A 134,616-nucleotide genomic window follows, 5' to 3' on the forward strand; every position below is an offset into this window, starting at 1 on the left:
TGGACACTTGCACTCCGGAAGATCTATTATCTTGTTTTCGAGCAGATCTTCTAACATGCCTGCCACATCAGAGTCTGGGAACATGTACGTCTTTCGCTCCATCTCCTTCAACATGTGTTTACTCCTTTCGTAGGTTCGAGGAGGTTCCACCTTATTGAACTCTTTCTTATCCCGCATGGAGATCTTAACCGGTGCAGTATTGATGACCATTCATTCTTTGGAAAGCTTCTTCAGAACTTTTTCAAATCTGCTTCCGAAGACTTTGTCTTTTCGTTGGTCGACCAGGGACTCATTCTTTCCCTTATGACTTGCCAAGCTTAGCTCCATGTCGTGGGTTCGAGTAGCCAACTCTTTAAAAGAACGAGGCTTGATTCCTTGCAAGATGTATAGCAAATCAAAGTGCATGCCTTGGATGCACATTTCAACGGTTGACACCTCTGACAGTCGGTCCTTACAATCAAGGCTAAGTGAGCGCCATCTATTGATGTAGCCGATCGTGGGTTCATCCTTCCGTTGCTTCGTGTTAGTTAGCTTCATCATGCTCACCGTCCGCCTTGTACTATATAGATTAAGGAACTCACACTCCATTTGATCTCAGCTGTGAACATACTCCGGCTTTAAGTCTGTATACCACTCAAAGGCATTTCCCTTCAATGAGCGAACAAACTGGTTGACAAGGTGATCGCCTTCTGTCCCGGCATTACTACAAGTCTCCACAAAGTGGGCGACGTGTTGCTTTGGGTTCCCTTTACCTTCAAATTGTTGGAACGTTGGTGGCTGATACCCCAGCGGCATCCTTAAGTTGTCGATCCTCTTAGTGTAAGGTTTGGAGTAAGTGAGGGAGTCACGAGAATGACCTCCATATTTAGCCCGAATTGAGTTGGTGATGATGTCCTGCAATTGCTGGAGTGATAAGGAACCAAGCGAATCGCCATCGTTCTTGGATGTTTCTCCCTTTTCATTTACTTTGCTCCTGCCAGGCGACCATTTGGTGGAGTTCTTATCATTGTGATATTCCAACTTGCTATAGAGCTCAACGATTTGCACATCCTTTTCTTCAACCCTTCGGGTGAGCTTTTCAACCATCTCCAACTGATTGGAGAGTTGCTCATCGATTGTGGATGCCTCCGTCACCAAGACCTGTGCATTGTCAGAAGAGGATTCATGCGCCATAGAATGAAAGTTATCGCCATCTTCTTTGGGACTTCCATGGTATGATGCCGTGCTTGATTCGTCATCAGAGAAAACGTCTTCTAGGATAGGGCCATCACCATGAACAGATAGAGGAGATTGCTCATTTGGCTCTTTCTCTTTTGACGCTTGCTTCTTCCCACTCTCAGAGACATGCTCTATTGCTCTCAAGCTCTCCAAGGTGATGACTGGTTGACGAGGCTTATTAGCAAGTGCCATAAATGTTGTGGGTTGAGTTCTAACCACGCTCCGGGTGACAAGGGCAATCGGTTCACTCTTTGATTTGGAAAATGCTTGTTTGGATTTCTTGACCGGCTCGGCCTCTCCATTTGACCTCACGGTTGTGGACTTAAATTTCTTCGATGGAACGGCTTGGTTGTTCTTGGAAGCCATCGCACAAACGAATGATTTCGTCGGAGAAGGAGATGATAGGCCAAAAATGTCCCATTGGGCGTGCCAATTTGTAGAACGAGAATCTGAAACAAATAAGAGTGTAGACACGTGTACAAATAAAATATGATTTATTTATAATCAAGCGAGGGGTTACAATCTTTGTGAACTCCTCTGATTCTATCTCCGTATATGACTTGGCTCAAGGGTGACGTGCACTTGATCTTGAGAATTTGAGTTTGATTTGGATTTAGATTTAATGAAGAACGAGCGATTTGGCAGCTTGATGATTCTTCGTGGACTTGAGTTTGGATTTAGATTTGATGAAGAACGAGCGATTTGGTAGCTTGACGATTCTTCGTGGACTTGAGTTTGGATTTGGATTTGGATTTGATGAAGAACGATGGATTTGACAGCTTTGATGATTCTTCGTGGGCTTGAGTTTGGATTTGATGAAAAACGTTCGATTTGGTGGCTTAACGATTCTTCGTAGACTTGATGATCTTCGTGGACTTGAGAGACTTCGGGATTTCGTCGAGAGTGATCTTTCTCAAGTGATTTTCTCTCTTCTTCTCAAGTCCCCCTTCTTCATGTTGAAGGGAGTATTTATAGTGTCAAGGTTTCTATTTTGTAGAATATTTTAATGACACTAAAATAATAAATTTCTTTAATTGTATAATTAAATCAATATGTATTTTCCGATTAATTTAAAAATAGTTATTCTCATAACTAAATTAAACAGAAAATAATTGACTTAATTATAACCGTTAAGGAATTTATTAATTTAATCAAATATCCGATTACCATTTAGAATCGTCAATGACATTCAATTTTTCCGATTTACGTATGAATTACGTAGCTTCAATTACGATCATCCATTTATGTGCTGACACGAGTTTTATTTGGATCCGCACTAACTTTATTGACTTTTGGGTCACGTGTGCAATTTTGTCGGGTCCTTGGTCGATTTAATTATTTAATGAAGATGATTTACTTCATTAAATTTCATATGTGTACATAACGTTCTACGTAACTCTTTTAGCAACTGGAGTTTGTTCAATAACATCCATATACCGGTTCATTTTTTATTCAACAGCCACTGATGCATGCATCAAGGGGAGAAGACGCCTTCTGCATTCATCTCCAGCATCTGCAATAACACTTGGCTAAGGATCGGAGCAGCAATCATCTTCTTACCCTTATCCACTTGCTCATGATTCTTTGCAACAAATTAATATTTGTTTGTCTTTTTTAGACAACGTCGTCTCGGCTTCCGGCCAGTCTGGGATTAACTTAGTGGCTCTTCTTAATCTCAATATGATCTGAATTCTGAAGCTGCATGGTTTACTAGAAGGTAACTAGTCTGCCGGCCCACCATTGCCGCAATGCATGCGAGGAATGGATTAGGGAGATTTAAGTACTTCCTTCTTTGATCGAGGTACGCTGGTATTAACCATGTTATCATGAGTTTACAGATCTTTACGGTCCTTGTCAACAGTGTGTATTTTCGATTTTAGATCAATTAATCAAGAAGTCAGAGGTTTTTTGGTGTTACAACTCCGAAATTCGAATGATAAAAATTCGAATTCGAAGTCATGAAAACTCTAAAACAATCTTAAATATATTAAAATCATCTTATCATAACAGTGTATCGAAATTGAGTCCACAATATGACTCAGTCGACTTGAATAATACATAACCACTTTATACCTCAGTATTATAACCAATGGAAATGTAAAATTCACTCAATCTTCACTACAAACAGAAGAAAGAAATCTTCAGAGTAAACCTTCCGAATCTGCTAATCCCCACCTGCTGAACTATCTCATACACCATCGAATTGGTGCACCGGGATTGTAAACACAAACCCGGTAAGCTTTTAAGCCCGTATGAGTAAACCAACAGTAAACATACATCGCATACAAATGAAATATGTCAAATAACATTTAAAGACAAACATACTCATGTGACACTGGGCAACCCATCTATTACCCAAAATCATTTAAAAACATGGGTACTCATGAAACTCATGCAACTTATTTGTTACCCCTCATGTAGTACACCGACATGCACTGAGAAACTCATTTGGTTACCTAAAGGCATGTAAAACATTGGTACTCATGAGACCCAGGTACTCATCTCTTACCCCTCATGCAGTACACCGACAGGTACTAGGAAGCCCATATGTACCTAATGTCACTAAAAAAATATGGGTATTCATGAGACACAGACAACCCATATGTTACCTCTCATGCAATACATCGGCAGAAAGACTAGAGCTCTAACTGAATCGTAAACGACACTCGGCCAAAGCTCGGTTCCGATTACTGCCAACACGTCCCAAGACAGAAAACACGTCCGAAGACAGAAAAAACACGTCCGAAGACAAAAAACGTTTTAACAAGACTCAATGTTAAAACCACGTACAATAACAATTCACCCATGTTATTATACTACAACAAAGCGACTATTGCTCAAATAAAATAAATATAGTTGCCACAATATAATTCATTTGGAAATAAGAACGCGACATAATATAATATAGCAACTCATATATATGTATCGTATTTATCATTTTATACACATACACAACCCACTATATCATATACATGTCATAGTTCGATCTTTTAACAACAACAAAAAACGTAACTATGAGTCACCGCCAATGGTAGACTCGTCATAATGAGATTTACTCACATTCACCATAGTCCATAATCACTAAAATCTTTTCAAAATCATTTATTAAAATAGCATTTCACTTACCCATGAACCGTAGACGATCAAGTTCACGAATTTAAACCAAAACATATATATTTTTTTAAATAATTTTATAACTAGTGATGCAACGACTATGGTAAGAACTCAAACTAAATTCGTTAATCATCACACTACTTCGATCATGATGATTATTGTGAGGTTTACTCACCTTATTTCCCGCGTGCAACTTCCACGACACCGAAAACGATTTTCTCACTAGTTTTATCGCTCACCTAATAGCATGATAAAATGCTTAGAAAACAATACGTAAAATATCATGTGACGATTTCTATACAGCTAAATGTTGTTCATAGAACATTGTTCAGGTTTTACGGTTTACTAAACATTGGTCGGGTTAACTGTTTTACAGAACAATGTTCACAATTACTGTTATTGAACACTGTTCACAACACTGTTCATGCGGCGTTACTGTTTTCCGACCACCACTAATAATCACCAAATTTCACTACCACAATTTAAATGACATTCCGAACAATTTTCTAGTTCACCACAAAGTCTAATTTTGAGTCTAAATACTTCAATTTAACAAAAACCGAAAAGCCCCAATTTAAAACTTAAGATTTATTTTCTTCGATTCTCCTAGCACACAACGATTTGGGTTAAATCTTTTGAAGAGTTTGTAGTATGGAAGGAGACCTTCAAAATGAGACAAGAATCTCACCGATTGGTTGCCGGAGGAGGGAGATCCGACGAGTTGAAGTCCGACGAAATATGCATTTCCGGGGAAACTTCTGGGCTTCACCGCTCCCAAATAGCGGCGTGATGGCGGGTAACGCTACCACCAATCAACGCAGCAACCTTTCAACGTGACCGGTGCGCCGCTCTATGGTGGCCGGACGGCGGAGATCCGGCGGCCCAAAGTCGGCCACTCGGGGAGAGAATTTATGGATTTTTTTTCGGGGTGAACACTACCGATCTGAATTTCTGATTTTTCTCCCCATTTTTCTCTTTAATTCCCTCATTTATACTATTTTCCGAAAATGTCTAAATACCTTTTGATTCGTAACTTTTTCATACGAACTCCGATTTAGGCGTGCTGCGTGTCCACGAATTCGTATTGACGAATTCTACAACTTTCATAAATAAAGTTTATGAGATTTCTAATAGATTAAAAGTCAACTCTTGACCCCTCACGACAACATTTCTGAGTATAAAACGCTTGAACACTTTCGTTTTCTCCCTCGTACTATATAATCAGATCACCACTAATTTAAATATCTCCAAATAATAATTATAAAATTCCGTGATATTACACTTGGTTAGTCGATCTATTCAAGTAGAGATCAAAGTATGGAGTGTGGTCGGAATCTAGAAGAAAACTTATAATAATAATAATAATAATAATAATAATAATAATAATAATAAATGTTCTCTTCCAAATTTTGTGGTTAACTGCTGTTTTTCTTGTTCTGCTTGAAAAGTTAGAATAAAAATTCAATTTATTTACTAAACAAAACAAGAAAACTGTCCTCGCTGACACAGAAAAAAATGGCAGAAATGAAACTATCTTCCATTTATTTTAGAAAATCTGTTTTTTCATTTTTTTTATAATTTCCTGTTTTTGACTATCACCGATCATCATAGCTAGAAAGAGCACAAGTAAGCGCATGTCAAGAGGTTAGTAATAAGATTTTCCATCTATATAAACCCTATATTGCCTTCCAGATCAGAACAAGAATTCAAGCTACTTATCTATAAAGCAAATTTTTTAAATGCATTCTCATTGCTTCTTCATGGTTCTTGTTCTTTTTTCCCCATTCATACTCGCCGCCGCTGCTCAGCCCTTTGACTCCGATTGGAAGCCTATCAACACAAGCAGCGAAGTAGCAAAAACAATGGCAGTAGCAGCAGTCCAGCAGTACAACACCAATGCTGCAAAATAGATTATCTTACAATAGCGTGGTTTCAGCGAGGAGAAGAGAACAATCTTCAAGTCCGAAGAGCACAGTATTTGAGATCACTCTTTCAGCCAAGAACATATCGTCAAGCAGCAGTGACCCGCCACCTTCAGATTATTGGGCTTCTGTAGTGGCGACTTCTGAAACTGTTATTAGACTCGTCACCTTTAGAAAAGCCTGAGATGTGATTTTTCTAATTCCGCTATTCTCTCTTTTTCTGGACAATCCGAGAGCTTCTTCATTGTAATAGTTCTTTCTAATTCATGCATAAGTTCTTAGTCAGTAACTTTTATTTTTCATTCTGTTATATTAAACCTTCTGTAACATTATGGTCATCTAGTAATAATCAATAAAACATTATAATACATGCTTCTGTGATCTCTGGTATCAGAGCCGTAAGAGTTGTAAGTAATTAATCTATGCTTTTTAAACTTCTTAGTCCCCAGGTGGAGGCTCTGCCTCCTAAGTGTGAATCCTAAGTCGATCTATTTATTAACACTCTTCAATCCCCGATTGGAAGGCCTAGCCTCCTAGAGTGGTCTTTGAGTTGAATCTTTAAATCCTCTATTTATTGTACTACTTGTTTGTATTTCTGCTTCTATTCTTAAAACTTTAGGAATTTACTTCTTTTTACTGGGTTTCTGGATTTCCTTCTTCTCCAACCAAACAGTAAGTTTTCCACATCCAAACACTAAGTCCCGAGTGAGGGATGAGCGGATGCGGCATGAGCGGAGCAGAGAAGAATGTTACTCTTAGGTCTAAGTATTCTGAAGTCAATTCTCTACCATTTTAAGTCTAGTACCAGATCCCTTCCACCTAGCACAATGAGCAGACTTTTCAGATCCAATTCAGTCTCCTCTTAAGGGTCTAGTTTCTCCTTGAATAGGATCCCGGACATTGTTAATGAAGAACAGATCGAATACCAGTCAAATGATAATATTGACCCTAATGATTGGAACATACCTAGAGTACCTACCAGTGAAATTTATAGGAAAAAATGAAATCTTGCAGCCTTTAAAGGAGAACACCACATTAAATCAGTAGAACAAGTATACGCCTTAAGTAAACAACATGAATTCTGCCAACTTCTCAGTCCAAATTAAATTAAAAAACATAAGAAAGATGGTCACCATTTCCTTCATATCGGCTTAATTCAAATTGGTATTAAGCCTTTAACAAGGCTTGGTCTTAATGCCTCCATTCTCTTATGCTTAAGAGATGCAAGATTTACCAACTTCACTGACAGTACCCTTAGTTTAATCGAATCAAGTCTTTTTAATGGACCAGTTCACTTCAATTGTTTCCCAGATTTTTCAATTAGCCTAAGTGATCCTCATATTTTAAAGACATTAACTTTAAACATTAAGATCTCAGGATACAATATACTTGAAGGAACCCAACCTCTTGCTTTAATCTACCGAATCCATTACAAAGTTACTGGCACAAATATGAATTTTCAAGCCATTAATAGAAGTCTTAAGAGCCAAACCTTGTTGATTCAAAGCAGTCAAAATAATGCAAACATCACTGTCCCGCAAACTATCAGATGGTCGGATGTCCATCTTCCGGCTGAATAGTCTCTTACTAATGAATATCAACCAACAAATACTCAACGTAATCTTTCTGATTTAGATTCTATTCGTCAATACAACGATGGAACTATAAGAATTAACTTCCAAAATTCAAGAATTAGCAAAACACCAAGAATTCAAGAAATAGGAAGTTCCTCTAGGCATTCTTTTGCAACTGTCAGGCAATCATTTGCTGGCTCAACCACTGCAGATTCAATGTCTCTCCGTGATCATGACATAGAACTTGATAATGTCATCAGGGAAATTCGAATAAAAGAATTAGAAGAACAAGTTCAGAATTTAAGAATCAACAGTATAAAGACAAATGAACAAGTCAGCTACCCAAATTATACTGAGACTGAAAATCATAATACAACTGTTGAAGAAAGACAAAACTCTCCAACATCCCCAACAGCTTCAGATTTTATTGTAGTTTCTCCAGAAAATCCTCATATAAATACGCTTAGTCAACCATTCAAAATCAATTATTCTAAATTAGATACTCATTTGGAGGCTAAAGAAAACATCCTTAGGAGAAACCTCTTTAGGATGAAATTTCCTTTTGAAAATCAAAGAAAACAATTATTTAAAGATTGGCAAAACAATGCAAAAGACAAAAACTGAAATATTCTTTCTTGATTTCCTAGACCAATTAAATGAACATAAAAACACTCAAACTTTAACGAAAACAAAATGGCAAACTGTCGTTTCTAATTCAATCCAAACTAACACTATTTCTTCTAGTCATCCTCCTTCAGAAACTATAGTTGTTAATCACAAATCAAGCCAAGTTTTAGCTTCGCCTTTTAAAAATCCTTCTGAAGATCCAAAAGTTAAAGAACTTTACCCAGATGCTAAGAAGATCATTGAACAAAATAATTACACAAATAATTATTTAGTTACTATTGGAGAACAATTAGACAAAATAGAAACAACACTTGATCATGTTACATCTAAAGTTCATATTCTACCTAACCCTAAAACAGAATCTCTCATAATTCACTTCAACAGTAAACCGACTGTCACGCCTACAAATTCAATTCAAAAAATAGAAAAATTGTTAAAAAATCTAAAAAATGAACCAAGATCATCTAATACAATCTCTGTAATCAATACGAAACAAACTCTTGATTCTACTTCTGATAGCGATTTAACCATAATTTCCCAATTAGACAAGGCATTCCAAACTTTGAATATTGATCGAATAATGGGACCAAAGAAACAACATTCAAGAAATTGGACTGAAGACCACTTCCAATAGATATTCAACCAAGCACTCATTCAAATATACAATTTGAAGTTTCTTCTGACAAAACATATGAATGGAACATTGATAATTTATCAGAACAAGAGATATTAAATAAACTACATCACATGTCAATGGCTGCAAATAGTTACATCACAAATCACAACTTCACACAACCCGAAATTATTGATATTCTATCCTCTGGGTTCACCGGGATGCTGCATTCTTGGTGGGAAAAACATCTCACTCGTGATGCAAGGTCTGATATTAAACATGCAATACAATGTGAACCGGATGGAACCCCAATCTTTGACGAACATTGTAATATGGGCGTTTCAGATGCAATAAATACTTCATTCTATACAATCATTCAACATTTTATAGGTACTCCGAGTCATATCACTTCTCGAATTCATGATCAACTCAGTAACTTAAAATGTCCAACCTTAAGGGATTTTAAATGGTACAAAGATGTTTTCATAGCCAGAGTAATGCTTCGAGATGATAGTAACCAACCCTTTTGGAAAGAAAAATTCATAAATAGTCTTCCCAAACTTTTTGCACATAAAATTAGACAAGTCCTCAGTAATGAAACATGATTTATTAATTATGACTCTTTAACCTATGGAAATATAATTACAGTTATACAGAAAGAAGGCATGAAAATGTGTATTGATATGAAATTAAATTCTCAACTAAAATCAGAAAAGAACATAGCCAAGTATGAATTAGAAAATTTCTATGAACAATATGGTTTACCATCATTACCTCCCTCTAGACGAAGAAAGTCATCCAATAAATTTATTCATCATTCCAGGTTTACTCGTCACAAACCTTATTTTCAAAAAAGAGACAATTTTGAACCAGACAAATTTTATTCAAAAAAATAAGCCAAAGAAAAATTGGAACAAAAACCAGAAATCTTACTCAAAGAAAAGATCTTTTGATAAAAATAAAACGAAATGTTTTAAATGTCATAAAACCGGTCACTTTGCAAATGAATGTCAAGTTAAAACTACAATAAATCAATTAACACTTACACCGGTTGAAAAAGAGAATCTAATTAAAGTATTAGAATTAAGAAATACAGATTCAGAGAATGACATAAGTGAAGATATTAGATCTTTATCAGGATCCTCTTTTTCCGAATCAGAAGAAAGATCTTCCCCCTCTCAAAAAATCACTTTTAGCTGCAACGATGCTTGTTGCAAAACAATTAATGTTCTCTCTAAACAAGAAGAACAACAAGAATTATTAATTGATTTAATTGCTAAAATTGATAACCTTGACTGAAAAACTAAGTACCTAAAAAAATTAAAAAAATTAATTACCCAAGAAGATGTTGGTAAAACACCCTCACCAAAAGTCAGCCTTACCTCAACATTTGATAGGTTCAACAGAAGTAAAAAGAAAATTACCATCCAAGATTTATAACAAGAAATTAAGAACATTAAAATAGAAATTCATGCTTTACAACAATCTCATTCTAAGCTTATAGACGATAATATAAATATCAAACAAGAATTAAACATTATTAAAATAAATGATACATTTTCCAACTTAGAAAATCCTCCAATTAATGAAATATTAGATGAAGAAAATAAAATACCAAATGATGAAGAAGTATCTGAACAAAATATTTTTAGTGTTATTAATCATATTCAACTCAAAAAATGGTATACCACAATCCAACTCAGGATCAAAGATTTTGAACTCACAACAATAGCCCTTGTAGATTCTGGAGCCGACCTTAATTGTATCCAAGAAGGTTTAATACCTTCAAAATATTTTGAAAAATCTAAAGAATCTCTCAATTCAGCAAATGGTTCAAAAATGAATATTAAATATGAAATCCCTAGAGCACATATTTGTCAGAGTAAAGTTTGTTACAAAACATCATTTGTCCTAGTAAAAAACCTAACTAATAGGCTCATCTTAGGTCTACCATTTATTACCTTAATTTACCATTTCCTTGTTAATTATGATGGAATCATTACTTACCCTTTTGACGAACCAGTCAAATTTAATTTTCTTTCAAATCCTGAAATTCATACCCTAAAGGCATTACAAGAAAATTCAGTTATAAAAACTATCAATTGTATCCAGACATAAACTAAAAAAATTAGTTTTCTCAAAAAAGAAATTAATTTTAAAAGAATTGACTAGGGGTGGGCATAAAAAACGGAAATCCCGATCCCGTCCCGATCCAGTCCCGAAATTCATAGGGACGGGACGGGACGGAGCTCTAAAAACGTTCGTCCCGTCCCGATCCCGTCCCGTTTCATTATAGTGGGATGGGACGTGGGACGAATAATTTATGTCCCGCTTCGTCCCGTCCCGTCCCGCAACTAATAACTCTTAATCCTGACCATTAAATATTTCATCTATCACCGTTGATTCTCAATTCTAAGGGTTATGTCTTTAACTCTAAAGCCGCAAAGAGAACTTTATTCTCAGCCTTCCCTCAGTCTCTCGGCTCTCTCCCTAGTCCCATCTCGCATGCCTCCCTCTCCTCCTCTTTGTTCTCCAACCACCTCTTTGTCTCTCCCAACCTCAGTCTTCTCACGGCGGCCGCTGCCACTGCCCACTGCAAGCCCTCTCAACTTTCACAGTCATGCGACCGAGCCATTCCTTCTCTTGCCAATCTCAGTCCGAGCAAATCCGGGTAAGATCATATCATCAAGAGATTTCAGTTTTGAATTTCCAGTTCATTCTGATTCAAGGTAGTGAGTGTGTGAGATTTGTAGTGCTTTAGTTGTTTAATCGAGATTTGTGTGTGAGATTTTCAGGGATAAGAAGACCAGGGAGCTTGTGGCTATTAAGTGCACACACAGAGGGAAGAAGGTTAGTTGTTTCTGGTTTTCTAATTGTGTGGAAGTATTTTTTTGGGTGAGGATTGGAATGGCCGACCGAGTTTGATGATCAAAAGCCTCAATGGGTTTTTGTTTTAGAGTGTGTTTTATCATTGGTTATATTAATGATGTTGTTGTGGCTTGCATATTAGTTAGGTGAGATTTGAGCTGAAGTTGACTCTCATTTTGATTAGAAACCTGTGTTCTGTTTCCTAACACCCATCCAGCCCCATAAAATCTAATGAAGCAAGGAACAAGTTGGTGATTTGGTTTGTACTCAAAACTCAAAAAGATTTGACAAAGTCACGTTAGTCCTCTCCCACACCCTACACCATGGTCCAGTTCCTAATTATTGCTCTCTGAAACCCTAAATCACCACAAAATTAATGTCTTTTTAGTTTGTATTGTGCTGCAAGACAAATTAAGAAAGAGAGGGGAGAGAGAGGGGGAAATGAGGGGAAAAAAAGCGCAAAGGAAAAATGTCAGACTTGAAGTTTTTCTGCTTGCCTAGGAATCTTCGTGCAAACTCAAAAAATCAAAATCCTGTTAAAATTTTAAATTAGCAGTAATTTTCTCTGTTTTGATCTGTAACCTAGCTTTCAGTGCACTCTGTAACCATATTATGATGTTGTTTTTCATGAAATGGTTATACATTTTAACAAGTGTTTATACTTTATACTTGTTGGTTGATTTCAATTCAATTTAGCATTAGACATTTAGACTTACTCTTGGACTGTTATTTTTGCAGATCATGAGGACAATGCTTCAAGCAAAAACAATTGTCCACCTCCAACTCCAAGAGGAAAAGGAAAGGGGAAGTTTGTACCGGTGGCAAATGTAATCAATGTTTAAGTCTGTAACTTTATTTGATGTTTGTTTTGTGACTATTTAAGTTTATGATGGACTATTTGTCAATGTTGTTAAATTACTTAATTTATAGTCGATTACTTGAAATCTTGAATGATAATTGTCTCTTAAAATTGAGAAAATAGGTATTTTAAAGTCATGGGACGGTGGGATTAGGCATGTCCCGTCCCGATCCCAATCGGGATTAATCCCGTATGGGATGTATTCTTAAAAACCCGCGTCCCATCCCGATCCCGTCCTGATCCAAAAGAGTGGGATGGGACGTGGGATGAGCTCCAGCCCATCCCATCCCGTCCCGTGCCCACCCCTAGAATTGACAACCAACTTCAAGATACCACTCTTCAAAGTAAAATTAAAAATTTTGAAGAAAAAATAATTAAAGAACTGTGTTTTGATCTTCCTACGACATTTTGGCATAGGAAAAAACATATCGTTTCATTACCATATATAAAAGAATTCAACGAAAGTAATATCCCTACCAAAGCTCGACCAATACAGATGAATCACAAAATCATGAAATTTTGCAAAAATGAAATTAATGAATTACTCAGAAAAAGAATAATTCGACCTAGTAAATCTCATTGGTCATGTGTCGCCTTTTATGTTCAAAAAAGTGCTGAGCTTGAAAGGGGTACTCCTCGTTTAGTCATTAACTATAAACCATTAAATATAGTCCTGAAATGGATCAGATATCATATTCCCAACAAAAGAGATTTAATCAACAGACTAAATAAATCAGCAGTTTATAGTAAATTTGACATGAAATCAGGTTTTTGGCAAATCCAAATCAATGAAGCTGATAAATATAAAACTGCATTTGTTACTCCTTTCGGCCATTATGAATGGAATGTAATGTCATTTGGTCTTAAGAATGCTCCCAGTGAATTCCAAAATATTATGAACGACATTTTTAATCCTTACAGTCACTTTTCAATTGTGTACATCGATGATGTCCTAATCTTCTCCTAGTCTATTGATCAACATTGGAAACATCTTCACCAATTCTTTTCTACTATAAAAAACAATGGTTTAGTGGTATCTGCTTCAAAAATAAAACTATTTCAGTCAAACATCAGATTCCTAGGATTTAACATCCACCATTTACATATCCAACCCATTAACCGAGTTATCCAATTTGCAGACAAATTTCCAGATATCATACTAGACAAGACCCAATTACAAAGATTTCTTGGATCATTAAATTACATAGCGGATTTTTATCAAAACCTCCGAAAGAAATGCAAACCCTTATTTGACAGACTAAATAAAAATCCTCCTCCATGGACTCTTACTCATACATCTATAGTCAAGGAAATCAAAAGTCATGTTAGAACATTGCCGTGTTTAGAAATTCCTCTTCCAGATGCTTTTAAAATAGTTGAAACTGACGCTTCAGACATATGATATGGTGGTATACTTAAACAATGAATTTCTCCTACCCATCTTGAACAAATTGTCTGTTTCCATTCCGGAGCCTGGAACCCGGCCCAGTCTAATTACAGTACAATAAAAAAAGAAATTTTATCTATCGTCTTATATATCAGTAAATTTCAAGATGATTTATTAAATCAAAAATTCTTAGTCAGAGTTGATTGCAAGAGCGCAAAAGATGTCTTAGAAAAAGATGTTCAAAATATTACTAGTAAACAGATTTTTGCCAGATGGCAAGGAATTTTAAGTATTTTTTATTTTGAAATTGCATTCATAAAGGGGAGTGATAATCATATACCGGATTTTCTAACCCGAGAATTTTTGCAGGGTTCATCATGCGACGGTTCAACTCTCCCGGCTCCCACATGGCCGGAAAAGAAATAGTAAACCTTGAGTCACCATCACCATTAAAAAATGAAATAAAAGATGAAAACCCCAAGTCATCCTCATCTCTTAGTCTTGTTCCTCATACAGGTCATACTCTTCTGCCAGTCACAAATAGATATAGTCCACTAGAAACTACTCTCAGTCAACCTAGGCCCAATTACCAATCAACATTAGTTAATGAATATGATCCTTTCAAACTCCAGACAGCTCCACCTCCCCCGGCGTATGTCCATCATCCAAAATCATCACCTTATCAGTTTAGGGCTAGAGAATTTTGTTTCTTTGCTTAACCATCCCTAATACAGTTAAAATCACCAATTACTATGGCGAAACTTTTCTATGGCCCAATCAACCATTATCCTCCCGGTAAACCATTATCTTTCTATCACAATTGTCTCACTGCTTCTGAGTCAATTTCAATTAAAGCCATCTATGAAAATCAAGATCCAACAAAGAAAATTTTGTACCATTCCGTTTATATTAAAAAGGTTATCCCATTATTTGATTGGGGTTTTGATGCTTTTTCCAAACACCCAACCTTCGAATGTACCTATCATGATTATATTGATGCCTGGAATAAAATTTTCATCCATCAAAAACAAGATTTCAGTCACTCTTGGTTTATCAATTTTGACAATAAATTCATCCGCCAGTTCCCTTTATGGTTCAGAGAATAGTGGGAGTACTATGGTGCTTCTTATGATATTCTTCCTCCTACCCTACAATCAGCAGTAAAAAAATTTAAAGTTTCAGTTCCCCATACTACTTACGATGACAACTTTGAGCAAACACTCATGTTCATGTCAAAATACAAAATCCCGTGAATCTTAAAATGGAATTACGACTTTCACAATGAAATTTGTATTTCTAGAAACTATCTAGTTAAATGGTGGGACAAGTTCAACACCGACAGAATTCTCACCCAGTTTGAAAAAGAATTTGCAGACAACCCTCTCGGTCAAGTTACAATTAAAACAGCTCCGGTCAATCTCCAGTCAACACATGGTCAGGTCACAATTAAATCATCCCCTGCAGAAGTCATTTTGGCCCACCAGCCATTTGCAATAAGCCCAGGCCAGCCCAGCACGGCCCAAACAACATCCTCTTCCAGTCAGAAAAATAAGTCAAAAAAGTCTACATCTTCAAAATCAACCTCCACCACAGCATTAGAGCTACAAAAAATGGCTGAGAAACTTATTCAACAAGCAATCACTTTATCACAACAGGCTACTAATCTTTCAGAAGCTGAAGATAATGAAGATAATTGCTCCTCATCATCAAAAGCCTACAGTGAAGCAGCCCCGAGTCAACCAACCAGATGGGCTGACTACCAAGACAGTCAAGATCCGTATGAACTGTAGACAGTACAGTACGTCTCAAATCCAGTCAAAATCTCAAGCCCAATCAAAGTCAAGACCAATAATTAACTTTTTTCACCGAAGCTACAGTCAATCGGCAAAACACTATTCACTCACATGCTATATATATATATATATCTGAGAATTTTTAGGTAGCGACGTCCGTACCTTACGTAAGGTACGTATTCGCCAATTCCGGCGACGACAGGCTGCAACGGTGGGGCGGACCACGACAGCCACACTCCCTACCTCTCGGTTGTCCCATCTATGCCGGTTAGAGCTCCATTGGCGACCCACGGTGGCTGAAATCGCGAAATTGTCGGAATCTACCCAGAAACTTGATTTTTGCAGATTTCGGCCGCCGTGGGTCGCCGATGGAGCTCCAGCCGGCATAGACGGGATCACCGGGAGGTGGGTAGTGCAGCTGTGCTGGTCCGCCGCGCCGTTGCGGCCTACCGTCGCCGCAATCAGTTCCGACGTCCGCACCATTTATATATATATATATATATATATATATATACAGTCCTTATCCAGAGTGAAGTTCCAATTTTGGCACACTTTTCAGTCAAATTTTTGCACCATAAGCGATTCAATATTTAGGTATGTTATTCAAGATCATCTCTACAAAGTTTCATCCAATTTGACAATGGTTTGAGCTTTCAAAATTGAGATTTACACGAACGGTTCACGTTGAACAGTTTTAATTCATTCATTGATTTAATCTAATTTCAATACCTTAACGATGTCCGAATTGGATGAAACTTTGTAGATGATCTTGAATAGCATACCTAAATATTGAATCGCTTATGGTGAAAATATTTGACCGAAAAGTGTGCCAAAATTGGAACTTCACTCTCTAATTTTAAAGTGAAGCTAGGAACTGTATATATATATATATATGTCAACTTGCAATTTAATCGACCAAAAATGAACTTGTAATATTAAAGAGAGGAACCACTCGACTACGTACTTCCCAGTTCCCTGTTTCATTACGGTCCTTTGTCGACCAGAAAAATAACTTGCTTTCGGAAAAGCTGCAATTTAGCCTGAAGCTGGCTGCCAAAACATTACATATTTGATATATTTGTGTTCATTCGATATATTTGCTACCATTATTTTCTTGTCAAACATTTGATCTGACTGTTGTGCAAAGCTATTGCTTCAAGCATATGTAGCCAACAAACACATAATCACGACGAACGGGAGTATATTGATGCTTTCTGCCAATCCAACGAGTCGTTAAGATCATCATGCAATTGAAATCAGCTGGTGAAAATGAAATTACTCGATGAGTTTGTATAATCATCTAATGTACGCAATCAGAATTGACATAATTTTTGTTAAGTTATCATCTATTGATCTCACATCATTACCAAGAATTAGTTAGACACAGACTAGGCACTCTTAAATAAAAGAATGCATTATGTTAAATAAGTTTGATTATCATGTTACAAACATAGTTCCTCACACAGACAAGAAGTGTTGAATATGAATAAGACAACAAACAAATGTATTATATTACTTTGAGTAAAACTATGTGCATCTTTGAACTTGCAAATAAACCCGAAATTCATTGCTGGATATCGTTTTTGATTCTGTAGGAGAGCCTGCAGAGGCCTCTGGTCTTAAGTTAGTTCCCCATGTTTGATCTATATAAGATCCAAGAATAGAAATGTTTCATCAAAACCCGTTTCAAAACTTACAAATAACGAATCAACTCTATTGCAAACTTCCCCTTCCGTGTAGTGTTAATTTCTCCAATCTGAAACAAATAATATTAAACCATCAAAAACCAGCCTAAGAATATAAAGAGTAGAGATATAATATTAAAACTTCAGATCCAGGCTGAAAGAAAATAAAGAGTAGGGAAACATGAGTGCAGATGCTAGATATGTCATCGTAACATGAATCCGTATAAGACTCACACTTTGTGATTAATAACAAAGAAAAAGCATACAAGCTATTATGCTTAACGTCCAATAAAAAAATTAAAGATACTTCTATCAATCAAGAAAATAGTGACAAAAGCATCTCCAAGTTCTACGGAGACAATCATTGTATCAAACTACCAAATATTGGTAGGAGCATTTATCTTAAATTTGTTTGCTTTCTAAAATTTCTTTGTGGAAGTAGCACCCTTGTGCAGTTGGACCCTCACCAATCACCATTGTAGCGTCATACTGACTTGAAGTATGACAAGATTGAGGAAACCCATAAAAATGGGATTTTCCAATCCATACGTGTTACAAAATACTGGAGATATTAGTATCTAACGAAAAAGTATACATGTCCAATAACAACATTAAGCTAGCTGTATGTGAGGTGCCATAGCTGAAGAGTAATAACCGTGGCTTTAATTTTATCTAATTACTCACCTTCAGTCTTCCTTTTCCTCTAACTGATACAATATCCCCAGCCCTGAGTGTAGCTCCGTTTTTAGTAACAGGGGTCCAGTTGAGGCGCACATCCCCATCACTGTACAAAGAAGAAAGAAATGTAACGCCGTGCTCTCACTCGTTCTAGATTCTTTAGACATGTGATTGAATCAGACAATGAGAATAAGGTACACACATGAAATGTGATTACATTTGGAGTAAGGTTCTAGTACGAAATAACACATGCAAAGGAAAAAAAAAACCAAGATGTTAGGCTTTGACCAATGTTACTACTTAAGTACTAAAACACATGCAAAACATTTTATATTGAAATTTGTTTAGGGAGTGTGCTAAGGATTAGTGAATCTTGATAGAGACCATCACCAGAAGACATTGTAGGAGACTATATGCTATAGAATAGGAAAAGATAAACAAGTTAGCAGCCAATGGCATAGGTTATCAAATTAATTTTCTGAGCATGCACGTATAGTAAATCACTGTCAAACTATGCAGTCACCAACATCACGCAATTAACAAACTGAAGAAACATAATCAAAACAAGGGATATAATGGTATAACATAAAGAGCTTTACCGGATCAGGTCAACTAGCTTCGACCGTGAAATCTTAAAACCTGCACTAGCTATAGCATCGATCCTCGTTGATGCTTCTACGGTTTTGAATGACTTTGTACTGCAAAGGGAACCATACTATAGTTACTAATAGATCCTAGAACAACAGTACCACAGAATAATAAATGGTAAAACAAAAATGGTACTTTGAAACCTTGGTGGTTCGTAATCAATGGAGATCAACGGTATCTTAGTAACAGATACTGGGACATTACCAACCTGCAAGAGGGAAACTTCTTTACAAAATGAGATGTATGCATTAAAATTATGTGAGTGATCTTGACCCATGAAACAAAAATAATTCTCATTTAATGCAACCTGAACAGTACCGTTCTCATTTTAAGCTTGTACAATATTCATCGCTATTTTTATCTCCCAGTGAACATTTGCAATGACCACTGAAAGTATAACAATGCCACTAAAAATTTCTCTGATGTTGCTGCTATTTAGTAACAACCGAGATGTAACTCATTCAACTAAACTAATTTGCACCAGAGATATTTAAATATTACCATAGATTAGATAGAACGTGGACAGGAAGTAAGGCGGCCAAACCATTTATTGATGTTGAAAAGGAACATAAGAATATCAAGAGACAAATCGACTCAATATACCTTGTCAAGTGATGTCATAAGATAGTCAATGAGTTCCGGAACAATCATGACCTGAGCACCCTTCTCCCCCTGACAGGATTATGAAAAATATTAATATAAACTCACCCAACCGGGCCATAACCCACTATGCTTACTTCCACTGATAATCTATGTATAAACTTGCAATAATAACTCAAGCCTGTATATCATGGGTAGCAAATAAGAAGAAATCAGAGAAGGCTCAATTAGCAAAGCGGGATTCTAAAAGACAGCTCTGAAAGACTGGTGTAACTTGAGGGATGATACTTGAAAAAAAAAACACCTCTCTAAACACACTCTAATGACACCTCACCCTACTATGGAAGGTTGAGCATCATACACTATGTGTTAGCGTTATCAGACCTCTGTACAGGAAAGTCCTATCATTGCCAATTCCAGAGAAGAATTCATCCGTTAGTTTAGGCCAAGTTGACATGCAGTTTATTTATATAAGCTCTGTTGTTCTATAACAGAAAAGTAAGTGTTGCAGACAGAAACTTAAAGTTCATTTAGACTCATCGAGGTCTGAAAAATGGGAGATACAGAAGAATCTTTTGAATGTGCCTATGTAATAGGCTGAAGGCAAATAGCAATTGGATCTGGTCAGAAAATGAGATACAGCTTCTTTGCATTTAAGTTGTATTTGAGATTTGCATCAAATAGGAACCTTGCCAGACAGTATTAAATAACATCAGCATAGGACTAGCAGCAACTACAATAAGAAGATGCATGATACCTGTAAGATAACATCTCCAACCTTCTCCCTGGCAATCCCTGTACCAAGAATCGCTCCAAGGAAGTCTCCATGAGAACAAGGTTGGAACCCAAAGTTTCCTGTGATACTGAAATCATTAACCATCAAGGAGAAATAAGAAAAAGGTTTCACATTGTTAAACATGGTTGTTTCTACAATATGAAAACGGTAGAGATACACATACCTCAATGCTGCAATTATGTCAGGATCACTTGTCAAAACTTCTGGATGTCCAACAGATATCCGACACCGCTCAGCCTAGACAAATGAGAAGCAGAAACTACAATTAAATGTCTATGACATTGAGCCTCTGAGCCGCATAAAATATAGCTGAAACTAATATATCTCAACCTGCGGGTATCCACCCTGAGAAACTGCTTTCAAATCTGCTAGCTTTGTCAACGCTCGCATTGACTCTTCTATCACCGGAGGGGTTAGGAAATTCGTATGGAGAACTTCTCTTCTTGATGATGCACGTCTAGCCTACAGTAAACCAAAAAAAAAAACATAGAGATGCCAGAAACAAGCATAATTCCATCTTCAAGGAACAAATACAGCAAAACTACATTACACAATCACTCATCCATCAATGTCACAGTAACCAAGATGCTGTATACCCTGATAAATGTCCGAAAATCTAAAGTTCATAGTTGTCCCATATATGATTAAGAAACAAAATATGGTCATGGTAAGAAACTATAGCTAGCAGATAGATTTAAAAAAAAAAAAGGTTAAACAAGTACCATGTCAAGAATACGCTTCACTTCTTCAACAACAGTTTTGTCTCCCACACCTTTAAGTAACTCAGAAACATCCCCTTTTACAGCTTGAGCTAACTGGCATAATCCTGAAGCTGTATCATTTAAAAACATAACAACAGCTAAGTACCCAACAATCAAAATGGGTGTTCAAATTTACAAAGAAATAAGCGAATGCAATGAGTGGAATGCGCAATGATCAAGCATCAAGTAAGCATAAGGCAAGGTCGCACCTGAAGAAGTCAAACGAGGAGTGAGAGGAGAAGTGAGAAGGGTGGTGCGGTGAGAGAGGCTGTTGTTTTTGAGAGGATGAGAGAGAGCGAAACCCAGAGGCAGAGCTGCCCTTCTGAGAAGAAGTGACGCTGTTACGAAACTGGTGGCAGCCATGGCCCCTATTTGCAACTCTGTCTATGCTTGATTCTGCTTCAAATAAACTAAGACAGTTCATCTTATAACACACAACTAAGGGAATTAAGGAGGTATTATTGCGATTTAAAAAAAAATTGTAAATATATTACTTTTATAAATACTGTCAGTCAATAAATTGTAAATAAAACGGCTGTAAATATAGTCTATGAGCTATCAATCGAACAAATACATCTTAATCTTCTACTAGTAATGGGTGTATGATGTATGGTAACGCTTAATTGTCACATTCTTCGACATTCTTATGAACAAATAGAATTTTCACGTCTTGAAAGATAAATGAAAATTAAACAATTAAACATAAACAGTTTCAAAACTATTAATTTTGAAATTCTTAAACAAATAAATAAACGAGATTTAGTCGAACAAGGTATCAAATTTTTATCATTATAGTCAAATGGGGTTAAAAACAGGGGAACTGAGAACAAACTTCAATTTAACAATCCGGCCAAGTTACCAATGCAAAATACAATGTACATCGAACGGTTTTGTTTTGACTCCATAAAAATACCCAATACTTGGTGAAAATACCGAGCAAATAATAGTAAAAAAACAAACAAACTGGGTTTTAAATGTGCAGCATCAGCCCAAACCCAAAAGAGCACACCAGGTCCATAAAATCATTCATATAAATACCACACACCACTAGGTCATCACAAAGAGCCGCACCCCCTGCAACTCTCTCACTCCCTCCCACACAAAAACCCTAGCTCCTCCTCCACCAATGGGTCGCGTCATCCGAGCTCAGCGTAAGGGAGCAGGCTCCGTCTTCAAGTCCCACACCCACCACCGCAAGGGCCCCGCCCGCTTCCGCTCCCTCGACTTCGGCGAGCGCAACGGCTACCTCAAGGGCGTCGTCACCGACATCATCCACGACCCGGGCCGCGGAGCCCCGCTCGCTCGCGTCAGCTTCCGTCATCCTTTCCGGTACAAGAAGCAGAACGAGCTCTTCGTCGCCGCCGAGGGGATTTACACCGGGCAGTTTATTTACTGCGGTAAGAAGGCGAACCTGGTCGTCGGAAATGTGCTGCCGATCAGATCTATTCCCGAGGGAGCTGTGGTGTGTAATGTCGAGCATCACGTTGGCGACCGCGGAACCCTAGCTCGGGCGTCTGGGGATTATGCTGTGGTTATTAGTCACAACCCTGATAATGATACCTCTAGGTTTGTTCCTCAGTCTCTCTTTTGCGATTGATTTGTTAGGTTGATTTCTTCTGTTTGATTGTTAATTGTTGATAGAGACTTCCTATTGAATTAGATTGGGTGTGCTTTTAATTTTTGTTTCTGGTGATTGGTTTAAATGGTTGTAAAGATTAAATTTTTGATAGTGAGTTTCTGATTTGGTTTATAATCTTTATCAAAAGAATTTTGAGTTCAAATTCTTACTGTTTGAATGAGTTTCGTCGAGAATTGTACAATTTGTTAGTAAAGATTAGATTTTTCATTTTTTGACTTGATTTATCATGTTTAGTAAAGGAAGGTAGATATTATAATCTCACTGTTTGGATGAGCTTCATTGATAATACTTGTGCGTTGGTGCTTGTTTTATATCTAGTGGGTTTAGCATGTCAGTTGCGTCTAATGCTAGTTATCACATACTAGTACAGACTAGATTGTTCATTAATGAGATTCTGGCTTGGTTAATAATGCTCTTTATCCCGAGGGTATGGTTTGAATCCAGGATCATGGTTGGCAATTGTTTATTAATATTGGGGTCCTTAAAGGACATACTTTTCAACTGGCTGATCACTGAAGATTGAAAAAGCTTTTGCTTTGTAATAGATCTGTATGAGGGTAGTGTGTCTCATGTTGTTATTGTATAATCTATGTGTTGCATTTGCTGCTCATCTGAGCTCTTCTACATTGCGTAGGTATCAAACTTCCTAGCTTTGTTTGTATATCAATAATATGGTTTTGATTGGTGTGATGCTATACTACATGTGTCGAAACTTTGAAGTTGACTATATCTGTTTATTTTGTTGTGTAGAATCAAGCTTCCATCTGGTGCCAAGAAGATTGTCCCAAGTGGTTGCCGTGCTATGATTGGTCAAGTTGCAGGTGGAGGTAGAACTGAGAAGCCTATGCTTAAGGCTGGTAATGCTTACCACAAGTTCAGAGTGAAGAGGAACTGCTGGCCTAAGGTGCGTGGTGTGGCTATGAATCCTGTTGAGCATCCTCACGGAGGAGGTAACCACCAGCATATTGGTCATGCTAGCACAGTCAGGCGTGATGCTCCTCCTGGGCAGAAGGTTGGTCTGATTGCTGCCAGGAGAACTGGTCGTCTCAGAGGACAAGCTGCCGCAACTGCCTCCAAGGAGAAGTAGAACTGATATTACATTCTACATGGTCTGTTTATTTCATTGTTCTGTTTTGGTACGGCATCTTTTGCTCCATAGATTTTTATTATGTACTAGTGTGCTTCAAGTTGGAGAAATTTTGTTTGGCTCCATAAAAATACCTATATTTGGAATTCCTATATTTATCAAGATTTGGAATTCCTATATTTGCACCAGTTGTTTGCTTATCCGCCCAAGTATTAGATTGAAATGTTGACATTTAGGAAGCAACTTTTGTTGAAAATTCATTCTGGAAAGAGCTTCAGGTTTGATGTTCTTTCCAGAATGTTTCAAGATTTTGACAGACAGGCAAAGCTTCGTAACAATGCCAATTCTCAGCTTATCTGGATTCGTTGACTTGGTTCCGGCCCCTGTGTGTTCTCAGCTCCCTGATGTTCCGACTTTCGAAGTATCTGTCAAAAGTTCTGGTTCATTTGGGGGCACTAAACTCAATAGAACCAATTTCTGTAAATGGAAACGACTCGTGGCTGCTCATCTTCGAGGCATGCACAAGATGGGTCATGTCACCGGCGTCAGTAAGGCTCCTAGTCCTGAGGATATTGTTGCTTACAGTAAATGGGACGACGACGACGGTCTTGTCATGTCCATCTTATGGAAAGCTATGAATGATGAGATAGTTGATCTAGTGGAGGCATGTGTCACTGCACAGGCAATATGGGAGACACTAACTGGCTTATATACTAATGACTCTGATTTCATACTGGTTCGTGAGTTAATGTGCACAGCTTTGACCATACACCAGGATGGGAAAACGGTGGCGCACTATTTCACCAAACTAAAGAATATTTGGGCTGAAATTGATGTGAAACGTCCTTGCATGATTCAAAATCAAGAGGATATTGTTTGGTACCAAAAGGAGAAAGAGCTTGAACGAGTTCACCATTTCCTAAAAGGTCTTGATGCCAAGCATACCAGTGGGAAAGGCAAATTGCTCCGAATAACCGAACCACCTAGCCTACTCACCGTTTTCACCTATATCTGAAATGATGAGTCTCAGCAGGAGAGTATTCTTCCGGCATCGGCTGTCATTTCCAGCCTTACTGTTCATGCTCGATCTCCGGCACCACCCCTTCCGCAAGCAACTTCTGATCCCCTTCATCGACAAGGACCACCACCAGGTTTCGGGAATCAGCCCCGCCTTCCTTGCTCTTATTTCCATGATACCAACCATGCTCGTGCGACCTGTTGGAAATTATATCCACATCTTAGGCCCAAGAGGCCTAATTATCGTCCCCAGGCAAAAGCAGCTCTTCACTTAGTTTCGGAACCCGATATCTATGGTGTGGTTGGGCATGATCATCATACTGCTGGAGGAGCACCTACCGCATCCATCGTTGGCCGTAGTCAAATTGGTATGGCCTTCAATATTTCTCACTCTGTTAGTTTTGATACATGGATTATTGATTCTGGTGCATCTGATCATATGACTTATGCCAAATCTTATTTTACCGTATTATCCCCTCCACTCGTACCATATGTTACTAATGCTAATGGTTAGGCATTCCCCGTGTTAGGGACAAGGTATGTTCGTATTACTCCCACCATAGAGCTTCACAATGTACTCTATGACCTGCTTTATCTCATCATTTGATATCTGTTCCCCAATTGAACGCTGACGCTCAGTGCTATGTGACCTTTTTTCCTATATATGTGATATTTCAGGATCTTCTCACCGGACAGGTAATTGGTCGAGGGTATCTGAGGAGCCGATTGTTTCATCTGGATCTCACATACGCAGGGGAAAAACCATGGGGACAGTCTCTGACCGCTTTACTCTCCACTTCTGACAAGCTAAGTGAAGTTTGGTTATGGCATCGTCGCTTAGGGCATCCATCTTTTAGTGTTATGAAAAACTCCATGCCTACTGTATTTATTAATGTGGACGAGTCTTGTTTACGTTGTGAGACATGTGTTTTGGGCAAAATTCATCGATCTACTTATTCCCCTAGTAATTCTATTAAAAGTTTTCTTCCTTTTGAATTAATCCATTCTGATGTTTGGGGACCCTCGAAAGAGTCCACTGTATCAGGAATGTGATATTTTGTGTCATTTATTGATGATTGCACACGTCTTTCATGGACTGTTCTCTTAAAAATAAAGATGAGGTTTTTCCAGCTTTTCGTGCCTTCCATACCTCTGTCCAAACACAATATAATGCCACCATTCGAATTCTTCGTTCTGATAATGGGGGGGGAATATGTGAATCATGTCTTTCAGGAGTTCTTTAACACACACAGGATTGTTCATCAAACAACGTGTCCATACACACCTGAGAAAAATGGGGTTTCTGAAAGAAAAAATCGTCATTTACTTGATATGACTCGATGTATTCTTTTTAGTGCCTACATGCCTAAATACCTTTGCGGTGATGCTGTCATTACTTCCGCTCACCTTATTAATCGTCTTTCATCTCGTGTCCTTCAAGGGAAAGTTCCCTATGAGGTGCTTGCATCTCATGTCTCATTACCCTTTTTTCATAATCTTCCTGCCCGTGTTTTCGGTTGTGTTGCTTTTGTTCATCTTCCACAACATCAGCGTTCTAAGTTGGATGCCCGGGCCGTTAAATGTGTGTTTTTTGGGTACGGAGGACATCAGAAAGGGTACCAGTGCTATCATCCCCCTACTCGGAAGTACTACGTTACTATGGATGTTACCTTTTTTTAAGACATGAGTTATTTTTCCTCTTCCGATACTGCTCTTCAGGGGGAGAATTCATATCTTGAAGAGCTGTATCATGGAGAGAGGGAGACAAGTAAGCCAGTCGATATGGTAACAGGTTCCATTGAGATTACCAATGTGTCAGCCACACAGGCACCACCAGAGGTCGTCACTCAAGAGATTGAGACACCAGAAGCTGACAACACAACTGCCCCTCATGTCTCTCGTACCACTGTTTATACCCCTGACCAATACTCTCCTGGTACAGAAGATCACTCATCTGAGGTTAGTCATTCTATTAGGGATATTAGTAGACAATATGTTTTGCCAAATAGGTATACTCGGGGACAACCAACAAAAAAAATATGAACCTACCCTTCAGACTAAAGCCAAGTATCCGGTGGCAAATTTTATATATACCAAAAGATTATCTAAGTCATATGAGTCATTTGTGAATCAAATATCTACTGTATCAGTACCTAACAAAATGCATGATGCATTGGGAGATCTAAAATGGAGGAAAGCAATGGAGGAAGAGATGGAAGCATTACAAAATAACAATACTTGGGAGCTTGTACCTCCACCATATGGCAAGAAGACTGTAGGATACGTTGGGTGTTTACAGTGAAACATAATCCAGATGGGTCAATAAGCCGGTATAAAAGCACGCCTAGTAGCGAAGGGGTTCACCCAGACATATGGCATAGACTATGATGAGACATTTGCACCCGTTGCAAAGATGGACACTATCCGGGTATTACTCTCTGTCGCTGCTAACTTGAACTGGCCACTTAGGCAGTTTGATGTTAAGAATGCATTCCTTCATAGAGAACTAACAGAGGAAGTATGCATGGATCTTCCGCCTGGATATGTGACCGCTTCCCCAAGTAACTCCGTATGCAGATTGAGAAAGTCTTTGTGTGGTATTAAACAGTCACCTCGTGCTTGGTTTGGAAGATTCTCACAATTCATGAGGAAAATTGGCTACAGACAAAGTAATTCCGACCACACGTTATTTCTCAAACATCAACAAAGGAAGGTAACAGCCATAATTATATATGTTGATTATATGGTAGTTACTGGGAATGATACTGTTGAGGTGGACAGATTACAAAAACAGCTCGCCACAAAGTTTGAGATGAAGGACCTAGGTACATTCAAGTACTTCTTAGGCATTGAAGTCGCCCAGGGAAGTGATGGTATCTATCTGTGTCAGAAGAAGTACATCTTTGATCTACTAACAGAGACATGTATGTTGGATTGCACTCCCATTGATACTCCTATTGAGCAGAACCATCGGTTAGCAGAGTATCAAGATCAAGTCCCTACTGACAAACCTCATTATCAGAGGCTAGTTGGACGCCTGATTTATCTATCACATACCAGACCAGACGTTGCGTATACAGTAAGTGTAGTAAGTCAGTTCATGCATAATCCCAGTGAAGACCACATCGATGCTGTTGTAAGGATCTTGAGGTACTTGAAGTCAGCTCCGGGAAGATGAGTAATGTTTTCTAATCACAACAATACCCTTGAGGTTTGTGGCTTTACAGATGCAGACTGGGCTGAAAATATTACAGATCAGAGGTCCACATCAGGGTATTTTACCTTTGTTGGAGGTAATCTTGTTACGTGGAGGAGTAAGAAACAAAATGTGGTAGCTCGATCTAATGCTGAAGCAGAATACAGAGGCATGACTCAGGGAGTGTGCGAGTTGTTGTGGCTTAGGAATTTGCTACAAGATTTAGGTGTTAAACCTAAGTGTGCAATACAATTGTACTGTGACAACAAGACAGATATTGATATTTGACATAATCATGTGCAGCATGATCGTACAAAACATGTAGATGTTGATCGTCACTTTATAAAAGAGAAGTTAGACGCTAAGATCATTTGCTTTCCATTTGTTCATACAGAAGAGCAACTTGCGGATATCTCATCAAAGGAGTGTCCAAGAAGGTTTTTTATGACTCACTTTGCAAGTTGGGTATGATTGATGTGTATGCGCCAACTTGAGAGGGAGTGTTAGCGTGTGTGAGCTTTGTAAAGCAGCAAGCCATGTTACTCATGGTGGTAGAACAGTTAGATGCATCATTAGAGATAGTGCTAACAGCAATGCAATTGTCCAATTCATTTCCTATAAATAACTAGTTTTAGACTTGTATCAATATAATCAATCAATAAATTCAAGCAATATACAAGCTTCATACCTTTTCTAGTGTTAACTAGCTGGATCAACCCACATTCCATTCTATAGAAACGAAAATTCTACGTTATCTCTATCACTCTATGACTATCTCAACCTTTCATTTCATCCCATGTCGTTATTTCCTGGAGTGCGTATACACCGGTGTTATTCCCTTTACTGTTTATAGTCTATTCTTATCGTGTACATGTGGTTTGATTAATCGTACTGAACCAAACATATTGACTATGTACATGCAAACTTTTCTCTGGCAGTGTGATCAATCAAAGCTCCGAAGAAAGTTGGACCAGGCACCTAGCTATATGTACAAAAATTTAGTCATGTCTCCACCAATATCCTGATGACTTGGTTGTACGTTCTTATCTTTTTTTTTTTTTGAAGGATGGTTGTTCTTATCTTGACGTTTGCATCTATATTCCGAACTGTATAAATATTGGTAGGATAGCTAGCTATCACTTGAATTAGAGGCTCTATAAGAGTATTCTTTTCTGAGAAAGACCAAACCAGGTTGGAGATGACACCCTACATACGATTTCTTTCTGTTACAAAATAACAAAACTAATGCAACTCATTGGATTAATTGAGTTTTATTTCAATTTGATAAACTGAGTACAAATTTAGTGCTTTTTCCCTTGGTCAATGACTCAATATTATCATCATTCTTCCTGGATTAATTAGATTATTCTTCTGTTGTTCTCTTTCCAATTTCTTGATGTGTATTTCTGCTCTTAATGGATATTGATAGTCTTGCGTTTACTATATGTTCTAGTCAATGGATACAGAATGTTAAACAACGACAAACGTGACATGTGAACCAACTATACCGATATTGTCCCAACTTAACCACCTCACAGGTGTTGGGTTTTAATCACAAAAGGCATTGGTACAATTGTGTATTATCCACTCACTTATAAGCTTTATTTTATTTGTCACTTCTTAGATGTTGGATCTCTCATCTCCAACACGCCCCCTCACGTGCAACCTAATTTTTAGGTTTTTAGGTCTGCACGTGACAAATTAACATCCCACATACTGGGACGAAATAAACTAAAATCCAGTAACCAACGACATTTGATGACAATCCAATCGGAAACTCTATGATGGCATAATAATGACACTCATTTTGGGCCCATGACAAAGTGACACTCAACTCGGGCTCACAACATATTGGAGGCGCGACTGGAGAGGGACCCGCTCTGATACCATGTTAAACAACGACAAACGTAACCCGTGAACCAACTGTACCGATATTGTCCCAACTTAACCACCTCACATGTGTTGGGTTTTAATCACAAAAGACCTCGGTACAATTGTGTATTATCCACTCACTTATAAGCTTTATTTTATTTGTCACTTCTTATATGTGGAATCTCTCATATCCAACACGGAAGAGTTAGAGAATACAAGGGAAACAAAACAACAAAGAAAAAAAACAGAAACAGGTTGCAGAGATGGAACTATTAAGCAGTACAATAAACAAGAAAACGTAGCTGGTTACCGAAGAACCAGACAACCAGTAACTTTCAGTTCTTATTTTTTCTTACTGTTATAGAAAATTTCACATTAGAACCAAAAAAAAAATACCAGAACACCGGCATCAAGAATATTTAAATCGGTCGTTTTTTGTATATAACAGACAAGACCACATAAGATTAATGAACATCAATCTCTAAAATTTAACCTCAATCTCAGCTGATACATACACAGACTTTCCCACAGCACTTGATCTTGATGGAAATAGCATCAAGCTCAAACGTTCCCTTAATTAAACATACAACGGTTTTTACTAATGACAGTGATTAAATTACAAATATATGCTTGAGCGTCTAGCGTGGTTCTAGCACTGTAATATCTGAAATCACATTTCTTGACACACTCTCAGATTTTTCGGACTTAACAGACGTCTCTGTGAGTTTGAGTCCTGATTCTGATGTGTCTGAGCCAGTGTCATGGTGCCAATAACATGGAGGTCGTGTAGGTACTGAGAGTGCGAGAGAATGGCTGTTGAGTATGGTAACAACTGAAGCCATGGTTGGTCTGTCATTCAGATTTTCTTGGACGCATAACAAACCGATGTGGATGCATCTGATAATCTCATATTTAGAGCCAGTTGTTAACAAGGGATCTATGATATTTGCAATTGTATCATCCCTCCAATTTCTCCAGGCCTATAGAAAATTTAAGAAACAAGTATGCAACTTAGTTGAAGGCTACATGGAGAAATAGAGAAGCTAGTAATTTATGCAACTTTTTACTCACATAGCTTAAAAGGTCGTCTTCAACTTCACCATTCCTAAAACTACCACCAATCTTCTTGCCAGTAATTATTTCAAGAAGTAAGACACCGAAACTGAAAACATCCGACTTGACAGAAAAGTGTCCGTGACTTGCATATTCAGGTGCCATGTATCCACTGTATGATTACATCCATATTAGAAATGCAATTATTTTAGTTCTTAGAAGCGCATGAAAATTGTTAGTTAGAGTGCAAAGGATGCTTACTAGGTCCCAACGATTGTCTTTGTATCTCCTTGAGTTTGATCCATGTTAAACAACCTTGCCATACCGAAATCTGAAATTTTAGCATTCATATCTTCATCCAACAAAATGTTGCCAGTTTTGAGATCACGGTGAATAATTCGCAGTCGAGAGTCTTCATGGAGGTAAAGAAGACCACGAACAATTCCTCCTATGATTTTATAACGTGTTTCCCAATCCAAATGTCCGTGACCGGTTGGTTCTGAAAACAATTTTGTCAGAATTAATATAATGTCTGCATTGGTTGCTTCATGTGTAAAAATGCCACTGTTATCTACCGTATATTTAGAAATAATAACAATGAAATATATATACTGATGAGGATGCCATACCAAAAATGAAGTGATCAAGACTTTTATTCGGTATATATTCGTAAATGAGCAGTCTTTCCTCCTGTGTCAAGCAAAATCCCAAGAGCCTTACTAAGTTCCGGTGTTGAAGTTGAGCAAGCAATACGACTTCATTTTTAAATTCACGATCACCCTGTTGAGAACTCTTCGAGAGTCTTTTCACAGCAACACATTGTCCGTTATGCAGCCTACCCTGATGGTAAGTTTATGAAAAGAAAAAACGATTAGAGAAACCAATTATTTCTCCAAATCTTCTTTCACTACTTGAGAGGTTAACAGATTAGCAAAAGCACAATTGCAATTACCTTATAAACAGCTCCAAACCCACCTTGTCCAATCTTATTTTCTTCAGAAAAGTCATCGGTCGCAGTTCTTATATCTAAAAAGTCATTTTGTAACGATTCCACGAGGCTAATTTCTACAGAAGTATCATCTGAAAAAGGACTAAATTTAGTAAAAATAAGCAACAAGATTCTCCGAACACTAGCTAGAGAACAATTCCACTTACCGACACGTTTTACCCTTGGCTTGCTGACTCTTAAGATAATGCATGTGCCAATGCCACCGAGTATAATGACAGAGGCAACCCCAACCACAATGATGATGATGGTGATTTTTTTTGTCGTACTCTTCTCTTCTGCAGAAAATCAGAAGGGGGTTAGTTACCTTCTGTATTGTCTGATTACCAGTATGATCATGGATTCACTTGTTTCTTAGATAATTAAGATTATATGTGTACCCTGCTTTCGTGGAGGTGGAGGTGGAGGTGGGGTTGATGGAGTAACTGGAGGAGCTGCAGCTGAAATATTGACTTCTGAATCGGCTGCAGACCTGTAGAAAAGACCGTACTCAAACCTAATATTACAACTTGGTTTAAGAACTCTTGCTCCTGACTTCCCACTGCAACATGATGGAAGAGCAGATGTGCAATTCTTAAGGCAATCACTGCAAATGACGTTGTCTAAGTCTGGAGTGCAGTGAGCATGTGCATATATCGTTTCGTAACCCTTAACAACTGCATGACCTGCTGCATATTTCTTAAGAGAATCCCCTGAAGAAGCTCTTTCAATCAAGATTTCCAACAAGGGGTCAAGCACCAGCTTGAACGCTTCCGGATTTATGGCGCTGTTGGGGCTCGGCAGATATACATAAGGGTTCTCATCCTCAATACCAAATATCAAGTCTGGAGAGTACCTTACCATGCAAGGCTCCGCCCATAAGATTGCTTCCCTTTTATCTGTACAGCTCTGTAAGAGATTCTGGGTGGAGTCACTGAGGCAGGTGTTACAGTCTTCGACTCCGAGGTCTCCTCTGCACAGTGCAATGGCATTCACTTTGTTGGAGCCTTGTCCGAGAGAAGAGTTGTGAAAGGCATAGTTGGCTTGGTCTTGTGAATTATTGGAAAATGAGGAGAGGAGGCTGATGAGGTTTTGTTGGTAGATGCTGCCATTTGTGTAACTTCCGTTACCGGCACAGCTCCAGCACACTTCAGCTGCCGATGTGCATGTGACGTCACCTTTGATTATCGGTTGAGCATCAAGTTGGTGTAAGGTTATGGGAACGAAGAAGAAAAGAAGCAGCCATCTTGAGGATCCCATGTCTATTTCCCTACACGAAACTAGTTCACTTATTCTGTAATTGTTCTTGAGCTTCAGATACTAGCTAGCTTAGCATAATCAACCAGACACTCCATTATAGAGAAACGAAAAGTCTATCTCAGCCTGCCTTTAGTCCTCGACTGTTTATTAGTCTCAAGTCCTGCATTATGTGGTTCAGATGGTTTGTGATGCAGTACTGACCAAGTCCATTGACAAATCCCACTATAACCAAACAAATTGATTCTGTACAGGACTTTCGAATGTTAGGTATCAAAGCTTCCAGTCCCTAGCTGTGAGATATAACCAAACAAATTGACCATGTACAGCACTTCCATTGGTTTGCTAGCTTCCAGTCTATCTCAGCCCTGCCTTTAGTCCTCGACTGTTTATTAGTCTCAAGTCCTGCATTATGTGGTTCAGATGGTTTGTGATGCAGTATTGACCAAGTCCATTGACAAATCCCACTATAACCAAACAAATTGATTCTGTACAGGACTTTCGAATGTTAGGTATCAACGCTTCCAGTCCCTAGCTGTGAGATATAACCAAACAAATTGACCATGTACAAATTGACTATGTACATCTCGGTTGCCTATCCAAGAAAATTTTGCAGATAGCAGTGCCCAGTTCTACAATTTCATTTGAAATGAATTTCATGCATATAGATGAGTGCCTTAGTGCTAGAAGCTAGTTTGGTGCATACATCTCCAAGCACTCGTATTGATCTAGTTTTCGGAATGGTAAATTGTATAAGGAGAAAAGGATAATGTTAAGTTCTGTAAGATCACAGTTGCGTTTGAGATTAACTGTAAGGGGAAACGAAAGTCAAAATTTGAAATTACATAAAACCTTACAAAAAGAAAAGTCTCCTCCACTGAAAGATACTTTGGAGTTTGGACTGAGCTACCAGCCTACCATCAACATTATGAGTTCCGGGTCCATCCTTGCACACAGGATGTAAAGAACAGGAAAACTTAACTAAAAGATAGACTCCTTCACTTGCAAGCTCACGACGTAGAAAGCTTTAGTTCTCAACACTTCCTCTACCTCAGTTCCTGTTTTTACTTCCTCACAGAAGATAGTAGTAACCGAGCGCTAGAAACACCAGAACTAACAAAACTGCAGGAGCAGCCCATACCCAATAATTAGTACTCTTCTTCCGCTTGAGCATGGCTTTTGGAAGTGAGTCTGGACCTCTTGGGCGACCCCTATTCCTGATAATTTTTTCCTTTTGCACCTTCTCCTTAGCAGGGACCGGAACTTCAACATTCTCGTTTACCTTTTCTGGTTCCGAAACTTCAGCAATTGGCTCTGTTGCCTCATCAGGATTGATTTCAGTTGCCGACGTAGCTTTCTTCTTTGCCTTCTTTTCACGCTCCTAAGTTCGAAATGTAAGTCAGTAACTCAGTAACAGACCACACCAAAAAAAAATTAAAAAAGAATAAAAAGAAAACAAATAAATAACTACCTTAAGCTTCTTTTCAGCTTCTTTCTGCGCTCTAATTTCAGCTTTAGCTGCAGCTTTCTCTGCCTTTTTCTTCTTCCTTTCCATGGCCTGCTTAGCTTTAGCAATTTCCTCTTCTCGTTTCATCTCCTTCAGCTTTGCTTCATCAACTTTACTTTCTTTTGGTGTACTTTTCGGCTTCTCAAGCCCATAGATCTCTTCGTCATCGTCTACAGTAGACTTTGGAACCACTGGTTTACTTTTGGCTTCTTTCTGAACCTTCTGCACAGGCAAACTATCTAATGCAGCAGATTTACCATCTTCCTTGACTTGTTTTGTATTAGCTTTTGTTGCAGACTCTACTACTAGGGGGGCCACCACTTCATGAACCACCAATGGCTTCTCATCTGGGTTTCTTATGCGTCCATCCCTACTAAGTTGTCGACTATCAAGGGACGACAAAATTCTTTTCTCATAATCATCCCTAAAATCCTTTTTACTATTCCACTGAGACATAAATTTCTCCACCTGCCAAACATGTCAAACCCTTAGAATAACCTACTACAATTAACAGTCAGTGAAGATTTATACTGAGTACTTGTTCAACAAACCTCTGCATAACAAAGCTCTTCAAGCGCTTTAACATCATTCTTGATGGCCAAACCTCTTGCTTTGTTCAAGATATTACGGCTTAGGTAAAAGGAGGCATTCTGCAAATCAGTCGAAAATTAATTGTAAGAATGAGAATTACACTCAAAATAAAATATAGCCTTTCTTCCGCCCTTCATGTAAGAATGTTACCCTGAGAACAACTGATAGAAGAATAGGTTAACACAAACACATAACTAACATGTATCCAAACAAGATTCACTACAACAAACTCAATTATTATTGATAATGTATTTACACATGGTGCATAAATATAGGAAACCTTAGACATGACAGGAGAGAACTGAAAACATAGTCATAGCGTAATTAGAGGATCCTTCACACAGTTTTAGGGATTTTATATTGCACAACTGTCCACATCAGAAGTTATATACCACCAGACCAAAGTTCTTCACTAATGTAAAGGAGTCTAAATCTTGGAGATGAGCCCACTGCCCATCCCAGTACAGGCTCCTTGAGTAAATGCTTATGTGCACCAATATGGTGCTACATGAGACCAGAGTGATTAAGGGGTTCAAATAGACACCAAAAGATACTTCCAAGTTCATTAGTTTATATTCAAGGTGAATCAATGAGAAGCTGAGTTGCAAGATGAGAAACTAGAAACCATTGCTTAAAGTAAGGATGAAAAATTGAACTAAAGCTTAAACTAGAAAATGAATTGAAAAAAAAAACGAAAAAGAACAGCCCAAGAGTACAATAAATAAGGATGAAAATGAGAGAGAGAGAGAGAGAGAGAGAGAGAGAGAGAGAGAGGTTGCAGAAAAATCATGTTCACTCACTTGTTGATCAAGCTGCTGCCTAAATGTATAAATGCTCTGTTGTGCTTCATCCCTCTTATCAGTTACGATCTTCAGCTCATCCCGTATTGATGAAATTTGCTTATCTACAGCCTTGATTGCATCATCAAGTTGCTGAATTTTGGACCTAACTGCTTGTTGCTCTTTCTTAACTCCATCCAAATCATTACCTATAATCTACAATCAGATGATTATGAGAGTTATTAGGCATACTATATAAAGTAAGTCCTTAAAGAAATCACAAGATTGTTCAAATAGATGCAAATGTTAAAAGTCTACTTACTTTAACCTGGTCTTGAAGGGCCAATTTGTCTATATGAACCATTGATTCATGCAACTTGGCTCGTAGAAGAGCATTAGAAATGACTTCTCCACGTGTGTTTTCAAGTTGTTTGATCTCCTTAAGGATTTTCTTCTCCTCAGATAAAGGAATGCTCTCATGTTGTATGACATACTGCAAGCCTTTGATCTGTTCCAGCACAGTCTAATATTAGAGACTAATATATTGTACAAGGCAAGTAGTTATTCACAAGTGAACAATTACCAGATGAATTTGGAGATAAAAAAAGCTTTGTAATAAAACATACCCGAGCATCAAGCTCTTCCTCAGATGAACACAAACCACTATTGCGATTAGCATGATCAGCAGTGCGGAGCTTTTTAAGATCCTTCTGTAAAGGCTCAATCTCCTTAAACTTCTCATCAGCAATTTTTCTAATTTGCTGATTGTCAGATCTCAGAGCCTTGATCTGCTCTATTAACTCAGATCTCTCAGACTGAAGGAAGGAGATAGAAAGAGAGCAGTGAATTAGAAGTTTGCTCTTCTTGATTCTCAGACAATAATACTCGGTTTGATGTGAACTTATAAAACCAAACAATGATATAAAGGCAAACTTCATCGTACCCATAAACATCAAATATTGTCTTCTTTTATTTCATTGCATAAATTTTCATTGTCAGTAATAATATTCATTATCATGATGGCAATCAATTTCCAGAACAATAATCAAAAACTATTATCAGCAAGAACATGCTGTGAAGGTGTAACATTGTAAGCTATCCCTGCTTTACTAAAACATTGTGTAAGCCATTTAATTTACAAAAAATAAAAATCAAACTCCTTGGCACAAATTTACTGATGTATAATATCACTCAAACACACACACACACACACGCATTCTTCACCGAGTGATCTTTCCACAGTTGATGATCAAGTTCCTATTCCTGAAATTCGTACTTAGCTAACCACGTGTCTATTACTTTGACAACCTGTTTACTCATGTGTTGAAGAACTTACAACTGCAGTGTCAGTAACTTACCAAAAAGCCAGTTATGACTTATGAGGACCAATTGTTGAAACAAGAAAGTATCCTCTATATGTTTTTAATTAGCTAGGTAGCTAGATCTAAAAGCTTCCACAACTTTTCCTATCAACTTGTTAATCATCTTTGGTTTCGTCTCTCTTGGGGTTCATAGATGGTCTTCCATTTGAAAAAAAAAACTGATTCAACTTGTGATTATGCATGAGATAACACTGTTTGAATCCTTCTTTTTTACTAAACTTTCAAATATTAGTGTAGATTATTAGCAAGAAGTAGTAAACATAGGCTTAGCATAGAAATGAATTCCTGCAAAATTATCATATTCCAGTAGCAATGGTCAGATTATTATTAGCATAAAGTGGTATATATAGGATTAGCATAGCAGTGTATCTTTGATAGTTCCTGCAAAATTATCATATATCTGTAACAGAAGATCAGAGCCTCTGTTTCAATTTATTAATGCCATATATCCACATATAATACTGTAAGGAATCAATGATGTAAAAACAAACAAAATGAGTTGCGTTCAAAACTGCACTCTCATTAATAAGAGCAATGGACTTATACTCACCCTCTTTGCATTCAGTGCTTCCAGAACTCGAGATCGAGCCTGATTCTTCTTCTGAACTTCTACATTAGCCTGCTCAATTTTGGCTTTTAACTTAGGATCATCATATGTCCGGTGCCTGACAAAATAGAAAGTATGAACCTGCTTAGCGGCAGGCCACTCTTCAACTGCATCTTTAGGGAAGTTTGACACTGCAACCCCATTCCCTTCCTTTTTGACCATTTCATCGACATGTGATCCAAATTTTATAGGCTCCTTATGGCCCGACCCCTCTTCCAGTTTCCCATTTTCCTTGGTGGAATTCTCTCCTTCACTAACAGTACCCACTGGTCCTTGGACCTGCTCAAATCCCAAATCTTCAACCCCCATGTCTTCCCCCAACGAACAGCCTTACAGACCAAAGTCCTGATGAGACAAATGGTCAAATGATTTACGTCAAGGTAAACAATGAAAATGATACTGTACATAGAGCAGTCCAAATCAAGCTTATTCCAACAGGGACTCTAATTAAGGATCACAGGTTTAATCTAGAAATGCCATTTGAATTGATCATAAATCTACACCAAGAAAAGAAGAAAACACATAAATCAGAAACTCATAAAATTGATCACTGAGAACGAAAGACTAAAACTATGGATTAAAACCCAACAGCTACCTGCAATTTAGAGCTGTAAACACTTCATAGATCATTCAAACACCAAAACAAGATCGACCCAGATTGCAAAATTCAAGAACAGATACATAACTAGAGCTAATTCACACCATTTGACCAACTCAAACATCCACACAGACATCTAAATCCGACAATCTTTCACCAAAGATCACATTACCATTCAACAATCCAGTCAAACAAACCCAGCCAAACTCCAAAGATTTGATCTTTGACACAATCAAATCATCAAAAAACGATCTTGATCAACCCACCAACCAAAACAACATCCAAAAGTGAAAACTGAAACAACAATGGTGAAACAAGTGGATTATTACCAGGAACAGAAACAGACTGCAGCAGTAAAAGAGAGAATGAACCCTCAGAGACAAAGGATATCCCTTTTTGTACCAAAAGAAGAAGAAAAAGGGCCCCAAATCCGAGTTTCGCAAAACCCAGAATTATGGTCGAGATCTGTTTTCCTTTTATTTATATAGCAAACGCAAATAATATAAAATATATATATATAATTCCTTTCTCTCAAAAACAGAGAGACCCTTCCTACCCTGTTTCAAAGTCTCTCTTTTTTTCTTCTTCTTCTTCTTCTTCTTGTTTGCTGTTCCTATTTCCAAGAGATAGAGAGAAATGAGTGACCGGCTAAATTTACTATGTGGGTTTTTATTTAGAGGGACTGAGATGGAGACATTTCAGGTGAAGCAGAAGAAGTTTGGTTCGGTTTCTACATTCAGTAAAGATTCTTGGACTGTTTGTATGACGTTTCTATTGCCCCCGACGGTTATAAAAGCTTGCTCTGATAAATGGAAATGAATATTGGTTTCTCTTTCTTTGTTTTTCTCTTTTTCCATGATGAAAATATTAATCGGGTGATTTTGCTTTTCTGATATTTAAGGGTCATGGATTTGATTCTGTTTTAAGGATTAAGATAGAGATGCTTCTTTTTTTATAGATTCATGACACGTTAACTAACTTTGAATGAAATTGATAATAAAAGAATTAAATACGTAATGAGTAAATTTCATTATTCACTAATACATGAAAAAATTGAAATTAATATGGGTCTCACCTTTTAATCATGAATCGATTCGTGACAAACCCATTAACTTGATACCAAGGGGGGAGGTGAGTATAATATCAAAATTTGGATATCAATTTTTCTTACCAAAACTACTCTCATTTAATTTCAATATCTCATAATTGTCCAACTCTATATATATGTTATTGTTAAGACTTAAAAGCAAACAACATAAATATTCCATGAGACTCAAAGTTAGTGACAATATTTTCTAGTAAAAATTAGAGAAGATTTATATATATATATATATTATATGATATATATATGTGACATGTAGTTGATACCATGAGATTATGAAAAGCACTAGCTAGCAAAATGTATCAAAAGGAAAGTAAATAACAATATGAATAAAGTCGTATGTTCAATCAGGATCGAAAGGTATAAGTTCTTACGATATGGTAAGTTAAAGAAATGTGTTTCATTTATATATGGATATTTTAGTAATTAAATTGGTTTTAGTTCTGATTTCTTACGGTAAATAAACAACATAAATCATAATTCATTATGTTTCTGATTTGATTCCATATTGTAAGTAAACAACTCAATGGAATTGAAATCTCCATATACAATTTTATTTCATCTCTCATTCATGAAAAGTTTCATTTAAAGTTAGTAAATGTGCCCACAAGTCAAATGTAGGATTAGGATATCACCATTTTTTGGAGTATAAGATACTAAGTTTCATAGTAGGCTACATTTATTCTTACAGGGCATGACAACTTTCCATGTGGATAGAAAATCTGTATCTTTACGAGTTAATAAATATGTGACATGTTTCGTTAAATTTGTGCCATCACTATTTTGTAATACATTATTATTGGATGTCATATATTAAGTTAAACTGATTTTATCTTTCGAAATGATGATATTGTTGAAGGTATAGTATTGGAATTATCATAAAGATTGAACTTGCGATTTGTATTAAAGTTTGAAAATGCAAGATATTGGTTTGTTTTATTGAAAAAGATTTTGTCTTGGAGCCGGCCCGATTTCGCCATATTGATCATAACCACCATGTAGTTGAGTGATAATTCAATGGCTTAACCTTGCATGTTTTATATGTGAGATTAAGATATGAAATGTGAGGGTAGTAAATGAGTGCGGTTGCTAGTATTCTAGGAGCTAATGGAACACTATCGTTTCATTTAAGAATACTCGATTTTTTCAAATTATTGTGTGTGTATTTTAAACTCTACTTGTAATGAAAAGTACAAGGACAAAAATGTGCTTAAATGATTTGATTTCAAGTCCGTTAAAAACAGCAAATATTGTGTATTTTAAACACATGTTGCTAATTGGAGTGGATTAGATGAGATTTGGTATGAGAATATCGAAGCATACGTGTTGGATATCCAAGTTTTTACTTTAATTAGGCCCCTTCTCTAATTAGGAGACTAGGAATTTGGTACCATTTCTGCTCGCAGTACTAACTTTGTACTGCCTTTTTTTTTCAAAGAAAAAAGAAAGAAAGAAGGGGTTCGATTTAGGCTCCTTTAAGATACCAAAGTTTGGGAGCCAAACACGATGTCAATTTTTACCCCACAGTGGTGAATTTCGATACGCACAACGAAGACACCAAAACGACGTAGCATTGAGAGGCTCGTGAGCATCTGTGGCGTGACTGCGTGAGCGAAGAGTCCAGGCAGTTACGGGTTTAAGGCTACGTTTGGTGTTCTGTAATGTACTGTCAACGACGACTTATAAAACACGTGTTTTAGGACGCGCTTTAGTCTCGCCACGTTTGGTCGACGTTCACGAGAAAACAAAGAAGCGAATCTAAGAAATCAGATGTGGATGGAGTTGAAACTACGGAACTGCCCCTGCCTTCTTCAATGCTTACTTCAGAGATCTACCAGATCTACACGTGTGTAGGTGTGGAAGTCTGACTTTTGGGCTTTAATGGTTTTATTGCTGTTTTGGGGTAAGAGATCATCAATGGGATTCAGTTTTTTGTTGGGGCAAAATCGGAAAATGGGGGTTAAGGGTCACATTCGGGGTGTAGGGCAGGACACATAGGGCACGTTTGGTACAAGGGACTATGGTAGTTAGGCTTAATTTCTACCCGTGTCCAGCTCTCCTCAAACCAAGCTTATTCTACAATAAGCCAAACCCATGTTTGGGAGCAACTTGACTATGATAACCATTAACACCACTCTAGAAACAAAACCCATAAAGAAAGAGGAGTTGATGCTGATGAAACACAATTATGGGAAAGGAAAAAGGGAAGAAATACACGAACCCAAAAACAAAAAGGAGTCGGATACAATTTTATTGAATCATAGAATCATATTGGCTCAATCTTCTACAAATTTGCTCGACCAGTCCACATACCCATTAATCCCTATTCATCGTCCTTCTCTCCTCTTCTTCTGCATCAGTTTTTCTTGCTCACAACCAATTTCTCCCAAATTCCATTCAACTTGAACAGAATCCAAATTTCTAGAATTATGAACATAATCCAATTTTTTTTTTGTAAACTCGATCGATCGATCAACAATTCCATCTAAACTCCTTTAATCACCCAAACCCAGAACTTTCAAACACCAAACCAAACACCCACCGTGAAATTGATCAAAAACTCATAGCCCCAAATCAGCTTTGCTCATGTTGAGCACGCTGCGACAGCGACACTGAAATCCCGTCGGCGGCAGCGTGGCTTGATAGGGCGGCGGTGATGGACTTGATGGGTGACGGTGAGAGATTTGATGGGCAGTGGTGATGGGAGAAAATGAGAAGAAAGAGAGAAAGAAGAAGAAGAGTTTGCGTCAGACGGAGGTGCGAAGTCGCTGGGTTCGTGGGTCGGCGAAGCTGCAGTCGACTCGGTGACGAAAGTCGAAGTCTCGAAAGGAAGCGAGAGGAGGCGAGGGCTTCTACAGTCCCCCCAAAATCGGCGCCTCTCCATAGTCCCGGAAATTAGAGAAGCGGGGACTAGCTAGTCTCATTTAACCTAATCCCGTGTTTTCCCAAACATGGGTTTCAGACTAACTTTTTGGACTATGGAGTCCAATCCCAGCTAATCCCCCGTAACAAACGTGCCCATAGAGGCATTGGCTTCACTAATGTCCTTATTGCTATTTTTGGTTATTTTCTCTGAAGATTCTGGGTTCATAATGCAAGACAAGGATGAGTTAAATTAAATCAGAAAAATATAAAGGTAAGGAAGTGACAAACAATCAAGAAAAATAATTTGAAAATAAGTAATTCGCGCGTTTTAAGGCAACTAGCTGCTGAAATATTTAAGAAGATGATTTTTTGGACTTTTCGGGTTGCTCGTACGAAATTACAGATTTTAATTTGTGAATCAGATTTCAGCAGATCTTGGCCAAATGTCTATTTGAGACGCATAATACGTTTCTGGAATGGGAACGACGAGATCTACAAGACTCACTTTAGTGAGTCCCATCAAATTTAAGCCAAATAATTACGTTTCACTGTTCCGATTCGGCTTTTAGTATTTTAGGCTAGTTTTATTTTTCTTTTAAAACTCTATTATTTAGGTTTCTTTATTTCCTTTTTAATTTGAATTCTTTAGGTTTCAATGTTAGTTATGACTTTGATTTTGTTTAGGTTATTGATGCATATATAAGCATCATCTTTCTTTGTATTGAGATATCTTTCATATTATAAAACTTTTGAATTATCTCAATATTCCTGGTGGATTCCAGAACTTCTCGTGGATTCGAGAAACCCTAGTCTTGTGGATTCAGGACTGCCGTTAGTGAATTCTAACGGATTAATTTCGTTGCATTAGTTCATGTTCTCAAGGTTTACACTACTGGATTTTGTTAAGTACAATCGAGAACTAATTTAATCATATCACTAATATGATGGACTCCTCTTGATGTTATTTCAGATTTCTGAATGCCCAAAATTACAATCGAGAACTTCTTGACAAGTGTTTCTTGATTTAGAAATCTTCGTGTTACTTTCAATTGCTTCTAAAACTAGTCAATATTATACAAGAGTAAAGTTTGCTCAGTTCTGAAGGCAACCAGCACTGTATTTACATCAGAGGGTAAAAACAGAATAAGTGAAGTTGTCTACCATCAATAACTAGTTCACTTGCTCTTATCGTCACATTATTTTTACCATCAGTGACTAAACCCAAGTGAACTTGTTTCTCTTGCATTTTCCTTCTTTGTTCTCTGTTTGAACTTGTTTTATGGCCCAAGTAACAGGAGGCCTAAATTCTCAAGTTGATGCTAAAGGCTATAACAATAATAGTCAGGCCGAAGAATAGATATGCTACAATAGGTTAGGGCTGAAAAGTGGGCAAATTGATTCAATTCCATGTCATAAGTGAGTGGGATCAAGGTTCAAATATCGGTATCGGGGGATATATCGTTTTTTTGAAAAAGGGAGATATCAGAGATATCGGAGATATATCGGGGATATTGGAAAAAAATATCGTTCATCTTTCAAAATTATATATTTCTTATTGAATTACATACAAACAAAATACAATTATTAATTTTATCTAGTACCCAAAAGAAGCTCTAGGTGCTTGAAAAGATGCACGTTGGTCAACAAAACTACAATACTTTGCCTAAGACATACGAGCCATATAGTACGAATTGTAATGGTTAACATGATAGTCATATATCTCTTTTGAGCTACTAACAGTTTCTCCGAGAATGGGATAATAAAGATGAACCAAACTCGATAATTGATCATAAACGTCTCCGAACTGACCATAATTGTAAATAGGATGACCAGGTTGATAGTTGACTTCATGTGATTCGTTTGACATCCCACTGTGTTATGTGCCTAAACTGATATAATCAAAAACTTAAGGCAACTGAACTAACATCAGATGGAATATTTTGATCATCAATGACTCCTCTTATCCTCCTCATGCACCTATTTTTCTGTTGCGCACCAGGACCGCCTGCTCTAGATCCATGATTCTCATCTTGGGTAGCATAATCAAAATTACTTTCACAAGTAAACTGCTCAAATTCTCCACCTACATAAAATTGTTCATTTTCAAACCTTGTATCTCCACCACCTTGTCGACTTCCACCACTACCATCACCAATACCACCACCACCACCACCATCATCATCATTATCTGAACTATCCGGAGTTGCTACACCGCCCCACACACTAGCATTATCAGAATCATCTCTCGAGTCTCCAACTTTATCAGATAATACCTTGTTTACATCAATTCTAAAATCAGTTGCCTTTTCTACGACATGTGGAGGAGGGTAGTCATTTTCATTATCAAGGTGTGCATGCATAATCCAATCATGAAGAGGATCAATGTCATAATGAAGTGGTTCACTAGCAACATGAAGTAGATCAATATCGTTGTTTTCATTGATCACATTATCTTTTGCTCGTTTATCCCGTAGTCGTAACTTCATGTTATAGTAGTAGTATACGAGTTTTTCCAACTTCTGATATGCAAGACGGTTCCTTTACTTTGTATGAATAAGAGCAAAAGTACTCCACTTTCTTTCACAAACAGAAGAGGAAGCCATTTGTGCTAAAATACGCATGTCAAATTTCAGTATTATCATCCTTCCATGATGGGTTCACGGGTTGCTAACAATCTATGAAGGTATGAGGGAACTTCTATGAGACAAAGACTACAATGTGACTCATGTTTTTTTTACTTTTCCCAATAGTGCGTCAAGGAGATAAAGATTACTACTCTTTCTATATTCCTCGAGGAGAACACTTGTTACTAAAATTCTTGATATTCTCTTATGACCTTTATGAGAGTGTGAGACTACGTTATAACCCTTTATTTTGGATTCCCTCATGGTCAAGGAGAGCACTGGTCACTGATATGGCTTGCATTTTAAGAGTTAAGACTTGAACTTTCACTGCTCATCTTGATATCTTTTACGAAAAAATAAAATAAGCCGATTGAAGGACTACTCTTCTAGTCTTATTTTTTATATCACTCGAGGCTTGAGGTGATTAATTAATCAAAAACTCCAGGTCAAGGAGAGCCCGAGACATCCTCAAATTGAGATAAATTTTTTTAAGTGAAAATTTTCAAATATTTCTCTAAAATATCGAAGATATATTGGATATATCGTAAATATCAGAGAAATATTGCAGATATTTTATGTTATCAGAGAAATATCGCAGATACGGGAAAAAAATAAGATATTTACCCCTAAGATATATCGTTTTTTTGAAAAAGGGAGATATCGGAGGATATATCGGAAATATCGGGGAGATTTTGTTCCTTGAGTGGGATTGGTTGCTAAATTTTTACAAGATTAAGATTCTTCTTTTCTTTTTTGAATGCATAACTAGTACGTACGGTTGTTCTTAATTCAATACTGAAAAGTGAAAACAGTCGAATACTAGGAGACACTTAAAAGTCAATGTTCTGATTAGATTTAACATATATCTTAAAAGATTCCCGAAATAATAATGAGAAGTTTACAATATACGTCTATATACTTTAATAAACACCAACTAGGAAAGAGTATTATCATAATGTCGACTCTTTACTTAAGGAAAACTATAACATAAAATTGGAAATATCACTTGACATGTAACAGACTTACATATCACAAGTCTTAAAATTTAGCTCTCCAAATACACCATAAAAATAAATTGACCATACTTAACTTCACGCTACCACTAGGTAGCAACTGACATTGGACGAAAAAAGGAAGTTGTTGCCTACCTAAAATAGATAAGACAAATTGAGCGCGCACAAAAATACGAAACCTGACCCGCAACTGAATTAGAGACTTACTAAGGAGAGACTTGCTAAGTGCCTAAGGCACAACTTAAGTAAAAATCAAAGTAAATCAAAAACCATAAAATTTACTACCAAGGGTAGGGCCTAGTTACCAGCAACTCTAGGCACATAAGCCACTTATTGCAAATCAATAGGCAAGGTTGTTGATTGTGACTCATTGCTGATATGCGACAGGAAGATACAACGTGCACCGTGGGAGATCAATTCACTGCACCAATATGATCGCACAGAGATTCTTTTTAGACCACCCGGCGATGGCAACTCCGTCTGACCGCCTCCCTCCCATGGGGAGTACGAATGACCCCAAATCGAACAAGACATCAAGATCAAACCGCTCTATTGCAATCTCACCTTATTGGATTAGACATCGACAGCGCAATCTCAATACCTTCACCTTAATTGAGTTTATTCGACGGACAACCACCCCAAGGCACTAGCTAAGTTCACTTTAACTTGTCCGACGACGCTGCCAAGATGGTGCGTTCTCTAGGGCTTATGTTTTTTTTGTTCTCTAGGGCTTGATCTGTTTTTTCTTTTGGTGAAGATTCTTTTGGAGGCAAGGTAATTTTTCTTTATCTTGCATCAAGGAAAATGGCATCCAACAACCATATTTCACATGTGATCGTTATACGTACTAGAAAGATCCCAAGGCAAACAAACTTGCCTTTGCCAAATATGATACTGAGAAAAAAAATTAAAATTAATTTCAATTTATTCTCTTAAATTTTATATTTAAAATCAGTTCATTTCTTAAATTTTTATTTTAATTAATTCACCCCGCTGCAAAAGTTATGTTCGTTGGTCTTAGTCGAGTTTGAGTTTTATTGAAAGTTTGAAACCATGTTTGCTACATGGTAAACCTGTACATAACTGGGTTATTCTTCATGATTTCAATGAATTATAGTGTTTACAAAACGATGGAGACGGTGAGGAAAATTAATTGGGATTCAATTTGCCCAATTCATGCCTTTTGCTAGATTTGAATTCTAGGAATGAGATATTGAATGGTTATTGGAAAGAAACAGATCCTTGTGAATTCCAACTTCAACTAAGAAAATTTCATGGTCATTGGTGGTGTCTTTTATTTTAGTTATGATATATTGATAAAATCGAAGTGGAATGGTAAGGCTGGGAAGACGAAGGAGATGGTTATGACAAGAAGAGCACGGGATGCACGGGATGCACGGCAAGCAATGTTGACGGAGACGAGGACAGATGGGCTGAGGGGTGGGTTTGATTTAAGTGTATTCATCTTTATTTTGTTCTTTAAGATCATGACCATTCTTTTATTACATTGAAAATCTTCAACGAAGTCCTCACTAATTAATTAGGTCCTCATTACTCATTAGAAAGGGTCTCCCTCTCTCCTCTCTCCCCATCTCTTCCGTCCTCGAGTATCCGCCGCCTATACACTGCCGGCGTCCTCCCTGGCGACCAAACTCCTTCCTAATTGTTTTTCTTGATTTAGACACACACACACTCTCTCTCTCTCTCTCTCTCTCTCTCTCTCTCTCTCTCTCTCTCTCTCTCTCTCTCTCTCTCTCTCTCTCTCTCTCTCTCTCTCTCTCAAGTACATATCATACATTATAGACATATTTAATATGAACACTGAACACAAAAATCAATTACTACAATTACATAAATACAATATGTTCATAAGTCAAAAAGTTGTTGAGCTAACATTCTCCCTCAAGTTGTCGCATACACATCAATCATGCCCAACTTGTCAAACGAATCATAAATGCATTTTTCGAAACACCTTTAGTTAATATATTTGCCAGCTAGTTTTCTGTAGAAATAAAAGGAAAGCTTATAATATTAGCATCAAGCTTTTCTTTTATGAAATGACGACCAATCTCGACATGTTTAGTGCGATCATGTTGTACCGGATTCTGTGAAGTATCAATTGCTGCCCGGTTGTCACAATATAATTTCATGGTAGTTTTGGGTTTGACATTTAAATCACATAACAGGTTTCTCAGCCACAGTAGCTCACAGAGATCATGAGTCATACCTCTATACTCAGCTTCGCACTAGACCGTACCACTACCTTTTGTTTCTTACTTTTCCATGTAACCAGATTACCTCCCACAAAGGTAAAGTAAACTGATGTCGACCTCCTGTCTGCATCTTAAAGCCACTAATGTGAGCCCCTGAAAATTTTTCTTTATTTTTCCGGCGTTTCTAACATGCTTACCGACATTTTTCTGAAATGTCAAAAAACAAAATTCATATATTTTTGTTATGTATAAACTTTACGTTAGACTACCCGTCGTCACGAGTGTGTAGATGTTCACAAAATATTTTTCCGCCGCTCGATTATTTTTTATGCCATTTTAAAGGTTACGAATCCTTAAATCATATTTTCAGAAAATACATACCCTACATATTAAATCTCAACCCTTGATCTTCATCATTCAATTTCCACCGTTGGTTTTCTTTTAAAAAAGGCCAAACCTACCATCAGCCCACACACCCAAACCTATTGTTCACTCACTCACTCACTCACTCACTCTCTCTCTCTCTCTCTCTCTCTCTCTCTCTCTCTCTCTCTCTCTCCTTTTCTCTGTTTTAAAACAGAGGTAGACACCGACGACTTCTCCAAGTCACACCGCCTCAGTCCGGCGACTCCTCACCACGGGACCGCCACCGCTGTGACCGCCTCTTTCTCCTACCTCTAAATGTGCCAGCAGCTCTGACATACAGGCCGGTTTCGATGAGATTTTGGCTTGTGGTAGTGACGACTCCGACGAGGGATTCACTAGTTCCGAGGGTTGAATCTTCATCCTTACTGGTAAATTTGAACCCCAGTCTCTTTCCAACACTTACTTTCCCCGAATCCATCACGTTTGAGCCAAAAGCTCTAACCTTTCTCATTTCCGAACTAACCTCAGAGCCGGTCGGGTTCGATATACCTCATCGACGCATTTGATATTTCAAGCTGAGTCGCATATTTTACATCTGTATGATTTTACTTGACTTGCCCTAAACTTTACGAGACTTGTTATAGCCTCGGTTTGGCTTTCGCCAAGTGTTTTTACGCTAACGGTCTATATATATACTATTATATTTATATATATGCATATATATATAAATGGTTTTGAAACCTAACTACGGTTGGGTCGTCTCACCCGCGTCGGGTTAGCAAGGACGAGTGATCACCCCTACTTTTCAGGTACCTGGCAGCCGGTTTGCGAGGACTTGGACTAGGTGCTAGTGGCGTTGCATCGCTTGTGGTTCACTTCCGATACCGAGGAGCCAACTTCCAGTGTGATTTCCTTGTTTCTCGATCTTTGTTCCTACTTCAATAAACACATTGTCGCATACTCTATTTATTTGCATTCAGACTTGCTTTTCTTTCTCATTGACCCGTACTTATTGTGATGACATGTTTCATTCACATTGTTGTTAATTGTCTTTGAACTATTTGCTACCCTCCGCTATTTTGTAATACAACAGTAATTGAACCATTTTGCTTCATATCTGAATTTCATTTGCTATTTATGTTTACTTTAACCTTGTGTTCGTGAGTTGGTGTTGTCGGTGTGTAGGATCCCGCATCGATTGACACTAATTTAGGACTACGACGATTACTATTGCATCTCTCAACCAGAAATGGTCCCGGGGTGTGACAACTAACCTCAAGAATGTTGTTGTGTTTAGAGAACATTACTCCTCTCTCTGGAGCTGATTTTAAGTACCTCAAAATTTTCACAACAACATCTATGTGACTCTTGCTTGGATTATGCATGAATTGGCTCATTATACTCCCGACCAACGACTCGCTTGGATTATGTATGAACTGGCTCACCTACACTCACTGTAAAAGCAATATATGGTCTAGTATGGGTCATATAGATCAAGCACCCAACTAACCTTTGATAGCGAGCTCGATCAGTCGGTGTCTGGTCTGGATACTCTGTTAGATGATGGTTTTGCTCGATAGAGGTGTCGATAGGTGTGCAATCTAACATACTTATCTCTGTCAACAAATCAAGTATGTACTTCCTCTCGCATAAGTAGATCTCGTCTCTCCCCCTTGCTATTTCAATCCCTAAGAAATACTTGAGATCACCCAAGTGCTTTATCTCAAACTCAGAAGACAACTGTTCCGGCAGTCGATCTATCTCTACAATATCATTGCTAGTAATCACCATATGATCAACATATATAATCAAAGCTAGTACCTTCCCTTGTTGATGCTTAAGAAACATGGTATGATCTGAATTACTCTGTTTATAACCAATCTTCCGCATAAACTGTGAAAACCTCCCAAACCAGGCACGAGGTGACTATTTGAGACCATATAGAGACTTTCTCAATTGCACACAAAATTACCAGAAGAAGTAGTTACGTACCCTAAAGAGAGACTCATATACACCTCTTTATCTAACTCTCCATGAAGAAATGTATTTTTGACATCAAACTGTCGGAGTGGCCAATTCAAACTAGCAGCAAATGAAAGGAGCACTAGGATAGTGCTCATCTTTGCAACAAGAGAAAAAGTCTCATCATAATCAATACCATATGTCTGAGTAAACCCCTTCGCAACAAGGCGTGCTTTATACCTGCTAATTGATCCATCCGAATTATGCTTCAGAGTGAACACCACCCAACTACACCCTACAGCCTTCTTGCCATGTGGTGAAGGCACAAGTTCCAAAGTATCATTTTTCTGCAATGCCTCCATCTCTTCCTCCATTGCTTTTCTCCACATTGGATCCCCCAATGCATCACGCACTTTGTTTGGTACCGATACAGTAGATATTTAATTCATAAATGATTCATATTACTTTGATAATCTCCTAGTGGACATATAATTGGCTACTAGATATTTTGATTTGGCATGTAAACTAGGTTCATATCTTTTGGGGGGTTGACCTTTAGTAGACATGTTTGGTAACACATATTACCCACTATCAGACTCACTACTAGTACCAGTGGATGTACAAACCTCATATGAGTGACATTCTACACCAGTAAGTCGTTGGTCGGGGGTATGAGTGATGGCGGGAGGGGCAGTTGTTCTCTCAACTATTGATTCTTCTTCAAGAACCTGGGTGTTTGATGCTTCTACCTCTGGTGGAGCTTCTGTCACTATTGGTACCTGATTATCTGAAGTTTCCACCTCAGAATGAGCTTTTGCTGCTGGAGTAAAGGTATCTCCAACAATGACTCTTTTTGATTCATCCCCCTCGCCATGATACAGCTCTTCGAAAAATGAATTCTCTCCCTGAAGGGCTGGATCATAAGAGGTAAAGTAACTCATGTCCTTAAAGAAAGTAACATCCATAGTGATATAGTACTTTCTAGTGGGTGGATGATAACACCTGTATCATTTCTGATTTCTCCCATATCCAACAAACACACACTTGATCGCCCGAGGATCTGATTTCGACTTTCTTTGGCTTTTAGGGACATGAACAAAAGCCACACAACTAAAAACATGGGCAAGTATATTGTGAAAAGAGGGAATGTACACATGAGATGCAAGAACCTGAAGAAGAACTTTTCCCTGAAGGACACTAGATGGAAGACGATTGATAAGATAAGCTGAAGCTGCTACAACATCACCCCACATATATTTAGGCATATGAGCACTAAAAAGAATGAAACAAGCCATATCAAGGAGATGACAGTTTTTCCTTTCGGACACCCCATTTTGCTCCGGTATTCGTGGACATGTGGTTTGGTGAATAATCCCATGATCTTTCAAAAACTGTTAAAAAATATGACTTACATACTCCCCCCCCATTATTAGAACGAAGAATCCTAATGGTACTTTTATACTGTGTTTGAACATGAGTGTGAAAAGCTTGAAAAGCAGGAAAAACCCCATCTCTGATCTAAAGAAGAACGACCCATGACGACCGAGTGCAATCATCAATAAAAGACACATAATACCGCATACCCGTGACCGTAGGCCCTTTGGAAGGTCCCTAAACATCAGAATGAATTAATTCAAAATGAGTATGGCTTTTAGAAAAGCTCGGAGAGTAGGTAGAACGATGACTCTTAGCAAGAACACATGTTTCACAACGCAAAAATAACTCATTCACACCAATAAACAAAGAAGACATGCTTTTTTCATAACATGGAAAGATGAATGTCTCAATCGACGATGCCACAACCAAATTTCACTTAGATGATTAGAACTTGCTGTCAGAGCGGTGGGTGGCTGTGCTCCTGGTTTCTGTCCTGCATATGTCTGATCCAGGTGAAAAATCTGCCCCTCAAATCCTCCCGACCGCGTATCTCTTTGGTGAGAAGATCCTGAAAAATCACATACATGGGAAAAAGGTCATAGTGCATTGAGACTTAGTGTTCAAATGGGGAACAGATAACAAGTGATGTGATAAATCAGGTACATATAGAACATTATGAAGTTCTAAAGTAGGAGTGATACGAACTGACCCTCTTCCTAACACTGGAAAAACCTCACCATTAGCATTAGTAACATAAGACACTGGGGGAGGAGATAACTCAGTAATATAGTAAGATTTATCATAAGTCATATGATCAGAGACACTAAAATCAATAATCCAAGTATTAGAACCAACAAAGTGAGAAACCTTTAAAGTCATACCGATCTTACCACCTGCTCGAGGCTTTGTGGTCACCGAATTATTACTGTTAGTGCAGAATTGCCCCACAACATGTCTAGAGTCGTGCGAGAACTCAACTCTCTAATCATCCATGTCGTCTAGCTCTCTAATGACATTCTCCGCATCTCTATTGTGGACAAAATCAATAAAAACATAACCCGGTGGTCTCCTTGCAACCCATATCCTTTTGATACTTCCGAAGTTATGAAATTCAATCTCAAGCTCATTTTCTGAAACTCGAGAATTCAAATTGCCAATATACACAGTAGACTTTTTTTTTCTCGAGTGTACTATCAAATTCTTGGGTGTGATAGACAAAGTAGCCCAAAACGAGTTGGGCCTGACAGAGCGGATCAGAGCTGGAGCGGGTCGGACAACACAATCCAGGTCGCGTTGAAACCAATCTAATTGATCTAGAAATCACCGTGCGACAATGGAGACGAAGGGAAGAGGAACAAGCCAACGCTGGAAGGATTAGACGCCGACGCCTGACTGGAGATGTAGTGGCCTGGGCAGGCGGAGAACGGTGAACGAGGACGGAGACAACGCCGACGCGGGTTGAGATTCAACCAAAGAGATGTGGTGGCAAACTGACTGGATTTGAAGTCGTCATCAGCCGAGATTGGGTGAAAGCCGACGTGTAAGGCCACCATAGAATGAAGACGCTGAAAATCAACGGTGGGAATGACGATGCTTGTGTTCTGAGTGCCTAAAGCAGAAGCTTGAGTCCCTAAAGTGCCAGACCGTATATCAAAGACACTTCCGAACTGAATTGATAATGTGAATCGCGTCTGACCGAGAACTTACGCCAGAAGGAGGTGATGCCGGACTGATGAATCAGAAAGCCGGTGACGATCTATGGTGGAAATATAACCCTAACAATGGGGTTTAATTCCATAAACAAATTGCAGCGAAAAAAAAAAGACAAAGTCCTTCGGATCTTTGCTCTGATACAAACTCAAATATAATATAATGATTATTATTCATACAAGTTCATATCATACATTTATATGAGACCTATCTAATACGAACACTGATCACAAAAGTCAATTACTACAACTACATAATACAATATGTACATAAGGCTAGAAGTTGTTGAGCTAACATCTATCTCTCTTAAACACAACATTGGGATGCTTCCGAAGTTATGAAATTCAATCTCAAGCTCATTTTCTGAAACCCGAGAATTCAAATTGCCAATATACACAGTAGACTTTTTTCTCGAGTGTACTATCAAATTCTTGGGTGTGATAGACAAAGCAGCCCAAAACGGTTGGGCCTGACAGAGCGGATCAGAACTGGAGCGGGTCAGACAACACAATCTAGGTCGCATTGAAACCAATCTAATTGATCTAGAAATCGTCGTGCGACAATGGAGACGACGGGAAGAGGAACAAGCCAACGCTGGAAGGATTAGACGCCGACGCCTGACTGGAGATGTAGTGGGCTGGGCAAGCGGAGAATGGTGAACGAGGCCGGAGACAACGCCAACGCTGGTTGAGATTCAATCGAAGAGACACGGTGGCAAACTGACTGGATTTGAAGTCGTCGTCAGCCGAGATTGGGTGAAAGCCGACGTGTAAGGCCACCATAGAATGAAGACGCTGAAAATCAACGGTGGGAATGACGATGCTTGTGTTCTGAGTGCCTAAAGTAGAAGCTTGAGTCCCTAAAGTGCCAGACCGTATATCAAAGACACTTCCGAACTGAATTGATAGAATGTGAATCGCGTCTGACCGAGAACTTACGCCAGAAGGAGGTGATGCCGGACTGATGAATCAGAAAGCCGGTGACGATCTATGGTGGAAATATAACCCTAACAATGGGGTTTAATTCCACAAACAAATTGCAGTGGAAAAAAAAAAGACAAAGTCCTGCGGATCTTTACTCTGATACAAACTCAAATATAATATAATGATTGTTATTCATACAAGTTCATATCATACATTTATATGAGACCTATCTAATACGAACACTGATCACAAAAGTCAATTACTACAACTACATAATACAATATGTACATAAGGCTAGAAGTTGTTGAGCTAACATCTCTCTCTCTTAAACACAACATTGGGATGCAGAGCTCTCTCTCTCTCTGACGTACTCCGCAGCGACCCAGAAGATTGCTTTGTTTTAGGACTTTTATACAACAATCACGACCACCTAAAAGTTTTTTAAAGTAATGGATCCTCATTAACACCCAAATTTTGTCTTTGTTTGTGCCTTAGCCCTTATGTTCTATCTATTTGTGTTTTTTTTTATCGTTGAACTTGGAAGAAAAGAAGTGTAAGAAATCTGAAATTTAGCACCAAGCCAATCAAGTTAAATCTTAAAAGAAAAAAAAGGAAGTCACAATTAAGAGGGTTGGAGGGACTCGACTTGGGATGGAGCTCTGGAAGAGTTAGGAGATGAAAAGAGACAGAGTGGTTCTATCGATGCTTAATTATTGAGGGAGGAAAAAAAGATAAGAACTGTCTCTTAGCCGTTGATATAGAATGAACGGTTGAGATTCAATTATTAGGCAATATTAGGAAGATTTTCATTATGAGAGGATCTCAATCTGATCGACCATTAGATTAGTATTCCATTATTTAACATGAATCAAATTCAATTATTGTACTTGAAAAACAAAAATATTTTTCCAGAAGCAGCAACAATAATACATGAGTTCCTTTCACATTTAGTTCCAGTCTTCCAGATCTGAAAGTCGTTAATTAACAAATGAGTCTCTTATGTCTGCGTAAGACGAAGAATGATCGTTGTTTCAGGGCTAGTTTGGAGATAACTTATATTAAGTTCTTAACTTAACTTACTGCCTTATCTGATAGCAGATGGAAAAATCCCACCAAACAATTTAAAACATCGTACATGCACCATCATAACTTGCATATCTTAAACTCTCATAGGCTCATATCAAAGGTTGCGATCGAATTCATAAATTTCCGAGTTGTGCACTATGTCTCTATATGAGAATGGCAGCCTAAGAGCATTTTCAACAATTCATTTTAAAATTCTTTATTATAGAGGATAAAAATATTAAATCTTTTTTTAAAAAAACCTCAACTCTAACAGCTCTTTTATTCTATTATTTAACTAAATGAAAATCAAATTAAATCTTATAATGCCATAATTTATATTAAGACCAGAGAATGAGTGATAAATCATTATGTTTTTAAGTTATTTTTTAGGATGGAGAGTGAATTGTTTTTGTAAGAAATAAAATTTAGAGATTGTTTTCAAAATTATACAGATTTTAAAAATTCTACAAATTTAGAGATTTTGTTTCTCTCTACTTTCACTTTTTCTATTATAGAGTGACGGTTTAGAAGAGCTGTTGAAGCTAAAAATTAATGTTTTTCCTCTATAATATAGATTATCTAAATTTTAGATGAGTTGTTGGAGATGCTCTAATAATCTTCTCAAAACAAAACGTAAGCTAATACAAAAACGTTAATCGCAGCGAGTACAATGTTAGGATCAACATCACATTCATGGAAGACAATCATTCATGGTTCAGATCCCAAATGTGAACGAAAACGATGTTTCAAAATGCACATTTTGTTATATAATTCCATAATATCGAATTTTGCTAATAGCATGACAAATCACAATTGGCATGGTATATATGCTGTGGATAGATATTCACAGTTTTAATTCATGATCTAGTATATTGTGGTCCTAATTAATTTGCGTAGATCAACAAGCCGCCTTCAGATGAGAGATGAAAATTCCAATACAAAACGAAACTATGAAAATCAAGCAACGTAGTTTTAGACCATAATAAGCTTCGATCAATTACCAGAGCTAGAGAGCTTCTTTCATAAACCTTTATGTTTAATCATGCCTAAATTTGTGCAGAACACTCCACGAAATAGGTAATTCATAAGGATGGAAACAAATTATTATGTAAATATACAAACGATATATGACTCTAATTTAATTTTGCATAAAACATGAAGATTAACACTCGTCAACCTCGATTTCCATTGGGATGATAATTGCCTATAAGGTTATATAATATAGTTTGCTCATCTTGCAAAGCTGGTGAATGTGGAGTTTTAGTAGAGCCGTAGTGCGCAGTCCCCCTTCATAACCTCTCTTCTTGCTAGTGCGCATTGAACTCGATTGACACCATTATTAACGGTAGTGGGACGGCCGGATGCAAAGGATTGTGATATGTGAGGTATCGATATGATGTATGTTCATGCATGTTCCTTGTGTTTTTTTGGTATAAGAACTCATAATACAACTTAATGGTACATGAGTCAAACTCAAGAACTCTCACTTACAAGTGAGATTAGTGGCTTCACTAGGCCAAATATTCTAACTGAAGTTTATTGATGTTGTTTTAACATTATACATTGAACTCCCTTTTATTGGGAAACAAACATAATGTGCATTATATCACAGTAACAAAGCATAATGTGACTGTAAGCATTATAATTTTTTTTGTAATTGTTTCAGAGCGCATGTGCATTATGCTTGTTGGACGTTAATTTAATACTATGTGAGATGATATAATCATCTTTCATTTGATCTAGCTGAACTAGATAAGTTCAATGTATAATGTTACATGACTTACATCAATCATTATTGTGATGTTTATAGCAAAAGAGTCAAGGAACCTAAATGAAATTCCACATAGCATCTAATTTTCTTCTAAGTCTGATTATTTAAATATTTTGGTCGATTCTTGATATCCTTTGAATTCTTTGACTTATAATACATTGCATAATCTACAATACATACTCCGTATATGTTTAATCTTAGGTCAAAACCCATAACATCCGACTTTAAATTCAAGAATCCGATCATATCCAAGCATGACCATAAAAATTACCCTCTTTTCCCTTATTCACCATAAATGAAATCCCATCTAATTTATGACACCCTTGAATGGAATGCATCTTTTTCCCTTTGGATTTGGATTCACAATCACGGCACCAAAAAATGCACCTATCACCCCACAATTACGAAGAAAACATTAACAACAAAAATAATAAAAACAGTTTCCCCTAACAAAAAATTAAAATACGAAATTAGCAACAGAAAAGGGTAGGTACGGATTGAAGACCCAGACATAGATGAATGAGATACAACAATTGACAGTTTACAGTTGTTGTTGCTCAATCTCCCAGAAGAGACCAATATAAGGTGAGAGACAAATGCCCAAATAGTCCGAGTAAGACAGAGAGAGATTCCCTCTTCATTCTTTCTTCCTTGTGGGTTGTGATATTATTAACAAACAAACCCACTTCTCTTCTCACACGAACACACGTCGTCTCTGTTTTTGGTACAAAACCCTCTTCCTTCTCACTTTTGTTTCGATTTTTTATCATGTTTTTTTGGTGATTGGTGATTGTCTCTGTCTCCAAATCTTGTTTCTTCCATTTGCTCAACGTGCCACAGACCCCTATTTGGCTCTCTTCTTCTTCTTCGTCTTGAACATCTAGGTTCTTGCTCCATCTAGCTCTGTTGTTTCATTCAAGTTTCAATCTTTGTGGGTTTGTTGTGTTGGATTGCATTATATCTTTTCCGGGTATTGTTCAATCTCTGTGTTTGAGCTGAAGACTTAGTTGTCCTCGTATGTGGTACATGTTTGTAATACAATCTCAGTAATCTGAATTATTGTGATTCTGGTTTGGTATGATTTGTGTTGATGTGATTAGTATCAAGTTTCAAACTTTAGTCTTGGTTTTGTGCTATCTGGAAGACTGAATTATTATAGTTGTATTAACATGATTGCTCTGTTAGACTCTGGATAAGTTTGATCAGAAATTTTATTTGGGATTGTTTGAAGAATGAAAGTTTGATTGTTTTTTCTTTTCTTTTGTAACTGATTCTGTCATTATCAATGTAAACATCTGATATAATTTATATCAACTCATTAGGTAGTTTTTGACTTTTGTTGAATCCTATTTGGTGTCCAATGTCGATTTTGTTGATGCAACACTTCTGTCTCTTCTGATATATTTCTAGGCTGCTGTTTCTTCATCTCTGTTCTTTCCGGCTTTCAATGATTATGAAAAAATATATGGAGCCAATTCTTGAGCTAATGTTTACGGCAAACTCCAATATTCTTTGTTTGCTACTTATGCAATCCAACAATTTAATAATCAATGTAATCATTTTAATATATGGTTTTGATTCAACAGCTGTATTAAAAGTCAGAATTGTGGAATATTTGGGACGAGTTGCAGTCTGAATTTCGAGGGCGGTATATGAATTCTGATTGTTTGAGGAAGATGAGTATGTGACTGTAGTTGATTTCAGCCGAGCATAAGGTTTGGTAATGGGGTCTGCAAACATGGAGAAGAAATGGCTATTCCCTCTTGTCATAAGCTCTTGTGTGTGCTTATTCCTTCTAGCCACTTCCTTGAACTTGGGTCTTGTCTCATCACCACAGAAACTCTTGTCCTCGATGTTACAATCTCGAGCAGTAATAAACCAAACCAGTGCAGCTTTCGCCGAGACAAAAGTTTCACAAGCTCCACCCCCTCCTGCAGGACCATCTATTCCTCGTTTTGCTTATCTAATTTCAGGGTCAAAAGGGGATATGGAAAAGCTTTGGAGAACTCTTAAGGCTCTGTACCATCCTTTAAATCAGTATGTACTTCATTTAGACCTTGAGGCACCAGTTGCAGAAAGATTGGAGCTTGCTTCACGAGTGCAGAACGAAACGATCTTTAATCAAGTTGGGAATGTATTTATGATAAAAAAGGCTAACATGGTCACTTATAGAGGACCAACAATGGTTGCTAATACACTTCATGCCTGTGCCATTCTGCTCAAGAGGAGTAAGGATTGGGATTGGTTTATCAACCTCAGCGCCTCAGATTACCCGCTTGTTACTCAAGATGGTTAGTCTATATTGTATTATGCTGTCTGAATTTCAGAATTATAGTTTTACCGTTATTGAAGTATGTATGGTTCTGTGCTAAAGTATGTTTTCTGTGTTTCCTATGCCAGATCTTCTCCACACCTTTACAGGTCTAAATAGAGAACTGAATTTCATTGAGCATACAAGTCAGCTTGGTTGGAAGGAGTAAATCCTCTCTTTTCCCTGCACTAAACAAAGCTTAAACATATGTAGTATTGTCCTCTCATTTTAATGTTTATAGCTGATCTTCACATTAAATGGCTTTTTCAGGGAAAAAAGAGCAATGCCTTTAATTCTAGACCCTGGTCTCTACTCATCAAAAAAACAAGATGTATTCTGGGTAACACCCCGGCGAGCATTGCCCACTTCCTTTAATTTGTTTACTGGTGAGTAATGACTTTGTTTTCCTATAGCTGTTTGGATTTCTGGTAACTCACACGACATTGAATTGTGCAAAAAAGTAAAAGAACCAAAAAAACAAAATTATCCTGTGAAGTCTAACTGATCACAATCTTAAGATAAATGTGTGTAATGATTATATCTTGTTTGTCATTTTGCTGCTACTTAGTTTTCATTTATTCTGCTTTGAAGAAATTGCTTTGGTGGCCAGAATTTATATTTACTGAGCTTTAGGACAGAGTTATTAACTACAAATTTGTGTCAAAATCTTGTTATGAAAGGTTTTACAAAAGAATTTAGGAGTCGCTTTTGCAAGTAAAAACTTCTTCCACTCACACAGCTATGAAAATAATTGTTGCTTTGAACAATTTGGCACAAATCAGTTGCATGAGTTGGATCACCAGCTCATAAATTGATGAATTTCTGTTTCTTTGCTCTTCCTTTGCAAAAACCTAGGGTTAATTGCAACAGAGGCCTTTACCTGCATTGTTAATCTTATCTTTTCACATTGTGTTCATTTGATTTCTTCATTAGTCTTTCATATGCTAAATTTTGTCACAGGTTCGGCATGGATGGTCCTTTCACGATGGTTTGTTGAGTACTGTGTTTGGGGTTGGGACAATCTACCTAGGACCCTTCTCATGTATTACGCAAACTTTGTGTCCTCGCCCGAAGGCTACTTTCACACTGTTATATGCAATGTGCCAGAGTTTGCCAAAACTGCAGTTAACCATGATTTGCACTATATTTCATGGGATATTCCTCCCAAACAGCATCCCCACACTCTTAACATCAATGACACAAGCAAGATGATTGGAAGTGGTGCTGCTTTTGCCCGGAAATTTAAAGAAAATGACCCTGCCCTAGATAAGATTGATAAGGAGTTCCTTCACAGAAGAAAAAATGGCTTCACTCCTGGTGGCTGGTGTGCTGGGAAACCAAAATGCTCCAGGGTTGGGAACCCAAACAAGATCAAACCAGGTCCAGGGGCCAAAAGGCTTCGCACTCTTGTCGGCAGGCTGACATTGACAGCTAAGTTCGGTCAAAACCAGTGTAAATAGATTCTCTGGGAATTCTTTGGATCAGGTGCAAAGAGATAAGGGAAAGGAACTGTAAAAGAAGAAAACTCATAGAAGTATATATCTTCAAGCTGGACAAGAGTTGTGTTGTTATTTATTGGATCAATTTTGATGTCCAACTTAGTTGGATTTGAGGCAGATTAACATCCTTTCAAGCAGAAACCAAAAATTGTCACATTCTTGGAACCAAAAAGGTGTTCAGTCATCAGTAGGTATTAAATGTAGAACTTTTACAATCATATAATTTATCAGTGGTATACCTTTTTTCCTTCCACATTGTTGCTGTTTCTTCAGATTCTTATGCTTAGTCTCTCTATTTTGTTGGTTTTTGTTTCTCTAGACTATAACTTAAACAACATGGAGATGATGACACAAATAACTAAAACTGCTCTATAACTGATTAAAGTAAAGAGCAAGTCCATGTACATAACATTTTCATTGAATTCCTAGATTCAGGTTCATGTCATATTATTCCATGTTGGATTCCATTTTGACAGGTTTTCTTATGTAAAAAGGTGAAGCAGAAGAATTATATTGTGGAAGGCTATGAAAAGTTTTCTACCTACTTCCCTACACGAAGTTGGATAACGAAGGCAATGAGGGAATTTATTTTGATGGAGGGCTGGTTGTATTCACAGCTTCCCTGATGTTATTAAACACACGAGGAACTCGTATATTGAACTTTTTTTTTCATGCTTATTTCATGTCAGTTCTGAGAAACGAGTCACCTTAGTACTTCCATAATCCATCCAGGGTTGAAGGTTTTGACCATTCAAGGAGAACTCTGAATTTGAAGCTTAAAATAGATTGATTTTGAATTGTAATTTTATACAGAAATACCATTTTTTACCTATCTTTTTTCCTTTAAATTTCTATCTACAAATAGCATTGGAACATCAAGTCAAGACATTAACCCGCTATTATCTAATACCAAAATTTGTTATGTTGCTTGCAACCATGAATTCCTATAAGCTTCTCTGGCATAAGAATCCTTTACCCCATTCTCAATATCCATCCAGCCAGAATCAAGAATTACCATGAATAGAAGGTTCAATAAAATCAAACCATCTCCAGGATTTTGATATTCCCTGTAGAATTTGCAGCAATTAAGGTAGAGGATTGGCCACGCCAACAAACAGATGAGATAAATTGTGCAGCATCATCTGTATCCTGGCCTGAAAGGGGGTCTGTGGCTTGAAACTTGTATGACAATGCCGGCATTGGGAATGCCTTGTGGTAGATGACAACCTGTTCAACCAGAAACATAAACACCAACTAATAAGAACAGTACCAATGCATTGGTATGCTTTCCATAGGTGTTCAACTAAAAACATAAACAGCAACCAGCAGGAACATTGACAATGATTGGTACGATTCTGTGGCTGTTCCACCATGCACAGCAATAAATAGGAACATTGACAACACATAGGTATGATTTCAGATCAAACGTTGTTCTATAGATCAAAGAAAAGATTAGATAAGTATCATATTTTTCTTTAATCTACCAAAAAAAAAATAGAGAAAATGACAGCCCACTAGGTATCTTCCACAGAATCGTAGTGAGGGTTCACTCTCTTCGCAGGTTTTAGGCTTAGCAAAAAAGCGGATAATCCAGAAATTGATTTGAACTTATTGAAATTTTTCTCCAAGATAATATAAATTTGCCTTCCCTGGTGAAAGCAATTATAGATGCAAGGGGAACTAACCTACAAGCATGAATGAAAATTCTTGTTTCAACTAAAAACTAATTACCTCATTAGTCTCTGAGCCGGTAGCAATATAACCATCAGAAACTGACAAACCCACGAAGTTCTGCAACAAGGAAACATACAAAAGCTATAAATCGTAAGCCTATGGAGCCATATGACTTGCATCTAGTGAACAAAATTACTACATTTGGGCTCCGAAAACTGTATAACAGCATTTGATTCATTAGACCATAGCTGTGAAGATGTAATCAACTAACATGCTTTTGCATTTACCCATTGTAGAAGAAAAAAAAATTGAACTACCAAAGAGCCAAAAAATTTTGAACTAAAAAAAAAAAGGTCAATAAGACATTAATTAAACATCCATGGAATTATATATTCAGTTCTTCATCATAAAAAAATGGAAGTACTGTAAAAATTAATTAAACAAACACGGCCTCCAATATTGTCAACTTCATATCACAGAAATTGGTATATGATTCACAAAAAAATATATAGCATTCCTTTTGGCTGGTGGTGCAAACTATTGATAGAACACACAGTTATCATATATTGATTTCTCCTCATCTCAGTTAGTGACCTTAAATAAATTTTGACATTCATAAGCACAGCAGACGCAAATAGAAACACAGGTATAAGAACTTGAACATGTCTGCAACCTAGTACTTCTGGTATGAAAAATGTGTGAAATTACCTTCATATTCATGTGACCTGTAAGTGACATAACCGGACTGTCTATGACTCGAGATGTGCATGTTGACAAATCCCAAAGCTTCAGAGTGTTATCGGTGGAGGCAGAAACAAGATTTGTCCGGTCTATGAACTTGACATAACTCACAGTTTTGTTGTGTCCCTTCAAGGTACAAAGAGGAACCTTCGCATTACGAAGATCATAGTAATAAATTTGATGATCCGCTGAACCGAATGCAAGTGAGCGACAAGACTCCAAAGGAAACTGCACACAGCAAATGTTGGCCTTTGTTTTTATTGTACCAATACTTTCTCCCTGTAGAAGAAATCACAAGACAACTTATCATTCATCCATAATTAGGTATTTGCAGCAATCATATAGATGACTGCAGTACTTTTTAAAGCTGACATCCACCAAGGGCAAGAGTAAAATTGCCTGATTGATACTCCATAGCTTAACAGAACCATCATCACTCCCGCTGGCCAGCATTGTCGGGTCTGCTGATGAAAAGTCAATGGACCATACACGCTTCTCGTGTTCTTTCATCTCCATGAGTACTTGACTTCTTGTAACGTCCCACACCTTGACAGGTTAAGCAATTTAGTTAATACAAAGTAATAGTGAGCTGACAAGTGAATCAGAAGTAACGGTTGACCTACCTGCACTACACCTTCAAAGTTACTTGAAGCAATCTGGCTTTTGATATAACTGTTCCAACATATATTGCTTAGCCTTGATCTGGTAGCTATTTCCACCACAGGATAATGGATGTCACGATCCTCATTTATGATCGAGTCACATTCAAATATTTTGATTTTCTTATTAACACCAGCTGTAGCAAAAAATTCTCCATCGCGATCAAAACTAAGTGAGCATACTAGATTTGAGGAATTTAGAAGATCCGCCTGCTTTAAATCAGCCTTAACTTTTAATTTTGAGAAAGATAGATATTTGCATAATCCCTCAAGGAATGGTTCTATCCAACCACTTCGTCTACCTTCACCATGATGTTCTTTTGATGTCAAATTATTCACAGAACTTCTTTCAGTTGCAATAATAGAACCTCTACCATCACTACTTATTGATGAATGTCTTGTCAATGGCTTGGCTGAGTGCTTGATTGGCCTCCATCTCGTTAAAAAATATGCCGACTCTAGCTTTTTGAAATTGTCCATCAATCTGGAACTTCTCAAAAGGATACTTTCTTGATTTTCACTATCTGACTTCTGACCCTCCAAATTATCATCACACTCCTCTCCATTGTGAACTTGGACATCTGGTCTGAACCGTTTTCTGGATCCACTAGCCAAACCATCATCATCAATAATATTCGGAGATGGGAAACTTGATGTTGAATGATCTTCCTTTACCAGATCTGGGAATGAACCACCTTTTCCCTTAGAACTTGTTTTATGCTTAACAACTTCTTCAATATCAGAACAGAGAAATGAAACAGTATTTTGCAACTTATCTGCAGCATCCTGTTTCCGTTGTTTTACAAGCAAGAGAAAATCTAGCAATAACTCCTGCTCCTCTATTTTCTCTTTAAGTTCTATTGCTGCCTCACGTTCTTCTAAATCATCTCTTGGTTCATTAAGAAATTCACTCTCTAGCAACTCACTGCAACAGATATAGGAAAGTGGATCAAGATCTGACCTCACTGAAGCCATCATACTAAAAATGTAATTAAGTGGAAACCTTGATACAAGTTAATCCAAAATGCAGACTATTGAAAGACGCATGGAGATCCCTAAAATGTAACACTAAATTATTGAAGGGCTGATAATCTTGTATTTGCAACTACTTAATATTCGGAAAAAACATATCAAACTCCTTCACCAGATGCAGCAGTTTACATATCAACCAAATGCAATTACTAAATATCCTTTCTTCCAAGAGCAATATCATTTAACCCCAAATCAATCCTAGAACATCAGGATACAGCTTAGAAATGTAGCTCCATTGTCAGCAACACTGAGCTAGTGGTTTCTTCTTTTATTTTCTTCTCATCCTTGTTTTTCCAATATAATGAAAAATTTCAATTTCTACGGTCATGAATCCATAACAACCTTGAAACTCACCTAATCTAATTTTGACTTGGTATAGGTCTACCGGAGGTTCATCAAGCCTAAGAGCTACACCACGAGAAGTGTGCTCTTGTTTCTCAAATAAAAAATTTCCAGGTGCAGCCATAAATTAATAATTACTAATACAGTGATACATTTTAGACTTTGGGATATATTGGTCCTCACCGATAAGAGATTGGCTAAGGAAAAAAAAAAGCAGAAAAGAGTCAAATTGAAAGTTATTCTGGAAGTAATTTACCCCATTTTAGGCCGACTATTCGGCTCAGGGTGCAGTAGCCATAAGCAAAATGAAGCTTCTTTTGGCCATCTCAACAGCAACTGCGGAGGTAGAACTCGATGTCTCAGACTAGACATTGTCCTACTCTTTTCTTCTCTTGAGCTGAATGGGCAGAATAACTGGTCACATGAAGTTCTTCATGTTAGTCTATAGAAACAAAAGAGCTCTAAGCAGAATTGACTTTTATCAATAATTGATGCATCTAAGATTTTATATAATTTATAATGTAGACACAGCAAACTTATAACAGAAACAGATAAACAGAAGCCATTGTTTACAAACCTCAAATAGAAGAACTCCTAATCGGTAAATGTCTGAAGCACAAGGACTTGGACCACCAGAAACTTCTTCAGGACTTGTATACCAACTGCTCTCCATATGCAATATCTGTTTCATTGGAAATGGCTGTCTCTTATCTTCTAGTTGAGCACTCCTCTCTCTGGTTCTATGTTCTTCACTCTGCTGCATTAATGATTCGCGTGCTGCATATATTGAACTTGACTGCATGCAACTTGTATCTGACAAAGCATTTGCTGGAGCTTTCATGAATTGAAAAGTCCCACTTGCTGCGTTGCTTCGTTTCTGATGCAAGGCAGAGGTCAACTTCTTAGCTTCCAGGGTAGGGCTATTTAACCCATCCTCGGGAGAATCAGTGCCAGAATCTGAGCAAGATGCAGACTCGATGAAAGAGACACGATTAAAAGACGACATAACAAAGCAGGAAGGCCTCACATTATGAACAACAATTCCTTCTGAATGTGCTACATTAACAATGTCTACTATTTGCCTAAATATATGCAAGCATTCAAATGCATCCACGGATCGATCCGGTCTATCTAACCATTGCCTCAAGCTAATATCCCCCCATTCAATAGCTCGGACAAAAGGTTCAACTGGTACCTCATCCTCACACACCCCAGACAATCCACCCCGGTTTCTTAGGTCATCAGTGTGTGCCACCACAACCCCATCTCTTTCATTCCTCAAATCCGAATCCTGCGATGAACCACCCAAGAAGCCGAATCTTCTACCATGATTAAGCCTTGGATTCCGGTTTGAGACTCTGGAAGCATTCAAATCCCGAGAACTAATAGACCTCTGCCAAGCATTCTCAGATGAATCTTCCATGGTTATCCTCCTATAGCAGCATGAAGGCAAGAACACACACATCCAAGAAAGTCTCTCTTTTGCACCACCATCTTGAATCAAAACCTCATCTCTGATAACTCCCAGTTTCTCAGCAAGCAGAGCACATCAACAACTTCTCACAGAAAGACAGAATTCCTGCTAGGCAAAAAAGCAACTTCATGAACAAAATTTCAGCACCATACAAAGCAGAGGCCATCATCACCACACTAAGAATGATCCAAAAGAAAAAATCAAAACAAGCAGGATCAAACCACAAAACCCAATTCATTATTTTCAACACAGTCACTAGAAGTGCAAAAACAATCAATCTAAACCAAGTAAACAAGAAAACCCTAGAAATGAAACACATGCAATCAATCTAAAGCAATAAACCCGAGAAGAAAAAACATGTCTTGGGAACATACATGGAGAAAAGACCGTGACTTGCATGTGTGAGAAGGAGAGAGAGAGTGAGTTACCAGTTTCACCATGAACAGGGTATTTGTTTCCTTCCAAAGCCTATCAGGACTAACAGTATCTCTCCACTAACAAAAAGCAAAGAATAGAAGCTCTACAGCAGTTTCACCATAAAGGAAGGAAGCTCTCTCCAGCCTCATAAATTCCCCAATATATTTTCAACAACAAAAAACAAACAAAATATCCCCACACAAAGCAGAGAACAGTGTTTTGAAAATGAAAAAAAAAACAAATTTATGTATAATTCCCAAAGTCTGGAACTTTGTAATCTCTATGCAAAATGGGTAGAGTTTCAATCTTCTTGTATCCTTATTGGGTCTACCGTCGATCAGAAAAAAAAATGATTACTTTTATGGGGGGCTTGCTTGGCAGCCAGAGAGTCGAGCAAGACCACTTCTTTCAACTCGTCTTGTTTATCTTCCCGCTTTATTCCAAACTACCAACGTGGACCAACAACGGCCTCTAAGTAATATGAGATCACAGTCTCATCTATCATAATACCCACGTGGTCCATTCCATCAAATACGTCATCTAGTCACAAACCAAACTAAACTCCAGGGTATAACATACACAAATACGTACACTCTGGTTTTGAGTCAAACTTCAGAGTATAAATACCTATGTCTTAATGTCTATACATTAGGGTTTTTACATTAGGCAACTTGGACATAGTGTGGCATGGGTTACCTAAGGGGTCTAATCTTAATTACATATTATACACATGCTGTGATGCTAATATCTCCTACTTTGTAATATTAAGATAACAATGTTTATTCCCTTCCCAAAGAGGACTTCGTTCTTAGTTTAATCTGATCAGGTACAAAAGCAACTGGGGTTTAATCCAATGAGAGTGTTTAGAATCGGGAGAAAAGAAGACCTTCCTAAAGAAGAAACTCGTTAGTAGTGATTACGTTCGAAAGCAAAAATAATGAACTAATTAAAGTTTAATCCAATGAGTATCAAACACGATCTTCATCAACCCACTTCCAATCATAGATCGACAACTCCTTTCTGAAAATGGGGAGATAATGGAACCACCTTACTTTTAAGTTTTCATTCTTTTGAATACAAAGCTCATGGTCAGCAACTTAATATAGTAGATACTCTATGATAATCTTCTTCTTTTTTCCCTTGAGGAATGAGATGGTAGCCAAAGACAACAGGACTACAGGAGAGACCGATACTTAGGTATTGGTGTTTGTTTTTATATTGATGAGGCTAGGTGAGAAGACTCACTACTAATAAAAAGATCAATGACAAATTGGAAGGTCCTCATCTTAGGTCAAGAAGATCTCAAATACTGTACCAACTAAATGACCAATTCAGCAACTCTCTGTCCCTCAAAACAGAAAAAGAATTAAGGGATTTAAGGCACACCTAACTCTCACATGAAACTACCACTTAAGCTCAGTTAACCACCATTAGTTAGACATATAAAAATAAAAGAATCGTATTCAAACGAATGTATTTTGCATATCCCCTAAACAATGTCTTTATGCCTGACGTAGTTCACTTTGCGTAAACCACAAGTCCAAATGGTTCTAAAACTCGGGAAGAAATTAGCAACACCTTTATGTGCTCAAAGTACTAGTACTCGAACAGGTTTATAATATAATGATTATGAGCTTTCAATAAAAACAACTAGAATTTAAAAGTTGAGATACTAAGATAACTGAGTATCAGAACTATTAGCACCTAAGGATGTTTAAAAAAAAAGTTGTATCTCCTTATGAGCTCAAGACATGTCGAAACCAATGCATTGTCATGTTGGATAAGACTGATTTTATAGGGATGGAGCGCCGCATGGACTAAGTGTGGCAGTCGAATGACTAGTCGTGACAATATTACTTTATCAGACTATATAATTGGCTCAACCACCTGATAACAATTTTTTTTTTATAGAAACATTATGAGAATACCCTACCTAAAACATTCATGTACCTGTTTCCATTTTACTATGTCTTCTTTTCTTTGACGATCAGACTTAAAATCGGCCCGATTGAAAACTTTCTCAATTGCTAAACGCAGACCACAAGATATTCTAATGCGTATAGATATTCTCAATGCTAAGTGTTATCGTTGCATATATTGTAGATTTGTAGACCAGTGGACGATGAAACGATCATTGTCGACTAGCCAGAACTAGAAGATATATAGATTGTGTGGTGGTAGCAACCAATTCAGTTCCAACTTCTCATTAATATTTTTCGTTTTCTAGGCTCGTGGTGTGACATCAAATGTTGTCTGAAACCCCAGAATTATGCGATATTTGATTTGCGTTTGAACAAAGCCATTACATCATGACAAATTAGAAAAAGCACCTGAATGTGAAATGTTTGTTTCTTGTAATGCATATATAGATTGACCATCCATGGTTGAGAAATTGAGATGATGTAATTCTGGCCTTCTGTATCAACCAGAAGTCGGTCAAGCATTACATAATATTTATACACACTAACTTCTTATATGCTTTGTTATATTGTAAAAGTGTACGTCCTTTGATCTAAAATCGTTTTTATCACATTAGAAGTAACTGAAAATGCTCATTATGGTATGTGTGGAACCAAATATGTACTTCTAACAATGCATAATTGAGATTTCATTTTCTTACTTGTACACATTCAAACAACATTATCTAACAGGTAGTCTAAAGTGGAACTTTATGTGATCATAGACTCATATAGTCATAAGAACCTATATGGATGGAGTTATCATTTTGTCCTCCTATATATAGATATTATATATAATTATATCGAAAAGGGGATGATCCATAAATGTTTATAACAAACAAGAGCCGAAACTCTACCAAAATACCACCATAAACTCCTCACACAAAACAGTCAAATATAACGAGGTTTTAGAGAATGAATTTTCTGATATATTATTCATCTCACAGTGGAGGCTATATATAGAGATACAATACGTACAAACCCTAACCCTACATGTACTACACATGTACTACACATCTAGACTAGGAAAGTAATAACAATTTAATTTACATTCCTAAACTATATACATGACTCACGCTAACACTCCCCCTCAAGTTGGCGCATACAAATCCACCATGCCCAACTTGCCAAGTGAGTCATAGAAGGCCTTCTTACAAACTCCTTTTGTGAGTATATCTGCAAGTTGCTCTTCTGTAGGGACAAAAGGAAAGCTAATAATTTTAGCATCTAGTTTCTCCTTTATAAAATGACGATCAACCTCCACATGCTTAGTACGATCATGTTGCACAGGATTCTGTGAGATATCAATGGCTGCCTTGTTGTCACAGTATAACTGCATAGCGCACTTGGGTTTAACCCTCAAATCTCGTAATACATTCTTCAGCCATAACAACTCGCACACTCCATGAGCCATACCTCTATATTCTGCTTCAGCACTAGACCGAGCCACCACCTTTTGCTTCTTACTCTTCCAAGTAACAAGATTACCTCCCACAAAGGTAAAATATCCTGATGTAGACCTTCTATCTGTAATATTTCCAGCCCAGTCTGCATCTGTAAAACCACAAACGTCAAGGACATTGTTGTGTTTAGAAAACATTACTCCTCTCCCAGGAGCGGACTTCAAGTATCTCAGAATCCTCACAACAGCATCCATGTGATCCACACTGGGATTATGCATGAACTGGCTCACCACACTTACTGCATATGCAACATCAGGTCTGGTGTGTGTCAAATAAATCAGCCGTCCAACTAACCTCTGATAACGAGGCTTGTCGGTAGGTACCTGGTCAGGATACTCTGCTAATCGGTGATTTTGCTCAATAGGAGTGTCAATTGGAGTACAATCCAACATACATGTCTCTGCTAATAGGTCAAGTATATACTTCCTCTGACACAGATAGATGCCTTCACTCCCCCTGGCTACCTCAATGCCCAAGAAGTACTTGAGTGCACCTAGGTCCTTCATCTCAAACTCTGTGGCTAACTGGTTTTGCAAGCTATCCATCTCAACAGTATCATTACCAGTAACAACCATATCATCAACATATATGATCAGAGCTGTTACCTTCCCTTATTGGTGTCGGAGAAATAACGTGTGGTCTGAGTTACTCTGCTTATAACCAATCTTTCTCATGAACTGAGAAAATCTTCCAAACCAAGCACGAGGTGATTGTTTGAGACCATACAAAGATTTTCTCAATCTGCACACAAAGGTACCTGAAGGAGTAGTTTTATATCCAGGGGGAAGATCCATATACACTTCCTCCATAAGTTCTCCATGAAGAAAAGCATTCTTGACATCAAAATGTTTAAGAGGCCAGTTTAAGTTAGCAGCAAGAGAGAGCAATACCCGGATAGTATTCATCTTTGCAACTGGTGCAAATGTCTCATCATAATCAATGCCATATGTCTGAGTGAATCCCTTAGCCACCAAGCGTGCTTTATACCGACTCACTGACCCATCTGGGTTATGCTTCACTGTAAACACCCAACGACATCCTACTGCCTTTTTTCCATGTGGTGGGGATACAAGCTCCCAAGTATTGTTCTTCTGTAATGCTTCCATCTCCTCATCCATTGCTTTCATCCACTTAGGATCTCCCAACGCATCCTGCACTTTGTTAGGTACTGACACAGCAGATATTTGATTCACAAATGATTCATATGACTTAGACAACCTTTGGGTAGACACAAAATTTGTCACAGGATACTTAGCTTTGGCTTGGAGGGTAGGTTCATACTTTTTTGTTGGTTTACCCCTAGTAGACCTGTTTGGTAACACATATTGCCTACTATTAACATCACTAGTATTACCCCCAATGGAATTACTAACCTCAGATGGAAGATCTTCTATACCAGGGAGACATGAGTCAGGGGTATTAGAAACAGCAGGTGAAGCAGGAGGGGCAGGAACACTTTCAGCTTCTGGTACCTGGATCTCTGAAGCAATCACACCAGAATCATCTGGTGGTGCCTGTCTGTCATCTTCCGGTCCCTGAACCTCTGGAGTGGCTGGTGCATGTGAAACTGGTGCATTAGTAACCTCAACTGAATGACCTGTCTCCCCCTCTCCATGATACAGCTCTTCAAAATATGAATGCTCCCCCTGAAGAGCAGTATCAGAAGAGGTATAATAGCTCATGTCCTCAAAGAAAGTAACATCCATAGTGACATAATACTTCCCAGTAGGGGGGTGATAGCACTTGTATCCTTTCTGATGTCCCCCATAGCCAACAAACACACATTTCAGCGCTCGGGCATCCAACTTACTTGACCTTTGACTCTTTGGGATATGGACAAATGCAACACAACCAAATACACGAGCAGGGAGATTATAAAAGGAAGACAAAGAGACATAAGAAGCTAAGACCTCAAATGGTACTTTTCCTTGGAGGACACTAAAGGGAAGACGATTAATGAGATGGGTAGATGCGATGATAGCATCACCCCATAGATCCTTAGGACAATGGGCACTAAAGAGAATACAACGAGCCATATCAAGTAAATGTCGATTTTTCCTTTCGGATACCCCATTCTGTTCAGGTGTATAAGGACACGTTTTCTGGTGGATAATCCCATGTGTTTTGAAGAAAGACTGAAAGACACGGTTGACATACTCCCCCCCATTATCAGAGCGAAGAACTTTAATTTTGGCATTGTACTGTGTTTGAACTTCGGAAAGGAAGGCTTCAAAAGCCGGAAAAACCTCATCCTTAGTTTTAAGAAGAACAACCCAAGTAAGACGTGTACAATCATCAATAAAGGACACATAATATCGCATACCAGACACTGTGGGTTCTTTTGAAGGTCTCCAAACATCAGAATGAATTAATTCAAAAGGAATGACACTTTTATTTGAAATACTAGGCAGATATGTTGAGCGATGACTCTTGCCAAAAACACATGTTTCAAAATGTAAGACTGACTCATCCACACCAATAAACAAAGAAGGCATGGATTTTTTCATAACACTAAAAGATGGATGCCCCAAGCGTCGGTGCCATAACCAAACTTCACTTAGCATGTCAGAAGTTGACATTAAAGCGGTTCGTGGCTGTGCTCCTAGTTTCTCCCCTGCGTATGTCTGGTCCAGACGAAACAGCCTGCCCCTCAAGTACCCCCGACCTAGTAACTCCCCAGTGAGAAGATCCTGAAAAATCACATACATGGGAAAAAAGGTCACAGAACATTTGGATTCAACATTCAACTGTGGGACAGATATCAAATGATGGGATAAAGCAGGTACATATAGCACATTTTGTAGGACAATAGTGGAAGTGACACGAACTGGCCCCTTTCCTAACACAGGGAATGCCTCACCATTAGCATTAGTAACATATGGTACTGGTGGAGATGATAACTCAGCAAAATAAGATTTGTCATAAGTCATATGATCTGAAGCACCTGAATCAATAATCCATGTATCACCACCAACAAAGTTAGAAATATTTAAGGCCATACCTATCTTACCACGACCAGCTACTGATGCTGTGGGTGTGGCGCCTTCTGCTGTGTCATGATCGTGTCCGACCACACCATAGACATCTGGTTCCTGGATCAACTGGACAGCTGCCTTTGCCTTGGGACGAAAGGTTGGCCTCTTAGGCCTAAGATGCGGGTACAACTTCCAACAAGAGTCACGAGCATGGTCACCCTTGCAATAAGAGCAAGGACGAGACTGGTCTCCGAAGCCTGGTGGTGGGCCTTGCTTGTGGAGTGGAACTGAACTGGATTGCTGAAGGAGTGGAGCTGGTGCTTTTGCCTGAACAGTGAGACTAGAGACTTCAAGTTGTGCTTGAGTAAGGCTTTCCTGCTGAGGCTCATCCTTACGAACATATGTAAAAGCTTTAGTCAAGCTAGGAGGCTCTGTCATCCTGAGTAGCTCTCATTTGGCACTGTTATGTTTTGCATCAAGACCCCTCAAAAAATGATGAACTCGCTCAAGCTCCTTTTCCTTCAAGTACCAAACAAGATCCTCCTGATTCTTGATCTTGCAGGGACGTTTCGCATCAATTTCAGCCCAAATATTCTTCAGCTTAGTGAAATATTGCGCCACTGGCTGCCCATCCTGCTGCATTGCTGAAGCAGTGCACATCAACTCATGAACCTGTATGAAATCAGACTCATTGTTATACAAGTCTTCCAATGTGTTCCAGATTGCCTGAGCTGTGTCACATTGTTCCACCAGATCACTTATGTCTTCATTCATGGCCTTGTATAAAACTGACATCACAAGACCATCATCATCTTCCCACTTAGTGTAGGCAACAACATCACTTTCACTAGGAGCCGTAATAACCCCAGTTACATGTCCCATCTTGTGCATCCCTCGGAGATGAGCCGTCATGATTTTCTTCCATTTCCGAAAATTGGTTCCATTGAGTTTGGGCCCCCCAAAGGAACCACTTTCAGAATTCTTGACAGATACTTCAAATGTCTGAACATCATTCACCTTAGAACTCTCTGTTCCAGAACCCATTGCAACACAAATACCAAAAACAGTAGTTATGTAGCAATATAATAAAATCACAAAACCTGCGTCAGGTGTCGGAACCAAGCACGGCAGTCGTCGGTCTTGAGCACGGCGGCGTCTTCTGGGCACGACGGTGATTTCTGGGCTGGGCACGGCTGGATTTCGGTTTGGGCACGGCTGGAAACAAACCAACTCCGTGAACAGTAACCCGGGAGCGAGAAACACCGATCGGAAAAACTTCGATCAGAGACTAGAATAGAATCGTTGGGAAAACTTCAACGAAAAAGTGCAGCGGAAAAACAAAGAGACAAAGTCCTTTTGGATCTTTGCTCTGATACCAAGTCAAATATAACGAGGTTTTAGAGAATGAATTTTCTGATATATTATTCATCTCACAGTGGAGGCTATATATAGAGATACAATACGTACAAACCCTAACCCTACATGTACTACACATCTAGACTAGGAAAGTAATAACAATTTAATTTACATTCCTAAACTATATACATGACTCACGCTAACAAAAACAACAAGCAGTCCACCATAATATCATCACCGTTTCACCTATTTACAGCCGTACCTCTAAGGTTCATACAACGTGTGATTCTCGCAACTCATCTTCATGGCTTCGCTTATTTGTGTTATTTTACAATTTTTTGTCTATGAAGATTGTAGTTTGTTGTTTATGTTGAATAATTGGTTTTGTATTTGTTTCATAATTTTCAGATTATATTTGACATGTTTTTGAGACTATGCCGAATCTTTTATTCTTATAATTATTTTTTTGTCTTTCCATCGTGTGTTCTACTTTTTATGTACATACTTTTAGATAATTTTCAGATTTGTGCGCACGAATTTAGTGCTTGAATGCAGTCTATAAAATTGTGTTTGATTGCTATTTTCATCAATTATATTGATACAAATCGAATTATGCTCTAAATAGATTCGGTTCGTGTTAATGTTCTTGTGTATTGTTACATGTTCTTGTTCTTAAATTCCCCAAAATGAAAGATAATGTAGTATAAGAACTCTTGGATATTGATCAGTAAAGGATACTGTTTTTATTCGGCGAAGAATTCGTTTAATTGATTGGTTGCTTAGTATAGATTCCCTCAAATTGAGGGTTAGGTATGTAGTTATGTCTAATTAACTATACATCATGCTCCCGGCCGCTTCTGGCCCAACGCAGACACTACTAATCCTCAGCACAGTTATTTGATATAAACAAAGATAGATAGAGATCCACTAATAATCTAGGGTTTTTCTTATGATCGAGATTCGAGAAGTACTAATCAATCAATCTGGGTTGTAGAGATTCAAAGTACATGCACATAGTTTTACCATCTTGGATTTTTGTATATCTTGTACCAAATCACAGCAGGGATGTGTGCTCCTGATTGAGCCAATAAACAACTAGAAACATGAACACCGCCATGTATTCATGTCTTGGTGCAACAAATTCATGTCACTTGACTTGAATTAAGTGACATGAATTTTGTTTATATCAAAATCTAGCTCGAAACTTCATATGAACTTGACATTAAAGAATCATATAACTTCTATAGTAATTTCTTAATATGATCTTGCTAGGGACTGATAACCCTACTTGTCTTTCGGCCACCGCTGCTTAGGTTTGACCTCGGCCGGTGACTCCTTCCGGCTTTACCGTACCCGTGCGAATAACAACCCATCCGGACTTGCATGTACGTACGGAGGTGGTCATGGCATGAATTGCCCCATTGTAGACGTTCTCTCATTGTAAATTGTGCGAGGCTCGATCGCTTTGGCTCTCTTGGTGGCCATGTAATTGTCTAAATATCGCTTATCGAGATCGTATCGGTCAATGTGTAAAAAGATGTATTAAATTATATCGAATTTATCGTATTTGTTATTCTTAATTAAATTTATTATATTTATAAATTTTACTACAACTAAGTACCAAATAAAAATACACAAATGATTACAAATAATAAAAATAAGTGTCTAAATAAGAATTTGTTGGATTTGAGGCAGATAAGCAGTGGTTTGACTTTACATATGAAGTTAGAGGTTTCGCCTGGTGATTTTTTCAGCTTCTCTAATTAAGATATCAGCGTTCAAAACCACTTTGAATGTGAATATGAAGTTTTTCCGTTCAAAAGAAAAATAAAATTTTACTGATTTGAGGCGCATCGTGTCTCAATTTTAGATACAATCATTTTTTTATTTCCTCGTAAAAATAACACAATGATATTTTTATTTGAAACAAAAAAAAAGTCCGATATATCGGGTCAAAATCAGATTGATATGATATATCAGATTTTGACCATAAAATTAACGTTGACCGATAACTTGAAAGTATATCGTATCGTTTTTTTAATATCGGGAATATATCATTTTTTTAATATATCAGGATATTTAGGAAAGAGTGGCGATGGGCAGATTTTCAGGCTCATCCGGCCTGTACATGTTGGTTTGAATTGGTCGAGTCTTGCACTCTGCGTTGTTATACCCTACATATATATGCTTGAACGATTATCATCAAAAATGTTTCCACTGATTTCATATCGCACTGGAATTGAAAGAGCTATATATCCATGCATGCATGGATATTACCTGACACGAGAAACAAGCTAAAGACGAGGAGTTTGAGTTTGTTCAGTATAATCGGATATTAAAGTTGAGGAATAAGGAAGGATCTATATAGTTTGAGGGGCAAAAGAGAGGTTAAACCCATAGGCGGATCTTAGAGATGGCGTGCCAAGCACCCGCTGAGCAAGTTTTAATCAGACCAGGCTAAATTATTTTTTCTGCCGGGTAGAAATAAGGCTTTCAACACTATTATGTATGATATAACACCTTATTACGATATGATAGCCAACATATTATTGATTTTCTGGACTAGTGTGTTGTATAAAACTAGCTAGATTAGATGATACCATAATAAATCATTGTTGTTACAATGATTTCATTTCATTGTAACAACATTACTATACTTTGTTACTTATTTTTTTCCGCTCACCTAATTTTTAAACACTAAATCCGCCTAACCAGTCCTGATATAGTTTGAGAAATAACTAAAGAGTGAAATATATACACGAACCTTAAACCGAGTTTTAGAAGCAAATCCAATCACTTAATTAAGTTGAAGTAGTACAGTAGTAATACCGGACCTGTAATTTTAACGCTATCTGCTTCTTAATTAGGCCCTTAATTTTTCTGGTCATTTTGGTAGAAACATTTCTTGGCACTTTCAGTTCTTTCTACTTCAAACGTTCTCAGCAGAAGAACCTCGCTTGACATGCTTCTGTGTTTCTGTAGGCATTGGTCTAGTCATCAAACCAGATTGAGGACGTCCTTGTCTTAATAAGAACATTGGATTCGTTTGGAGTATATATTTCATTTTCTATGATGTGGTAGACATACCTGTCCTACAACGCACATTTACGTGTTTGTATTGTGACCACTGGGCCAAGCAACAAATGATACCCTCCAAAACGCATACATAAACCCACCCAGAATTCTCATGAACGGATAAGTTCTACATAACTCGAAAGTTTAATACCAAATTAGGTGGATGATTCATCCTTACGCTGAAATCATTTTAAAACAAAGACAAAATCATGATACATTTCACCTCATTTTGATACTAAAAAAGTAAAAATTGGTAACAGTAGTTTCAGATTTCAATCTTTCAAATGAAAACTAAGAAAAGACGATAGTTACCTAGAACATCAATAACCTAGTATTTGGTTCCATAATGTGAAATAACCAACATACATGTAGCTGCTCCATGAAGGCAGCTTATTACAAGTTTTAACCCAAATTCATGACAAGTATTATCTTTAGCTAGGAGAACATGCACAAAGAGTACTTGTCAGCTTCAATTACTGAAGCTCCAACTCAAAATTTTGTGATTTTGAATGCTCGCTCCAGTTGATGCAGTGAATCCCACGTACATTTCATCAAGGAAAACATCAGAGAGATCAAGAGGAACCTTAATCAAAGGTCTCCCTGGCTTTTTTATGTTTTCTGGGGCCAATGTGATGCTGAGCTGGTTGTTCCAGTACTCAATCCATGCTTGGTAATTGCCTCCATCATTCAGTTCTACTTCCTTGAAAGACCAGCTAGTGCTGTTACTGTCCTCCTTTGTGTCATCGCCAAGCCAATATCCGGCTTTGTAAGAAGCCAGAGAAGTAAGAGAATTGACATCAACACCTACATGATTGTTGTCGATATCGCTGTGTTCGGCGTCTTTGAACACATCGAATTCGATACCAAAAACATGGTTGCTGGGATTACCATCGTTTGTGTTGTTTAAGAAGCCGAGATACTGAGCTGCAGAGGCACCTTGGATGCCAGGAGCAGGAACAAAAACGAGGACGAATCCATGACCTCCAAGAGGATCCTTGTATGGGGCTATAGAAAAGGTAAATGAGGTTGTGAAAGGCAGAAGGTTCAAAGAGTTTGAGTACCTTGTAGGTACCTTGGCATTGTAGAGAGCTCTACCAATAGAATAAGTGCTATTTTCAGTAAGAGAAAGTACACCGGAATCTGTCGTTGCATTGCCGTAGAGCAAGATATCAGAAGAATTGAAACCATTAAAGGTGAAATCAATTGCAGAAGTAGATTGGAGCAAAAATAGTTGGGATAGGAAAAGCGCAAGTAATTGGAGCGACTGCATTGTTTAGAACTCCGAAGGCAGTAGGAGCAAACAAACTGTGAGTTTCAACAGCAGCATCAGCAGTCAATATATACAAATGAAATTGACTCCAAATTCAAGTCTCAAGAGTTGTCTGCACCAGCTTTTCAATATTTCAGGTCTAATTCACAACCAGCATAGATTTTCAACCTTATAGTGCCGATTACCCCAACCCAATTTGCACAAGTCTCAGTTAACTTAAAATTCAAAGTTAAAGAAATCTGCAGCACTTTACATTGGTGGGATAAACCATAAGTCAAGCTGTAAGAAACAGGGTAATCATAACTGGATGTGAAAGTGAGAAAAGAAAAGTGAAATGAAAACTATGAAGAGATTCCTACCCGATTACCTGTTCTTTACTGGAATGAATAAATTGTGATTGAACGATCACTGAGTAAGACATATCTGGGCAACTTAGAATGACATTTCATATTTCCCACGTACTCTACAGCTTATGGCTTGTAAAAAGCTGTACAAGAATGGGCCATATTTAAGTAGCAAAGTGGAAAAAAAGATACAGGAGAGTTGTAAGCTATTTTTCCACCAAGTGCCCCCCTATACAAAAGAAAAAACACCCCACCAATAAATAACTATGTCACAAGAGAACCAGCAATTATTCTGCAGTGAGATTCCTGATGCTCAGATTTTGGGGTCTACCAAATACCTGGCTCATCGACCAGAAACAAATAACGAATTGGTGGATATTGGGTTGCTTTCTGCCTGATATTTTCGGACCTTTGCCTTGTCAATTCGTGCTCGTCTAACAGCTTCTTGGACCTGGAAATCATGGTCTTTCAACATCTGATCCATGTTGCCAGAGGGGACTAACAACGGACCTGAGAAGTGAATTTTGTGACCCTTTGATCCATAACCAACCTGAAGTAAGCAGGAAAAACCATTAATTAGCCAAGAAAAACATTGAATAAAATTCGCCATAAGGGTTTAGCTATAAAGAGAGAATCATCATGGGGGAAACACAGCCCAAGGGGAAGAACTCACAACAATTGGATCTTTGTTGCTTCTGACGTCATCTTTTCTATTAGAACCTGGAAACCGACCCATTACTTTCGGAACACCTATCTGGGAAGAATTGGACCTTTTTCTGCGTTCCTCAGTCAGCATACTTCTCCCTGCTGCCATACATGACAAGTCAGCACCATTTGACAATGGCCCTGAATGGGACGCTCTCTTATGATTATGGCCATGAGATTCTATACTTGGTTCTACAGCATGTGATGGCCTAGGAGGATCAATTGGAAGGCCAGAAGCAACTTCTTCAGGATGAGGATTAAACTTCTCCCTTCGACTTTTAGAACTCGACTGATCTTGTCTTTTCTGTAACAAGAAAGCCATTGTATTATTCCCATATGAAATAAAAATTTAATAACGTATCACATAAACTACAGTACGAATTCTGGCATCTTATAAACTGAAAGAGGGGAGTCAAAAGATTTTCTAAAATGTTGCATGCAATAAGGATCATCCTAGAACTTTATGAAAGAAAATATCTCAATGACCGAAAAATGGAAAACTAAGAGAAATGTTCGATTATATAATTGTTTGGGATCTGTAAGAAATACAAAAACCAGACCTAAATGCAACTGTAACTTGCATTAAACATTTTGTCGGGTTCATGCATTTAATTAAGAAGAAAATGATCTCCCCTAATGTAGTTATGCTTTGAAAGTGCTTACTCTCCTCACATTCATCAGTGAGCCTATGTGCAGAGAAAAGCAAGACGAGATTAACAAAAAAGTATCTCCATGGACGGACATAGTTGTCAATTGTATTTTTTGTTATAGACAACTGCATTGACATGACTAATTCAGCATTGGCATCAGGTGCCGGTATGGCTCGAGACTCTTGTTCCTCTCCTCCCAGGGTCATGTCTCTGGCCCTTACCTGCTGCTCCTTGTCTACCAATGTATATGAAAACAGATTACAAAGGCAACCTTCAGTAGAAGTTACAAGGACTAGTTGAGAAGCACCAGAAAAAATACTAAGTTTGAGAAACCCATTGCAAAATAATGGTCCAAAGAAATTGACAAAAATAGACCATTTCAACCACAGAATCGTTAAAATGATACAAGCCTAATCCCATGAATTTGCTATCATAAAGTCAAGGCCATAGCTATGAGATTCTGAACTCTTATCGCAACGTGAATTATAGCCCTGTTATCTTGTAATAGCTATAAATTTGTCTAGGATTTGTTCAAAACTCAATCACTTAAGGCAAACTTCAGAGTCCACTCTTTAAACTTTCAAATTGAAGTCCAGGATAATATGATGCCACTTGTCAATCACCAAGCTCAACCGATGCTATAATATATATTAAGTACAGTAACCATCATGTTCCTATAATTTCACACATATGGAGAGGCTAAAGTGTTACCCAGAAGCATGAATCTGCCCACAGGAAGCATGCATCAAATGATCCCAGGAAGTCAAGACATTAGGTCGACAATGCATGAACCATTAAGACCCAATAATTTCACAAATAAGCATGTGCATATGTGGGAACCACATCATACGGTGCAATGCTTTCAAAAAAACATTGAGCACACAAATAACTTATGTGTTCCAAAGAGTAAGCTACTGATTTGTGTGAGAATACTAACCTTCTAGCTTCCTCATCCCGTACTTTAACATCAAACTCTTTGCTGGGAGGATACTTTGGCAAATTTGACGGATCACAAGGAAGAGGTTTCGTGGTAAAGAACTGTTAAGAATAAAAATTAGAAAATTTTGCTGTCAGAAGCTTTGCCAAAACAAACTACTATTTACCAATAAATAGTGGTATCTAAAACTTAAATAGTTGCACAATTAAGAGTATCAAACGTCTAGTCTAGTTTTTATGTTTCTCCAAGTCTCCAACTAATTAGTCAATACTCAAGAGTGGACAAGCAAAAGAACTTGCTGCAATCTAGACGGTGCAACTTATCATGACACGAAGAACTGATAACCTTTATTGAAAGTAAGAACTTCAGTGCATTATTTTCTTGCCACAAGTATTTATCTGATATATGTTAATATCTTGTATACAATTGAGAAAACAATTTGATATAGTAAAGTTGAACTTCTCAAAGCACCAGAGGAAACAGACTTGAATTTCAAAGACAGGATCTACTGCACATGTGAGCATGCACAGGCAGACAGAGCTCTAAAATTGAGTCAAAGTAACTTTCAAGATATCAGAGACTACAAATGTGTAGGACTAAATTTAGAATCCAAACCTCACTCTTGAGAGCAGAAGATGCAGACCCACGATCTTCAGGGTCTATGGAAAGAAGGGTGCCATAAGTGCTAAAGCTGGAACAGGAAAATCCTTAAAAGCTTCTGCAACACAGCGTCTATAAGGCTGTTGAGGCTTAAATATGGTTGCATGAGGCAATTTTGATTTTCTCCAGTAATCCTCAGAAGGTGAGCCGCAAAGCTTGAAAATCTTATGCAACTGCTCCACCTAAAAGCAAAAGAAACTACAAAGTGAGATCATCGGCAGATATTACTCAGCTACACATACGTTTAAAAGAGGCATAAGACACTCTCAAGAATAAAACTCAAAACAGACACCACAAGAGAAACCATAAAACTATAGGGGACGTACCCTACCAGCCAAACGATTAGACCATATCCTACGGAATCATCTTTTCCGATTTGGAAAGAAAAAGCAAAACATTACATACTACACTCAGACTACTTCTGATTCTATATCAATGCCGATTCAAAAAGCCAGAAGACAGATGTGGGAAATGCCAGTTCCATCACATTCGGTATGTTGTAAACTATCACATAAAACAGATCTACTTGATGAAAGAAGAGTTATGGCATTCAAATTAAACGAGATATCATGTCAACCTTCACCAAAGCATAAAATGAAGTTCTGGAGGGAGGGGTGGGCTTGGCCATGGAGGATGGAATGGGGGAAGACAGACGCAGACGGAAAACGACACAGAAGAAGCGAAACTTGAAAGGTTAGGATCTGTTTTTAGGCTGATACCATGTTAGGATTGAATTTCCATTGATCTGAATGAATACATTTGATACACATATATACTGCTGCAAATATAATTACAATGAATAACATTCCTAACTGAGATGATTGACATTCCTAAACTTAGATGATACACATTAATGTTGATTGCATATAATCAGGATTCAATTAGGAGAGGTGAATCACTCTTGATTTGGGAATCATAGGGAATCACTCTAATAAACAGGCCCTAGTTTATCAAGTGGCAAGGAAATATTGGAACAAAATCAAATATTAGTTTAATAGTTTACACAACCAAATATTATTGGGACTATTAAGAGCACTACTGGAAAGTTTTAACACTTTATCGCCTATGCATTCGTACCACAATGATTCGGAATGATATCAAGTAGTTAAGAGCATCATCTTGACACACGCAGAGGTAAACAACTATGAACTATCAGTACCTCGGTTCTTCCAGGCATTATAGGTTTGCCGGCATATAGTTCAGCAAGTATGCAACCTGTACTCCACAGATCAACGGCAGTCCCATAGTAAGTAGCACCAAGTAAAAGCTCTGGCGGTCGGTACCAGAGAGTTACAACCCGGCTAGTTAAAGGCTGATTTTGATGGGGATCAAAAATACTCGTCAGACCAAAATCAGCAATTTTCAACATGCCACTGTTGTCAATTAAAAGGGTGGACCCTTTAATGTCACGATGCAAAACCCCACGACTGTGACAATGATCAAGTCCACATAATAGTTGTTGCATGTAACACTTAACCTGCCAATAAATGGTGATATCTCAATGCTTACAGCCCAAATAATACTACACTAAAGTTTCTGTGTTAATATGTAAAGATGAATTAGAATTACAAGATACTATGCAACAATTATACAAGTGGCTATGGAAAATAAAATATGCCAGTAGCATCAACTGTTGCTGATGATGAGGAAAGGTTATGGTGTTATTTCTAGTACGCAAAGTTGAAGAGGAAAAACAAAGCATGATAAATATTTAGTCTAAGATGTAAGAACTACTATTACATACCTGTGCTTCTGTAAATTTCAGGCCAGGGTGTAAAGCAAGCCCTGCCAAATCATGCTCCATGTACTAAAATACAAGGTACAAGCAGCAAGACATCCTTGATGTAACTAGACCTTCTAGTTTTATCACATTTTGATGATCAAGCCTCCGTAAGATGAGAATTTCCCTTGCCATAAAGTGAACACTCTCGGGCTCTGAGTTATCAAATCTCACTTTCTTTAACGCTACAATTTTCTTTTGATCAAGATCACGAGCCCTATAGACGTTACTATATGTTCCCTGACCAATCTGCACAAAAATAAATGTTAAGTAACCGAATCCAGCGGAAATCTATAGAGGGCAGTACTGTTTGAGGAAAGGAATGGGCAACGCCATAATCTGTATTAAATGGTAAATATGAAAAATCGATTGGTTAAGCCACAAACTGTAAGATCTAAAAGCTGGACAAAGATAAATTATCATAATATAACCCAACTTATATCCAATAGAACACCCAAAACATAACATAGCAAGAGTAGGGATAAGAAAGACCAATCTCCTTACTTCCAAATCAACTAAATTCTAGTCCGGTATGCAACCCCTTATATGACTTACTCAAACTGGTATTTTATGATTAGAAACCATCTCAAAGCAGCGACCAATAAAAAAAATCTCCATCTTTACAAACCTCAAATAGAGGAACTCCTGATCGGTAATTGTCTGAAGCACAAGGACTTGGACCACCAGAAACTTCTTCAGGACTTGTATACCAACTGCTCTCCATATGCAAAATCTGTTTCATTGGAAATAGCTGTCTCTTATCTTCTAGTTGAGCACTCCTCTCTCTGGTTCTATGTTGCATTAATGAGTTGTGTGCTGCATATATTGAACTTGACCGCATGCAACTTGTATCAGACAAAGCATTCGCTGGAGCTTTCATGAATTCAAATTCCCACTTGCTGCATTGCTTTGTTTCTGATGCAAGGCAGAGGTCAACTTCTTAGCTTCCAGGGTAGGGCTATTTAACCCATCCTCGGGAGAATCAGTGCCAGAATCTGAGCAAGAGGCAGACTCGATGAAAGAGACACGATTAAAAGACGACATAACAAAGCAGGAAGGCCTCACATTATGAACAACAATTCCTTCTGAATGTGCTACATTAACAATGTCTACTATTTGCCTAAATATATGCAAGCATTCAAAAGCATCCACAGATCGATCCGGTCTATCCAACCATGGCCTCAAGCTAACATCCCCCCATTCAATAGCTCGGACAAAAGGTTCACTGGTACCTCATCCTCACACACCACAGACAATCCACCCTGGTTTCTTAGGTCATCAGTGTGTGCCACCACAACCCCATCTCTTTCATTCCTCAAATTCGAATCCTGCGATGAACCACCCAAGAAGCCGAATCTTCTACCATGACTAAGCCTTGGATTCTGGTTTGAGACGCTGCCAGGCATTCTCAGATGAACCTTCCATTGTTGTCCTCCTATAGAAGCATGAAGGCAAGAACACACGCATCCAACAAAGTCTCTCACTTCCACCACCATCTTAAATCAAAACCTCATCTCTGATAACTCCCACTTTCTCAGCAAGCAGAGCACATCAACAACTTCTCACAGAAAAACAGAATTCCTGCTAGGCGAAAAAGTAACTTCATGAACAAAATTTCAGCACCATACAAAGCAGAGACCACTTTTATCACACTAAGAATGATCCAAAAAAAAAATATATATATATATATATATATATATATATATATATCAAAACAAGCAGGATCAAACCACAAAACCCAATTCATTATTTTCATCACAGTCACAAGAAGTGCAAAAACAATCAATCTAAACCAAGTAAACAAGAAAACCCTAGAAATGCAAACACCTGCAATCAATCTAAAGCAATAAACCCAAGAAGAAAAAACATGTCTTGGGAACATACATGAAGAAAATACCATGACTTGCATGTGTGAGAAGGAGAGAGAGAGTGAGTTACCAGTTTCACCATGAACAGGGTATTCAGTTTCCTTCCAAAGCCTATCAGGACTAACAGTATAACTCTCCACTAAAAAAAAAGCAAAGAAGAGAAGCTCTACAGTGTCACCATAAAGAAGGAAGCTCTCTCCGGCCTCATAAAATCCTCCAATATAATTTCCAACAAAAAACAAACAAAAATCTCCCCACATAAAGCACAGAACAGTGCTTGTAAATTCCTTAAAAAAAAGAGGATTAGAATTACACCCAATTTTCAATTTTTCATGATAGGTTTTAAATAAAATCCACTAAATATATATTTTCAGTAGACATTTAAAATGTGTCAATTATGATATATTTTATGTCTTATTTTTTTATAAAATTTACAAAATATCACAATTTAATATTTATAACATCAGATAATACCATGATTATGGAGTTTGTGTAATTCTCACAAATTTTATATTTCAATCAATTTAATTATTATTTCAAAATCATGGATTGTTTCCTATAATTTGTTGTAAAGTTAAGTGCTAAAGAATTTATTCTCTATATATATGGTAGAATTATGACTAAACCTCAAATAATTAGAGTACTATTTCTAATTGACTTGAGTTTCAAATACTCTGGCATATAGGAAATTTATCTAATAAATATTTTCGTATGACACCTATATATTAGACTCTAATTTTTATTGTACCTCGTCATTAGATTTTCTATTACATTATACCTATGATTGCATAAATATGTGTGTGTCTATATATATATATATATATATATATATATCTCTCTCTCTCTCTCTCTCTCTCTCTCTTGTGATCGACATTTTCGGTAGGTCATTAGATTTTCTATTACTTAAGCCCTACTTAATAGATACATTTAATAATGTAAATGGTTGAGATAAATAGGTTATCTCGATTAAGATTAAACATGACTAATATACTTAGAAAAAGAAAAAAAAATATCAAAGAATAAAATTGTGCAACTTACAATTAGATACCTTACGAGTAGACATATAACATCAAATATGGTATGAGTTAAAATGCAATCCAATTAGTAAGACAAAACTCTTTCCTTCATTTGATCTCATTCTCCAACCACTTTCACAACACAATTCGTAAAACAAAAATGTTTTCCCCATTTCTTTTTCAACCTTTTTCTTTTCACATGATACTTATATACATAGTATATATACATAAAACAAGGTAAGAAATTAAGAATGTAATATTTATGTTAAAGTTATATCCAACTAATATTTAGCTTAACATTTGAAATTCAAATTGTTGCTAAAATTGAGTATGATACCAAATATAGCAATGTACAGTCTGAAAGTTAAATCAATAAATCAAAAAATGAAAAAAGTTATTAATCATAGACAAACTCTCAGTATGGTAAGTTTGCTTATGTGGTGTGGGTGTACTATGAAAAAAAATTATTAATGAGTTTATTTTAAAAAAGACGTGACAATATTAGGTTTATATCTAATTATCTAAAAAATAATTCCAAAGTCTGCAACTTTGAATATTTAAAATGATAATTTGGGTAGAGTTCCAATCTTCTTGTATCCTTATTGGGTCTACGGTCCATCATCAAAAAATTATTACTTTATGGGGGGCTTGCTTGGCAGCCAGAGAGTTGGGCAAGACCACTTCTTTCAACTCGTCTTGTTTATCTTCCCGCTTTATTCCAAACTACCAACGTGACCAACAATGGCCTCTATTTAATATGAGATCACAGGCAAACAGTCTCATCTATCATAATACTTTCCCTTCCAACTTTTCATTAATATTTTTCGTTTTCTAGGCTTGTGGTGTGACGTCAAATATTGTCTGAAACCTCAGAATTGCGCGATATTTAATATGCGTTTGAACTAGCCATTAGATCATGATAAAATATAAAAAGCACCTGAACGTGAAATGTTTGTTTCTTGTAATTCATAGATAGATTGACCATCCATGGTTGAGAAATTGAGATGATCCAATTAAGGGTTAGGTATGTAGTTATGTCTAATTAACTATACATCATGCTCCCGGCCACTTTTGGCCTAACGCAGACACTGCGTACTAATCCTCAGCACAGTACATTATTTGATATAAACATATATACATAGTAATATAGATCAATATAGATCGACTAATAATCTAGGAGAAGTACTAATCAATCAATATAGGTTGTAGAGCTTCAAAGTACATGCACATAGTTTACGATCTTGGATTTTTGTATATCATGTACCAAATCACAGCAGGGGATGTGTGCTCCTGATTGAACCAATAAATAACTAAAAACATGAACACCGCCCCATGTATTCATGACTTGGTGCAACATATTCATGTCACTTGACTAGAATTCTGATTATATCAAAATCTAGCTCCAAACTTCCTATGAACTTGAGATTAAAGAATACTAACTTCAGTACATATTAAGGAATATCTTGCTAGAGACTGCTAACCCACTTGTCTCTCAGCTACCGCTGCTTAGGTTAGACCTCGGCCGGTGGCTCTTTCCGGCTTTACCGTACCGGTACGAAACTACGGTTGGTTTAGATTGGTCAAGTTTTGTGCTCTGCGTTGTTATACTTGTACATATACTTGGAACCATCATCATCAGAAACGTTTCCACTGATTTCATATCGCACTGGAATTGAAAGAGCTATATATCCGTGCATGGATATTACCTGACAAGAGAAACTAGCTAAAGATCAGTATATATTAAAGTTAAGGATTAAGGAAGACCAAATTTGCGGGGTAAAAGAGAGGTGAAACCGATCCAGATTTACTTTACCATCGAGTGAACAGTTAAAATATATACACGAACCTTAAACCAAATGTTAGAAGTAAATCTAATCACTTAATTAAGCTGTAGTAGTATGTACTGTTCCAGTAATTAATATTAACGCTATCTGCTTCTTAACTAGGCCCTTAGTTTTTCTGGTCTATTTGGTAGAAACATTTCTTGGCACTTTCAGTTCTGTCTTTCTACTTCACACGTTGCTTCTCTGTTTCTGTAGGCATTGACACTCATCAAACCAGATTGAAGATGTCCTTATCTTAATTAGAACATTAGATTCGTTTGGAGTATATATTTCATTTTCTTTGATGTGGTAGACATACATGTCCAGATGTCCTACAAGGCACATTCACCTGTCTGTATTGTGACCACTGGGCCAAGCAACAAATGATGCCCTCCAAAACGCATACATAAACCCACCCAGAATTCTCATGAACGGATAAGAAGTTCTACATAACTCCAAAGTTTTATACCAAATCAGGTGGATGATTCATCCTTACGTTGAAATCATTTAAAAACAATGACAAAATCATGATAGATGTCACCTCATTTTGATACTTAAAATTGGTAACAGTAGTTTCAGATTTCAATATTTCCAATGAAAACTTAGAAAAGACGATAGTTACCTAAAACATCAATGACCTAGTATTTGGTTCCATAATGTAAAATAACCAACATACATGTAGCTGCTCCATGAAGGCAAGCTTACTTATTACAAACTCCAATCCGAATTAGCTAGGAGCCTAGGAGAACACAAAAAGAGTACTTGTCAGCTTCAATTACTGAAGCTCCAACTCAAAATTTTGTGATTTTGAATGTTCGCTCCAGTTGATGCAGTGAATCCCACGTACATTTCATCAAGGAACACATCAGAGAGATCAAGAGGAACCTTAATCAAAGGTCTCCCTGGCTTTTTTATGTTTTCTGGAGCCAAGGTGATGCTGAGCTGGTTGTTCCAGTACTCAATCCATGCTTGGTAATTGCCTCCATCGTTCAGCTCTACCTCCTTGAAAGACCAATTAGTGTTGTTACTGTCCTCCTTTGTGTCATCGCCAAGCCAATATCCGGCTTTGTAAGAAGCCAGAGAATTAAGAGAATTGACATCAACACCAACATGATTGTTGTCGATATCGCTGTGTTCGGCGTCTTTGAACACATCGAATTCAATACCAAAAGCATGGTTGCTGGGATTACCATCGTTTGTATTGTTCAAGAAGCCGAGATACTGCGCTGCAGAGGCACCTTGGATGCCAGGAGCAGGAACAAAAACGAGGACGAATCCATGACCCGCAAGAGGATCCTTGTATGGGGCTATGGAAAAAGTAAATGAGGTTGTGAAAGGCAGAAGGTTCAAAGAGCTTGAATATCTTGTAGGTACCTTGGCATTGTAGAGAGCTCTACCAATAGAATAAGTGCTATTTTCAGTAAGAGAAAGTACACCGGAATCTGTCGTTGCATTGCCGTAGAGCAAGATATCAGAAGAATTGAAACCATTGAAGGCAAAATCAATGGCAGAAGTAGATTGGAGCAACAATAGTTGGGATAGGAAAAGCACAAATAATTGGTGAGACTGCATTGTTTAGAACTCTGAAGGCAGTAGGAGCAAACTGTGAGTTTCAATAGCATCATCAGCAGTCAATATATACAAATGAAATTGACTCCAAATTCAAGTCTCAAGAGTTGTCTGCACCAGCTTTTCAATATTTCAGGTCTAATTCACAACCACCATTGATTTTCAACCTTATAGTGCCTATTACCCCAACCCAATTTGCACAAGTCTCATTTAACTTAAAATTCAAAGTTAAAGAAATCTGCAGCACTTTACATTGGTGGGATAAACCATAAGTCAAGCTGTAAGAAACAGGGTAATCATAACTAGATGTGAAAGTGAGAAAAGAAATGTGAAATGAAAACTATGAATAGATTCCTACGCGATTACCTGTTCTTTACTGGAATGAATAAATTAAGATTGAATGATCACTGAGTAAGACATATCTGGGCAACTTAAAATGACATTTCATATTTCCCACGTACTCTACAGCTTATGGCTTGTAAAAAGCTGTAGAAGAATGGGCCATATTTAAGTAGCAAAGTGGAAAAAAAGATACAGGAGAGTTCTAAGCTATAAACTAAATTTTGGATGTAGATTGGCTATTTTTCCACCGAGTGCCCCCCTATACAAAAGAAAAAACACCCCACCAATAAATACCTGTCACAAGAGAACCAGCAATTATTCTGCAGTGAGATTCCTGATGCTCAGATTTTGGGGTCTACCTACCAAATACCAATGCCTGGCTCATCGACCAGAAACAAATAACGAATTGGTGGATATTGGGTTGCTTTCCGCCTGATATTTTCGGACCTTCGCCTTGTCAATTCGTGCTCGTCTAACAGCTTCTTGGACCTGGAAATCATGGTCTTTCAACATCTGATCCATGTTGCCAGAGGGGACTAACAACGGACCTGAGTAGTGAATTTTGTGACCCTTTGATCCATAACCAACCTGAAGTAAGCAGGAAAAAAAAGTAATAGATAAACCATTAATTAGCAAATAAAAACATTGAATAAAAGTCACAATAAGGGTAAAGCTATAAAGAGAGAATCATCATAGGGGAAACAGCACAAGGGGAAGAACTCACAATTATTGGATCTTTGTTGCTTCTGACATCATCTTTTCTATTAGAACCTAATACAGGTTTTTGGTCATGTGCTGAAGGATCTGAGACCTCCTTGAATGAACCTGGAAACCGACCCATTACTTTCGGAACATCTATCTGGGAAGAATTGGACCTTTTTCTGCGTTCCTCAGTCAACATACTTCTCCTTGCTGCCACTAAACCTGACATTCCTGACAAGTCAGCGCCATTTGAGATCTTTGGAGCGTCATCTGGGTTCTTCGTAGACTTTGCCCATGCCGCACGATGTGACAATGGCCCTGAATGGGACGCTCTCTTATGATTATGGCCATGAGATTCCATACTTGGTTCTACAGCATGTGATGGTCTAGGAGGGTCGATTGGAAAGCCAGAAGCAACTTCTTCTGGATGAGGATTAAACTTCTCACTTCGACTTTTAGAACTAGACTGATCTTGTCTTTTCTATAACAAGAAAGCCATTGTATTATTCCCATGTAATATATCGAATAAACTACAATGTCAATTCTGGCATCTTATAAACTGAAAGAAGACAGTCAAAAGAACTACGAGTCACCCAGTACAAATTTCTAAAATGTCTCATGCAATAAGGATCATCCAAGAATTTAATGAAACAAATTATCTCAATGACCGAGAAATGGAAGACTAAGGTTCCATTGTTGACAAACAGAAAAGTTTGTTGCTAACAAAACATCAATGTTATGAGAGTGTATAATTGTTTTGGGATCGGTAAGAAATATCAAATAGGACCCACAACAAGAATTAGACCTAAATGCAACTGAAACTTGCATAATACATTCTGTTGGTTTCATCCATTTAATTAAGAAGAAAATGATCTCCCCTAACATAATTATGATTTGAAAGTGCTTACTCTCTTCATATTCATCCGTGAGCCTATGTGCAGAGAAAAGCAAGAAAAAATTAAGAAAAAATATCTCATTGGACAGATAAAGTTGTTAATCGTATTATTGTTTTACTGGTCCATGCATTGAGACAACTGAGTTAATACAGATTATAGTCCAAAGTCCCATCGGCTTCCCAAGAATAACACAAAATATAATAAAATCACATAGAAATGAAAACTTGTGCATAAGAAAAGAAGCACTAAGACAAGTATCAACACACATACCAGTTTCAAAAATGGTCAACAATGAAGATGGGTAATTACTCTTACTAAAATAACGTCAGTTTACCTGCATTGACATGACTAATTCAGCATTGGCATCAGGTGCCGGTATGGCTCGAGACTCTCTAGTTCCTCTCCTCTCAGGGTCATGTCTATGGCCCTTACCTGCTGCTCCTTGTCTATCAATGTACATGAGAACAGATTACAAAGGCAACCATCAAAAGTTACAAGGACTAATTGAGATGCACCAGAAAAATTATAGCACAACTAAGAATATTAAGTTTGAGAAACCCATTGCAAAATAATGGTTCAAAGAATTTGACAAAAATTGACCATTTCAACCACAAGCCGTTAAATTGATACAAGCCTAATCCCATGAATTTGCTATCATAAAGTTAAGGCCATGGCTATGAGATTCTGTACTCTTAAGGCAACGTTATTTATAGCCCTATTATCTAGTAAATTGTAATAGCTATAAATTTGTCTAGGATTTGTTCAAAACTCAATCACTTAAGGCAAACTTCAGAGCCCACTCTTTTAACTTTTAAATTGAAGTCCAGGATCATATGATGCCACTTGTTAATCACCAAGCTCAACCAATGCTATAATTAAGTACAGTAACCATCATGTTCCAATAATTTCGCATATATGGAGAGGCTAAAGTGTTACCCAGAAGCATGAATCTGCCCACAGGAAGCATGCATCAAATGATCCCATGAAGTCAAGACTAATGTTGACAATGCATGAACCATTAAGACCCAATAATTTCACAGATAAGCACGTGCATATGTGGGAAGCACATTATATGGTGCAATGCTTTCAAGAAAATATTGAGAACAAAAACAACTTATATGTTCAAAGGAGTAAGCTACTGATTTGTGTAAGAATGCTAACCTTCTAGCTTCCTCATCCCGTACTTTAACATCAAACTCTTTGCTGGGAGGATACTTTGGCAAACTTGATGGATCACAAGGAAGAGGTTTTGTGGTAAAGAACTGTTAAGAATAAAAAAAAATGCGGTCAGAAGCTTTGCCCCCAAAAAAATCTACAATTAACCAAAGAATAGTGATACCTAAAATTTAAATAGTTGCACAGCGAAGAGTATCAACCATCTTGTCTTGTCTACTTTTTTTTTTTTGGCTTTTTCCAACTAGTTAGTCAAGACTCAAGAGTGGACAAGCAAAAGAACTTGCTGAAATCTAGACAGTGCAACTTATCATGATACGGAGAACTGATGACCATTATTGAAAGTAAAAACTTCAGTGCATTATTTTCTTGCTGCAAGTATTTATCTGATAGATGTCAATACCTTGTATACACTTGAGAAAACAATTTAATATAGTAAAGTTGAAGTTCTCAAAGCACCAGATGAAACAGACTTGAATTTCAAAGATAGGATCTACTGCACATGTGAGCACGCACAGGCACACATATAGCTCTAAAATTGAGGCAAAGTAACGTTCAAGATAACAGATAGACAATACAAATGTGTAGAACTAAATTTAGAATCCAAACCTCACTCTTGAGAGCAGAAGATGCGGACCCACGATCTGCAGGGTCTATGGAAAGAAGGGTGTCCATAAGTGCTAAAGCTGGTACAGGAAAATCCTTAAAAGTTTCTGCAACACAGCGTCTATAAGGCTGTTGAGGCTTAAATATGGTTGCATGAGGCAATTTTGATTTTCTCCAGTAATCCTCAGAAGGTGAGCCGCAAAGCTTGAAAATCTTATGCAACTGCTCTACCTAAAAGCAAAAGAAACCACAAAGTAAGATCATCGGCAGACATTACTCAGCTACACTTACATTTAAAAGGGGCACAAGACACTCATAAGACACTCTTAAGGATAAAACCCAAAAGGGACACCACAAGAGAAACCATAAAACTATAGGGGACGTACCCTACCAGCCAAACGATTAGACCATATCCTATGGAACCATCTTTTCCATCTAGGACAGTAAAAGCAAAACATTACATACTATACTCAGACTACTTCTGATTCTATATCGTACTTCAAAAGAAAATGACGATTCAAAAGGCCAGAAGACAGATGTAGGAAATGCCAGTTCCATCACATTGGGTATGTTGTAAAACATCACATAAAACAGATCTACTGGATGAAAGAATAGTTATGGCCTTCAAATTTATCGAGATATCAAGTCAACCTCTACCAAAGCATAAAATAAAGTTCTGGAGAAACGGGCCCTAGCTTATCCAGTGGCAGGGAAATATTGGAACAAAACCAAATATTATTAGGACTATTAAGAGCACTACTGGAAAGTTTTTACTCTTTATCACCTATGCATTAGAACCGCAATAATTCGGATTGATATAAAGTAGTTAAGAGCATCATCTTGACACATGCAGATGTAAACAACTATAAGTACCTCGGTTCTTCCGGGCATTATAGGTTTGCCGGCATATAGTTCAGCAAGTATGCAACCTGTACTCCACAGATCAACAGCAGTCCCATAGTACGTAGCACCAAGTAAAAGCTCTGGTGGTCGGTACCAAAGAGTTACAACCCGGCTAGTTAAAGGCTGATATTGATGGGGATCAAAAATACTCGCCAGACCAAAGTCAGCAATTTTCAACATGCCACTGTTGTCAATTAAAAGGTTGGAACCTTTAATGTCACGATGCAGAACCCCACGACTGTGACAATGATCAAGTCCACATAATAGTTGTTGCATGTAACACTTAACCTGCCAATAAATGATGATATCTCCATGCTTACAGCCCAAATAAAACAGTTTAATTGATACTACACTGAAGTTTCTGTGTTAACGTTAAAAGATGAATTATAATTACAAGATACTATGCACATAAGTATAAAACTATGGAAAATAAAATATGCCAGTAGCATCAACTGTTGCTGATGATGAGAAAGGGTTATGGTGTTATTTCTTGTAAGCGAAGTTGAAGAGGAAAAACAAAGCATGATATATATATTTAGTTGAAAATGTAAAAACTACTATTACATACCTGTGCTTCTGTAAATTTCAAGCCAGGGTGTAAAGCAAGCCCTGCCAAATCATGCTCCATGTACTCAAAAACAAGGTACAAGCTGCAAGACATCCTTGACGTAACTAGACCTTCTAGTTTTATCACATTTTCATGATCAAGCTTCCGTAAGATGAGAATTTCCCTTGCCATAAAGCGAACACTCTCGGGCTCTGAGTTATCAAATCTCACTTTCTTTAACGCTACAATTTTCTTTTGATCAAGATCACGAGCCCTATAGACATTACTATATGTTCCCTGACCAATCTGCACAAAATAAGTGTTAAGTAACCGAATCCAGCGGAAATTTAGAGAGGACGGTACTGTTTAAGGAAAGGAATGGCCAACACCATAACCTGTATTAAATGGTAAATATGATAAATCTATTAATTAAGCAACAAACTGTAAAATCTTATAGCTGGACAAGGGAACATAATCAGAACATAACCCCAAGTTACATCCAATAGAACACCCGAAACATAACTTAGCAGATTAGGGATAAGAAAGACCAGTCTCCTTACTTAATCAACTATATTCTAGTCTGGTACGCAACCCCTTATAGCTTACACTCTCAAACTCATTTTATGCTTAAAAACCATCTCAACACAGTGACCAATAAAAAAGAATCTCCATGTTAACTCACCAGCAGTTAGTTGTACACCACTCACCAGCCAACATCAATTCCAGTATTCCAGTAACAAATTAAAAGGAGATACAGCATTTTCTTTTCATATATTTTAGTTGACAAACACATCAACTAATACATGGTTTGACACAGGTTATATCTTAACAAAAATTAAAAAAAAAAAGATTACCAATTAAATGGCAATCATGGTTCCAATTACGACATTCTTTGGGACAAATTTTCAGATCAGCGAGAAATTTAAATAGAACAAATTTTAGGAAAGCTGTATTAGATAAATGGGAGTGAAGAAGATTTTTAGAGCCATTCACTTGAAAAGGACTAATGAACAGATTCGGAGATACAAAACCAAGCCTAGCTACAGAGAAGACAAACGTTGTGGCAATTGAGAAGGACTTATTAACCTCTTCAAGCATATAATACCAAATCTAGTGACACAAAAGAGAAATGTTGTTATTTTATGCTCTACTCTTACCATAGAAGATTCACTCAGCCCCAGAGTATGGTAGCCCTAAGTGCAGATCTTTGTATTTGCTTTTACTTGTTAGTATTTTCTATTGAGTTTATAAGAAAAGCACCATATAAATGTTGCACTTTAATATAAATTTTGTGTGCCCATTAACAAATATACGTGGAGCTACACAACCAATGAAGATAGCTGTAATACAAGTACTTTACTCTCTCCCAGAAATCACTCACCAATCAGGGCAATCAGTTATAACATTAATAATAAAGACTCAAATTTTACTAAGGGGAAACATACGTGTTTTCAATGAGCTTCGAAACAGAAGAAAAGAGATTTTGAGGGTATAATCTCAATAAGCATGTACACAACAACCTAATTTCCATGGATTAATGAGAAAAGGAAAACATATATCTGTGAAGGTGAACATAAAGCTAACTTCAGAACTAATAAAGAAACTTACTTTGTCCAGCTTCTCAAATGAATCTGCACGACGGGGTATCCACCCCTTAATGGCCTCCCCAGCCACTCCAGCTAGCCAGGACGGCCACCCTGCTGCAACCTGTTCTCCTTCTACAGCTTTTGGAATGCTGCCCATCCCGGGATGTAGAGCAGCAACATACTCCATCTTCTCCCTCTTCCTCTCATAATTCTCACCATGTGATCGAGCAGCCCCATTTGAGTGCTTATCAATCAACATTGTTCGCCCGTCATTGCTATCATACCGATCTTTTGCTCGATAGGCTTCTTCCCTCCTTGATGAAGCCACCCTAGTCGCCCTTGAGTCTGATGTCCCCTTGTTGGACACTCTCTCTCTGGGGCTCTCCTTGCTATCCTCAATTGCAGAGGGCTTGCAATACATGCAACCCATTGTGCCCCAATCCACCCAAAACAAGGGCCCTCCCTCAGTCCCTCACAGTCAAATCCACACCCTCAAAAAGCTTGCATTCTCATAACACTCCTTTCTTCCTATAATGACCAATTCTCTATACTCAAAACTCCCATATACTAAACTTGAAACCTGTCCAACTAAAACCCAGAATTCAGACTCATTGAACATACAAAACCATCATTCAGCAAATGCAAAACAGCAAATCCACTCTTCACAGACACAAAGCTAGAGTATTTACCCAAAATTGCAACTACCCAACATCAAAATCTCCAAAGTTTCAACCTTTCACCAAACAAAACCTCAAACCCACCACAAAGTTTCAATCTTGCACACTAAAACTGCCTACACTCAATGTATCAACAAATCCAAAAGCAACAAAAACCCCAAATTCTGAAAACCCAACACAAAATCTGCCTTACCTTAAGCAAAGAGCACCCTCCAAAAATGACCCTTCTGTCTCTATAAGCCTCTCAAATCCAAGAAACCAAGCTAAACTGCTAAATGGAGGGAAGAGATTGGAGCCCTAGACAGGAGGCATTAAGGGGTTTGTGGAATAAGTACATGGATCAAAAGGGTACACAGGGATTTGAGAGAGAGAAGAAAAGAGATTCAGGTTTTGGTTTGTTTTAAGAAAGAAAAGAAATAGAGGGAGAGAGAGAGAGTAAAATAACATTAAGATTGATAGAGTGGGGGAAGGGGGAGTGTCTCCAAGTAACAGAAGAAGCCAGTGGCAGCTTTGAGTGAAGAGGAAAAGAAAAAGACTTGTGTAATTGTGTTTAGTTTAACTGGACACATTCTTTCACCTCCCCACACGCGCCGCTCTCTTTAATAACCCTGGAATTTATGAAGTATGGTTATAAAATGGACTATAGGGAGGTAGAAATGTGGGAGTTGGGTGACCCAAATGATTTGGTCTGAAAAAGAAGGTGCTGTTTTATTAGCATGGAAGGGTGGAGCATGGACACTGCAGGAAACTGGAACATTTCAAATTGTGTTACCTAAGCTATTTAACAGTATTGATAACTAGCCGTTTGATACTTTATTGTATGCTTATTATTCTGTTATTGCGTGTTTTCTTACCTAGAGTGTGGAACGAATGAATAATGAACAAATGTATGGCGTCCTGTTTTGATTTCATTATTACTTACTAGCCTCATGAGTCATGGCACACATAACGTGTTGTATTTGGACGGAATTGTAGAATCGTGGTTTTCTCATTCTTTTTTATATATATATATATATATATTTTTTTTAAATTACAATCATATCATTCAAACCGTCAGATAGATTGTAGAGTTTAAACTCTAGGTAAATTGAGTAGTTCATAAATTTAACCAATCAACATGTGAACTCTTATTATGTTTTATTAATAGAAAATATGTGCCGAGGGATTAGCATGGATTAGCATTGACGAAATGTGAATATATGTTTTAGGGTTTCAAACATAAGTTTTTACAACTCAACTACACGTGGTAATTATGAAAATGTTTGATATAATGAGTATGCAATGCCTATATATTCTAGTACAATAGGAAGTGATAGGAAGTGAGAGCGAATGACATGTTAACTTGGGCATTTTCTCTTTTCAGTGAAATGACATGTTTACTTTATTTTGATTGGAAGCAATCATGGATAGAATACAATTAGAATGATACTAGTTCGCCGCGAAAGTTGGAATGGAGAATGAAAAAATTCATGAACATTATTTTATCATGTGTTAGTAAATGGATGAAAACTTTTTTCCAGCCAAGAGATCATAATTTCTTTATGTATTGGTAGACGCATGAATATGTTTACCGCATAATGATGATAGTCTTATGTAACTAAACGTGCCTTTAGAACTTATAAACTTAAATTACTCTTTATCACATAATTATCTCAGGTAAATAAACATACCATCTAATTGCATCATTTGGGATACCTTGTTCCCTTATATATGGTTCTTATCTTATATATTACTTTGACAAGAACGGAACAAAGGTTGATCCCTCGATCAGTAATTCGTAAATAAAAGTTGGGCTGCTGTCTCGTTTGGTTTGCTGACTTATTCCTTCAATGATTTCAAGTCCTTGGATTTTCCACATAAAAAGTTCCCTAACAAAAGATTAAAAAGTCACCTAACAAAAGGCGGTAAATTCCTTCCAAATTGAACCTAATATTCACCACTATGTACTATTATGATGGCCATCTTACATCATTTCCATCGGACCACGCCAACTCCAAAACAATATGCATGGCTCGAGTTCATCCCGCAAACTCTTTTTTGATTTATTTGTTAATATATGGTTGTTTTATCAGCAAGAAAAGCTCTAATTGTCCCCTTCAAATGAGAGAGAGAGAGAGAGAGAGAGAGAGAGAGAGAGAGAGCAATCCTATGAAAACCCAAAGGATACGTACGATTTCTTCATCGACGAACTACACAATTCTACTTCTTGATGTGCTCGGACGACAACCTCTTATTGCTTTGTGAAAACAAGCATCGATCTAAAAGCATGCATGTTGAATGGCTTTTATCATAAGCTGCTTGAGTTCTGTTTTCTTCTCATATATGAATGTCTTCCAAAGTATAAATGATATTTGACGGGTTAATGCTCGAGAGATGATCAAAACTGTCTAAGGCACTTGTTACGTACTCCTCCGACATTTCAATCCATTTTATCATCGCACAGTGACAACTCTTGTTCGGTGGTCAAAATATGCTCGAAGTCTCCAACGTTGGATATATGGTTGGTTAGAACATTGTGAAATTGTGCAGTCTCCTCGACCTACAAGCTCCTAGATTAGCCTGTGAAGAAAATGCTTTCGTGATGTAGTTGGTTATCACGTCAGTCATACACACTTCATTTCGAAAAAGAAAATAGTTTGTGAATGTTACATTTGCTAGTAAATTTTAAAGTTAAAATGGGATAAATGAACCACATTTTTAAGTATACACATATTGATGTATCATCTTTTGGAGCAACTGATGCAACACAAAACTTAAGTTACGAGAAAAATTAACCTGATCGTCCCACTTTTTCTGCTATATAAGATGTGATGCGAGTGGTACTAGAAAAGTGTAATGGTAATATGGAATTTCTGCCTCTGATATCATCATGTATTTGCAAAATATGATAAATTTTGTCAAACTTAAGAATCTCAATTCATGATTCCTCCAAGGTGAGACTAAGTGTCGTCGGATTAATTTTCCGGCGGCAATATATGATGAGAGCTGTTTTATTTGACATTAGGATATGTAGGCGATGTTTCGTCATTTTCAGCGATACATATTTACTGTGCTCTTAACTACGTCACCGTTGTTTCAAAGCAAATAGAGTCATCATTAGAACAATACTTTTTGCTAGTTGGTGTTTTGTTAGATACTTATTTGTAGGGACTTCTGATATTATTTCAGGTCTTTGTAATCAGGGGTTTAGGTTTCACGTCTCCTAATATATTTTACAGTCTTATTAATAAAGGTTGGGTAGCCACATAAACCTTTTATTAAAAAAAAAACCATGATTCCTCCATGAGTCCATGGTCTAAAAGTCACTCGGACTATAATTATTGGTGTTAGTGCATCTTTCTACTTACTATCATAAAATTTATTTTGAGGTTCAAATCACATAAGTTACAATTATAGCTTTTTCACCTTTTTGCGTGCATAAAATTTTGGAGTCGACAGTAATAATGAGAATCATATGATCGTATACAAACAGTAGCTACGTTAAAAATGCATGCTAGTCATGATATTAACCCATGAGATCGGTCCACAAAAGTTGCCATATACTATATAAGATTAAAAATGAAATGCCATATGAGGATATGAATAACAATAATGGACCCAACAAGAGGCGAAGTCCTGTCCATGTCTAATTAAATTGTGCAACAGTGTTCCATGTAAATCAATGCATACATGTAACTCATGACACTGCTCTGTCTTCTCTCCCCACGACAAACATACAACTCCTTCGGACCTACTCGTTTAATGTATTTTGTGTGTCTCTCCCATCTCTATCTCCATCGATCGAGTCATGACCTAGCTAGGCTAAGTTATGAGTCGGTATTGCGGAGCGATTATGTTCTGATCCACCAATTATTTATATATGTCAGCATTTCATTATTTTCATAACATGTACATCATAACAACATGAACAGTTCGTATATAGAATTTGAGGACGTATAGCTTGTAATGAGTTTTACCACCATTATCTTCTTATCATATACGGTGTTCAGAGTTTCTTATGTATATTTTTGAAATAGTTAAAAGTGGGGTTCTTGCACCTAACATATTACCAATCAATTTTCACATTTTGATGACTTTGAGAACTTGATGAAAATTAGATATGTTTGATGAATCGATCAGATGATATGAGATACGATGCGCAATCGCTATATATGTTTCATGATCATATATATAACCTTGGATCTTGTGGTTTGTATTTTAATTACCACATACCAACTCATCGAGTTTAGCTTAAACAAATGGAAAGCTTGGCATGTGAAGTTTGTGGTTATAAAGAAAGGCCATGGTCGACGGACATTAATTTGAGCTTCATTAGAGAGGGGAGGGTGGGGAGGAGGGGCCGGATGGCCTGCAGCAGGGGGCGACCTTAGTTATGAAGATTTAACATGGCGTGGAATTGGTTGTTAGAATACAGTTTCTTCTTTGGTTTGATCGATAGAAACTATCAACCTAACCATTTAATTATAGCTGATCCTGGTAGCTCCAATTATTGGACGAGTAATGGAATAGTCATTACATGAACCGGCATATTGGTAACTAATAACTACACTGACTTAATCATACGTAATATTGTAACTTCCCTGCAGACAGATGCATGACTTCTTTTTAAAAACGAGAATGACCATCAGATTGTCCTTACCAAAACAACTTCTTCTTTCATTGCAAGCTCAGTAAAAACCAGTAGCTAGAAGATAATGAAAGAGAGTTAGATCGAGCAGCTCCTGCGCCATTTTTGATCACTTGGGTGGAAATGGAACAAACTTTTAAGGAACATAACAAGAAACAAGAATCATCTCGAGTGATAAAACTTTCTTTCCCTAGCTGATATATATAGCCATTAGATATAATCGAATCACTGGTATGTATAGCAGCACTGTTGCAGAGATTTGCATGTAGAAATCGATATAGCTTAAGAAACTCAGGTACGGTGGCCGGACCTAAGAAATTGTTCATCCTTTAATTACAGATTAGCATATCAAACTTGTGACCTAGGATACTATTTAAAATGACACCACTAATTACCAGCCCATGAGTGGCGGGCCCGGACCGGTCCGAGCTTTAGTACATTTAAATAAGTTACGGGTCAGATATTTTCATAAATATTAAGATCTAAGCCCGCCCATCTAAAGCGGGACTTGCGGGCCGGGCCGGGCCAGGCTTTGTGGGTTTATATTAGAAAAAAACATAATACTATAATTTAAGGGTTTGAAATAATAAAAAAATTATTAGAAAACATTTAAAAAAAAGTCACAAATAAATTCTAATTTCGAAATATTGTCGATCGACACCAGAATATGTGATCAATATATATATATTTAGGAACCCTGTAAAAATTTCATTCGTTTTGAACATGGTTTGACCGTCCGTACCTACGGTCAACCAAAAAAGAGGCGTTTTGACATAATAAAACCTCATTGATCGGGGCTTTGTCAAATGAGTTTCCTCGTTACGACCAAGCACGACCGGTGATAAAAATTAGGTGATTTTAAATATGAAAACAGCTTTCCTCAATCGCATCTTAGTAATAGGCCCCCCTTAGGGCATATTAGTATTGTTTTTGGTTTACCGGAATTTCTGACGGTCAAACGATGTCCGAATTGGATGATATTGTTTTAAATTGTCACTAAATATATATACCGATCACATCGGATGGTGTCGAAAGATTTCGAGAATTTTCATTCATATAATCGCTTCATAATGCGATATTTTTATTATAAACCTAATATAAAAGGTTATGATACATTAGTGGACACTTTGGTGATCGACAACTCCAGTTTGAAATATGGTCGATCGACACTAGTAGATGTGATTGTTATATATTTTTAGGGAACCCGTAAAAATTTCATCCGTTTTTGACATGGTTTAACCGTTCGTACCAACGGTTAACTAAAAAAGAGGCGTTTTGATTGATTAAAACACCATTGACCCGGGTTTTGCCAAATGGATTTCTTCAGTGCGACCGCGCATGATAGGTAACACAAAATTCAGTGATTTCAGATATGCAAACGGCTTTCGGCGTTCACATATTTGTAATAGGTCATCTCTTATGACATATTAGTGGTGTTTTCGATTTACCGAAAATTCTGACGGTCAAACGAAGTCCGAATTGGATGAAATTTTTACAGGGTCACTAAATATATATACCAATCACATCGACTAGTGTCGATCGATCCAGAGAAGTTTCATTTATATAGTCGCTTCATAATACTATAGTTTTATTCTAAATTTAATATAAAAGTTATGATACATTAGTTGACACTTTGGTGATCGACAAATCCAGTTCGAAATATGGTCGATTGACACCAGCAGGTGTAATCAGTATATATATTTAGGGAACCCGTAAAAATTTCGTCTGTTTTGGACATGGTTTGACCGTTCGTATACCAATGGTCAACTAAAAAAAGATATTTTGACATATTGAAACCCCATTGACCGGGGCTTTGCCAAATGGATTTCTTCAGTGCGACCGCGCACGATAGGTAACAACAATTATGTGATTTTCAGATATGCAAACGGCTTTCGGCGTTCACATATTTGTAACAGGTCATCCTTTAGGGCACATTAGTGGTGTTTTCGATTTACCGAAAATTCCGACGGTCAAACGAAGTCTGAATTTGATGAAATTATTACATGGTCACTAAATATATATACTGATCACATTGGTTGGTGTCGATCGATCCCAAGAAGTTTCCTTCATATAGTCGCTTCATAATGCTATAGTTTTATTCTAAACCAAATATAAAGGTTATGATACATTAGTGGACCTTAGGCGATTGCAACTCCAGTTCGAAATATGGTCGATCGACACTAGCAGATGTGATTGGTATATATATTTAGGGACCCCATAAATTTCATTCGTTTTGAACATGGTTTGACCATTCGTATCTACGGTAAAAAAATACGTTTTGACATATTGAAACCCCATTGATCGGGACTTTGCTAAATGAGTTTCCTCAGTGCGACCGTGCACAATTGGTAACAAAAATTAGGTGATTTCAGATATGCAACGGCTTTCGGTGTTCGCATTTTTGTAATAGGTCCTCCCTTAGGGCATATTAGTGGTGTTTTCGGTTTTACTGGAAATTCCGACAGTCGAACGAGGTCCGAATTCGATGAAATTTTTACAGGATCACTAAATATATATACCGATCACATCGGCTGGTGTCAATCGATCCTGAGAAGTTTCATTCATATAGTCACTTCATAATGCGATTGTTTTATTATAAACCTAATATAAAAATTATGATACATTAGTGGACACTTTGGCGATCAATAACTCAAGTTCAAAATATGGTTAATCGACACCAGCAGATGTGATCAGTATATATATTTAGGAAACCCGTAAAATTTTTATCCGTTTTGTACATTGTTTGACCGTCCGTACCTACGGTCAAAACCAAAAAAGAGGCGTTTTGACATATTAAATCCCCATTTACCGGGACTTTGCCAAATGAGTTTCCTTGGTGCGACCACACACAATCGGTGACAAAAATTAGGTGATTTCAGATATGCAAACGGCTTTCGGTGTTCACATTTTGGTAATGGGTCTTCATTTATGACATATTAGTATTGTTTTCGGTTTACCGGAAATTCTGACGGTCAAACGAGGTCTGAATTCGATGAAATTTTTACAGGGTCACTAAATATATATACTGATCATATCGGCTGGTGTCGATCGATCTCGAGAAGTTTGCTTCATATAGTTGCTTCATAATGCAATAGTTTTATTCTAAACCTAATAAAATACATATGTATAATATTTTATTATTTGGCGGGCTTTTACGGGCCGGGCCAGGTTTTACACCTCTGATCTAAGCCCGGCCCTCTACCCACGAAATCGGGCTTTCTCGCGGGCCGGGCCGGGTAAAAGCCCATCAGGCTTGCGGGCCTCCGCTAGCTTTTCAGATCCGCGGGCTAAATGATGAGGCCTAGTCCTCCCTTATATGGCTAATAACCGAATCCAAAGTGCTATCAATATATGCCATCTGTAGTTAATGAAAAATTATTATATGTACCTGGTACATAGTCTACGTGGCGTACCTCTTTAATGTTATTGGTTCATTTTTTATTGTGTTTGTTTCTGATTGATTACTCATATTTAAATAATTTTGTTCTAATTGGTCCTCTTTAATTTCTCGTATGTTTACCATACAATGGAGTAATATAATTGGCTAGGTACTCCACATGGCAGTGTCACGTGGTGTTCCGGGTGCACAAAATAATAAGGTAACACATTCGAACATGAAAAATCATACGAAACCCCATTTTTGTCTGAACGAAATGTATTATCAAATATCGATGAATGGCAGGCTAGCTTACGTAGCCAGATGCCCAGATAGTCTATATATACGATACATCCAAGGTTCTAAAAAATGTTAAGCTCTAGCTAGGCGGCAAAATTGGGGACTAGTGCCTAGAGGACTAGTCGGAGGATTGGGCGGGGACTAGGCGGTTTTTATTTTTTTTAACTATGAATGCATATATTTATATAAAATAAGAATATAATTGGTATTATAGTGTTTAAATATAGTGAAAATATAGACAAAATGTTTCACAACAGTGGGAATATGAGATTTTTCCAAGCGTATGCCTAAAAAAATTCAAACTCAAGCCGCCTATGTGCCGATTAGGCATACTAGTCGGCCAACTTTCAGCTTTCCCACCTAACTCTAGGGACTAGGACTAAATCGGGTAGTGTGTGAGCGCCTAGCGCCTAGGCGGGGACTAATTGAGCCTAGGCGGGGATTTTTAGAACCTTGGATATACCATGCATGAACACCACGATACGGGGTAATCAATCATCAAGGGGCAGACATGATGGAGATATATCTGACCTCAACGGTTGCGCCACACCATCAGTGAGAAAAGGAATGTCAAATAATAAGGAACTTCTACTCGATTGATCATGTGTCGTTGCCTAGCATACGATCGAGTTTGGCCTCAGTATGTGGTTGGCCTAGTTCTTGGTTTGCATGCATGCAAGTCTAATCAGGTGCGGGGACATGAAAGCGTTTTTTTTTTTGAAATGTTTTGGAAAGCAGGTACGTATTGGAAGCGTCGAAAAAAAAATATATACATGTATTATAAATAAATAAATATCCTAAGCAAAATGAGGGCATTCTCAATTCAACAAGCGTTCTTGCTTCTATCAAAATTTGTTATATTTTATTTTCTCGCTGCACTTCCTCTTTTGCCCTTCTATTCATCCAAATGGGACTTTCTTCCTCACCCATATCTGCTACCGTCCTCCTCAACTTCAAACCATCAACGCCAGCTCTTATATTATACATTGTATGGAAAAAGAAAGAATTCAATTGCTTCATTAGATCGAGTTCAACCCAGATCAAGTTTCATTGCTTATAGAGCTTGTCTGAACCATCGACAGTGTGGGATGGTGGAATCGTTTGCAAGAGGAAATCTGTTAGGGTGATTAAACTAGTTTGAGTTATTTACGAATTGATTTGAGAAAGTGTGGTTGGTATAATCATATTGTCTTCAAATTCAATCTCCAACTTTTCCTCTCTTTCATTTTAAAAAACTCAGGCGCGCTTCCAATGTCAATTGTTACGATCCCGGAAGCTCGAGTTTACATGACGCTTCTAAACTCACATTTTTCTAGAAGTGCATTTATGATGTGTATTTCTGACGCGCTTCCGTTTTGGAAGCGAAAAACGTGAGGTTCACGGCGCTTCCGTGCTTCCTAAATGCAAATATTGTTTAGTAAGTCGAAAATGTCAAACACTCAACACAAGAAGTATACATCGAAAAATGATAGTTTTCAATGGTTGAAGAACATTGAGCGACGATATTTAGTATTAGTTGTACAACATCAAACTTCATGGCCGGATTCCCGCACATCAAAGCTTGAGGCCGGTGAGATAAGTAAAGCACGTTTAGAGTTAACGATCCAGTCGGTGACGAATTGCTTCTGTCTACTTGGCTATGCAAATTAAGAATGTTTAGAGTAATCCGAGAAAGCCATGAATCATGGGTCATGGTAACTTAATAAATAAGAACGTGTTGCCAAGTTTAGTCCCATGATCTCAATAATTCCATTTTTTTTGGCTTTGATAATCCAAACACCCAAACTAATAATAATGCGTAATCTTCATTCATTGTATAAGCTCAATGAAGCAACCTGAATACTGTTCTAGAGATGCGACACCTTTGTCCTTTGATGATACATGACTGCAACATTTTAGCTGGTTAACTTGAGTTTCTAATTAGTAATTATTGAGAATTAGAAACTAATTAGCCAAAGAAAACAAGAAGAAGAGAGAATTAGATAGTGAACTTTTTACAAGTATATATATCACTGAAAGTCTGCAACACATACAGTCCACCAACCACGAAGAATCATTATCAAATATCCCACTAATATTTCTATAATCCCAAGCAACAATCATATCAATGTAGATTAGAAGCTTAATTTGCCTTGGGAGTGTTTTGCTAGGCAGATAGGGCTTCTTCCTTTGCCCTTGCTATGTTCGTGTACGGTGACCCTTGGACTTGTTTAGTTCACAAAAATCGACCGGAGATGTCAAAGAACCATCTCAGTTATTTTATTGGTGACTCGAATCTTTGACGGTTTGCTTGTGTTAGTTGTGAGATTGGAGTTTTGCCGTCTGAGGTTTAGTATGCGCGCTGTTTCCACATTTTTCTGATCTGGTGAATTGGTGAACAATATTCGGTAGTCCATGTCATATACAAGAGGTACACCTCATGTCTCTATATGTAGGTTGACTCTGTGTGTCAGTAGCTAAACTGTTTTTAGTTGATTACGTGACTTGAGTTGAAAGTTTTAGCCCGTAAACTTCATCGTGTCAAATATATCATGTGAAATATTTGGAAGCCTGTTGATTAAGAAAAAAAAACATACGAATCCAATCCATATCAGGGCAAAGCGGAATGTGTTATACACACTAGCATCGTACACCGTGCGATGCACGTGTTGTGATCGCACAAGTTTACAGAATTTAATTTGAAGTGTATTCTTAATTATTGAAAACCTATCGTTCTATGTAATTATGTTTCTTATAAATGATAGTTTTAGTAAAACACATTGATAATGTATTATACATAATTGCCATTATATCTGTGTGTGAGGATAAAATTAGAGAATTGTAAAATTGATAATTCACAATTTGGTAAAATTTTTGGGTGCTAGCTTTATAATAGTAGAGATATAAAATTTAAGATCAATACGAGTCATCTAGAGCTTAACATGTATTAGATTATAAGACAAACAGTAACAATACGTGCTAGTGTACCATTCAATATAACCCAATAAAAACTCCTTACTTTTTATAATGTGAGATCTCAAAGGGATCTAATCTAGTTATCAGTTCCAACGTACTTTGATTAAAAAGCTTGGATATCAAACTAATTATGGCGGTTGCTTCCATAATTTCATACGACAATATATCTTCTATTAATAAAGAAAGATATAGAATTTGATAGGTTGACTGGTTAAATTTTTAAACTTCCTAAAAAACTCACTATTTATTAAAGTCTTAAATCTAATTGGTTATAGTTTTAATGATATGATTGTAATTTGTAAAAATGTAAAATTGAAAAAAAAAATGATTCAAGCAGAAGAGAAAAACAAGGAGAATTCAGTCTAAATGGATAATAACTCTCCCCCACATCCCTCACTTTTCTCTCATACGTTCTGTTAAAATTTTGTTTTTCACACCCATAGGGTGTATTTGAGGCTAGTAAATATTACGTACAAAATTTAGACACAAACCCTCATTGGCGTCATATAAACGATGCTCAACTTCTCAACTAAACCGCGTCTAACTTTCGATTGACATTACATAAGTATATGAATAGAATTTTGACATAGATGTTAATTGATACGACAATACGTTAGATTTAAATTGCACATATTTTCACTAAACTCTAACACCAAACTTCGTATCGAACGAGAGAGAATGTTTTATGAAACGGTAAAAACATTATAAAAAAAAGTAAAAAAGGAAGGAATAAAATCATATTATAAGATAAATCAGCATTTAATGGATGATCATTTGGTCCAAACTCCATGATTTGATTTAGATAGATAGACAACCAATACCAAGGTCCAAAAAATAATCACTTCAAAACAGTAAATACAAAGATTAACAAGACAACCGCGCAAAATGGCAATCCCCAAACACATTGGCCACTGAAACCCTAGAAACTGCACATACATATTTGATTTGAATGAGCTCTACCTCCAATTTTTAATTCACTTCGATTTTCAATACAGGTACGTTTGCAACTTTGCTCATCTATTTAAAAATCTCTACTTTGCTTTGGTTCCTGTGCTGGCATTGATCTGGGTCACTTCAGGTGTGCTCTGATTTCCCCAATTTGATTTGTGGGGTGGTTTTTGGTGAAAGATCTGATTTTTCGGATTGGAAAAGTGTTTTTAGGAAGTGGGTTTTGCGATTCATGTGGTTTTTCTGGGTTTGGTTCAGAGAATTTGAGCACATTGGGATCTAAAGTTTGTAGCTTTATGGATTTGAGTAAAGAGTTGGTATTTGGTTGTGATATTTGTTGGAGTTGAGTTTTGATCCTGTGTTGGTTATTGCAGAGGGATTATGGGTTTTGTTGAATTTGGAAGAGTGGGGAGCTTGGTTAAGTTGGCATTTTAGTTGTGAATGAGAGATTTGAGTAGAAGAAGAAGGAGATGAAAGTTGAAGAACAATTTGTGGATTTGAAGATACAATGACTGGAGGGTCATTAGGTCTACGTACTGGAAGCTATGGATCACTACAACTGCAGCAGGTACAGAATGGTTTCCCACCTAATCTGCAGCCAAGCACTCTTCCCATTACGCGAAAGCCTTCCAAGGTGTTACTTGCAAGTAGGGAGAAGGAAAGGGTGCTGCCGTTCGTGTGGAGGATTTTGGGCCGAAAGAAGGTCATAATGCTTCTTTTGGTTGTGCTTGCTCTTTTGGTTTTCGTATCCAATTCCTTCAATGTAAATAAAGGTTAGTTTTTCCTAGTTCTTTATACGTTTGTTGTTATGTCGACAGCTCAGTACAGTGTCTATGCTGAGTTAGGTGGAGAGTTCTTGTGCTTAACTTTGATGAACTTGCATTGATTATAGTTAAAGCACTTGAGGTATACAAGGTCTGAACTGAAATTGTCTAAGGTTAACACTTAATAGGCTTGAGATAAAACATGGTCATTAGATACTGTAGTCCTTATATATGAGATATCACCTGATTGAGTATACCTTGAAACTCTTGTCACTATCACTAATTAAATCATGCTTGTTAGTGTTTGATCCAATTCTTATTTTGTTGGCTGTTCTGTTCTATTTTCTTTACAATGTAAATGTAAACGTATCAATCTGAAGCAATTTTGTCGTTGTTACTCAACATAGTGGAAATGCCATATTTTACTTCATGGAGATATCAAGTAGTTTTGTAACTTTCGCAGGAATGGAAGATAAACATGATATTAAAATTACTATTACACAGAATACGGTAAAAGGAAAAGATGCAGATAGAGCCCTACATTCTCCCCGTCCTCCTCCTCCTCCTCCTCCCCATCTCCATACTGAGCCATCTACTGTTGTTCATGGAAAATCCTCTCTGTTGGCCCATCAATGTGAAAATTTTGCATTTCCTCCTCCTCCTCCTCCTTCTGGCCGAAGACGAAGTGGACCTCGCCGTAAGTTCTTTACTTTTGCTTCATTCTTTCAGTGATCATTATGTGATGTTTAGCATCTGGACTCCAAGTTGATATATGGCTTGTTCCTGTATCATTGAATTTATTATATGTTTTTCACTCTTTCTCAGCATGTCCGGTGTGTTATCTCCCTGTGGAGCAGGCTATAGCTAGTATGCCAACTTCTTCTTCAGAATCACCTGTACTACATAATTTGACATATGTTTATGATGAAAATCCGACTAGAATTGAACCACATGGCGGTTCTGAATTTGGTGGATTTCCAACTCTGATGGAGAGAAATGAATCATATGATATAAAAGAATCTATGATGGTCCACTGTGGGTATGTTTACCATAAAAGAATTGTATTAATGATTATGGTGCCTTGTACAGTTGTACCTATTACATCCACTATGCTTTTTGGCTAATGCAATATTTTTTCTTTTTTCTTTTGGCGCCTTCTTGTCAGATTTGTGAAAGGCAATAAACCTGGTGACCAGTCTGGATTTAATGTTAATGAACTGGACCTTATGGAGTTGGAGACATCCCATGAGATAATTGTTGCATCAGCTGTCTTTGGTATTTCCAAGTCAGAGAAATTGTATGGTATACTTTTAATTTTAATGCTTTAATTTGCCATTTCTGATGGTTGCATCTTTGTTAGGAAATTATGACATAATACAGCAGCCAACAAACATTAGTGAATTTTCAAGGAAAAGTGTTCCATTCTACATGTTTATTGATGAAGAGACTGAAGCTTATATGAAGAATTCCAGTGTCCTGGGATACAGCAGGAAAGTAGGATTATGGAGAGTTATTGTCGTCCATAACGTTCCTTACACTGATGCAAGACGCAATGGAAAGGTCAGTTTATCCTGAGTGATTTTATGTGTATGTTATATCTACTTTTGGGCTTTGAGTAGTGGTGCTCTCAGATGTTAGGTTAGCTTTGTCCAACATCAGTTGGAGATAGGATAGGAGATTGGTAATTATAAACATAGTTGTAAGATTTGTTCAGATTCATACAAGTATCCTTTATGCTAACAATCTTCAAAAAATTTTGTATGCCCCAAATGTCTGATGAAACTCACAGAATGTACATTTAAGTAGGTAATATGTTAAGAGTGGTATAGTTTGAGCTTAAGACTTGACCCAAACCGTACCATCCCTTTAAAGACCAAAAAGCCATGGTTGAAAGGCCAGCAATAGATCTGGCTGCAGCATTCATTTTATTTTAAATTCTGGGCTTGGTTTGGGTCCAATCACGTTTTGGGAAGTTGTAGTTTAAGCGATGACATTGGGCAACAAGAGTTTGGTCCATAGTTAAAGACACTCCTAAACTTGGTTTTAGTGATTTTTTTATCTAGTGGTTTGGTCTTTCAGGAAATGTAATGTCAAATATCATAGCAAAATGTGTTTTTTTTATTCAATTTAATTTAATTATGTGCTATCGAGAATTTTCTTAAAATTTTGAAACAAGATGGATGTTGGGAAACCATTTAAATGTTGTTTACACACCATGTTTCTCTTTTTGGCAGATTCCCAAGCTTCTATTGCATAGGCTTTTCCCCAATGTCAGATATTCTATATGGATTGATGGAAAGCTTAAGCTTGTTGTGGATCCTTATCAGGTCCTAGAGAGGTATGGTTAGTTTCTGATTCTGTTTATTTACATCCTGTGGTATTTGGAGGTATGCCTGTAGCAATTTAGTAATTCTAATTGCCTCACAATGCTCAGTCTTTGCTTTGGCATTAGTAATTCTAATTGAGAGTCTGGTCCCATAACTTATATGCTGTTATAATATTTGGACTAGAGACTGAAGGTTTTGGTAGCTTTTCGTTTTCTACATCTCGTTGTTATTCATTTGACTCTAATTGGCTGTGGACAGTGGGGATTATAATGAAATAGTTGCGAAAGTAGCTTTGCTCCCTCAGTGATTTTGTATGGTTAATTGCCTTAGTCCACTTCTGTTTACATATTGCAGTTTTGAAAAAAATTCTGTTAAATCATACTAGCATTAATGTGCATTCATGATTCATCTGCTTTGGGCAAGAAATAAGATTAGGTTTACATAAACCGTGATAATTATGGACTCTGATATTGTATAGGTTCTTGTGGCGTCAGAATGCAAATTTTGCCATCTCAAAACACTATAGACGGTATGATGTGTTTGAAGAGGCTGAAGCTAACAGAGCTGCTGGGAAGTACGATAATTCCTCCATTAATGAGCAGGTTGACTTCTATATCAAGGAGGGTTTACAACCTTATTCTGAGGCTAAGCTTCCAATAACGAGTGGTATGTCATTCATATAAAGGCATTTATGTGTAAGCTTATGTGTTCTCATGGTTCTATTACTTTATATCCTTTTTTTTTCAATGTGTTTGCATGTTTCCGCTTTGTTTTTATATGCACCTTGATGTGTGCACTTCCACTTTCTGCAGATGTTCCTGAAGGCTGTGTGATCATAAAGGAACACATTCCCATTACAAATTTATTCACCTGTAATTGGTTCAATGAAGTTGATCGTTTTACCTCCAGAGATCAGTTAAGCTTTTCCACAGTGAGGGATAAAATCATGGGAAAAGTTGATTGGAGCATTAATATGTTTTTGGACTGTGAAAGGCGCAACTTTGTCATTCAGGTATGACTATTTCTTAGTAAAATCTGTGGGGTGTAAATCATGCAGAGTATATTGTTTGAATACCTTGTTTATTATCTCTTAGACCTGTATCTGCATGAGTCAGTGGCTTTGTTAAACAAAAACATCTGAACCACTTAGTTAGTTGTTAGAATTTCCACGAAGCTTCCATCTGTATATTTCAATCATGAAGATTTTATTGATGCATCGTTCCTGTGCGTTGAAGGTTTCCTTTGATAGAGGAGTTGTTTGTCAACTAGCCAAGTAATTACTGTCTGAACTTTTGCAACTTGGATACAAATGGTAGTTGAAAGTTTTTTGGGTGGTCAAATTAACCAAATTGCATGTATGCCTAACTAAGTTGTGATCCTTCCATCTCTCTTTGGTCTTACTTAACCATATATATACGTAAAATGAGTAACAAGCTCATAGTGATTGCATTGTACAGGCATACCATAGAGAGTTGCTGGAGCAGATGCCTCCTCCCCCTCCTCCGAGGGTTGTGGTTCATCGTCCACCAGCTTTGCCTCATGGTATCATGTCTGTAAAGACTCCACCTGGAAAGAAGCGTGGACGCGGAGATAAAAAGCGCCATCGGAAGGCTATTACTGTTAGTAGAGACATTAGGCAATTCTAATTGTTCTTTCTTCTTTCATTTATAACCCTTTTGACTTTAAAGAATTGTAATCTCCCCCTTCCCCTTCATTACAAAATTATACATCACGGGGGTAGGAAGATCTGATTAGATCTGTGTAGGATAGAAAATGAGAGATACAACTGTAATTCTTGTTTTGAAATTGTTGATATCTATTCAATCTTTTTCTTTTACAAGCACTCATTCCCAAGTGTACTTGTACCATAAACTTTTAGAATACTAAGTAAGTTCCGATGACAATTTCTTCATCTACTCCAAATCACATAGGTAATACTGATGATGCTTGGAATTGGAGTGGGATTGGAGCTTGCTTTTGTAAGAAGATTCTTCTAACACTGGTTTAAATAGCTTGGCCAGTAATCATACCAGGACAGGCAGTCTCTGATCTCCATGTGATTTTATACTTGCCATTAGTTTGCATTAGTTAACGGCCCATGCCCCCCCCCCGTGAATGAAGCAAAGGAAAGGTTGTTGTCATTGTGTTAATATATGAAACAAGGCAGATAATACAGCTACTGCTCTGCCACCATTTCTTATGCATTGCAGGCTCTCATAGCTTTTGAATTTCAAGACGTGAAAGCACTATTAGTTTAGCTTTGTTTTGTTCCAAATTATTCTTGTAGCTACCACAGATCCAAGAAGTGAACGACTCGTGACCAAAGACTAGTTCAAATCGACTGTACTTGATGAATCTGAGGTCGCTGGAAGAGTAAATAAGGATGGTGACCCAAAATGATTCCCAAGCCAAATATTAAGTGAAAATGAAAAATATTCAATGCTTCATGACCCACAAAAATGCTCTAATTGCTTTGCAAAACAGAGGAAGCAGGGAAGGGAAAGGATGGCACTTTTTTCCATGAGGTATGGGGCATAGTCCATATATGTATTTATGATTTATCTTTATATTCTATGCCATATATGGCAATGCCAATAATCATAAACAGCTCATCAAAATCAAACCCAAGGGTTGTAACAAAAAAACAAATTCAAACCCAAGAGTTGTAACAAAAAAAAAACAAAAAATCAAACCCAAGAGTTGTTCACCTTCACTTATATAGAAAAAGCTCTCCAGTCAGATCAGAACAAGAGAAACCCTTCCCACTATAATAGGCTCAAAGCCTTTGTCTTGTTCCTCCACTCTGACCATAAATATCTTTCCTTTCTGTTTCAATTTCTTATGGGTTTTCTTCTTTCTTATGGGTTTTCTTCTTTGAGGTTTGATTCTTGAGTTCAAGACAATCTAGAATCCTTGAATAGTGGGTTTATTTGGGTGTGGAAGCTCAAGTAAAGTTGGATTCTGATCAACTCACTTGTTCTGGTTTCTAGGATTTCATACAAGAAGAGAAAGAAAACAAATTGGGGGTTTTCAGGGTTTTTGTATATGGTGTCCATCTTTCTATAGGGTGGAGTAGATTAGATTAGGGTGATACTTGGGGGTTTTAGTCAATGGGGTTATCTGGGTTCTTCTTGATTAGTGTGCTCCACTCTGTTATATGTCTTGTAAGTGGAGCTTTCATGATGTTCTACTCCAATGAGTTCTCTGTGTTCAACCATGGCCCTGAGACAGCAAGTAAGCTTCAAGGTTCAACACCTCATGATCAACTCTTGATCCAAACCTCGAGTTCCTTCTCAGGTTGGCTTCTGTTTGCCATTGGGTTCCTTCTGTTCATGGTGGCCTTTGTCAAGGACACTAAATTCCAGAGCTTCTTTGCTAAAGGGTGTGTGTTGCTTCACATTTCCATGGCTATTTGGAGAATCTACTTTGTGAGGGAAGTTGAAGACCTTGCCAGAGATTGGCCTAAGCAGGTCCTTGGAGACATCACTTTGGCGCTCTCCTGGGTTTTTCTTCTCATGTATTCATGGAGGGAGAAGTATGATTAGTAGTGAATTGCTGTAAATTTGCTAGGGAAAATACTTAAGGAGTGAACACATTTTTTACATAGAATTTGTGGTTTGCTTTTTTCAGCTTCCTGATCATATTTTGCTGAATGAATTGGTACATGGTATCAACTTCAGGTTCCAAAGTAGAAGTTCCTGCAAATCAAGGATTTGACACATGCAAAACAATGATCAGTTCATTCCTTTGTTAGTATAGTTACTTTTAACACTTGTTTTCATCCCTTGTTGGCTTGATACCTTCTTGTAATGACCTTTGTTGTAGATTTCTATACATTTTATGATGAAAAATGGTCCAAATTGTGTTTAGTTTGTAGCTAATTTCATTTGAGTTTAGGGGCCATATGGGACATAGATGATGTTTTTTCTTTGTCATGATAGACTTGGGTTTTGCATTATGACTACTATAAGAGAGACAGGAGAGCAGTTTTGTTTGATTCTTATCCTTCCTTTATTTGGTGCTAACTAGCTTTATTAGAAGAGTCATCTTCACATATATTCGCTTAATGTCAAGAGCAAAAGGAAAGTCATCACATTATCTATGTAACTCAGCTACATCTTTGGAACTGCAGACCGACTTCTTCTTGTTTTTATTTTTATTTTTTATTTTCTGGTTCTCCTTTCTCACTTTCATAGGACACTGATTCCACCCATAGTAAACAAATGACAGTTTATCACTTTTAACTACTGTTACTTACACAGCGGGAGTTAGAAGGGGAATTAATTCGTACAAGAAAGAAACATACAACTATTAATTATTCAGGTTGTTTAGTAGATGAGGTGCAAACTTCTCTTAGTTCAGTTATTTGTACATATTGCCCAAGGAAATGAAATCACGCAGCGCACTTATTAGCTAGGAAAACGCTTTTGTTTCATGCATTTCAAGTTTGGGTTGAGGAGGAACCATTTTGGCTTTCCGATGTATTATCTCATGATGCACATATTTAATCAATAATATGTACTATTCTTTTCTAAAAAAAACTATTAATTATTAACTAAATTGAATTTATGAACGGTTACATTTTATAATAGAACTTAAAAAGTTAATTATCGTGTTATTTTGAATCAATGAAAATAAAAATTAATTTCAAAAAAGAAGTTTTAATAATTAAAGAAGAAAATTTCATGAAATCAAAATGACATGAGGAATATTGGTTTAAAATTGAATGTTGGTTTAATTGTCTAAGACTTTATATATTATATTGTGGGATAGTTTGTAATTTGGTTGATATATTTCTCTTGCTTATTAATAGATTTATATAATTATATATTTCACTAAAGACTTTAATGTATTACGGAGATTACAAGATTACGTATTCATTTTGGAACCGAATAGAACCGAGAACCGATCCGATTCATTTCGGATCCGGATCCGCTCGGGTCATATTTTGAAAAATACAAACCCGAACCGAATAATTAACATGAGTTGAATCTCGGATCCATCTAAAAATAATTAATTAAAATCTGAACACACTCAACAGTTGGAACCAAGATTGTTATTGTAGAGTTATCATAGTTATTAATATTTGAACGAAAATTTGGTGTATTTGATAGCGGCAGAGAAAATTCATGTTGCTTATACAATGCAGTGTAACCAGTTTTATATATAGACAGATGTTAACGACAGTCTCTTGTCTTTCATAAATGGAGAGTAACAGTAACAGATTCAACTTCAGTCTCTAGTTTGTTATCAAGTGTCAATCATGTATCATTTAGACATTCAGAAAGCTTTTGGTGCCGAAGGATAAGTCGATATCCACAGTTGGTTCATTTGTTAGATTGATCGAGTTGGTTCAAAGTTCTATTAATTATAAAAAAAGGTCGGCAATGGGCCGGACCGGATTGGGCCCGACCCACTATCACCAGTTTCGGGCCGGGCTTACTAATAAAATTGAGGCCCACATGCTACCCATGGGCACGAGTTTTACAGACTTTTCTGGGCCAGGCTTTTTGAATGGGCCAGGCCCATTGTATTTGTGTAATGTATATTTTTTTATAAAAAAGAAAAATAAAAAAAGGATATGATAATTATTTATCTAAATATAGTACAAAAAATAAGAAATATAACTAAATAATTTAACTAATTGACATATGCAACAAATAAATACATATAAAATTATTAATTTTATAAATGAATGAGTTTTGGGCGGTCTTTTGATCGGGCTTTTTAGACCAGATTAGATTTTGGCCTTATGGACTCCAACGAGCCGGGCATTGGGATGGATCGGGGCTCGGAATCTATCCGGCCTATACCCATAAAACCGGACTTTAACTGTACTTTGACCGGGCCGAGCTACACACAGGCTTTTAGGCCCGCATGCCAAATAATGACCCTATATAAGATGTTGCATAAGTGAATGACTTCATAACTACCGAGTCCAATCGCATCCTAGAGCACTGACAACAAAGTGTCTTATAAAAATAACATATAGTAGCTAGTGAAATTCACAAAACAAAGTACGTCCAAAACCACACGACATCAGAAAAAGGGAAAAAAAATCTTAATCATTGTCTAAATGAAATTCACATGACGTTATTGTTGTTGACAACACGTGATATATATTATGACATTGAGACATACCACAACTTTTAGCTGTCTTTTGTTTCAATTTTTGTAGCTAAGATATGGAATTTTTTTTATTCAAATGAAGATAACATGATCATAAATTTTAGGAAGTTATAACATTTTTTAAACTAATGCATCAAATCCAAGCTGGCCAGTTATAACATTTTAAGTTATGAGCATCAAAGTTGTGCATGCACGGCCCACTAGGGGTAATAATCCATGAACAGTTTGTACACTTATCTCGATTTGCACTATATATGCCTGCAGTGTGTTGAATAATCTGTTGAGCATCATTTTTCCAGTCAAATTGACAATTGAATACCGTCTCAAAGATTAAATCGGTGCGAAAATGAAATCCAAAGGAGGCATGACTAGGGAGGTTATGAGTGCCAAGATCATCATGCAAGGACCAACAATGAACTAGGAGATTCGAGTGTCCACCCAACTCATTAGCAATTGTAACATGAACTTTTCTAAATGGCCAGCGGGGTTCACACATAGTTACGAACAAGAAAAGCAGCGGTGCAAGTAAATTGATGTGAATGCAAGAGACCATGACTATTTGAGAGGCACACTAGTATAGTACTTTTCTTCATACAACAGATTTCACTCATCTAATGTAGAGAGGTTTGCTATTTATAGATCAGATTTTCTTCACATTCGGTGTACTTGTAAATGTGAGAAATACATTTCAGGTTCGCTAGATCCATAGGATGGGAGGATTTTGCTGCAAAATTTAATTTACGTTCATGTATATTTTGTGTTCACTTGAATTAGTATTAAATTCCGATGGAGCTCCGACCGTCACAGACGTGATCGCTGGGAGGTGGGGAGTGCGAATGTGTTGCTCCGCCCTGCCGTTATGGCCTGTCGTCGCCAGAATCGGCGAATCCGTACCTTATGTAAGGTACGGACGTCCACAACTGAAAATTCTCCTATATATATAAACACACACACACACACACATATATATGATTATATATAACACTATACATATATGTGTGTGTATGATTATATATATTACACTACAAAAGATAAACACATATATAATTATATGATATAAAACCTAAAGTCATATTAATCAAATCAAATATTTGGTAAGACAATTAAACGTAAAACGACATATTTACTTTTTTTTAGTTCAATTTGATTTTTTATGTGTCCAAACCGAAAACCAAACTATATTAATTCGGTTCGGTTTAATTTTCTACGTAAGATTATCGACGAAACTATCATATGCAATCCATTAACTACCTTTACATAAGCTACAAATCCAATGAAGTTGCTCTCAATTGAATTCAATGAAAACACTGAGAAATTCTCCTCACACTATCTTCGACGATGGGATCGGTTACCATTACCATCGTTCTCTTTCTAGTTCTCGCTCCTCATACTCGTTCATTAACGATAGAGTCAGAATACCGCCAACATATTAAGGTTTGCAATTTTTCTTCATGGTCTGTTTTTGTTCATTGGGGGATAAACTGTGGGTGCAACCAAGGTATAAAATCTCCTCGACATTTCCGATATCTCCATTAAAAAAAAAACGATATATCTTAAAGGTAAATATCTTATTTATTCCCGTATCTGTGATATTTATCTAATAACATAAAATATCTCTGATATTTCTCCGATATTTACGATATATCTGATATATCTTCGATATTTTAGAGAAATATCTGAAAAATTTCACTTAAAAAATTTAATTCAACTTGAGAATGTCTCGGACTCTCCTTGACCCTGAGTTTTTGTTTAATTAATCACTTTGAGCCTCGACGGATATAAAATAAGACTAGAAGAGTAGTCATTCAATCGACTAATTTTTAATTTTTCCTAAAATATATCGAGATGAGGAGTGAAAGTTCAAGTCTTAACTCTTAAAAGTCAGCCATATTAGTTGCCTTAAGTTTTGATTCTATCAGTTTAGGTATAGAGCATAGTGGGATGCCAAACGAATCACATGAAGTCAACTATCAATCTGGTCATCCTATTTACAATTATGGTCAATTTGGAGACGTTTATCATCAATTATCGAGTTGGGTTCATCCTTACTATCTCATTCTCAGAGAAATTATTGGTAGCTCAAAAGAGATATATGACTATCATGTTAACCATTACAATTCGTTTTTATGACTCGTATGTCTTGAGCAGAGTATTGTAGTTTTATTGACCAACGTGCATATTTTCAAGCACCTGAAGCCTCTTTTTGGTACTAGATAAAATTAATAATTTTATTTGTTTATATGTAATTCAATAATAATAAAATAATTTCGGAAGATGAACGATTTTTTTTCCAATATCCCCGATATATCCCTTAAAAAAATGATATATCCCCCAATACCGATATTTTAAACCTTGGGTGCAACAACCTCCACTCTCTGCAATTGTAATAATCCCCTATATTTATAACTGCCCCCACATGTTAGGGGATATCTATAGAAAATTCTTCTATGCACGGCAGTAAAGTTACACGTCAGGTTTTATAAACACGTGTCTTGATCAAAGCCTTTAATATAGAACTGAGAAAACACTAACTTGAGTCGTAGATTCAGGTTTAGTTTGTCAATAGTCAACGTGACTACGTGAGTGGGGTAAAAAATGGTTAAAATGGGCAAAAGATTTTCATGGTAAAATCTTCATAATACAATGTCTTCTCCAACTCGGCAACCGGTGTGCACCTCTGCGACTCTTCTACCATTGGGACTCGCGGCGGCAAAGATGTGAAGATCAGAACTTTCAAGCCGGGTTGGAACATTTTCAAGGGTATTTTTTGGTTTGGCAATTTTTATTGCAGAAAAGAAGAATTGCATGCATCTTGTAACTACTCTATCTATTTCCTGGTTACATATCAATTGGCAGATGCATACAAAATAGTATTAAGAGATGATTTGAGAGATTAGCAAGGGTGGTACTTTAATTTGAGCAGGAAAGATACATAGGAACTCGAAATCCATTTCATTGAAGAACAATAACCTTCACATTTAATAAACCCAAATCTCACAATGTGAATAAGTGAAACTAGCTAAAATTGAAGGCAATTGAACTGAAGTTGCATAGTTGCATACATGGTGGTCATATTTATCCAAGCCAGACTATATACTGATTATTACAATTGCAGCATCATCCTCCAAACATAGTAAACTGGAGAAACATTTGAAGATAGATAATTAACCGTATATATTAATTGAATGGCCACAAACAACAAGATGAATTCTTCAATCAGCTGCGAATTCGGAAACACAAGAATAATTTCTTATCTCCAATTTCTCATTAAGTCGGTTTCAATAAAGAAGTAATGTTGGGGATTTCCATATATTGTGATTTTGGGTGTCGGGTTCAACTGCACGAATTAAAGTCAGCAACTGGAGATTCTCCACAACCAAGCGGTCCTCATGTCAACCAAATTGCTTGAGGAAGGTAATCAGAATGGGAGAGTCGGGAGAGAGGGTCAAAGTGAACGACTATCTAGTTTTCGGAAAACGAGATAGTTTGGTTACGGTAAAAAAAAGTAAATAGTCTTTTGGATTTAGTCTGGCTAACGCCATCCTTATATTTAACATCTTCCTTTCGTTCAATAAAGAAGTAATGGTTAGCCAACTAATGCTCTTTGGATTGCTCAAGTACCCGCGGAAACTAGTCGAAGTAGGATCCTTTTCGTTTGAACGATTTGCTGAGTTGGTGAAACCGTGAAACATACTTTTAATGCGTTTGAGTTGTCTCGTAACGTCCAAAGGTTTAACGTCATCCTTTATTTTCCCATCATGTGCCCCACACATGGCCGTGCAGCCAAGATACTCCGGATATATATATTTTTTTGTTTTTGCTATTAAGCTTTACCTATTTCGTTGGAATTTAAGTTCAAGATAAATTTATCGTCAAAAAAATAAATTCAATCTATTTTGAACTGAGTTGAGTTTTGAGGGTTAACAAATTCATATTTAGCAAAGGGTAAAACACAAACCTTGTTGCTACAGAGTACAGACCATAAATGCAAAGGAGAAAAACGCAAGCCTTGAAATTTAGCTTAATTGTTTCATCACTCAGGTAGGTAAAGAAATAGCAGACAATATCAAACACTTGTTTAGATCAGGACACTTCAAATGCTCATTCTATTACTAGGTACACATTACCGTGCAGATCCATCCGAATATGTGTTGCGAACTCTGATTAGTAACATTTTTAACATCAAAATTTAGTTATCGTTTAGAAAAGAAAATCTTAGATTAATTATTTTTTACGTAAAAAAGTGATTTGCAAGACATCATAACATATCTATATAGTAAGCAAGATACGTTCATTTTATTGATAATCAATCAAACCATCGTGAATAGATTTCAAAATCAGAGCAATCATCATAATATATTATATATTTTTATTTATTACGTGTATATGTTTTATTTATATCCTAACCCTCTTTGTTTTATTTATCATCATAATAGATTGACTTAGGACCTAATCTAAATTTGCATGCAATCGAATTCAATAACACTTAGAGTAGAAATCAAACAAGATTACATTTAAGCATCAAATCTTTGTTGGAGACATGTTTCATGTATGACGTCACCCACCATGGTTTCACATGTAAATTTCCAGAATTTTTACCACTTTTAATCAACACAAACAGAACCTACTTAGGGCATGATTCAATTTGTGTCAATATGGTTGATGAATCTAGCACTCAAACATAATTTTAGGGACTGCATCCAAACATTAAATTCATATGCACATATCTGAAAATTATCTAAAAGTATGTGAAAGATGGTTAGAACACAACAATAGAAATACAAACTCATTAATCATAGGAAACCATCAATTAGGCAAAGATCCAAAAATCTAATAAAACAATTTGAAAATTTTGATTCTTAATACAAAACAATAATCCTACACAAACATCATACTACAATCTTCATAGACAAAGTATTGTAAAAAATCAAAAACGAACAAACCCATGAAGAAGAGTTGCGAGAATCACACGTTGTAGGAACCTTGAAGGTGTGTCTTCAATGGTGATTTCGGTGGAGATGGAATTGGTATATGGGGGAGAACGGCTTGCTGTTTTGGTGAAGGATGTTTGAGGTAATATTTTGGTAGAGTTTTAGCTCTTGAATGCTAATGAGAAGTGATATTATTTGAGAGGTGGAACCATGTATATATAAAAGAAAGAGTGAGTTTGAACATGCCTCTTTCTTCCTATAATAATGTCATGCTTTATCGCCCTAAATTATGTCATGCTTTATCGCCCTAAATCATGCCATGCTTTATTCCTGAAATCATGTCATGTTTTATGCCTTTAATGATCATGTTCTATTTAATTGTTGCATGACTTGGCTTCATCTTTTTTTTTTAATTATCTATTCTATCTAATCTGAAAAGAAGAAAATAAAATAATAAGTAAGAGATAATTAGTTTCGAAACCTAACAAGGATTCCTAGTCAAACTAGGACTTTAGACCAATTATGTGTTTTTAACTCATGTAAGCACAAAAATGCATCTAATACCGCTGAAGACTCTTAATACGACTCAATGACTCAATAGTATAACAATAAGAGCTAAGCAAAGTACAAATTAAGGTAAAAACATGTTAAGAATGTCGCACAAAGTGCTCCTATCATTAATCGAAATCTGTTATTGAATTTGGGTTTATATTGAATTGCCCCAAGAAGTTGCTCATTTGGTATTTGGGTAGTTTAATAATTTCAAAGGCACAAGTAGTGAACAGATAGCCTAATAATGTTAGAGACAAATAAGGGAATACCGGAAAAATATACCAAATCATCACGGTAGGTTGTAAATCTAGATTGTATTATGAAAGTAGTTCTGACAACAAAATAGAAACAGGAATGTAAGGAATTGAACATAGACGATCTCGTAGTGTATATATGCTTCTAGAATTTTTCATTTGAGTATGTTCCTATACAGTGCAGTAATTAAAACCTCAAAGTTGAATTTAAGGATGCGGAAATGGAAATACATAGAGATGAAGAACAAGGTTGAACTTTACCTGACATACGGTCCTCAAGTTAGGTCTGATAACGGTAACCAATCGACTTAATGGTCCCAATGATTGAGAAAACAAGGACAAAAAGTCCAACTATAGTCGAACTGGCAGTCCAAAGATCCTGGAAGTAAACTCGTTTCAGGATAGCCACATTACGCTTCCAAAAACTGATTCCATAGTGCCTATTGAGCTGGTTACATACACCACCATAGCAGCAAGAATCATCCATAATCTCCAGGCAAAGTGAATTAATCAGGTTCACTACCAATTCGCTGCACCCTGCTAGCTTGTTATCAATTACACCACTCTTAATCATCAAGTTTACATCTTCCACATTGTCCACTAGTTTATCCATTAGCAGAAAGTATTTGCAGATAGACGCCGATTTTGGATACAATAAGCGCTCCAAGGCCATGACGTTTCTTATAACGCATTCAGTTTGATCGTTCACCCGAATTTGACTAACCTTCATGTCCATACTTGTAAAGCAGGCAACGTTGAAGTTACAAAATTTGTGGGACTCATCTCCTTTTATGACTAAGCCTGCTTCTTTAAGTGGCCTGAAATTTAACCCTGCCTCCTTCAGCGTTCTTGCATCATATATATTTTTGACAGAAATACGACGATTATCTACCCAGGTCATTTCTTCTTCTGGACATAGAAAGTGTCTTACCAAATCAGTAAAATGTTTCGGTGCCACTCCATTTCTGACAAACTTTCCCTTGATATATTCTTTGAAGAACTCACAGGTAAGCTTAAGAAATGGATGAACAGGTTCTGAGTTGGCTATCTCCACAAAATTATCATGAGGGCCGGTGCGATGAACGCAATGCAAGCAGTGTTGGAAGCAGGACAAGCAGTATCGCTGTTCATGACCGGTATGGGGCTGTTTTTGTGGTTTCACTTCATTCGGGGGATTAAAGCAAGAGGAAGGCATGCCAAAATCGTATAGGTCTTGAAGCAGAGAATAAGTAAGCTGATTTTCAAACAGTATGAGATCCTGCTCAAGAGCTTTCCTCAGCCATGGTGATCTGAACAAGTGATAATAATTTCCGGTTGTTTCTTCAGAGTTCACCAGAAAAAGCTCAATGATGAAGCAGGCATCTACTAAGATCACGTCCACAAGTTCAGTTTCTTGCTGAATGACGGTCCATGCATAACAACCAACAATGTCTTGTAGACGACTTTTGATGAAGAGTTTTAGTTCATCTATAGTCTTCATAGAACCTGCACAAAAATTCTCACAATACATTCTTTTATTGTTCTCCATGTCCTTCAGCTCTAGTCTGCCATGATGAAAAGGGCCTATGGAAAGTAACTGGGGAGTGTATGATGCTGGATTCACATTTCGGAGTTTGTTGGGAACCCTGTAGATGCACCACAGCTCAGGTTGATAGAAGATCGGTATCGCGTCACCATATTCTTGATCCTCCATCTGGGAAGCCATCATTGCTGGTGACAATGAGCTAATCAGCTGGGTTCTGAATATAGACTTACTTGTGATTTTGGATAGTACAGTTCAACAAATTCTATATTAGTTCAGACTAACAATCAAACAATGTCATAATATGGTGGTGTTTGTTTTTGACAAGAATAATATGGTGGTGTTATATACGTGTAATTGTCTATTACCACTATTTTCTTTCAAGATAAGTACAACATAAAGACTTCTCTTAGACAAGCGACACTGACCATGTAATACCCCGAAAATTCATATTTAATTTCCAATGAGTTCTCTGATATTATTAAGTTGGTAATTGTCCAATTTTATTAGACGAGGATGAGAACAAAAGGGTTCGAAAGATTAATTGTTTGGAAACGTTCAATTTGACGAGTCTAAGAGTTGACTTTTGACTCATTGGGTTTCTTAGAAAACTTCTTACATAAAAGTCGTAGAGCTCGTCGATACGAATTAGTGGACATGCGGCATGCCTAAATCGGAGTTCGTATAAAGAAGTTACGAATCAAAAGGTATTTGGACATTTTTGGAAAATAGTATAAATAGGGGGAATTAAAGAGAAAAATGGGAGAAAAATCAGAAACTCGGATCGGGTACTGTTTATGGGTACTGTTCATACATGAAAATCTCAGATTTCTCTCTCTCCGAATAGCTGATTTTGGGCCGCCGAATCTCCGCCGTGCGGCCACCATAGAGCGGCGCACTGGCCAACTGTAAGAATTGATGAGGGTGGTAGTGTGCGTGAAGCATGTATGTTGTGGTGGCGGTAGAGGTTCTCTACAGCCTTGTGTGTGTGTTAGCCAATTCTCTGGTGAACTGTTCGAGAGTAATTCTTAGTCTAAATTGGTGTTCTGCTGTGGTCGTGGACTCATTGAGTTAGGATTTTTGTCGTGTTGCTTTTACGAATAAAGTGTTTATTTGGGCATCATACACAACAACTTTTGTGACTTTATAATGAGAGGATCATGAAAGGAGATTGTTTTGTTGATTAGAAGGAATGGTAGGTTCGTGATTCTAGCGAATGCATTGTGGTGAAGTCATGAAGGTATTGTCGTGGATAAAGCATGCTTCTTTGAAAACCAATGTGTGTGATGTAAGTAGTAGGCATATGTTAATCATTGATTTGACTCATGTTAGATGTCGAGAGTTTTTGATCATGCTTAGTGGTAGAGGCTAGCTCATGACGCGAGTATCGTCTGTTAATCGCAAGAGAGTGGTGAATTAGACAAGAGGGTATGTTGACGTCTCTATGCCGAGAACATCATTATATTTCGGGATGATCATTATATTTTGGGTGGCTCACATGTGGCTATTAATGTTAGGACATATGACTGTTGGTCTGATTGGAAGAAGTTAGAGGTATGAGTAATTGAATACTAAAATGGTCCGAGAGACTTATAAATTTCAGTTTTTAAGACTTGTTAGTTACACAGTGTAAACATAGATTATGTAGTATTGATGTGGGATACCACTTAACCTTGAAACCTCATTCTTCAATAGCGTAGTGAGATTTGTCAGAGAAGAGAAGTCACCTCTAAGATTCGTTGAAATTTTTCGAAAGTTGGTGACATTCAAGACAACGATGTCTAGCTTGTCTCCTAAATGTCATACCGTGCAATAAGTTCCTTTAAACTTATCTTGCCCTTAAAAGAAGACTATTAGAGTGGCGCCGTGTGACCATTTAGTTGAAGGGCTCACCTATAGTGGGGTGGTGAGAGTGGGTAGGAAGCAAGGTTAACATCGAGGGTACGCTGGACTCTGTGGGAGCAAGGTTGGAAATTTAGTATACCAACTTCATCATCTAACAGGTTCAGATATATGGTATGCTATGTGCCTATGCTAAGGTCGTACATCTTTGCACTCAATGTGTGTTATATAAGTAAATGTAGTTATGACCTATTGGAATTTGGTTAAATAGTGAAGTTCATTTCTAAATTCGCCTTATCCCTTAAAGGTCTTGTTTTGCAGAACATCTTGATTTGCATTTGATCAGGGATGTTCGAGTCGTGGTTCTCTTGGATGGGTGCTATCATGCTCATTGTTAGATTTCATTGCAGACATAGTGAAGTTATATAACACTATGATAGAAGAAAAGTGAGCTGTGATCGCCTCGTGGAGGCATCATAGAGAGGAAAATTATTGGGGAAGGTGAATTGAAGTTTTGGGAAGAAGTTGAGAATTAATGGTTGAGTAGTGTGCTTAAATTTCGGGACGAAATTTCTTTAAGGGGGGTAGAATGTAATACCCCGAAAATTCATATCTAATTTCCAATGAGTTCCCTGATATTATTAGGTTGGTCATTGTCCAATTTTATTAGACGAGGGTGAAAACGAAAGGGTTCAAAAGATTAATTGTTCGAAAACGTTCAATTTGACGAGTCTAAGATTTGACATTTGACTCATTGGCTTTCTTAGAAAACTTCTTACATGAAAATCGTAGAGCTCGTCGATACGAATTTGTGGACACGCGGAACGCCTAAATCAGAGTTCGTATAAAGAAGTTACGAATCAAAAGGTATTTGGATATTTTTGGAAAATAGTATAAATAGGGGAATTAAAGAAAAAATGGGAGAAAATCAGAAATTCGGATCAGGTACTGTTCATGGATACTGTTCATACCCGAAAATCCCATATTTTTCTCTCTCCGAGTAGCTGACTTTGGGCCGCCGGATCTCCGCCGTCCGGCCTCCATAAGGCGGGTCACCAGTCACGTTTGAAAGGTTGCTGTGTCCCCTGTCGATTGGTGGTAGCGTTACCTGCCATCTCGCCATCGTTTGGGAGCGGTGAATCCCGGAAGTTCCCCCGAAAATGTATATTTCGCCGAACTACAACTCATCGGACTTCCCTCATCCGGCAACCAATTGGTAAGATTCTTGTCCCATTTTAAAGGTCTCCTTCCACACTACAAACCCTCCAAAAAATTTACCCCAAATCGTTGTGTGCTAGGAGAATCAAAGAAAAGAAATCATAGGTTTTAAATTGAGGCATTTCAGTTTTTGTTAAATTGAAGTGTTTAGGCTCAGAATTAGACTTTGTGGTGAACTTGGAAGTTGTTAGGAATGTCATTTAGATTGTTTGGTGAAATTTAGTGGTCATTGGTGGTGGTCGTTGAACAGTGGCGCCGCATGAACAATATTGTGAACAGTTACAGTGAACATGACTATGTAACAGTAAATGTGAACAGTGTTATGTAAAACAGTAATGTGAACAGTGCTGATTAAAACAATAAATGTAAACAGTGTTTAGTAAAACAGTAACATGAACAATTTTTTATGAACAACATTTAGCTGTACTGAAAATCGTCACCTGATATTTTATGTATCATTTTCTAAGCATTTTATCATGCTATTAGGTGACCGACGAAACGAGTGAGGAAATTACTTTCAGTGTCGTGGAAGTTGCATGCAGGAAATAAGGTGAGTAAACCTCACAATGATCATCACGATCGAAGTAATATTATAATTATTGAATTTAGTTTGAGTTGTCACCATAGTCGTTGTATCACTAGTTTATAAAAATTATTTTTAAAAATATGTTTTGGTTTAAATTACATGAACTTGATCGTCTACGGTTCATGGGTAAGTGAAACGCTATTTTAATAAATGATTTTGAAAAAGTTTTTGTGATTATGGACTATGGTGAATGTAAGTAAATCTCACTATGACGAGCCTACTCTTGGTGGTGACTCATATTTACGTTTTCTTAAAAAGATCGAAATATGACATGTATATAATATAGTGGGTTGTGTATGTGTATAAAATGGTAAATACGATACATATATATGAGTTGCTATATTATATACTGTTACGTTCTTATTTTCAAATAAATTATACTGTGACAACTATATTTATTTTATTTGAGCAAGAGTCTCTTGTTGTAGTACAATAACATAGGTGGATTGTTATTGTACGTGGTTTTAACATTGAGTTTTGTTAAAACGTTTTCTATCTTCGGACGTGTTTTTCTATCTTCAGATGTGTTTTTCTGTCTTCGGACGTGTGTTATGTCTTCGGACGTGTTGCCATGTCGGAACCTAGCCTTGGCCGGACGAAAGTTACGATGCAGTTAGAGCTCTAATCTATTTGTCGGTGTACTGGCATGAGAGGTAACAGATGGGTTACCAGCTTATGAGTACCCATATTTTTAGATATTGGGTAACAGATGGGTTGCCCAATGTTTGGCGGCGTACTGCATGAAGGGTAACAAATGAGTACCTGGGTCTCATGAGTACCCGTATTATAAATGTATTTGGGTAAACAAATGGGTTGCCCGATTTCTCATGAGCACTTATATTTTCAGATATTATTGGACAACCAGATGTGCCATCATGTGACTCATGAGTATATTTATAATTAAATGTTTTTAGTATTTTTCTCTTGTATCTTATTTGTGTTATACTGTTGGTTTACTCATACGAGCTGAAAACCTTATCGGGTTTGTGTTTACAATCCCGGTACACATATTCGATGGTGTAGGGGATAGTAGAACTGATTATCTTGACTTTGGTGATGCAAGTAGAATGGTAGGCATTAGTAGAACTTACTTAGGAAATGCTTTTGAGCATGTTGAAATGCCACTCTCTTTGCAGGTTCTTGTTTTAGCCAAGAATGTGATCAATTTTTTTGGATTTCTTGACCATTATGGAAGTACTATTGGAATGTAATTGACGGATGCTGTGTTTGCAATGCAAAGTTTTATTTGATAGCTAGCTTTTAGCGCAATGTTGAGACAGAGAGACCATAAAAACCTAAAGTTCTAAACCCCTAAACCCCCAACGCACAAAAATATGAACACTCTCTTCACCATCTCCTCCCATCTCCTCAAACCCAACTCCAAAACCCTAAACCCCATCCATCTCCTCCTCCACAGACCCTTCTCCAAATCGACCTCCATCCCCAAGAAAATGGACCGCGTCCGCGACCACGGCTACGACAACTACATGGAAGTCGACAAGAAAATCCGCAAAGTCCTCAAATTCCAAACCCTCATCCTCTCCCAGCCCCACCACATCATCCAAGCCTCCCGCCTCGACCTCCTCGCCCGCCGCCTCGGCTTCAAGCCCCACGAGGCCGCCGCCTTCGTCCTCAAATTCCCCCACGTCTTCGAAATCTACGAGCACCCCATCCAGCGCATCCTCTACATCCGCCTAACCCGGAAAGCCCACCTCCAGATCGACCAGGAGCACCGGGCCCTCCAGGCCCAAATCCCCGACGCCGTCACCCGGCTCCGCAAGCTGGTCATGATGTCCAACACGGGCCGGCTCCGGCTCGAGCACGTGAGAATCGCTAGGTATGAGTTCGGACTACCCGATGATTTCGAGTACTCTGTCATTGTTAAGCATCCCGAGTATTTTAAACTGATCAATGCCCAAGAGACTAGGAGTAAGTACATTGAGTTAGTTGACAAGGATGATAGCCTAGCTGTGTGTGCTATAGAGAGGCTTAGGGAGATTGAGTATAGGGAGAAGGGGGTCGACGCCGAGGATATAAGGTTTTCGTTTATTGTGAATTTCCCACCAGGTTTTAAGATCGGGAAGTATTATAGGATTGCAGTGTGGAAATGGCAGAGGGTGCCGTATTGGAGCCCCTATGAGGATGTTTCGGGGTATGACATGAGGTCGATCGAGGCGCAGAAGAGGATGGAGAAGAGGGCGGTGGCGGTGATTCACGAGCTGTTGAATTTGACTGTGGAGAAGAAGATCACGTTGGAGAGGATTGCGCATTTTAGGATGGCGATGGATCTGCCGAAGAAGCTGAAGGAGTTTCTGCTCCAGCATCAGGGGATTTTCTACATTTCGACCAGGGGGAATCACGGTAAGCTGCATACGGTGTTTCTTAGGGAGGCTTATAGGAAGGGGGAGTTGGTGGAGCCGAATGATTTGTATCTGGCGAGAAGGAAGTTGGCTGAGCTGGTGTTGATGAGCCCGAGGAAGGCGAAGATGGATAGTGAGTTGGTTAGTTACCATAGGGACTGGGGAGATGAGGAGAGGGGGTTCGTTGGAAGAGACTATGTTGAGAATGCTTTTGATGATTTTGGGGGTTGTGATGATGATAGGCAGGAGAGGGACTCGCATATGGGTGATGATTATGAGTCCGATACAGATGATGGTTCTGATAAAATTCTGGATGACAAGGACGTGTGTGTAAAAGATTGATTCATACAACATTTGTATTTGCACTTCAAAGCATCACAATTGTGGGAGTTGCAACATGTTGATGGTACTAAGAGATTGGGGTCAGCGGGACTTTGATCACCAATTGGCAGGCTGCTGTATGGAAATGAAGGCTGCAGTTACAGAAGAAAACCAAAACGACCTCGTTTTGGCTCTTTTAGATTGGATTCTTCTTGCTCTAAATGCATTGATGATTGGTTGGATTTCTGATTTGAGTTATTTTATGGGTGTGATACGACTGTTTGATTGCTTATGGAGAATGGAGCTGATTTGAATTCCAGCAATCACTGTAGCAGGGTGATACTTTGGTATTCTTCCGATGTAAGTTTGATTATTTGGTTGTGTATTTTTTTGTTGTGCATTTCAATCTCTGGTTGGCTAAATCCGGCTTCGTGGGAAGTTAGAAAGAAAAGCTGTAGTTCATGATTTGGCTTCATTATGGTGTTGTTCATTTATTTTTATGTGGAAAGGGATTTGTACTTTCCCCTTATTGAACTAGGATGCATATCTCAAAGTCATTATAAAGTTTTTTGAGCTACAATGTCAACTTTTATCTTCCTACTTGGAACATATGAGTGATGCAACTCATTAGTAAATATATATAGCTGGCTGTAGTGAACTGTTTTTTTTTTTTTCCATTCATGATGGATTCTAAATTCAAAGGTCCGAAATGGATTGGAAACATTTACCAGAAGTTTGAAGCTATCTGCCAGGAGGTGGATAATATTGTGAAATAGGCAATGAATCTATTTTTTCCACTAAGCTTGAGTGGATGTTATCAATCATTCTGACAATGTTACATATTTTTTGTTCACAGGATAGAATTAAAAA

At 37.4% G+C, this 134,616-nt stretch overlaps 12 protein-coding genes and 1 pseudogene across 29 annotated transcripts in view; 5 read left to right on the plus strand and 8 right to left on the minus strand.

Moving 5' to 3' along the window:
- Positions 1-17,348: 17,348 nt before the first annotated feature.
- LOC126789155 (uncharacterized) lies at positions 17,349-21,537 on the minus strand. The gene is made up of 10 exons (XM_050515249.1): positions 21,353-21,537; positions 21,105-21,214; positions 20,713-20,844; positions 20,546-20,619; positions 20,344-20,449; positions 19,590-19,658; positions 19,130-19,194; positions 18,938-19,036; positions 18,345-18,444; positions 17,349-17,731 (listed from the first exon to the last, which is right to left on the minus strand). The coding sequence occupies exons 1-10, from the start codon at positions 21,504-21,506 to the stop codon at positions 17,669-17,671; spliced, it is 972 nt and encodes a 323-aa protein (XP_050371206.1). The 5' UTR covers positions 21,507-21,537; the 3' UTR covers positions 17,349-17,668.
- A 677-nt stretch (positions 21,538-22,214) lies between these two features.
- On the plus strand, positions 22,215-24,125 carry LOC126789160 (60S ribosomal protein L8-3-like). Its single transcript, XM_050515255.1, has 2 exons — positions 22,215-22,709; positions 23,533-24,125. The coding sequence occupies exons 1-2, from the start codon at positions 22,270-22,272 to the stop codon at positions 23,867-23,869; spliced, it is 777 nt and encodes a 258-aa protein (XP_050371212.1). The 5' UTR covers positions 22,215-22,269; the 3' UTR covers positions 23,870-24,125.
- Positions 24,126-30,368: 6,243 nt separating this feature from the next.
- LOC126789144 (cysteine-rich receptor-like protein kinase 29) lies at positions 30,369-33,482 on the minus strand. 3 transcript variants are annotated; one of them, XM_050515226.1, is made up of 7 exons: positions 32,394-33,482; positions 32,163-32,291; positions 31,960-32,087; positions 31,637-31,847; positions 31,269-31,506; positions 31,026-31,179; positions 30,369-30,934 (listed from the first exon to the last, which is right to left on the minus strand). In XM_050515226.1, the coding sequence occupies exons 1-7, from the start codon at positions 33,250-33,252 to the stop codon at positions 30,593-30,595; spliced, it is 2,061 nt and encodes a 686-aa protein (XP_050371183.1). In that variant the 5' UTR covers positions 33,253-33,482; the 3' UTR covers positions 30,369-30,592. The 3 variants fall into 3 exon arrangements, with proteins under 3 accessions (XP_050371183.1, XP_050371186.1, XP_050371184.1); XM_050515229.1 differs by lacking the exon at positions 32,394-33,482 and having other exon boundaries at positions 31,983-32,087; XM_050515227.1 differs by lacking the exon at positions 32,394-33,482 and having other exon boundaries at positions 31,637-31,842.
- Positions 33,483-33,978: 496 nt separating this feature from the next.
- LOC126789146 (proton pump-interactor 1) lies at positions 33,979-39,343 on the minus strand. Of its 3 annotated transcripts, none has more exons than XM_050515233.1 (8): positions 39,270-39,343; positions 38,059-38,460; positions 36,753-36,941; positions 36,449-36,634; positions 36,148-36,342; positions 35,308-35,406; positions 34,721-35,224; positions 33,979-34,630 (listed from the first exon to the last, which is right to left on the minus strand). In XM_050515233.1, the coding sequence occupies exons 2-8, from the start codon at positions 38,422-38,424 to the stop codon at positions 34,322-34,324; spliced, it is 1,848 nt and encodes a 615-aa protein (XP_050371190.1). In that variant the 5' UTR covers positions 38,425-38,460; positions 39,270-39,343; the 3' UTR covers positions 33,979-34,321. The 3 variants fall into 3 exon arrangements, with proteins under 3 accessions (XP_050371190.1, XP_050371188.1, XP_050371189.1); XM_050515231.1 differs by lacking the exon at positions 39,270-39,343 and adding an exon at positions 39,043-39,231; XM_050515232.1 differs by lacking the exon at positions 39,270-39,343 and adding an exon at positions 38,886-39,020.
- Positions 39,344-58,293: 18,950 nt separating this feature from the next.
- Positions 58,294-62,027, plus strand: LOC126789153 (beta-glucuronosyltransferase GlcAT14A). Of its 4 annotated transcripts, XR_007671491.1 has the most exons (6): positions 58,491-58,588; positions 59,291-59,995; positions 60,105-60,180; positions 60,286-60,401; positions 60,976-61,705; positions 62,009-62,027. XR_007671491.1 is itself a non-coding variant. In XM_050515247.1 (5 exons), the coding sequence occupies exons 2-5, from the start codon at positions 59,428-59,430 to the stop codon at positions 61,473-61,475; spliced, it is 1,260 nt and encodes a 419-aa protein (XP_050371204.1). In that variant the 5' UTR covers positions 58,294-58,428; positions 59,291-59,427; the 3' UTR covers positions 61,476-61,767. The 4 variants fall into 4 exon arrangements, 3 of the variants coding, with proteins under 3 accessions (XP_050371204.1, XP_050371202.1, XP_050371203.1); XM_050515247.1 differs by lacking the exons at positions 58,491-58,588; positions 62,009-62,027 and adding an exon at positions 58,294-58,428 and having other exon boundaries at positions 60,976-61,767; XM_050515245.1 differs by lacking the exon at positions 62,009-62,027 and having other exon boundaries at positions 60,976-61,767.
- A 258-nt stretch (positions 62,028-62,285) lies between these two features.
- Positions 62,286-87,043, minus strand: LOC126789140 (protein SPA1-RELATED 4). 4 transcript variants are annotated; one of them, XM_050515218.1, is made up of 8 exons: positions 86,965-87,043; positions 66,540-67,541; positions 66,219-66,376; positions 64,553-65,513; positions 64,329-64,475; positions 63,897-64,208; positions 63,246-63,305; positions 62,286-62,741 (listed from the first exon to the last, which is right to left on the minus strand). In XM_050515218.1, exons 2-8 carry the CDS (start codon positions 67,425-67,427, stop codon positions 62,553-62,555), a joined length of 2,715 nt encoding a protein of 904 aa, XP_050371175.1. In that variant the 5' UTR covers positions 67,428-67,541; positions 86,965-87,043; the 3' UTR covers positions 62,286-62,552. The 4 variants fall into 4 exon arrangements, with proteins under 4 accessions (XP_050371175.1, XP_050371174.1, XP_050371176.1 ...); XM_050515217.1 differs by lacking the exon at positions 86,965-87,043 and adding an exon at positions 67,865-68,127; XM_050515219.1 differs by lacking the exon at positions 86,965-87,043 and adding an exon at positions 67,811-68,127.
- On the minus strand, positions 79,116-91,305 carry LOC126789157 (L-type lectin-domain containing receptor kinase VII.1-like). The gene is made up of 2 exons (XM_050515250.1): positions 90,619-91,305; positions 79,116-79,263 (listed from the first exon to the last, which is right to left on the minus strand). The coding sequence occupies exons 1-2, from the start codon at positions 91,303-91,305 to the stop codon at positions 79,150-79,152; spliced, it is 801 nt and encodes a 266-aa protein (XP_050371207.1). The 3' UTR covers positions 79,116-79,149.
- Positions 80,309-86,576, minus strand: LOC126789169 (probable serine/threonine-protein kinase At1g54610; annotated as a pseudogene).
- Positions 91,306-91,645: 340 nt separating the features above from the next.
- LOC126789142 (probable serine/threonine-protein kinase At1g54610) lies at positions 91,646-99,222 on the minus strand. 4 transcript variants are annotated; one of them, XM_050515224.1, is made up of 9 exons: positions 98,080-99,222; positions 96,493-96,777; positions 95,895-96,212; positions 95,025-95,252; positions 94,404-94,504; positions 93,577-93,688; positions 92,369-92,827; positions 92,008-92,232; positions 91,646-91,903 (listed from the first exon to the last, which is right to left on the minus strand). In XM_050515224.1, exons 1-8 carry the CDS (start codon positions 98,485-98,487, stop codon positions 92,026-92,028), a joined length of 2,118 nt encoding a protein of 705 aa, XP_050371181.1. In that variant the 5' UTR covers positions 98,488-99,222; the 3' UTR covers positions 91,646-91,903; positions 92,008-92,025. The 4 variants fall into 4 exon arrangements, with proteins under 4 accessions (XP_050371181.1, XP_050371182.1, XP_050371180.1 ...); XM_050515225.1 differs by having other exon boundaries at positions 91,647-92,232; positions 98,080-98,637; positions 98,928-99,221; XM_050515223.1 differs by having other exon boundaries at positions 91,647-92,232; positions 98,080-98,645; positions 98,928-99,221.
- An 11,628-nt stretch (positions 99,223-110,850) lies between these two features.
- Positions 110,851-115,876, plus strand: LOC126789147 (probable hexosyltransferase MUCI70). 3 transcript variants are annotated; one of them, XM_050515235.1, is made up of 10 exons: positions 110,851-110,987; positions 111,315-111,713; positions 112,168-112,401; positions 112,530-112,743; positions 112,870-112,979; positions 113,065-113,264; positions 113,939-114,042; positions 114,510-114,697; positions 114,844-115,043; positions 115,489-115,876. In XM_050515235.1, exons 2-10 carry the CDS (start codon positions 111,449-111,451, stop codon positions 115,675-115,677), a joined length of 1,704 nt encoding a protein of 567 aa, XP_050371192.1. In that variant the 5' UTR covers positions 110,851-110,987; positions 111,315-111,448; the 3' UTR covers positions 115,678-115,876. The 3 variants fall into 3 exon arrangements, with proteins under 3 accessions (XP_050371192.1, XP_050371191.1, XP_050371193.1); XM_050515234.1 differs by having other exon boundaries at positions 110,872-110,987; positions 111,071-111,713; XM_050515236.1 differs by lacking the exon at positions 115,489-115,876 and having other exon boundaries at positions 110,872-110,987; positions 111,071-111,713; positions 114,844-115,049.
- A 652-nt stretch (positions 115,877-116,528) lies between these two features.
- Positions 116,529-117,917, plus strand: LOC126789168 (uncharacterized). The gene has a single exon (XM_050515260.1). It carries the CDS (start codon positions 117,142-117,144, stop codon positions 117,574-117,576), a length of 435 nt encoding a protein of 144 aa, XP_050371217.1. The 5' UTR covers positions 116,529-117,141; the 3' UTR covers positions 117,577-117,917.
- Positions 117,918-126,177: 8,260 nt separating this feature from the next.
- On the minus strand, positions 126,178-127,602 carry LOC126787067 (UPF0481 protein At3g47200-like). Its single transcript, XM_050513002.1, has one exon. The coding sequence runs from the start codon at positions 127,600-127,602 to the stop codon at positions 126,178-126,180; it is 1,425 nt and encodes a 474-aa protein (XP_050368959.1).
- A 4,797-nt stretch (positions 127,603-132,399) lies between these two features.
- LOC126789151 (protein ROOT PRIMORDIUM DEFECTIVE 1) overlaps positions 132,400-134,616 on the plus strand; it is a 5,751-nt gene continuing 3,534 nt past the window's right edge. For all 3 annotated transcript variants that reach the window (XM_050515240.1, XM_050515243.1, XM_050515242.1), the window contains exons 1-2: positions 132,400-134,106; positions 134,603-134,616. The exon at positions 134,603-134,616 is cut by the window's right edge and continues 688 nt beyond it. In XM_050515240.1, coding sequence (XP_050371197.1) covers positions 132,400-133,767 — 1,368 coding nt within the window. In that variant the 3' untranslated portion in view covers positions 133,768-134,106; positions 134,603-134,616. The remainder of the gene's footprint in view (positions 134,107-134,602) is intronic.

This window comes from Argentina anserina, chromosome 3 (assembly GCF_933775445.1).
Source record: "Argentina anserina chromosome 3, drPotAnse1.1, whole genome shotgun sequence".
NCBI lineage: Eukaryota > Viridiplantae > Streptophyta > Magnoliopsida > Rosales > Rosaceae > Argentina > Argentina anserina.

Bases quoted from the DNA above. Each gene is read 5' to 3' on its own strand.
- LOC126789157 (XM_050515250.1), bottom strand. From the start codon at position 91,305: ATGCAGTCTCACCAATTATTTGTGCTTTTCCTATCCCAACTATTGTTG. The intron at 79,264-90,618 runs GTTCCTCTTGAT...CCTTTGATTAAG, and splicing joins CAGGGAGACCTTTGATTAAG to GTTCCTCTTGATCTCTCTGA.
- LOC126789142 (XM_050515224.1), bottom strand. From the start codon at position 98,487: ATGGGTTGCATGTATTGCAAGCCCTCTGCAATTGAGGATAGCAAGGAG. The intron at 96,213-96,492 runs GTATGTAATAGT...ATTTATTGGCAG, and splicing joins TGAAATTTACAGAAGCACAG to GTTAAGTGTTACATGCAACA. The intron at 94,505-95,024 runs GTTTGGATTCTA...TATTCTTAACAG, and splicing joins CTTCTGCTCTCAAGAGTGAG to TTCTTTACCACAAAACCTCT.
- LOC126789146 (XM_050515233.1), bottom strand. From the start codon at position 38,424: ATGGGGGTTGAAGATTTGGGATTTGAGCAGGTCCAAGGACCAGTGGGT. The intron at 36,343-36,448 runs GTAAGTAGACTT...ATCTGATTGTAG, and splicing joins CCCTTCAAGACCAGGTTAAA to ATTATAGGTAATGATTTGGA. The intron at 35,225-35,307 runs GTTTGTTGAACA...CATGTTTGGCAG, and splicing joins AAGAGCTTTGTTATGCAGAG to GTGGAGAAATTTATGTCTCA.
- LOC126789168 (XM_050515260.1), top strand. From the start codon at position 117,142: ATGGGGTTATCTGGGTTCTTCTTGATTAGTGTGCTCCACTCTGTTATA.
- LOC126789155 (XM_050515249.1), bottom strand. From the start codon at position 21,506: ATGGCTGCCACCAGTTTCGTAACAGCGTCACTTCTTCTCAGAAGGGCA. The intron at 20,450-20,545 runs GTATGTGTATCT...TAATGATTTCAG, and splicing joins GACATAATTGCAGCATTGAG to TATCACAGGAAACTTTGGGT. The intron at 18,445-18,937 runs GTAAAGCTCTTT...TTCTTTGTACAG, and splicing joins AAGCTAGTTGACCTGATCCG to TGATGGGGATGTGCGCCTCA.
- LOC126787067 (XM_050513002.1), bottom strand. From the start codon at position 127,602: ATGGCTTCCCAGATGGAGGATCAAGAATATGGTGACGCGATACCGATC.
- LOC126789144 (XM_050515226.1), bottom strand. From the start codon at position 33,252: ATGGGATCCTCAAGATGGCTGCTTCTTTTCTTCTTCGTTCCCATAACC. The intron at 32,292-32,393 runs GTACACATATAA...GATTTTCTGCAG, and splicing joins TCCACCTCCACGAAAGCAGG to AAGAGAAGAGTACGACAAAA. The intron at 31,507-31,636 runs GTATGGCATCCT...AATTGTTTTCAG, and splicing joins TCTTGATCACTTCATTTTTG to AACCAACCGGTCACGGACAT.
- LOC126789147 (XM_050515235.1), top strand. From the start codon at position 111,449: ATGACTGGAGGGTCATTAGGTCTACGTACTGGAAGCTATGGATCACTA. The intron at 112,980-113,064 runs GTATTTCCAAGT...CATCTTTGTTAG, and splicing joins TGTTGCATCAGCTGTCTTTG to GAAATTATGACATAATACAG. The intron at 115,044-115,488 runs GTATGACTATTT...TGCATTGTACAG, and splicing joins GGCGCAACTTTGTCATTCAG to GCATACCATAGAGAGTTGCT.
- LOC126789160 (XM_050515255.1), top strand. From the start codon at position 22,270: ATGGGTCGCGTCATCCGAGCTCAGCGTAAGGGAGCAGGCTCCGTCTTC. The intron at 22,710-23,532 runs GTTTGTTCCTCA...TTTGTTGTGTAG, and splicing joins CCTGATAATGATACCTCTAG to AATCAAGCTTCCATCTGGTG.
- LOC126789153 (XM_050515247.1), top strand. From the start codon at position 59,428: ATGGGGTCTGCAAACATGGAGAAGAAATGGCTATTCCCTCTTGTCATA. The intron at 60,181-60,285 runs GTAAATCCTCTC...TGGCTTTTTCAG, and splicing joins AGTCAGCTTGGTTGGAAGGA to GGAAAAAAGAGCAATGCCTT. The intron at 60,402-60,975 runs GTGAGTAATGAC...ATTTTGTCACAG, and splicing joins TTCCTTTAATTTGTTTACTG to GTTCGGCATGGATGGTCCTT.
- LOC126789140 (XM_050515218.1), bottom strand. From the start codon at position 67,427: ATGTGTGTGTTCTTGCCTTCATGCTGCTATAGGAGGATAACCATGGAA. The intron at 64,476-64,552 runs GTAGGTCAACCG...TAACCTGTCAAG, and splicing joins ACTTTGAAGGTGTAGTGCAG to GTGTGGGACGTTACAAGAAG. The intron at 62,742-63,245 runs GTAATTAGTTTT...CTGGTTGAACAG, and splicing joins CCGGCTCAGAGACTAATGAG to GTTGTCATCTACCACAAGGC.